This window comes from Vigna umbellata, chromosome 8 (assembly GCF_029865625.1).
Source record: "Vigna umbellata cultivar VRB3 chromosome 8, Vumbellata_1.0, whole genome shotgun sequence".
NCBI classification, from domain to species: domain Eukaryota; kingdom Viridiplantae; phylum Streptophyta; class Magnoliopsida; order Fabales; family Fabaceae; genus Vigna; species Vigna umbellata.
In genome coordinates this window covers 23,533,789-23,677,967 of record NC_142172.1, presented here as the reverse complement: position 1 = coordinate 23,677,967, position 144,179 = coordinate 23,533,789, and the positions used below count along the sequence as shown (strand labels likewise).

The following is a 144,179-nucleotide window of genomic DNA, read 5'->3' as shown; positions in this document are numbered from 1 at the left end:
CTTGCCTTTGTCGGCTAAGTTGGATACGCTATTGATCCTTCAATTAGTCGACGACCTTCGGTGAGGCCGGCCGGGATTTCCTTTGGTGAAGATCCACGGTCGCCGACCTTCGGTGAGGTCGGCCGAGATTTCCTTTAAGGTGTGGCTGAACGGTTGTGTCTGATCATTGGAGGCCAAATTTGGCTAAGTACATGAGGCCGAATGACCGAATAGCTGAGGTCGAAGACTTACCTTGGAGGCCGAATGGCCAAATTGTTGATCCCAAATTTGGCTAGGCTTGAGGCCGACTAGCCGAGAGGTTGAGGCCGAATGGCCGAGAGCTATAGGCCTTTGGAGATCGAGAGCTTGAGGCCTTTGGAGGTCGAGAAGTTGAGGCCGAGAGGTTGTGGCCTTTGGAGGCCGAGAGGTTGTGGCCTTTGGAGGCCGAGAGGTTGAGGCCTTTGGAGGCCGAGACGTTAAGGCCTTTGGAGGCCAACTTGAGGTCGAGGAGGCGGAGAAGATGAGGCCTTTGGAGGCCAAGTTGAGGCCGAGGAGGCCGAACGGTTGATGCCAAGGAGGCCGTTCACTGCCCGGCCAAGTTGACAGGACCTCTTTCCTTTCATCAACTGGGACTTTGAAACGTCGCGGACGGCAGGGTGTCCCATTCACCACCCGGCCAAGTTGACAGGACCTCTTTCCTTTCATCAAACTTGGACTTTGAAACGCCCCGGGCGGCAGGGTTTCTCGTTCACCGCCCGGCCAAGTTGACAGGACCTCTTTCCCTCCATCAACTTGGACTTTGAAACGCCGCGGGCAGTAGGGTGTCCCGTTCACCGCCCGACCAAGTTGACAGGACCTCTTTCCCTTCATCAACTTGAACTTTGAAACGCCGCGGGCGGCAGGGTGTCACGTTCACCGCCCGGCCAAGTTGATAGGAGCTCTTTCCCTTCATCAACTTGGACTTTGAAACGCCGCGGGCGGCAAGTGTCCCGTTCACCGCCCGACCATGTTGAGAGGACATCTTTCCCTTCATCAACTTGGACTTTGAAATTCCTTGTGGGGCAGGGTGTCCCGTTAACCGCTCGGCCTAGTTGACAATACATCTTTCCCTTCATCAACTTGGTTGAGGCCTTGGAGGCCGAGCTAGAGCCAACTGGTTAGCCGAGTACTTGTGAGATCGAACACTTGATGTCAGATCTGGCTAAGTACGTGAGGCTAGGCTCGAGAGATTACGTGAGAAGGTATGGCCAAACGGATGGGTCCGAATGGCCGAATAAACGAGGTCGAGTGGCCGAGTAGTCGAGGCCGAGACGCCAAGTGGTCAAGGTCGAGTGGCCAAGTAGGCGAGGCCGAGCGGACGAGGCTGAACAGTTGAGTTGACGCTCGTTTAAGGCACCACTCACTGGTTCCTTGTGGCTAATATGGGGAATACTAGCTTGGCCCCACGGTGGGCGCCAAAATGTTCCGGTAGGGTTTGGAGGTCCCTTGCTAAAACACTTCCGGTTGTACTTAAGACTGAATGGACGTTGAAGACCGGACGGACGGACGGGTTCCCTTGTTGTCCTCGCACTCAAAGTTGTTCTTTCTCCCTCCTCCTTCTCCAAGCCGAATGAGCGGTACCTGTTAAAAGCACTCTGATACTCAAGTCAGTAAAGTGACCGAACGGCTATCATAGTAAGTAATGCATGTGGTGTGCGTTATGTGCATCCTCCTCAGAAATCATACTTGGGACTCTTATTTATACTAGTTGTAATGGGCTTTTACCTTTCGTCGACCTAATGACGGTCCAATCACGCCTTAATCTTCATTAGGGGCTTTGATGAGCTATTATCGTTTGTAATGGTCGGACCGGTGGTTGGTCGATCCTGGATGGTCGGTCGACCTAGTTAGTCTGATCGACCTGGATAGTCAGTCGAGTAGTAGGTCAGCCTAGGTGGTTGGCCTGAATGGTCGGTCGGCCGGTGATTTATCCTACCGTTACTGTTGCCATAAACAACATTCAGCTACGACTTGCATAATTTCTTTACCATTTTCACTGGAAGCTTCTCGACAACATGCAAAATGAACAACTTTCACTACAAGAATCCGTCCAAATAGCCACCACAAAATTGTGACGGACCAAAATGAAAGATAATTGTGTTGGTCAAGCCACGACCATGGGAAGAAATAAAAATTAAAATCTTAGAGTGGGTTCAACCGTCTCTAAAACATTTATTAAATTTAATAAAATAAAAATAATTACAAAATGCTCAATTGGTGAATAACAAATATCGGAGAATACATTATTAAAAGCACAGGGTTGCTTTAGCCTACGGTGGAATATATAATAAAAAAATTAAAAAATTAAAGAAAGATTGAGCTGGACCGATACTAAAGGGCCTAAAAAGAGAGGACTGGCCGGAGACTATGAAAGGGCCTAACATGTAATAGAATAAAAATTAGAAAAAAAAGTCCTCTCAAAAGAGGACTGGATAAAAAATTACAGAATAAAAAATTAAAAATTTATTTAGAAAGAACCCAAATTACTCTAAGAATTAATAAATTAAAAAATAAAATAAAAATGGATTAGAGAGGGCTCAGCTCACACTTATAATTAATAAATAAAAAAACATACGTGGTCATTGACATACCCTTTAATCATAATCAAGCACATTCAAAAAAGTTGAAGTCATGTGTGAAAGATGGACCTAGACTTTTTTTCTTGGGTCATCTCAAGCCATTGTGATGATTCTAGTAGAGTAAGAATAATTTTGGGCCTTGTATTGTGGGTCAAGTAATCTATGATTTATTTGGACTTTGTATTGTGGACCTAGTAGTGTAGGATTTTCATTTGGACCTTGTATTTTAAACCAAGTAGGGTAGGGTTTTGACCACCTAAGCAACAAAGGGCCAAAAGTCCAATAATGATCAAGGTGGGCATCCAAAGCTAGAGTTGATCAAAGGTCAACATTTTTGGCCAAGCTTGGAGGACAAGGAGTTTATTTTCATCCTATACATGTGTCTCTGAGTTTTTCTGCCTAGTTAATGACAACATGTCACTCTATGAATTGAGAATTTTTTTTAGGTAATGGCCACATATCACCCTCTTATTTGAGAAGATTTTCCACTTGTTTCCTTTCTATTAGAGAGGATTTCTCCTTAAACACTTTACCCTTCACCACACAATCCATCAAAATCATGACATGATCAACCCACTAGTAAAAAAAAGCATTTAAACTCGCACAATAGGCTTCGATTTAGGAGAACTTATATGCCTCGATTAAAGGGGAACCGAAGCATATAACCCATATGACCTCGGTTAAAATGTAAACCGATGCCTAAAACTGTAAAAAATTCCACTTGTCCCTCTGCAAAACTGACTTTTTGCCTGACACTTTTTTGATCCTGACCTACTTCTTCGATTCTGTGGCGAATCGAGGCAGTATGTCCTATCCAGAACTGACAGGTTTGATTATTAAACATTCCAATTCTCTTTGTTCAACCCCTACGGCTTCGGTTCATTTAGAACTAGTGTGAAAAGGGGTTTATGCCTTGGTTGCCAGCGAACCGAAGCGTATAAGTTGAATATAATTTCAAAAATGCCATTTCATAATTTATTTTTGTCTTTTTTAGGCGTATAGGCATCGGTTGTCTTGTTAACCAAGACATATATTGGTCTAGTGCCTCGGTTAATGGTAGAACCAAGGTAGTATCTCTTTCGATAACTTCCCCAGGGTCAAAAATTTTACCCTACTGTTCATTATTCTTCTTCCTCGTGTTGTTGCTTCTTCTTCCTAGCGTAAGCTTCTCTGCAGCCCTCGCACTCGTTGCTCCATTTCTTTCGCTAGTGCCTCTATTTCTCTCGCACTCGTCCAAAGTCTGTCGCGCATTGGTGCCTCTGCCTCCATTGCTCTCGCGTGGGTGCGTTCATTTAACTCATCGACGCCGCTGCACCGCCCCTACTGAACCGCCCCCGTTGCACCGCCCTCGCTACACCGCCTCTGCTGCTTTGCCCCGCTGCTCTGCCCCCGCTGCACCGTGCCTCGTTGAACTGCCCCTGCTGCACCGTTGGCCTTGGCGGCTTCCTCCATGACGTTCATCTTTCTCGTCGTGTCTTCTTCGTGGTAAGTTTTTTGAAAACTCCTCCACTTTTCTCTTTGTATATGGGATATGTATTGATGATAGGATGGTGATGGGAAAATTTATGTATATGTAAATGTGTTTGTATTGATTGTGTTTGTATTATAATTGGTTGAATTAGGTGTTATATAATTTCTGTATGTAAATTTTGAATTAGGTTTTATATAATTTTTGAATAAAATGTGTTTGTATTAATTGGTTTATATAATTTTTGAATTAGGTATTGTATAATTTTGGATTGTATTTATTGAATTTGTTGATAATGTAAATGGTTTGATAATGTAAATTAGTGTATAAATTTGAATTAGGGATATAGAAATTAGGGAAAAATAATTTTGAATTGTTAGGATTGAATTGGTTGATGATGTAAATTGGTGTATAATTTTTTAATTAGAGATATAGAAATTAAGGAATATAATTTTGAATTGTTTGTATTAAATTGGTTGATTTGGTGATGAAATAAACTTGAAGGTTAGAAATCATGAAACCAACTAATGTGTTGTTTGTTTTTGTCTAGATATTGTATTTTTGTGGTGAGGTTTTATACGCAGACGTTCTTGATAGTTGGCCGACTTTCACGTTTCCAAGTTCTTATTCTTAATATTTTCCTTTTAATATGAACATACAATTATTTGTTCACTTCAATATATTGTTTGGTTGAATATATTGTATGTTGCATATGTAATTATTTGTTTGCTTGAATATATTGTTGTTGTGAATTAGCCTTAGTTTCCCGTTTGAGATTCAATACAAAAATTATTTACTATCTCTAGATTTTTTTGAACAAATGTACTTTTTACAAATGAATAAAGAGGATATGGTAATAATAATTTACAAGTATATAATCTTGAATTGTCTGGTTGGACAGTTTAAGAAGAGTAATAACTTTTTCATAGTTTATTAATACATATCAATTTGAATATACATGTCTTAAATTTCATGAAAATTTGTAGTTTTGTTTTGTATTGATCTTCGGGTGCATATTTGATTGTGATTTATAATCACTTTCATTTCGTGTAACATAAAGACCAATGCGAAATGCTGGCAAAATTTCATGAAATTTTAGATATGTTGTTTAAAATTGTTATGTTTAATAAACTAAAAAAAGGTGAATCTTCTTGAATGGGATATGGTCACAACTTGAATACAAAAACAATCAAAGTAATAATTCAAGATTATTGAAATTGTGTAAACAATTTCAGTAAATATGCGTACGGATCAACATTGGATTAATTCACCACGCATCAGTGTGGAGTACGAGAGAGGGGTAGAAGAATTTATACAGTTTGCGCAACGTAATGCGAGTACAAGTGATGATGAAGTCAAGTTTAGATGTCCCTGTGTCAATTGTTTAAATGGGAGGAAGTTGAACGCAACCAATATTAGGGAACATCTTATCTGTGATGGTTTCGTACGAAGTTATACAACATGAATATGGCACGATGAATTAATAGACTTTCCAACTGTCTCTCCAAATAAAAATGTATTTGATTCCACAATGGAAGATCGACCGGAAGAAGACAACTTAGAGGACATGATCCACGATGCTGGCACAAAAGCTTTTTCCCAAGCGCATGTATATGAAACGATGTCCACTGATGCGAAGACTCCTTTGTATGTGGGTTCAACAGAGTTCACACAATTGTCATCGATGTTAAGACTCATGAATTTAAAGGCGACCAATGGATGGATTGATAAGAGTTTTACATAATTGCTGTCGCTATTGAATGAAATGCTGCTAAATGGAAATACATTACCCACTCGTAATTATGATGGAAAAAAAATTCTTTGTCTGATGGGTATGGAGTATAAACGGATACATGCATGTCCGAATGATTGCATATTATAAAGGAATGAGTATGAAGGTTTGACAAAGGGCCCAAAATGTGGGTTATCAGGATACAAGTCAAAAAACAACAGTGAAGATAGTGGTCACACAAAAAATAATGGTTCTACTTTGAAAGTAGTTTGGTACCTTCCACTCGTGGCCAGACTTAAGCGTTTATTCGCGAATCCGAAAGACGCTAAAAACCTAAGATGACATGCAGATGAGAGAACAACTGATGGACTATTTCGTCATCCAGCTGATTCAAAGCAATGAAAAATTATTGATCAAGAATTCCCCCAATTTGGTCAAGAATTTAGAAATCTTACGTTTAGTTTAGCTACTGATAGAATGAACCCATTTGGTAATTTAAGTACCAATCCATTATATTGATATTTTACAACTTATCTCCTGGATTGTGCATGAAAATAAAGTACATGATGTTGTCAATGTTGATATATGGTCTAAAGCAACCTGGAAATGACATAGATGTTTATCTTAGGCCACTAGTTGAAGACTTGAAATTGTTGTGGGTTGATGGGATTGAAATATTAATGCCATATTGTGCCTCCTACAGGTAAACTTAATAATCATTTTTTTTATTAATTTACTTTTTGTATAACCTAACATTCAATTTGAAAGGTAGAAACGGCAAACGAAGTTGCTCAACTGTTGGTGCCCTAGGGGACGACATGGACGACACTCGTCCATGTCAGCTATATGTTCTCTCTTACAGGGACCATGCTAGTGGCTCGTGGAACAGTCTATGAGGCAGCCATTGTAGTGCATGGTATGAAGCTAGGACAAGATGAGGTCAAGGTCACAAACGATGAAGTTGTCGTAGTAGATGCGTTTGTTCCTGTGGCTACAGAGGAGTTTGTCACTATGGCACGGGCATTCAAGTGCTTCACCGTCTGGCCAAGACATTTGGTTGGTGTTGTATCTGACCCACCGGTAAACACTCCTACTATATACTTCTCAATTTTAAACTTTACTTCTTATTGACGTCAGAACATAACTATTTTTTCAAGTAACAACAAACAGGAAAATAGGGAAGTCCTACACCGAAGAAGACTCATTTATTTGAGGACGACCCTCTTGGTGCGTTAGACGAGCTTTGTAACATCATTGCAGATGCACCAATGATTGTACCATGGGATTCTACTACATTTGGAAGACACGTTGAGATCCCATTGTACTTGTATCAACAAGATGTTAAAGAGCTTACGTCGGGGAGAGAAGAGATTAATATTTAACTCGTTTAGTTGTGGATGATGTAAGTTTATGAGAACGTTTTTATATAAAATTTATTTATCAAGTTACTTATATCAGATCATTTCTTAATTTCAGGTATATTTTTGGTGTAACTAACAAGATGGGGTTTAATGATGTATTGTTAAGATGTCGGTAAGTGTACCGAATCGTATCAAGTAATAATAATTGGTAAGACCAAGTATCATTTCCCAAGAGACTCACCACACTAAACAGTCATGTAATTACTTAACTAATTAAGACTTTGAAAAACACTTTTAGGATTTTGAATGCAAAAACAAGAAAGTAAATATGAATGCACTTTTGATCAATTGAAGAAAACACAAAGAGGAATGGATGATATTGAAAATATGAGATGAATATGTTGTTGGGGTTTAGATTTCACCTAGTTTACTCTCATGCATATATGAATTCATCTTCTTCATTATGAATTCATCTTCTTCATTAATGTTAATATCACTTTCTAAATTACTTAAAACTCGATGTCTCGGTGAAGAAAGCCTATTCTTAATTACTAGATCACAATGTCTTGTATCACTAGTAAATAATTATGCATTACGATTAGAAGCTTAAGATAACCAAAACTCATATCTCTATGTCTAGGCAATACTGCTTTTGGGAGCAATTCTCCATATCTAGGTTTTCCCATATGTGTCCATATCACAAAGACCAATTATCATGTCATGAATGAGTTAAACATAACAAGCATAGAGCAAAGAAGAATAACCCTAACAATTAATGAAAGAAGCATAAATAAATTGGAATCGATTCAAATACATGAGAGTTCACAAGGTTACATCATCCCTCAACAACAAATTAAATTTAGTTTCCCCTTGTCATGGGGAAACTAGATGAACAATGGAATGAGAATGAAAGATAAACCCTAAAAACCGAAGAGGAGAGCTTCCGCATCCACTTCTGCCTCCAGAGTGTTGGAAAAATCTGAATTTGTGTCAATTTTGTCAAAAGATACTCCCTCTAGGACGTCCAAGTCCTTATATACAGCTGAATTGGATCATGGGCCAACGTTGACACCACTTAGTGCCCCAACTTAGGGCGCCCAAGAGAGCTTGCGAGAGGAGTGGCGCTCAGCGCCCCATGAAGGGCACCCAGGCGTGAAATGTTACTTGAAGACTGGCGCTCAGCATCCCTGAAAGGGCGCCCAGGTGTGAATGCGAGACTCCTGCGCTGAGGGCCCTAGAGGAGGGCACTCAAGCGTCTTGCAACCTTTAGCAGCCTTCTCTTTTGGTGCTCTTTCTGTCCTTTCTGAGTTCCAACTTCATGACATTTAACTCCTCTTCCAATTCATCCCAGTTTCCTACAAAATCAAGGGAATTTAGTGATCAAATCTTCAAGTATAACCTCAACTCTCTTATTCACCAAAATAAGCTAAAAACAAGAGAACAAGCAAGCTTCTAAGTCAAAAAGGGTTCATTTATTACCCAAATTTAATCCCAAATAACGGTAAAATCAACCGTTATCATGTATATGGGTTCATTGACCCCCAAATGACTCACACAGAAAACAAATTTGATGAAATCCAAGCATACATCACCAGTTGTTTTGCAACGGGGAAAGAGCTATAGTTTTTCCCTTATATACTTGGGTAAGTGAAGTTTGTTAATTTTAAAGTTTCATTTATGATTTTAATATATGACAATTATGTTATTACCAATTTTAGGCTTCATTGGAAGCTACTTGTGATCTCCATACCGGAAAACACTGTTGTATGGTTTTGTTCATTGCACAAGTCTCCTCCCAACCCTCAAGTAGCAGATTGGTAAGAACCTCAATGTTTGAACTTTCTTTTTTATATAAATGTATGCTAAAGCAAATTTTTTTAAATAGTTCCCTTGCAGCACATATGATGTTGTTTGGGAGATCAACTGCTAAAGCTAAAAAGCTTGCATGGTTGGCCCTTAAGGTTTGGTATTTTAGTCCATACTTTGTTACATTTTGTACCATTCCAATGATGTTACTTAACATTTTATAATTATGATGATATATTGTAGGGAAATAGACAAACTGGGTCATATGAGTGTGATAGGTATCCAGAATTCACTAGATAGATGAATAAATAAATTACTCAGAATAACTTAATTAGAACACCGCAACTGTTATGCCCAAGTGATAAAAACAGAAGAACTTCAACATACAATGCTCCAGGTCTTTCGAGAGGACCGGTCTCTCCCTAATTTTCCTTTTACAACCCACTAAAAACTACTTATTATCATCTAACATAAAGAAAATATAAAAGATAATTAAACACACAACTACAGGAGGTTATAACTACCTACTAGGAATTTATAACTACTTGCCTCCTCTATTTCTTCTCACATAAACCTGGCAACTAAACCTATCAATACCCCCTCCATGAAGTTTCACCTTGTCCTCAAGGTGAAAAGCAGGAAACTCTGCAGCCACACCATCCTTGGAAACAATGTGACCCAAATACTCCAATTGTAGTTGGCCAAATATACACTTCTTACGATTAAGTTTTAAATGATGACACTGCAACAACTTTAAAACCTCCTGTAGATGAGTGACATGAGTAGCCATAGTAGGGCTATAAACCAGTATGTCATAAAAAAAACAAGGACAAACTTCCTTAAAAATGGTTTAAGAATCTGATTCATTAAAGCCTGAAAAGTGGCTGGAGCATTAGTCAAGCCAAAAGGCATAACCAAAAACTCATAATGGCCTTCATGGGTGCGAAAAGCAGTTTTTTCAATGTCCTCCTCTTTCATGAGAATTTGATGATAACCAGATTTTAAATCCAATTTTGAAAATGTGGTTGCACTAGCCAACTTATCCAACAATTCCTCTATGACAGGAATAGGAAATTTGTTGGGAATAGTGATCTTATTGAGAGCCCGATAGTCTACACAAAACCGTCACCCTCTATCTTTCTTCTTGACCAATATGATGGGGCTTGAATAAGGACTGATGCTTTGTTTGATGTTTCCCGCCTGAAACATTTCGTTGACTAAGCATTCAATCTCATTCTTTTGTTGATGAGAGTATTTGTAGGGCCTAAGATTAGGAATAGATGCTCCCTCATGAAGATGTATAGCATGATCATAAAGGCGACTGAAAGGAAGGTCAACTGGATCTTGAAAAAGGTCATTATGGGACTCCAAAATGGGAAGAAGTTGTATAGGAACAGTACTACCATTCTCTTCCTTCTCTTGGTCCCATTTAATTACATAACATGAGTCGTTGTTCTTAAAATCACGCACCAACTTTTTCAAAGAAGATTCTGATTTGGAAAGAGTGGGATCACCCACAAGGATGTGCTTGTCGTTCCCCTTACCAATTGTTAATCGTAAATTACCAAAATCAGCCCTTACCTCACCTAGAGAAGCCAACCATTCTAAGCCCAAGATAACATCCGCACCCCCCAATATGAAAACAAAAAATTCTTGTTGAATTTTCAGGCCTTGTACTTCTAGAATAAAACCATGACATTTCCTCTAACAATGCACCTTATGTCCATCACCCACCTCTACCACATATGGAAGAGTGGGTTCTTGATGTAACCCATATCTGGCAATCAGATCTAGTGAAATAAAACTGTGTAAGGCTCCACAATCCAACAAAACCACTTCTTTCTCATGCCCAATCGTCCCCCAAAGTTTCCAAGACTTCCTTGTTGTAAGTCCCGCCATGGTACATTGAGATAATTGTAAAATATGACCTATCTCTTTTGTCCCTTCCTCTTGAATATCAATAGGAGGTTGAAGGGTATCAGTCCAGATAAGTCCTCCTCAAACATAAAAAACATGTGCAATTGTTTATTTCGACAAATATGACTTGGACCAAACTTCTCATCACACTTGAAACATAACCCTTCTTAATCTAATCCTGTATTTCCTCCTAAGACAATTTCCGAAAAGGTGCTCGATTTGACTGATTTACACTACGAAACGTTCCTAAAGAAGCATTGTTGTCCCCCCGACCACTGCTGGAATTATTATAGCCTAGTGACCTGCCCCCGTCCTTTGAATAACTGCGAGTCATTGAAATAGTTTTGGAGACATTGTTATTGCGTTGAACATGGAAAGGGCCACCTTTTGAGATGATTCGAACCTTTGCCTCCACCATTTGAGCCTTCATCATTAACTCTGGAAGAGTGCTAGGTTCATACAACTTAACTTCAGCCTTGATTTCCTCTTTCAACCCATTCAAAAAAATGCCAACCAAATAATCTTGATGAATTCCCTTCAAAAACCCAGCATATTGTTCAAATTGCTCTATATACTCCTCCACCAACCCCGATTGGCGCAAGCCAATCAAAATTTCAAAAGGATTCTGAAGCATCATGGGTTGAAAACGGCGAACAACTGCCACCTTGAATGCTTCCCACGTAGGATTTAGATTGCAAGTTTTCCACCACTGAAACCAATTTAAGGCCCTCCCTTCCAAAGCAACTATGACTGCCTGCATGCGTTCCTCGTCATTGACTTCCTTCAATCAAAAATAACGTTCAAGAATGTCCAGTTTCCTCCATTTTGAGGAAGACAAATGATGACTTGTCTCTTCTTCCCAACGTGACCCTTGACCAACATTCATCACTGAAGCAGTTTCACCCTTTGTAGCACTACAAGACAGCGATTCAACCACGGCTGTTAAGCCTCTAATCAGTCCTCCAAACGTTGGAAGCGCTCATGAGACTGATTTTCCTGTCTGTCCTTATCCTGGATTAATTCCTGCAGCATCTTGTCCACAACATCTAATCTAGATTCCATTCTTGTATTCACCATACTCCCCACACGCCCTCACAGTACCAGGAAAGAGGCTCTTGATACCAATTTGATAGGTATCCAGAATTCACTAGATAGATGAATAAATAAATTAGTCTGAATAACTTAATTAGAACACTGCAACTGTTATGCCCAAGTGATAAAAACAGAAGAACTTCAACATACAATGCTCCAGGTCTTTCGAGAGGACCGGTCTCTCCCTAATTTTCCTTTTACAACCCACTAAAAACTACTTACTATCATCTAACATAAAGAAAGTATAAAAGATAATTACACACACAACTGCAGGAGGTTATAACTACCTATTAGGAAGTTATAACTACCTGCCTCCTCTATTTCTTCTCACATAAACCTGGCCACTAAACCTATCAGAGTGTGGTTACTACATCATGTATTAGATGATGACCATTATTCGTGCACATGTTACTAGTGGATGGGAAATGGTAATATTTTGGTTTAAATTTTATTTTCTCTATAGTTTAGATTTGATATACACTAATTGAAATTATTGTGTTTTATGCAGAGATTCAATTTTACTACTCCAATTCCAGAGAAGTCACTTAAACACATAAGAAAAGCACTTGCTAAATATATAATTCAAATGTATAATAGTATGTAGATATTAGGATATAGTAAGTTCTACCTTAGCATATTTATTATTAGTTTAACTTTGTACATTAGATTGATTTATGCTTCTAAGTTGATTTATGATTACATTGAATTGATTTATGCTTCTAAGAAGTTGATTTACGATTACATTGAATGAATTTATGTTTTAATAACTTTTATTGAAAATATATGCTTCTGAATTGTTCTACACTATTCTGGTTATTAAATATATGTAGGTTTGTTTTTACAGTTGGGAATGTTGTAGAAACAAACATGTTCTTAAAAAAAGGGGGGGAGAGAATACGCCTTGGTTGTGACCATAATCGAGGCAGAAAATCCTCTATGGCATGGGTCCAAGTCACAACCGAGGCAAAAGGCTGGCGAAAAAGTAAAAAAATAAAATAAAAAACACTATATTGTCTCAGTTCATGTCCCAATCGAGCCAGTAAGGCTCACATACGGCCTCGGTTCAGTAGGAAAGAGGAGAAAATCTGTCAAAAAAAAAAAGGAAAAACTCTACTACTTCGGTTACCTGAGGCAAAATCCTATTTCTTTTGCTTCGGTTTTGATCCGAGACAAAAAACGGTAGACTTTTTGCTTTGTCTGTATATGTCTCGGTTCATGAACCACTGTCTATAGACGAAAATAATCGCTATAGTTTCCCTTGACTGCACTAGTCACCATTCCCCACAACCAAAATTCCAGGCTTCAAAACAGTGAACTACATGGCTTGTTTCTATTATATTTGGCTTGAGGGTTGCCATATAGATGCTTACACTTGTAGTGGACAATGGTTGTCAACTAGCAATGTAAAAGTATAGAGAGGGAAAGAGCAAAGTTAAACTTTTTGTTTTTCTCTCAGTCTCAGTCGCGTAGAACATCAGCGCCTCCATCTCTCGTGTTATGCGTTTTTCATATTTGGCAAAATGTGTGTGCGAAGCTTATTTTCCATCTTCTCTAAACTCGTTTCCCTTCTTCTCTGATGCTCTCCACTCTCTTGTGCCAAACTTATTTTTCCCCTTTTCTCCAAGACTCTCCAATGCTTACAATCTCTACTTGTCTCGCATGCTTCCCTAATGGCAGCATTGTCGCCGTTGTAGCTAGCATTGTCGTCGTTTTTGGCAAGATTGAAAACCCTAGCATAGATTATCGGTAATCTTGTAAATTTTCCTTAGCCCACGGAAGCAATAATATTTCTTTTAAAATAAAACTTTAGCGAGGGTCTTAGCCCTCACTACTCGCTAGAATAAATTAGCTGCCCCACTTTTAGGATGGGCTCCTTCTCCACGTTAATATTGTTTTATTTGTTCAGTTGTTGTTTACGTTTTTATTTGGTTAGGGTTTGTGTTGAACCAAATCTCACAATAGGTGAATTGTGATCGGTGGGAATGAAAATTATACAATTATAGCTTCTGTACAAATTGTCTATCACTAAATAAGAATATTTAATATTCACCCAAAATGTAAGTGTTTATTTTTATAAAAAGAAAAATAGTCCACATTTTTTTTAGTCCACATTTTTTATTTATTTTTTTTATATTGTTCTTGGTTGTGTTTTTCAAATAATATTTTAAAATATTTTTAATAATTTTAAAACATTAAAATCAGTGTTCTTTAGTGAATTTTGAAGACACGATAGAAAAACAGTAGAAAATAAGTTAGCAGATAATCTAAATTCGATTTTTTCAACCCACTACAAAAAAGTAGGGCATTACCGAAGGCCAGAAGCCCTCGGAAAATGCCAAAAGCCGTCGATAATGGATGTTTACCGAAGGCCTATCGACGGCCAAAAATCCTTCGGTAAATCCCTTGTCGCTAACCATTACCGAAGGCTTCTACCCTTCGGTAATTACCGAGGGCCAGAAGCCTTCGGTAAATACCGAAGGACGAAAGCCCTCGGTAATTACCGAAGGGCGAAAGCCTTCGGTAATTACCGAAGGGCGAAAGCCCTCGGTAATTTCCGAAGGGCAGAAGCCCTCGGTAATGAGCATTCGAGGGTATTTACCGAAGGGCTGAAGCCTTCGGTAATGGCCAGACGAGGGCATTTACCGAAGGGCAAAAGCCTTCGGTAAAATGCAGAGCAGGTTTCAGAGAAATGGTTTTCCCTCTGCAACCCAGACCTGTATAACAAATTTAATTTACAAACAGACCTGCATAACAATTTTCAAACACATACAAACATGCATAATGTGCATCTCAAAGATCCAATCAATGATCAATATCCAAGGCACATCAAATAATCCACAGGACATCCATTAATGTATAAATAATGTATTTATAGTTTAAACATAAAACAATGTAACACAAGGATGTTGTAACATCCAAAGTCTGTAAGTACATCTAACATTGAAATGATATCAACTCAAAATGTTCTAATATCCAAATGTTTGTCTAACAAGTAATAAGAAAATGAAACCTAATAATGTACATAACTATCATCAGAATGATTTTCATCATCCTGCTCCTCTATTGATGGCTGGACTGGTGTGGGTTGGACTGATGAGGGTTGGACTGATGAGGGTTGGACTGAAGTGGGCTGCTGAGTGGCAGCAGGTGATGAGGACGGTCGTGATTGGGTGGGAGGGATATTTTGTACGTCCTGTGAGGTTTGAGGCAAGACAGTCATGACCAGGGCCTTAAAATTTGTAAACTCTGCTCTGAGATCAATGAGCTCCTGGTCACGTTGATGGAGTTCCTGCCTGAGTTGAAGAACCTCGTCAGGAGTACTGGTGGAAGAAGAAGGCTGGTGCTTCAGAGTACCTCCTCTGGATGCTGTATAGTTTGCAGCAAGCTGTCCCGCACCATACACTCGTCCCTTTTTCTTCCCACCAACGGTGTCGATCCAGCACTGCGTCCTACGGATGTCATCATCTGCATTACTGGCATCATCCGGTGTAGGAGCTGACTCATGTTCAGATCTAACCTGTGAAAGTCTCGTAGAAAAGTCTTCCTGTTGAAACATTAAAAGCAATGTCAGAGAACGACAGTATAACAGAAATAAGAAATTAGTAATAGTGTTATTTGCTTACATGAGTCTTCCGAGATCTTTCATCAACAAATTCATTAGTTCCCTTCCGAACATGAGTCTGTGCAAAGACCTCATCAACATGGACCGCCCGTCCTAGAGCCTGTGCCTGTAACATAATTAAGAATTACAAGCGTACATATGAAATACAATATACATAACTTGTGTATGAAAGAAAAAGTTATGTAATGAGATTATACCATACGAATGGCATGCTCATGAATGGTGATCGACCCACCAGTATGCAGGGTGCCACCCCTTTCAGACGCTCTGTTCCGCTGGGCTTTGGCACACTTATTGCGGAACTCTACTGTATTCCAATGGGCCAGTAAAGAGTTCCAAATGTGCTCACCCAGCCAGTTAGGGCGCTGTGCTGCATTCCGGGCATCCCTAAACATCTCTGACAGCCGATGAGATGCTTTCATGTGGAAATTTCTGTGTATCTGAGTTTCATGTTCAGGTTTCCACTACACCTTCATCTGTAACATTAAAGAGAACAAACATTGATTACAGAACATACTAAAATATTCCCAACATTAGTGTAATAGATTGCTCACCTGAAAGCGCTGCCAGAATGGCTTCCTGTCGTCCTTAGGTATTGCTCCCCAAGTAGGCCATGGAGTTAAAAACTGTTGCTTTATTGAACGTGTGATGGCCTGGGAAGCAACCCTAGATGGAATAAACCTGCATAACAAAACTCATTTCAATTACAATATGGTTTAAACATCAAATGATATCAACAGATTATAAACTTACCCTTTACCATAGGGCTCAATCCATGGTCGATCATGGAGGGGCGGGTCAAGATCTTCAGCATCACCACTTGAATCTGGATCACCAAGTGGTGTGACGGTCTCAGAAGGAGGTACAGAAGATGAGGAAGGTATAGAAGTAGGGTCAGAGAGAGGAGTGGGGGTAATAACAATAGGGGGAGGAGTGGGGGTGGCAATAATAGGAGGAGGAAGAGGGTCTGTGGCAGGGGTTGTAGAAGGGGGTGCTGCAGGAGGAGGAGAAGGGTCTACTGCAGTGGTAGTAGAAGGGTGTACTGCAGGAGGAGGAGGAGTGGGGTCTACTGCTGGTGTAGGAGTCTGTATACTAGGGGTAGGAGGAGGCCCCACAAATGATGAACTACCAGGAGCAGGGGTAGGTAGTCTAGCAGGCACCCTAAGTACATACTTTGGTGTCTGCCGTTGCCTCTTTGTAGGCCTTGCTACCCCTTTTCCTTTATCAGGACGCTCTGAACCTTGTCCTGTCATTACTGCATTGAAATGGTTACAAACAAAGCGAATAAATATAAATAAATAAAGAAGGATGAATTGTTTTCAAAGTTAATGTACAAGTAATTGCATACAACTTAAAGATGGTATTTTAGATAATGGTAATGAAATGATAGTCCAATTTGCTATAATAGATGTTCAACATTCAATCATCGTCATCATGATCATCATCTTCATCTTCATCTTCATCATCGTCTTCTTCTTCTTGTTCTTCTTCTTCATCGTCATCATCATCATCATCTTCTTCTTCTTCTTCTTCTTCATTTTCTTCTTCTTCTTCTTCTTCTTCTTCTTCTTCTTCCTCTTGTTCTTCATCACCTTGTACTGTTGCTTCTAATTCATCTCCATCACCATCAGGGTCGACCAATGCGGTTATACGTTCAACTTCGATAATTTCTTGTGGTTGTGACATTTGGTCAAGTTGGTAGGCTACATCTTCCTCAACTTCATTTGAGTCTATGCGACCTCTAGGCTTCGTTTGTATTGCTACGGCCCAACCACGCTTGTCAATATTGCGAAATGGTGGATATGGCACATAATAAACCTGTCTCACATTAGATGGTAGAATGAAAGGATCAAAAGGCCCATATCTTAATCTCTGGTTCAGTTCGACAATATTAAAGCGTGGATCGACTCTAGTACCAGCTCTAGAAGGATCAAACCATTCACAATAGAAGAGTACCACTCTGTTTGGAGAAGTAGTGCTGTTGTACTCTAACTCATATATTTTATGAATGATGCCGTAGAAATCATCATAAGACCCCTCTGTTAGGCCCTTGACATACACACCACAATTTGATGTTTTCTTTCCTTTAGACCATTCATGTGTATGGAATTTGTAACCATTGATGAAGTAAGTGTGCCATTCTTTGACACATCTCATTGGCCAATTGGAGAGATGTCTTAACTCTTGAACCGTGGGAGTTAATGCCTGATTAAAAACCTACAAAGGTAGTAACAAAATTATAAAAGCAATGGTGAAATTTACCTTGCTCTAAACGTAGGAAAAACTACGGACCTGATTTCTAAACCAATGCGGAAACTCTGAGTGTATTCTAGCAGAAGTATTTCCTTCTGCGACTTGCTCAGCCACAACAAATGAGCTGGTAGAAATGAAATTCATTAGTGTATAACAATTAAACCGTTTGATAGATTAGAGATGGATGATGACATACTCAAGGTACGACTTTACTTCACTACAATTGATCAAGACATGGACATGAGCAGAGTTGAATTCAGCATCAGTTAACCAGTGAGTGAATTCTTTCCCTGCGTGACGGCCTGTTTGTCGAAAAACTGATAATGCACCTTCACGTCGTTCAACTTGCCATTGCATTTCATTTCTGACATGAGTGGGGGACAACATGAAGTTCTTGAAATAATGTGAACAAAAATAAGTTGTCTCTCTGTGCAAGTAAGCTGCACAAATTGAGCCTTCCATGTAACACCCTACTATTTTAAAGGGTATTACTGATAGTAGAGACTAAATTAATTTGATATCTCTTATAAACAATCAAACTTTATTTCATTTAATCCAAAGTACAATACCAAACTTACAAACTTTAAATAATATAGTCTTCACCATTGAAATTTCAACTTATAAGTTTTACACAACATAATCTTCCCAATACAAATTTATTCTTTTTACAAAAACCCCTGAAAGTTTTTCCCCGCATCTCTCTCATCTCTAAGCTTGTTCAACCGCATCTGCAACATTATCTAATCACATATAACATGAGTTATATGATCATAGTACAAACAAATAAGGGTAAGCCAACCTTATCATAAAATCATTAAACTTGTAATAAAAATATTATAATCATGTATTTTTGCAATTGATAAAATATCATTATTCCGATGTCATTAATTCATCATTATCAAAGTCATCTTTCCCATTTCCATAAATCTTACAAGTGTACCATGCTTACTCATGAAGCCTTATGGTCAGACCGCTCTCTGCCTGCTTCCTTAAGCCTCACTTATATACTATGTCTTACTTTCTGAAGCCTTATGGTCAGACCCCTCTCTGCCTGCTTCTATATAACTTACGAATCATATGTTTATGTCAAAGCCTTATGGTCAGACCACTTTCTGCCTGCTTTCATAAACCTCAGGTGTTACTTTGCTCATACCAAACTCTCATGGTATAACTCGAACATACTACTCCCGGTAGTAAACATCATTTCATAAGTAATGATTTCTCATATCCACTCCAACATTTCATAAAACCAACAATTCATACCCTCTTATCCACCTAACTCAATCATGTTCATTCTTTAATCATGAATTCATAATAACCCGTTTTGGTATCAATAAATTAAACATATTGCCATATATCATGCTTCATATTATAAACTCATTTTGCCCATAACGAGTATAACTCAACATATTTTCACCAAACAACGATCATGGATCAACCGAAGTATATCAACATATCGTAGGAACTACATATTAAAGTCTGGGCTTAATGTAATGATAAATAAAATATATATGAAATTTTTACCATGATAATATTATGCATCTACAATCAACTTGTTTTATTTTATTTTCATCCTAGTAGAGATTTTTTCTTTACCCCAATTGGTCACCGGAGAGGACCCAGATGTCTGAACGCATCAAACTCACCTTCGACGCCAGCACATATGACTAGTCACAACTGACTGGACCAGGCCAGGGCTGCTCTATGATCAGGGATGTGCCAACTCAGGTTTTTAAGGTTCCTCTATCCTACCAACAAAGGGAGGCCCTCAATAATTAATCAATTTATTTATTTAATTTATCTAACTTGTTGTCTTATGCTCTAAATCTAAAATGTCTAATTTTAATATTTTTACTTCATCTCACAACAACCTCAAACAGTATCTGTATATCTATTTAATACTCATATATAAGCAATTACAGAACCCTTACTCCAGACCTTCCAACAAGATAAATTCCAGCCAACAAACTCATTCAATAAATTCATCGCATCTCAACATGTACAATTTAACAATTTCAGTTATAACACCCAATATAATAAAAGTCATAAAACAGTTTCGCAAGAGAACACCAGTTCAACATTCGTATATTTATAAATTAATACAAAAATAATTAGTTGCCCTTACCATCAAAATAATATTAATATAAAAATTCAGGGGAAACAAGAAGTTGAATCTGGCAGAGCCGGTTAGACAACTTCTCATCCTTCCACAAAGATGCAATAAAAAGAATAGATAAAACAATAAAATTTATGGGGAAACAAGAAGTTGAATCTGGCAGAGCCGGTTAGACAACTTCACATCCTTCCAAAAATACAATATAAAGATATAAAAAAACAACAACAAAAGCTTTGGGGAAACAAGAAGTTGAATCTGGCAGAGCCGGTTAAACAACTTCTCGTCCTTCCAAAAATACAATATAAAGATATAAGAAACAACCAAAGTTTTGGGGAAACAAGAAGTTGAATCTGGCAGAGCCGGTTAGACAACTTCTCGTCCTTCCAAAAATACCATATAAAGATATAAGAAACCACCAAAGCTTTGGGGAAACAAGAAGTTGAATCTGGCAGAGCCGGTTAGACAACTTCTAATCCTTCCAAAATACAATAAAAATAAATAAGGGAAACAATAGAATGTTTGGGGAAACAAGAAATTGAATCTGGCAGAGCCGGTTAGACAATTTCTAATCCTTCCAAAATACAAAAATAAACAACTAATAACATACAAATGGCATAACATAATCAATATCACGTTTTACAACTATCACACTTGGATATCAACACAAAAGCATACTCTCATTTAAATTCAAAATCATACAGAAACAAAATACCTCATAATCAAGATTTAAGATCAGACAAAAGCAAAATATAGCATATTCAAGGCTCAAGATAATACAAAAGGAGATACTCAAGGTTAGCTTCCCTTACCTCTATTCTAGACTTAGTTTCCTCTTCTCAAACCGTTCTCCGGAAACCTCCAGAATTTCCCCTCTTCAACTAGAATTTACTCCAACTCTCTTCTCTCACAATTTCTCTAGAATTTTGGTGTAAATTTCCAGCCTCCCCCCTTGGCTATTTATAGTAAAAAAATTTACTATTCATTTTTACTATTCATTTTTACTATTCATTTTTTTATTCATTTTACTATTACAAAAATAATTTTTTATTTGCAAATTGGTGAATTCTGATCTCAAAGCTACGTGTAACACTTATCCTTTCCAAAAATAATTTTTTTTTTTTTACTATTCACTTTTTACTATTCACAATTTACTATTCACAATTTACTATTCACAATTTTTTTTTTTTTTTTTTTTTTTTTTTTTTAGTATCTAACAAATATTTTCAAGGATCTTACATTCCACTCTAGCTTTATTTTTAACTGAGCGTTTGGATTCTCCCATAAACCTTTCAAAGGGATACATCCACCTGTACTGCACGGGTCCCCCAAGCCAAGCTTCATATGCAAGATGTATTGGAATGTGCTCCATTGAATCAAAGAATGCAGGAGGGAATATTCTTTCCAATTTGCAGAGAATAATCGGGATATTTTCATCCATCTTTTTAAGGGAATCTTCCTTTAGTGTCGTGCAACACAAATCTTTAAAGAAGTTACTGATTTCTATCAGTGGATGTAACACGTGTGTTGGCAAACAACTGAACGCAAGAGGGATGAAAGTCTCCATGAATACATGACAATCATGACTCTTCAACCCTTGAATAGTACCGTTCTGAACATTGGCACATCTGGACAAGTTAGAAGCATATCCATCTGGCATTCTAAGCTCCTTGATCCATGCACACACTATTCTTGTCTCGTCTTTTGACATGGTGTAATTTGCTTTTGGTTTAAATAATCGGCCGTTACCTTGTGCCTTCAACTCTAAGTCTTTTCGTCCACAATACAAAGGTAAATCTTTTCTTGCTTTCTCATTATCTTTTGTCTTACCTTTAACATCCATGACTGTGTTGAAGACATTGTCAAAGAAATTTTTTTCTGTGTGCATGACATCGATGTTGTGTCTTAGCAAGTTGTCCTTCCAATAGGGAAGTTCCCAGAATATGCTTCTTTTAGTCCAATTATGCCATTCCCCAAACCCTTCTAGCCTATTCTGACCAGATTCAGTCACTTTTGGATAGTCTTTCACTCTTCTCCACACGTGTGATCCAGTCAACTTTGGCGGGGGCATATCCGTTTCAAGTTGTCCTTTTCGAAATGCCTTTTTGTTTCTTCTAAAGGGGTGATCAATGGGCAAGAACCGTTGATGGCAGTCAAACCAACTACTTTTCCGGCCATGACTCAATTGGAATGACTTTGTATGTTCCATGCAATGTGGACAAGCTAATCGACCATGTGTGCTCCAACCAGATAACATGCCGTACGCTGGGAAGTCATTAATAGTCCACATCAAGGCTGCCCTCATAAGGAAATTTTGCCTCCTTGAAACGTCATACGTCCAAACACCATTCCATAACTTCTTCAAATCATCAATCAAAGGCTCCAAGTAAACATCAATCAATGATTTGGGATTAGATGGACCTGGTATTATACACGATAAAAACATGTAAGGCTTTGTCATGCACATCTCAGGTGGTAGATTGTATGGGGTAACTATCACGGGCCAACATGAATACGGTGATGCAGACGCCTGAATGTACGGGGTAAACCCATCAGAGCATAAACCAAGTCTGACGTTACGCGGTTCACTACCAAAGGATGGATGTTTACGATTGAAGTGCTTCCAAGCTTCACCATCAGAAGGATGACGCAAAAGTCCCGGAGTTTTGTTACCATCATGCCATGTCATGTGTTCTGCTGTTTGCATTGAAGTAAACAATCTTTGTAATCTTGGAATTATAGGTAAGTAGAACATGGACTTTAATGGAATTGGTTTTTTTTGCCTCCGTCCAGCATGCATTGTCTGATATCGAGGTGAGCCACAGAACTTGCATTCCACCAACATTGCATCATTTTTGCCACTGTCATTGTCATAGAATAACATACATCCATTAACACAACAATCAATCTTCTTCACATCCAATCCCAACTTTGAAACACATTTTTTGGCTTGGTAATAATTCTTCGGCATCAAATTGTTTGGTGGTGTCAAATCTAACATCAGTTTTGTATAGAAGTCCACTGCTTGAATGGGAACGTTCCAATTAGATTTGCCAGCCATGAGTCTAATGCACACTGACAATTTTGACTCAGATGAACCTTCAAATACAGGTAGATTTGCCTCTGTCAGTAAATTGTAAAACCTCTGCGTCGTTTCATTTGGAGGCTCTTCATCATGACTATCGTCTGCTTCTGCAGCATGGTGACGAAGAGCATGGTCGACCATCTCTTGCATGTAGGCAAATTGATCTATCTCACATGTATGTACAACAGTATTCGAACCTGATGCAAGCCGTTTTTCAGCTGCAGTGGAGGTCGAAGGAATTTCTTCACCATGAAATGTCCAGACCGTATAATTAGGCATGAACCCTTTTTGGTAAAGGTGAACTTTGACGACTTCATCTTTCAGAATGCTTGTACATTCGCACTTCATGCATGGACATCGAATCCCTCCATCAAGGGCATAATATTGATATCGTCGAGCCGTCTCCACGAACTCTTCAACTCCAATGACAAATGATTCCTTCAAACCTCTCCTTCCACTATAACAACGGTCGTACATCCATGCACGATGGTTGGGAAAATGGGCCATGTTCTGTGACAAGCCAAACAAATAAAAACTTAGCCAAAACAGCAACACTCCATGTCACATAAGTAATAAACCTATTGCTACTCAAGTCGAACATGGAAGGCAATTTCAACACTATGGTCATAGGCATTCAATAAGGGCATGCAAAGAGAAGTCCTCGGTATTGAAATGCCTTAGACATACTAAGGGGGGCTCTGTATTAAAGTTGGAGGAGACAACTTATTACACCTGAAGTTCTCTTGTCTAGAGTACTTCCACATATTTTGTACGTTCTAAGTGTTTATAGTATTTTTACCCTTCTCATTTCATTGAGAATGTGTGTAGTACCATAGGATTTTAAATGACTACTTAACTTAATCAAGTTGTAGCCTAATAAATGAAAGACAATATACATGAACATACAATATAAAGATGAACATAATTTAGGCGATCAAATATCTATAGAAGCATGGATATATAATACATATAAACATAATTGAGGCAATGAAATAGCTATAAAAGTATGTACTGACAATCACATTAGTTAAAATACCCAAAGTATTTATGTTCTAAAAACTCAAACTTTGAGTTTAAGGTAATTCTTTGCTTTTGACATGTTTCCTAGCTTCATTCCACTACTACTTTACACATGGTAGGATGTTCACATTACTTCAAATAAGTGTACATTAGGTGTGGTTGCAAATTCTCACCTTTTAAGCACACTTTTATACCTTCCAACTACTCAAAATTTTAGTTGTACCTAATTCTTTGCTTTTAAATAGTTTCCTAGGTTTATTTCACTACTTTAGACATGTTAGGATGTTCACATTACTTAAATTTAGTCTACATTAGTTGTATTTGCAATTGTTCACCCTTTCAACACACTTTTTAGGTGCTAAATACTAAAACTTTTAGTTTTAGGTTATTATTTGTTTTTCAGTACTTTCCTACCTTGATTTCACTAAGTTATACTTGTTAGGATGTTTACATACCTTAGAATGAGTCTACATTAGGTGAAATGACAATTTCTCACCTTATAAGTACACTTTTATAGGTACTAAAAAATGAAACTTCTAGTGCTAATTTTGGTTTAAAAATGCTGCATAATTGGCTATAGCAGCTGTGACTTGAAGCATCTGCTTCTTTGTGTGCATTGTGAATGTTTGAAAAAGTGTATTTGACCATTTTAAACTTGTGTGCACTGTTCATTTGGTCACATTTTAGCTTACATGCAAAATCGCTTCCAAAACCGTTAATTTTGCTTAAATTTGGAAGTGAATTAGTGATTTTCGAGTGTACTATGATTCCTTGTTGTTTCAATGTTTAAACACCTTTAAATTGATGATATAAAGTTGCTTGAATCATCACTTAAGCTTTACAAACACTGCCAATCATTTTTGGGTTTGAAAGCACACTTTTAAAGTCCCATTTTCTGGTGCAGCATACATTCTTAGTGCTGTTTGATTTTGTATACTTTGTATTTTCGAATTGTGCCCTCATATCTATCTTTCTTTTATGTTTTAAAACTTGTGTATATAGTTGTTTTACTGTTTTGGTTAATGCTTTAATATTATGACCACTTTTAGTGTATTCTACTAACTAGTTTTAGGTTCTAGGGTGTCATATTTTGAGTTCTAAGTTGTTTTTGTAGTGTGACTTTCTCATTAGCATTGATTTATCATCCTAAACTTGTTAGGACAGTTTGTTTCAAGTTTCGTAGGCTAGTTTAGTGCAGTCATCAAAATTTGACCATTGTAGTGCATTTCTAGTAGCCTTTTTGAGGTTTTACTGGTGATTTCAAGATACTGTAATAGGAATCAGTTCTTCAGTCCATTCTTAGTCATTTCTAGGAGGTAACAACTTGTGTAGAGACTTTTAGGCCTGTTTAACAGATTGCTCATCATCATTCTTACCAAATTTACCATGGTGTAGTGTAATTTTAGGTCACTAAATAGTCAAATCTTCTATTTCTTTGTGTTTTCGAAATGTCCACTCATTTCTATCTTTCTTTTATGTTTTAAAACTTGTGTACATAGTTCTTTTACTGTTTTGGTTACTACTTTAATACAGTTTGCATTATGACCACTTTTAGTGTATTCTACTAACTAGTTATAGGTTCTAGGGTGTCATATTATGAGTTCTAAGTTATTTTTGTATGTGACTTTGTAATTAGAATTGATTTACCATCTTAAACTTGTTAGGACAGTTTGTGTGAAGTTTCTTAGGCTAGTTTAGTGCAGAATAAACAATTCAAACAAGTTCAGCAAGGTGAAAAGCTACAATGAAATTCTGAAACAGTCAAATGGAAAGGATTTTGAGCAACCAAAGTATGCAGATTGCATTCCATTGCTTATTATGGTTGGCTACACCTTAAGCAACCTTCAACAACACTATAAAATGTTGTACAAAGCTTCAGAATCAGAGGACAATAACTGAAACAAATTTAACAATTTGAAACCAGAATACAATTCAATTGTATTCACTTTCTTTGTCTTTTATATCCTTCACAGATCAAACATGATACAAAAAGGCCTCTATAATGTGCAGTCCAGTTTTATAAACATTTTCCAACTAGGGTGGTGTTAGAATTATTGTTAGAATGATTAGTGTGAGTTGTGTGTGTGCTGTCAGTATGGGCTGTGTGTGTGAGTTGTGTTCCAACCAAACTGAGTTGGAAAGGAAATGGGTAGTTACTTTATTTCCCTTATAAATGTAATGCTAATGTAAGAGGAGAAGCAAGCCTTCTCATTCAATAATATGTCTTTATGATTTCTGTGTTCATTCAATAGGTGGCATCTTAGGAAGTGGAGCAGGAGCACAATTTGTCAATTCATGGTGCAGCTTAATTAGGAACAAAAAACCACTTCAAGATTCCAGGAACAGATTCAAATTGGATGGGCTCTAGTATTCAATTTGTTTCTGTTTAGTTACTCTCATCAATAGGAATACTTTTGTGTACTGTTGTATGTGTCTCTGTTCTTGGGGACTAAAATAATGGCAATTCATGTACTTTTCCATCTTAGATAACATGAATTTGGATAAAATAAATGTATCATCTACTTTCTCCTTTATTGGTATCTCATATCTGATCTAAACAATTTCTCTGTTATCTCTTTTTTATTTTGGTCAATTACCAAGACAAATGAAACAGGCGACATTAGAATGGAAAAGTAGAAACTCTACTCTTCTTTTGTTGATAAAAGTAATTTGTATTACTAAACAAGGCATAATAGGAGGCTTATGTTCCATAATAGAACTCTTTTTTCTTTACTGACTTCTTTAATCTATATATAGTTTATAACTATATCATGATTTTATACATAAATTAGGTATGTCTTATGATTTGGATTATGTAAACGTATATGGTCTTACTCAATTCAAAGGGGCTGTCCAGCAAGCAAAATTGTCAAAATTGACAACTCCTATAGTCAATTTTTGGGTTCTAGGTTCTAAGTCTAAATACTCTTACATATTTGACAATCAAATTCAAACAATACAAAACAAAGTTTCACAAAACTCAATGTATACAACATCGTAACCTCCATTCAACATAACTTAACATATCACATATAATCATGCAATTTCAGTTTAGGTGAGCATACCTTGGCCTTTGTTATCCTTTCCTGATCAAGTCTTCTTTCTAGACTCTCTTCCTCCCCTTCTGCCCACAAATCCTTTAAAAACTGACCTAAGACATCAAATAGAAGTGTACTTAAGGTTATCATACTGCACCAGAATTCAACAAACCAAATTCTTTGAATTTTGACAACTCAATATCCAAAGAAGTTAATCAAACAGTAGCATCAATTAATCTCTGCCAAAGCAATGAAACCAGACAAGTTGTTATCACTTCTCTTCCTCTGGTTGCATAGATTTTTACTTATGAATACATATGTCTAGTTTCACTAAATCCAAATAACAAAACAAAGTCCTGTAGACTAGTTGCCTTTCAGTGTATATATATATAATTCAAGCTTTCAATTCAGAGTATCATATTCAGCCTATAGAGTTATATTTGGTTTTTTTTATTGCCTAATAAAATTTGTCAAGTGATTACAAGTCATTCTTTATATTGTATAAATATAAAGCTAAACCCAAAAGTCATGACATCATTTAGCTGAGCTTTATCTACAAGGCCACTGCACCAACAAAGTCATCCCTCCATAACTTTTCAACCAACCAAAACACCATTCGTTGCTTAACTAATAAAACAAAACCTCTTCCAAAAATGACATACAATTCTTACTATCCTTGTGCATCTTATGTTCTCTACTTGACTGCATAGAATCTGTATAAACATTTTTGTGGACTAATCTTAATTGCTCAACTTCCTGCATTGACATCACCTACCAAACCAGAACACAACTTCCTTATCCCCTAAGAAAATACCTAGTTAATTAACTCAACTTTCTTAAACATTACAAATTTCTTCTGCATCAAAAAATTTGATTGAAATGAATCTTTGTATAAAACTTATTCTTTTAACATAACTAGATTACATGTGTTAAATTCTATCTCATATATATTACAAGAAAATATACTTAGTTTTGAGTCACAGAGAAAATGAAGTTACCCTTTTGTAATTATCAATGAAAACAAAAAATATTAAGGGAAAAGAACACATTTTGTTGAACTAAAACTAAGTTTTAGTTTCCCTGCTTGTGGAAGAAACTGAAACTAAAACTAAGTCACCTAAATGTGGAAGAAAGTGTTTCTGTTTTAGGAAGTTATATCCACCAACAAACTGTTTCTGATAGCTGAAAAGAGAAAACCAACTTTTCTAAATGTTCAAAGGAATTTCCTTTTTATCATGACCCAAGAATGGTGCACCCACCCACCTCAATTTTCCTACCTCCTACATCTCTAATTCCATGTTGTTAGGAACTTGAAATTGAATTACATACCATGTTGGACAACACAAAGCAAGAAATTATAGAATATAACAACTCATAGACTGATTTTGGAACAATACTGTTCCAGATGACTGAATCCTCTTTCAGCAAGGATTGAAGGGCTAAAGCACCAAGAGAGATACAGAAAGAAATTCAAAATCAGTGAATACATGGAGCAGTAGAGTAGTTTATCTTGATCCTATTTGAGTTTTGAACTTGTAATTTGTTTTCTTTTGTTTTCTTGTAAAAGGTCATTAAGAAAATTTGATATAATACATCCTTCTCTTCCTAGAGATACTGAATCCTTTGCTCTTAACATATATCTTTGTAGATTACAAGAACATGCAAGTGAATGGTGGAGTCATAGGCAATATAGTGTCAAGAAAGGTAGAAAATCATCCATTCATGATTGGTATGAGCTAAGAGCTTGCATGAGAAGAAACTTTGTTTCTCCTTCAGCCAAGAGAGACCTAGAATTAATGGGACACCTCATTCAAGAGGGAAAAACATTTATGATAGGCTATAATCCTTCTTAGATTGGATATTTTGGAACAGTAATTATAGTGTTGATTTTGTGATCTGCACTATATGAACCTGAGAAAGAGCCAAATGGCAAGAACTGGAAGACACAGGAGTTGAAACGAAACATAACCTAACTGTTAATGGGGACCAGCTAGCTAGGGAAGCCATGCGAGGTCAATAGTACAGAGAAGAACTTAATTCACATTCTTTCAGGCTTTTAATGTTCTCCATTCCACATTGATCCGTTTCATTGTTCTACCTATTCCATACACAAATTTTTACTCCTTCTAAAAATCTTTCTTTCTGTTTTCTTCATTGTTTTCACCTTTGTATCGGCATGCATTACATCCCTCATCAACCATTATATTCGCATTACAATTCAAGCCATAGATATAATTTTCGATCAAGTTACCCTTTTGTTGGGTAATGATTGGTGCTAATCAAGTGATCCTAAATAGTAGCAATTGCAGCATTTGAAGTAAACTATAGGAACCTACTGTTATCTTAACCTGTTATTATGCATGTATCCTCCTTTTGAAAGTTGTATCTTTTATAATAATAATAACCATCTACATATGGCTTAACAAGGTCTTTTCAATATTCTTTTGAGATAGAAGAATATCGGTACATTGTTGTTAAAAACAAATGCAGTGTGGACAAATAAGCAAAGAGATTAGCCGTAACCCTCACGGGTGTTTACCTTCCAATTCCATGTCTTTTTCCCTACACTGCGCACCACTACAATTGGAATAATTATCCAATGATATTTACTGTTAAACAAAATCTCCAATGCGAATTTCAGGCAATACACACATATTCAGGTTAACTCACACATGCATCACAAACAGGGCAGCCACCAAAAGGTACATAATAATTTCAAGCAATAATTTGAACCAGTAACTCACCTCTACGGTAGCGACAACCCTCCGATACCCTCTGTCGTGCAACCCTTCTCACGCAACGAAAGGTACTTCGTCACACAACCCCTGGATTAGCCTCCCTTGGTACAAGCTCTGCCCACGCCGCGACAACACCTCCTCACGCCGCCAAACCACCGTCGTAAAGAAATAGCAGCTCCACAGGTTGAGAATCAATGCCAATGATGGTTTGGGATGGTGAATGACAGAGGGAGGTAGAGCTTAGGGCACGGTTGAGTGGAAAGCGGGGACGGGAGTGAAAGATTGGGACAAGCTTTTCGGAAAGTATTTGGGAAAATGGAAGAGGGAAATCCCAAATTCAGATTTCATTAAGTGAATGCATATACCGACGGCCAAAAGCCTTCGGTAAATGCTCTGTGTAATACCGAGGGCCAAAAGCCTTCGGTAATGATCAACTTCAATGACCGTCGAAAAATCCTTCGGTATTATCATTTTTACCGAGGGGCAAGCGGCCTTCGGTAATTATCCTTCGGTAATAAATGATTTTCTAGTAGTGACCAAACTAGGTATAATTTTTGGAAGTTTATGTATCGTATGTTTTAGTTTATATGTGATCAAATTAGGTATTAGTTTTTTGTCAATTTTTTGGAGATAAATTCTATTAATATTTATTAATTAGCTCAATCAAATTCTTAGCTTTAATTGTTTTAAATTATGTTAATTTATGAACACTAAAGTGTAAGAACAAAGAAATAATGTGTTCATACACTCGTGATGGTTCATGTTTCCTGGTAATTTTGTCTTAGACATTCATATAGATGAAAATTATATATTAATTTTGGACATTATATGAATGAAAATATGAACTATATCATGAGATAAACTTTCCCATTTGCTGCGACCGTGGTTCTGATAGTGTAATTTTTCAAACTCTGCTTGCAGGATGGAGACAGCCGAAATCGAGGCTGTTTTCAACATTCAAAGTCTGTTTTCAAAGTATGGAGGCAGTCCAAATTGATGGTTTCATTGATATTGTTAACTAATTAATGTTAACTTATATATATAATAATTATAATTAATTAATATAATAATATGTATTTATTGCTTGTTGCACAAGAAAAACAATGTTCGTATTTCTTTTATGTTGTTATAGATATTGTCCTTTTAGAATATATTGAATGAAATATTAACTACAAATTTATCACTTATTTCGCACTTTAAATACAAATTCATTACTTCTATCAATTAATTACAAATTTATAAATTAATTTATAAATATAACAAAAACAATAGATATCTATAAATCTATAAATTTATAATTGTAATGTAAACTTCAAAAAAGGGTGAAGTCTTTCTTATTTAAATTTAATTAAATTCAAGATTAAAAATTACATAACTATGTGACCGTGAAATGATTTAAAATTATATAATTTAATTTAAAACATTAATTTTCATATAATAATATTTTAATGGACAATATATATATATATATATATATATATATATATATATATATAAATTTCAAAAACTTAAAAAAAATTAATATTTCTATGGACAAAATATAGATATCAGTTCGAAAAACTGGAAAAAAAAATCTGAAAAAAAACACAAAAACAAACATACAAAACAAAACATGAATTGATGTTCACAAAATTCAAAAGAGTTTTTAGCTTCTTCACATCATGATTTGTCTTTTTCCCATACAATTATCAACAAACTTAAAAAATCATCAATTCAGATTAACAAAATTCAAAAAGAAAATTACCAGGTTCTTAAGATCAACCTATTTCTTTTTTCAATACAGGTTGTCAATTACTCTTAGGTTCTCACAAAATCACATTAATGTTTGTTATCACTACTACAAAAATTGCGTACAACGTTAAATTTACGTCGAATTTAAAAAATCCAATGTTAACTTAACGTCGAATTTTGTTAATATTCGACGTTAATAATTTTTTTTTGTTTTTTTAATTAATTGTGATCCTTTTTTACAACTTTACGAGACCTGAAAAGCAAAAAAACAACAAATTTTAGTTTTTATTTTTGTTTTTTTGGTATTTTGTAAATAAATGCAATTATTAAACGTCGTTTAAAATTATAATTCGACATAAAAGGATATAAAACGCCGAATGTCCTTTAAATTCGACGTCAAAAGGTTAGTGAATTCAATAAAAGTTTGAGCGGAAGATTGAAAATTCATTCACTTTATCTTAGCATGCGATACCCTCTTCTCTTCTCAAACTTTTCTCGAACAAAATTTGACTAGCATCACATGTAATCTTTCTTTCATTTGATACAAATGCATGTTAATTAACTACTTTGTGTATGACTGTTTTTTTGTTTTAACCGATTATTTTCGTGTTATTGTCCTTCATAGGCGCATTCTGCTTTCTCTCTCACTGGTGACGAAACTTTATTCCGATGAACTCACCTTTTGAAGGTTAGTTTTCGTTTTCGTTTTGAAGAACTTATGTATTGAACTTGTTTGTTGTTGTTGTTGTTTGGTTGAACTTGTTTGTTGTTTGATTGAATTTGTTTGTTCTTGGTTATTATTGTTTGTTGTTGATATTACATTACACGTTCATAGTTCATGCTTTATAAAATACCAAAAACTGAAATTTGTTGTTTTTCTGCTTTTCAAGTTTCGTAGAGTTGTAAAAAAGGATCACAATTAATTAAAAAAAATTGATTAATGTCGTATATTGAGAAAATTTGACGTTAATTTAACGTCAAATTTTTTAAATTCGACATCAATTTAACGTCTCCTGATATGACGTTGTTTGCGATTTCGCCGTTAAAAGCCCAAAATATTCGACGTTGTACGCGATTTTTGTACTAGTGTAAAGTGTAAAAAAAACTAATATTTTAATATTTCTATTAATACATAATTATTTTATCTTATCACAATTATAATACATAATACATAATTAGTTTATATTCTTCAATTAGATAGTATTATTTTGTTAAAAGTGTACTCCATGTTTCATGCTCTTCTTTTTATATTTTGTGCTTTTCTTTTCTTGTACTTAGATACACTTCGGATTGATTTTTTTTATGCTCGAGCATTAAAATGTTGAATTTTTTTGTATTTGATATAGTACTTTTTATTTGTTTATTTTAGCTCGGTATGTCCTTCATTTCGTGGCTAAAAATTGTCAAGTAGTTTGAATGTCACATTTTAGACTTTTATTCATGTTATCATGTAGTAACTCAAGTGTCTTGTTCGAGGACTTAAATATCATGTTCGTAGTCTTATATTATAATTTAATAACTCAGATGCCTTATTCAAGGTCTTGACTATCATGTTTGTGGTCTTATATTACAATCTAGTAATTTGGATGTCTCGTTCGAGGTTTTTAGTAGTACCACGTTCATGGTCTTACGTTTCAATCTAGTAACTCAGATTCCTCGTTCGAGGTCTTGTACCATTGTGGTCTTTTGTCAAGAGATATGAATATGAGTTAAAAAGAAGGATTTCTATTAGAAATTAAAGTTTGTCTCATTAAAACATTGCTCGGAAATACCAAACTTTAGAGAGAAAATCTGGTGAAAAGAAAAAGAGTATGCACATCCTCAAAATATATCTTTAAGTAGAGAAAATATATGGATATGGTATGAGATCAAGCTTGCCTTGGAGGTTATGTGTTGTTGTCTCCAAGAAGATTCGCTAAGTTCTATTGGATGTTCGGTGTCGAGCTAATCGAGGTAACATGCCGAGGTTGAGGCCGAACGAGGTTGGGCTATCGAGACTAAAAGGTCAAATTACTTGAGGCGGAGATGTCGAAGTGATAGGTTGAGAGGTTGAGGATGAATGAGGTTGTGTTGTCAAAACTGAAAAGTTAACAAAATTCAAGGTTAAGATATCTTGGTGACAAGTAGAGAGGTTGAGGTTGAACTGTCAAGACTAGGGATGTCAAAAAATACTCGTACCAACGGGTATCCGTGGATAAAATCCCTAGTGGATATTTGGATCTCGTGTGTATTTTTACTCGCGGGTAGCAGAAATCGAGTATTTTAATATCCGCTTATAAATAGGTTTGGTATAGGTATCATACTATCTGTACACGCGGGTATCCATTACCCGCAAAAAATGAAAATAAAAATTTATATTTTATTAAGTTAATTTTAATTAAAATAAAATGAATATATATTTTATTAGGTTAACTTTAATTAAATATAAATTTTAATTTATATTATATTTTATATTTTGTTTTGTTACTTTATTTAGATTTTATTTAAAAATTTTATAAAATATATGTTTTTTAAATATTCACATGTATCCACGGGTACCCACGAGTATTTTTTAAATGGATATCCAGTGGGTAATTGATAATGCTAAATTTTACCATTATTTAAGCATCATTTTAGTAGCAAAATCAACTCCTTTCTAACTTATAACTTGTTAAATCCTCTTCTTTTGTCTTATTATCTAAATAATTATGTTTTTGGCTACTTTGATGTAATTTCATCAATAATCCCTTATTTTGTAGCTAAAAACGAGCTTGGAAGAGTCTACAACAATGTATAGAGATGAACCAAAGAGAGCATATGCAGAAACGCTCGTCGCCAGCGAACGGACGCTCGTCGCCAGCAAGAGAACGCTCGTTCAGTGAGCAGAAGTGGACGTTCGTCCCGCTATCAGAAGAGGACGCTCGTCCTGGAAGAAAAAGAGGACGCTCGTCCTGGAAGCAGAATAGGATGCTCGTCCAGGACGTTTTGAAGAGGACGCTCGTCCAGAAGACCAGAGAAGAGGACGCTCGTCCAGGACATTTTGAAGAGGACGCTCGCCCAGGAGAAGTGGACGCTCGTCCCGAATAGGACGCACAGTGGACGCTCAGCCAGGCAGAAGTGGACGCTCGTCCAGCCAGGCAGCGCTCGTCCACTTTCAGTTCCAGAGAGTTTCACGCCCGGGCGTGAGAAATGGGGCGCCCGGGCGTGACTTGCCAGAGAGTCTCGCGCTCGGGCGCGAAACAGAGAGGGCGCCGGGCGCGATTTTTACTGATGTGGCAGACAGTCTATTTAACCCTAAAACGCGAAGGGGTTTGGGTCTTTGGTTCTTTGGAGGTGCGATTTCACGGCTGGAGCTCATGGAGGGCGCGAGGAGCTTGTGGGAACATCTCCTCCTCTTCCTTTGGGTCTCCTTCTTCTTCCATCTTCCATGTTTGTAAGCTTTAGGGTTCTCCATGGAAATGGAGAACCTGATTCATCTTGTTTGGGATTAGTTGTAGCCTTTGAATCTTGTGTAATTGTTGAATGATTTGAATATATATATGCCTTTTTCTATCAATTGCTAGTATTCTTGTTTCCGATCTTAAAGCTTGCATGTAATGGGGACGTTTATGACTTGTTTTTGGGGTTTTATGGATTATGGGGACGTAAGATGAAACCCAGAACTGAAATAGGAGTCCTTGTGGTTCATTGATTCTAGGGATGGAAGATGATTCACATGTTGTCTTAGATCCTAGCTCTTTAATGCGGGTTTTGCTTGTTAGATTGTCCAAGGGATTGGAGTTTGATAAGGAAAACCTAGGCTCTTTCACCTAAGGGATTAGGGCTAGAGTGTTTTAGTGGATTTACTTTAGTAAATTGATAGAGAGGAGATGAAATTGGTCATACACAAGAGTGCATTGGTGAAAACTAACCTTAACAATGTCATTTCATACCATTTCCAGTCTTTTCCATTTTCAAGTGCCTTCAATACCAAAGTCCAACCTTGTAATTATGTATGAATTTACATTTCTGCACTTGTTTTGTAAATTGATGTTATGTTCTTGAGTCTGGATGAGTTATTAATCGCACAATTCTCTAGTATTACGAGTCTCTTGGGAAAACGATACCCGGTCTTACCGGTTTATTACTTGAACGATTCGGTACGCTTGCCGAAATCGAGCCCAACAAGTTTTTGGCTAACAGTAATGAGACACATAACGGGTGGATTTTTTGTTGTGGGTAGGTACTATCTGTACCCGACCCGACACGTTGTCATCCCTAGTTATGACTGAAAAGACGATCTAATTCAAGGTCGAGGTGTCTAGTTGAAAAGCTGAGCGGTTGAGGCTGAACTATGAAGACAGTTCAAAGTCGATCCATCAGAGGTGGTAGGAAACAATCTGCAAAACACCCTCTTGTCTTAGGTGTGAATAATGCTTGGATTAGATAAGCCTTTAAATAGGTCATTGATTAAGTTGTTGCACCGTATCTACAAATTTAATTGAGAATCCCCTTTGGGATATTCACTCAGGCTACTTTCAGTCATGAAAGGATGGAAGTTATTTGGTAGGCATGGATAATTGACCCTATCTTGAAAATTCAGATGTTGGGGAGGTGCCCAGGAAGTCTAATGTCCTTCCCAATTTATTGGCTTGCTAGGATGTTTGATATAGTTCTGAGAGTGTCGACTCTTTATCCCAACGGGATTTTTGTTCACTACAATCTTGTCTTGAGGGGCAAGATTGTCCATAAATCTCCCAGTCTTGTATCGAGTTTCTTTTGCTTCAAGCACTTCCAGCTTGGCATCGTAGTGCATGCGCTACTCGTCGTTCTACTAGATTAGCCTTTGTACTTTATAATGAAAGGTCACCACCGGTTTGGATTCCATTTCATGGGAAAGTTGGGCTTGACCTCGGGTGGTGATGTCATTACTGAATTCAACATTGTTGTTATTTTGGAAGTGAACTCAACCTTGAGGAAATCACTCTCCAAGTAGCGATAGTTGCAACGGCATGGGAATGGTTTTCACCAAGACTTTTTTATACTTTTCGCAAATGATAATGACGATTGCTTTCATCACCATCTCAAACCTGGGACTAATGGCATTGACTTCCTGACGACATCGCCATCATTAAGACGAAGGATGTTATTTGGGACCATCAAAACCCTTCTCATGTTGGTGAGTTCCATGTTTGTGAGTCTCGCTTGCTTTTGCGAATCAGCACATAGCATGGTTAGTGGCCAAAGTGAAAAAGGCCACAGATTTCATACGTTGAGAGATGATAAAGTTTTATATGGGCCTCACATGAGCGCCAATGTTTCAATTTCAATTTTATCGAAATATCATTGGGGTCAATTACCGCATTCCTAAGTTATTATCTACTTTGGAGACTAGAGTTCTATCATAGTTTTGTCCTTAAAAGGTGCCTTGTAACATGGAAGGAGGAAGGAGTATTTAAACTTTCTTAAGCCTCGACTCTTAAGCAATGTGGGACTATTGGGCATGGTAAAAACATAAGCCCATAGTCAAGGTCTAAGAGAAATGAGTGGTCAGTCCCTATGGAGGGCTTAACGGATCAATGGTTCGTTATGAAACCTCGTTATCAGTCCCACGGTTGGCGTTAAATGATCTTACCAAGATCTTGAGCGTGGATCTGCAAACAAGTGGCAAGATCCTAGTAGTGATTTAAAGGCTCTTGATGATCAAAATGAAATTCCTTGCTACTTAGAGGGGGAAGATCCACCTACAAAAGATACTAAAGTTAGTAAAAGAGTTTGGGTCTTTTATGAATAATAGTGAGTATGAGTGATTATTAAATGAGTATTCCTTGGAGAATACTAGTTGTATTTATAGGATCAACATAGATCCTAAACCTACGTTATCATTGAAATAATACTTACGTCAAGTATATAATAACCGAGTAAACATAATGATATCTCATCATAAAAAATAACAATAATACCAAACTGTCAAGATTATTTATGATATATGAATATTATTTTAATAAACATAAATTTGGATTATTCAAGAATAAAAAGACTTAATAAGTTTTATTGCATCATATTCTTTAGTATGTTTATTGAACCAGATAGAAACAACTAATAAATTTGAATACTAAATAAATAACATCACTCACTAGTGGAAAAAAGTGATTCTATGACAACTTATTATGACAAATAAAGTCCACCTGTCATAATAAACTGATCAGTGACTTTTTCGTATTAAAAAGAAGGGTTATTATAACGTACTTTGAGACCTGTTATAATAGGTGGACACAATGAAAAAATTGAAATTATGTTCAAAATGTATTATGACAAGTCTAAAAAGACCTGTCATAGTAGGTTTTATTATGACTATTGGTTTACCACCTTTCATAATAGGCTGGCATGGTGACATTTTTGTAATGAAGTTCACAACATATTATGATAGGTAGTAAATCACCTGTAATAGAATGTGAATCCCTAATTCATTCCTTTCTTCACGTTCTATTAATCATTTTCACGCATTCTCTTTTCGTAATCTTCTCTTCTCTTCAGTTCATGTTCTCCCTTTCATGGCCTCCATTTCTTCCTATCTTCATGTTCTCTTCATTTTCATGCATCCTTTATTCGTAATAATATTCTCTTCGCTTCACGTTCTTCCCTTTGTGACCTTCGTTGCATCAGCAAAGAGTGAGTAAGGGAGAGCACGAGCTTTCCAAAGAGAAATAAGGAACCTTAATCCTTTTATTCTCCAATTTTTTTTTTCCGAATTAAACCCTAGAACTGAGAGTGAAGGGAGTTGAGAGGCACACCCAAAGCTTCCTTCGCTAGTGAAAACCACACTCAAACCTTCTTTCGCAAGTAAAAACAGAGTGAGAGTCAAGAGAGAGATCATGTGACGAAAAGAAAAAGAGAGAATGAGCTCAGTAGGAAGCTAGCTTAAGTAGGAAAGGAAGGATCAACCAAGGTATAGGGAGCTAACCCTATTTGTGTGTGTAATTGGATTCTTAATTCATGACTTTCGCGTGTTTCTTTCAATTATGTTTATTGGTATGGAATATCGCCTTGTTGCTAGTATATTGAAAGCATGAAGTTTGTTTCATTGAGTTGATTTTGATATGATATATTGCTTGTGAATTTGGGTCAGAATAGAATTTGGATGTTGTTCTACTCATAGTGTTGTGTTATCATGTTTGTTGTAGTATGATGATGTTAAGTGTAGTTCGTTGTTCATATATGCAATTGGTTTTGATTAAAAGTGGAACTGTCATAGTGGGGAAAAGTAGTATTTTGATGCATATAATTTCAAGTCCTTTTATATGGTTTTAGTAGAAAGGAAATTGAAGTTGGAACCGTTTATCTGCGTATAGAAAATGATTTTTGATGCAAAACTATGTAGATTGGTTAAAGCAAATGTTGCTAGAGGTATATGATTCACTAGAGAGGGGATTTGTGATGGGAGTTTCTATTTAAAGTTTTATTTACTTATGCAAAGAATTTGTATCAAATTATTGTTTTCTTGTTGGATTTGGATAATTTCTATTTCAAGTTGTATTAACTTTATTTCTTTGGGAAAAAAATTTAATTATGTTGGGATTTTAAACGAATTGTTTAGTATTTGGTATACTTAAGTCACTCCCAAATTTGTGACATTATAATAAGCATGTTATAATTATTTGTATTTAATTTGTAGTGTCGATGAAGATGTTACAATAAATATGTTGTAAATATTTGGATTATATATATAGTTTCATGTACAATTAATGATTTTAAAAATATCATTAGAAGATTTAAAATGAAAGGATTTCCAAACGGTTGAATTTGTTTATTTTTAGGTCAATTGAAGGGATAAAATGGTAAAACAGGAAAAACCTTAAAAAAACTTTTCTCTAATGTACATGATATTGTTCGTCCTAATATGTTAATTGTAAACAACAAATATTATAACAAATGTAAAAAAGTACATCATAATAAGTTGCACCTATAAAAGATTTACGTCATAGAAAGCATAGACCTTTTATGACCGCCAAAACTGAGACCAAAACACTTCTTAGGACCATTTTACCTATCATAATATCTTTTTATTCACTAGTAACTACAAAAAAGGTAATTTTTACTAGTCATTATTTTATGAGGATTAAATAAATTAATTTAAAAAAATTTGTGTTAATTTTATATAACCTCACAATTTTTATAACTATTTTATGTTTTATAATTAGGTTTAGTGGATGAAAAAAATTGGATTAACAAAACAATTTTACATAATTGGCTTGACTGGCCATCAGCCCTCGTTACTGCCTGTATAGCCGCATCCCGAATTTGTGGATTCCAGTGTCTCTCGATCATTTGTGCAAATTTTGACTTTGAGCAAATCATTTTCAAGTCAATGAGTGTTATTTCATACTGTATAGCCTTGGTGCACCCTTTCAACGATTTCAAATATTATTTCACTTACACTTTCTTATATTTATTTATTCATAGTGGATAAGAAGAAGGTAATTATCAATATGTCATTTGAGTTGACGTGAAAGTCATAATTATTTTATATTGGGTTTAACGTGATGGTTTCTATCCTACATACAAACATCAAAACAAATCCATTTGCAGCAAAGAATTTGTTGACATATTATGGATTAATGCAGTATTTGTCAAGTCTTTTGCAAATCCATTAAAAAAAGTAACTAGAACTTCTAATCTATTGATTATAATTTTTTCCTTATATACTAGCAAGTCATGTGACCTAACTTTTATTGCTTTTTCAAATACACTTTATGCATGTTTCTAGGTAGTCATCATGTAAAGTTTATGGTCACCAAATACATGTGGTTTATCAGGTAGTTGGAGAAAATGCATTTAACATTTCAAAATAGTAAAATTATAGTATTATTAAGATCTATAAAATAATTTTAAATAAAATAGATAATTAAATTATTGATTATAAAATTAATAAAAAATAATTATAAAATATTGTTTGAATTTTAAAAGTTGTATACATATATTTAGCAATTGATGATTTAAAATCTTTAATAGATGTTAAATGATAATAAAATATATATTTTTGTAACAATTTTTAATTGTCAAAATATAATAAAATATTATATAATAAAATAACTTTTGTATCTGTTTTTAATTATTAGAAAAGCTTTTTTCTAACAAAAAATATCAACATTTAAATTTTTGTTGTCGATTTTTAACGTTTGTATTTTTAACAGTTATTTTAATTGCCAAAACTTTTATTTGTGATAGTTTTTAATTGTTAAAATTTTAACTTTTACAAATATAATATATTTTTATTGCATGTAAAGTATGTATTTATAGCGAGTGTTTTATAAAAGGCTTAATACCTCTTTATAAGGGAAATGTTCAATTTCGTCCTACCTTTTTTCAAAAAGTTCAATGTGGTCCCACGTTGTGAAAAAAGTGTCCAATTTAATGCTTTTTGGTCACGGTGTTAAATATTTAACGATACTGCTGACAGCGTGGACTGATGTGTGCAACTTGGCTTTTTACGTTTGTAACGTGGCAGTGACAGTGTTTTTAACTGAGAACGTGGCAGTGGGCAGTGATTAAAATTGTGAGTGTTAGGGTTTGGTTTGGGTAATTCGAAATCGTGATTTGGGGATTGAGAATGGGTTCCCAAGGGTGTTCTTCGTTTTCGAAAAGCTGGGCCAAATGATCTTCTCGTTCGTCCCATGGTGGTGCTTGTAGGGGAGGTGGGTTAATCCCTACTTGTTACTGTGGTGATATTGCAGTAATGAAAGTGGCCAGAACTACGAAGAATGCTGGGAGAAATTTTTGGGGTTGTCCTCATTACAAGGTTTGAAGTATACCCTTCTTAGTTAATGTTTTGTTTTGTTGATTTGATGCATTTGTTCATACATTCCCTAACATGGTGAATAACAGGGTGGATCTTCAATTGGGAGCTGCTGTAACTTTTTCAAGTGGTGTTGTGAAGACAACGTGGATGAAAAAGATTGCACAATTATGAAGAGAATAAGTGAGCTGGAAAATGCAGTGAAGGATTTGCAGAAAATCCAAAAAATGATGAAGTTTTTAGTTGTAGCTTTGTGTGTGTATTGTGGTTGACCTTGTAATTTTGAAGTTGTGGTTAGGTTGATTTAGTTAGGTTGTGTTTGTTATAAGTTGGCTTAATACCTGTTATGTATTTGGATGCTTGAAAAAAGTACGTTGCAAATGCGAAGGTGTTTTGGTTGATGTAACATCAGTTATGCAATGCAATGTAGAAAATGTTCGAATCAGTCCCCCATTTGGTTTAAAAATGTTGAAACAGGTCAACCCAATAATGCATATGACTGAGGACTAATGGCACATATTACAAATCTAAATACAAGCTTTGACCAAAACATGATGAAAGCACTTTGATTCATTAAATAAAGGCAGTACATGTTTGTCACCAAAGTACATGATATTGAATACATGTAACCTCCAATTCATCTAAAAAGGCAATACATGTCTGTTACCAAAATAAAGACAGTACAGTACATAATAAACCAATTCATCTATCTATCTATTTTTTCTTCTGACTCTGAATTTTGGTGGACGGGATGATTGGGAAGTTGGAGGTGGCTGGGTTGGTTGTGTTGTTTCTGGTGACTAGGTTGTTTGTGTTGGCTGGGTTGGTTGTGGTGGCTGGGTTGCTTCTGGTGGGTGGTTTGCTTCTGCTGGTTGGGGCCGTAAAGGGCAGTTATTCCTGTTGTGCTTTGTCTGACGGCAAATGGTACACTTTTTCCTATGCCCTCCAACACGCATTTGAGTGTCGTCCTTAGTTAACTCCCATGCCTCCAACTTGCGTTTTTTCTTTGGCCTCCCAGGCAACTTCCTTATCAGTGGTGGTAGTACATCATTGAAATTTGTGGTTTGCCATAGTTGGGGACCATTGAGTGGAAAAATTATGGATGCATACACCTCTTCATATGTGGATCTTCTGAAGCAAGTGGGTATAAAATTTTCTGGATTAACATTACAGTAATTCATTGCTGCAATTGCATGACAGCATGGGATGCCACTGATCATTTACTTTCTGCAGCTACACTCTTTAGTGTCCAGATCCACTGTGAACTTGTTCTCAACAGATGAAGTGTGCCTAACCTCAAAAATCTTTCATCCAGCCCAGCTGAAAGAAATAAAGCACATCAATTAACGTAAATAACAAAATGTATATAAATTGTGGTGATAAGATTACCTTGACAGCCAAAATCTAGACAAATTACATTCTTTCTGAAGCCTCTTCTTTATCTTTGGGCATACTGTGAAGTCCATAGATGTCACCTTGCTTCTGTTGGTGGCCCACCTTTTCATGAGATACACTCTGATATCCTCCATCATTGTGATAATTGGTTTTCCTCTTGCATGACTGAGGACACTGTTGAAAGCTTCAGTGATGTTGTTATCAAGGGTATCACACATTGGTTGAGATGTGAAGCGAGACCTTGACCAAAACCTGTTGAAAAAAACAATTCTCAAATGGGTTACAATGCATCTGTGACAGTAATGTGTATATAATGGCTAATGGGTTACCTTGGGGGAATGGCTATGAGGTATTTATATGCTTCAACATTGACTTCTTTAATTTTCAGCATTTCTCTCTCCCGAGCCTGGGGATATGTGGTGGTTGCAGCACTCCACATCAGATTTTTTAATACCTGCCCACCAAACCTTTTCCTAAAGTTTGCATAGAGGTGCCTTAAACAATATCTTTGTTCTGCCCGAGGCAAAAGCTCTTGAATAGCTAAGACTAACCCCTGCACAATTAAATTTAGTAATAAAACCATATCCTATACAAAATCATTAACTAAAAATGAAAATAAGCTGCACATTATACCTTCTGCTGGTCTGACATCCATGTGCACCCTCCACATACTTGACTGCCCCCGAGGTCTTCAATTAACAATTGCAAAAACCATGTCCAAGTGTCTTTGCTCTCCACTTCTACTACTGCATAGGCAAGGGGTAACATTTGGTCGTTTGGGTCCCTACCAACAGCAGTCAGCAGCTCCCCCTTGTAAACACCTTTCAAAAAACATCCGTCTAAACATATAATGGGCCTACAACTTATGAAACTATCTTTACAAGCTTTGAGACAAACATACATTCTTTGAAAGATTGGGTCACCATTATGAGAGTCAACTTTAATTTGCACTGTTGACCCTGGATTACACCTCAACAGCTCATGTCCATAGTCGTACACCCTTTTATATTGTTGGTTTAATACCTCTTTTGGCCCCTCGAAAGGGGGCAAATGTTCAATTGGGTCCTACCTTTTTTTAGAAGTTCAATGTGGTCCCAAATTTTGTAAAAAGTGTGCAATCAAGTCCTTTTTGGAAACGGCGTTGATTTTTTAACAGAGTAGTTGACAGAGTGGACTGAAGTTAGCTACGTGGCTGTGAGAGGGTAATACGTGGTTTTCCTAATTCGAAAAATCCTAAATTTGAAAATTAGGAACCTAATTAAAATTAGAATTAAGAGGGAAAACTCCCAATCTGAAAGGATTATGAACCCTAAATTGGAAATCCCAATTTCTTTCTACCCTCTTCTTCTTATGTCTGCTTCGTCACGCTCATGTGAGGGAAAGATATAGTTTTCCCTTCTCTTCTTCTCCTTCAGCGCTGCTCTGCAACCATATGGCAGCTTCCTTTCTCTCACGTTGGGATAACTCGCGACAGCTTTGGGGTGGTCCGCGGCGGCGGAGCTTGTGAGCGATACAGCGGCAGAGGTGCGACCCTTGGGGTTTCGATGGTGGTTCGCGCGGTGGGTCTCGAGCGACAGGTTTGCGAAGATCAACGAAACTTCGCCGAGGTTGGCCGCTGGATCTCTGGGTTTTGGTTTTTGTTTTTGGTTCTAGTTTTCTGCAGGTGGAGGGCTGGCCTCGCGGTATGGTTCGACTTCTTCGACCTGGTTCGTCGGCGGCGAAGGACGGAGCTTCTGGTTTATTCCTTCAGCGGCGGTCTTTGGTCTTGGAATGAGGGGAACTCAAGCAAAAAAAAAATTCAAGTATACTATGTTCGCTAACAATAGATTCATCTCTGTATGTTTGCGTATGGAATTCGGCTAGCAGATTCTATTCCTTCTAAATAACATGATTCCTGAATGCCGTAATCATTTTGGGTGACAAGAACAAGATGAATGCCACGTATCACCCTCACACAACCACGTATCACCCTCACACAGCCACGTATTACCCTCTCACAGCCACGTAGCTAACTTCAGTCCACCCTGTCAGCTGCTCCGTTAAAAAATCAACGCCGTTTCCAAAAAGGACTTGATTGCACACTTTTTACAAAATTTGGGACCACATTGAACTTCTAAAAAAAGGTAGGACCCAATTGAACATTTGCCCCCTTTCGGGGACCAAAAGAGGTATTAAACCTATATTGTTCTATGAAATCTCCTTCAACCTGTCTTGTGGCAATTAACTTTGCCCTTCTTGCCTTGGATATTGAAACATTTGTATTCCATTTTCTTAATGCTTTAGTACGAATATCATTCACCTTTAAACTAGGATTCTCAACTAAAGATCTATCTATTTCCTGACTTAACCACTTAGCATTCATCAGTTTAATATTAAGTTGTCTACTACAACTATGAGTATCAATTATCTTCCTCAATTGCCAAATTTTTCGTGACGGCAAATAACCACAATAAGCTAGCCATGGGCACTTACCTTGGCCACCCATGCATGTCACCCTCACCCTACGGTTATCATTTTTGATAAATTTTACATCCCTCCCAGCATGAACAACATACCTTCTAATAGCATCCTTAAACTCTTCCCTATTAGTAAAAATAGTGCCCACTTCCCACTTGTAATCTGCCATGGACTTCTGCTTTGCATATTTTGAGAAAGGACCTACATCTATTGTATCATCATTGTCATCCTCCTCACTTGCACTATTTTCAGGAGTTAAAAGCTTACCAGACTCCCAATCATCATCTGACAAACCCCTACATTGTTGGGTTTCTTTTTCACTGTCTTCATCATCCACGTATTCATCACCACTCAGATCATCCATTCCTGCTGCATCATCACTGTTCACTTCCACTTCTTCTTCACTTTCGACCTCAATTTCAGCCTCATTATCCACTTCTAATGCTTCTTCACTTACATCCTCAACTTCATCCTCATTCTCAACCTCCACTGCAACCTCATCATTATACACTGAATCCTCCATCTCAACCTCCAATGCATCGTCATGCTCAACATCCAACCAATCCTCATTGTCAACATCCAGTAAATCCTCATTGTGAACCTCCAATCCTTCACTTACATTCTCAACATCCCGTGCATCCTCATTCTCAACCTCCACTGCACCCTCCACTACGTCTTCCATTCCTTCTTCACCACCCTCAACATGTGCGTCTCCTCCTACACCACTATCCTCACCACTCTCTGCATGACCTTCACATAGCAAAAGAATCTCATTCTCATCATTTTCTAAGATAGTTGCTTCGTTCACCCCATGCACAACATACAGGTTCACTTCCCCCAAATACTTAGCCACATTCATCATGTTCATAGCTCCTTTATCATCATCAACCTTATGTAGAACATGTTGGACACTGTAATATAATTCTTCTACTTCCATGTATCCCATATGGTTAAGTGAACCTAATACTCCAAAATAACACCATTTATCGGGGTCTACGTCCCAATTAACTATCTCTCCGCCTATATAATTAAAGGGGACTTCTTTGATCAAGGTCCCACCATGGTGGACCACTACCCAAAACATGTCATCAGACATCCCTACCCGAACCCTGCAAATGCAAACGGGGGACCACTAATTTCAGTTAAAGTAAGACCTATGGGACCACTATCATGCATCAAAAGAAGACAACTTTTCACAGAAAACAATTTCACCCATAGTTAAACCCCCTCAAACGCGATAACAATGAAAACATTTTTGAAAAACCTATAACCTGATTTGATTTGCCGAATTGGATTTCCTCTGCAGATTTCACCTTCAAGATCACCCAATTTGGATTTGCAGGTCCTCCAAAATGCTTATCCCCAAATCACGATTTCGAATTACCCAAACCAAACCCTAACACTCATAATTTTAATCACTGCCCACTGCCGCGTTCTCAGTTAAAAACATTGTCACTGCCACGTTACAAGCGTAAAAAGCCACGTTGCACACATCAGTCCACGCTGTCAGTAGAATCGTTAAATATTTAACGCCATGACCAAAAAGGATTAAATTGGACACTTTTTTCACAACGTGGGACCACATTGAACTTTTTGAAAAAGGTAGGACGAAATTGAACATTTTCCTTATAAAGAGGGACAAAAAGAGGTATTAAACCTTTATAAAATATAAAGTCTACTTTGGCATCTTAAAACCTTCATATAGGTTTGGAGTTGGAACCAGGATGGGCTACATATACTACCATTGAGGGATGAGCATGTTCAAGGGATCATTAACTCGTGGGACCTAAGCCTACTTTTTTAGAAAATATTTTAATTATTTTTTTATTTACATGTGAATTTTTTCCTGAGTCGTTCACACAAATTATAAAATCATGACAAAGTAAAAAATAAAAAATAAATAACACTATTCCCATGATAAAGTAAGGTAAAAAACAAAATAAATAATATTATATTAATAAATAGAAAATTAATTGTAAAATAAAGTTTTTATTAATTTATATAATGTACAATTTTCCAATAAAATATATATATATAGAACCGCTTAGTAATAAATAGTAGGATAGATTTAAATAAGAATGGACATGGATTGGATTTTTAAAGATCGTATCCAAATCTAATTCAGACTCAATATGTAAATTTAAGGTTTAATCCTTTACTACATCCCTATTTATGTACGAATTTCTCAATTGGGTCCTCGTTTTTTAAAGTGTATCAAAATGGTCCCTAATTTTGAAAATTGATATCAATTGAGTCCTTTCCATTAAGTTGGCTGGACGGCGTTAAAAAAATTGATGAGTGGGATGTTGAGATGACGAACGAGCGCTCGTCCACCAGCGAACGAACGCTCGTCCATCAGCGAACGAACGCTCGTCGACCACCGAACGAACGGTCGTCCAGTGTGGAACGAACGGTTGTCCAGCAGTAAGAGGTCGACGAGCGTTCGTTCTCTGGTGGACGAGCGTTCGTTCGCTGCTGGACGAGCGTTCGTTCGCTGGTGGACGAGCGCTCGTTTGTCATCTCAGCATCCACTCATCAATTTTTTTAACGCCGTCCAGCCAACTTAACGGAAAGGACTCAATTGATATCAATTTTCAAAATTAGGGACCATTTTGATACACTTTAAAAAACGAGGACCCAATTGAGAAATTCGTACATAAATAGGGATGTAGTAAAGGATTAAACCTAAATTTAAATATGTAGATCAGATTTTGGATCTAAATTCACTTCTTGTAAAAAAACTTGTTTGGACTTTTTTTAAAATCTAGATTCAAATATTTAGACCAAGTTGTAAATTTAATTTTTATAAATCCAAACTTAAATTTTTATAAATCTAATTTTTATTTTAAATCTATATTTTAAAAATAAAATAATTATTTCATCTAAGATTGTGAATGATCCATCTCGACCTTCAACTTAGATTGAATCATCTCAACTTTTAGTTTGGACCAAACTATCTTAACCTTTAGCTTAGATCAACTCATCTTAATCTTTGGTCTGGGCTAGTCCGTCTTGATTTTTGGCTTAAGTCAGTTCGTCCCGACCTTCATTCCAAAGTAATCGATCTTGAAATTTGGTTTGTCCCAACCTATCTTCACTGTTGACCATGATCGATCTGTCTTGTTCTTCGGTCTGAGCTCTCCCATTTCAATCTCTGACTTAAGCCAATTCATCTTGACTTTCGTTTCAAATTGGCTCATCTCAATCTTCAATCCGATTCAACCTAAATTAAAGGCTTCAATTTATTCATTCGCTACATTATTTTTACTAAAAAGAAATACAATTTATTTGATGTGTTATTGAACTTTAAATAATACCAAAGTGATTAAATTTTTTAAAAAATTTATATTATTATTTTTAATTATATTTCGGAACTGAGAATGGAGTTTAAATAATAAAAAAATTAACTCAACTATCCGTTTTTAGTTAATTTAATTACAAATTTGATAAGATAGATTGACGAAAATTCATGTTTATGATAATAAAATTAAAATATTTATCTATTTTAATAAACATTAATCACAATTAAAATAAAATTATTAATTTATGTGATTAATTAAATAAATAAATTAAATATGAAAATTGTAATATCCCAAATTTTATAATATTAAAACTATAAAGGAATTATTACATAATTAATAAAATATATCACTTAACAGACAAGAATATAAAGTTAATTTACAGTAATCTAATATAACCATAAAAAAAACAAACTTTATATACAAGATACTAAGGTCAAAACTATAAACAAGAATGGTCATCTAAACCATCAAAATAACATAACCATTATAGGTATAACTACTAAAACCACTAAACATTTGAGTTTTCTCCACTTAACGCTTGCTCCACGGTCACCTCATCACCTTCTGTTCACACCCACCAGATGATCATAGCCAAGATGAAAATGCACAGGAACATACCAACAAGACACAAACAATAGGGTAAGCTAATGATACAAAACAAATCATAATATACCTTAACATTTTATACATGAGTCACGTTTAATATAAAGCAATCCAAACATGTTAAATATGCCAAGACCTAGAGTGGACTATCCAGATTTAGTATGAATGTCGAGTTATGGCGGGTTGTGCACTTGTGGTGGCCTCTACTGTTTTGCAAAGTCATTGCCAATGGGTTTCACCCTACCACACTCACAAAGTTAGTCTCTCTACCGTGTCTTAGTCCATACTGGAAGCGCCTAGAATAAGACATCTTGCTACTTTCACCATATGTATCAAACCTCTCTAGTTGAGAATAAATTATCATTAGAGTTTCAAGATAACCCCCAAAACTGAGCTTCCTACATTCATACCAACAACACTTTGATACAACCATTAAGAATCCTCCTTAGGACTCTTACACACCTCATTTCATTCAAACACATGTTCCAAACATTTACCATAAATCACACAACAAACCATTTTAACTTTTAAAATAATACACATAAAAGAAAGGATTAAAAAACACTTAAGAATGTTAAGACAAAATTTTCCATAGTCTAAACATTCTCATGTTTTGATGTTTAACCAAATAACATTAAACGAAATAACAATCTAGAAATAACATAGGGAGAAACATAAGACTTAGAACCAAAATCTCCAACACATAAAACCTTAGGAAAACACTTAGAATTTTAGGAAACAGAAAAACTACTAAGTCAAAACACCCAGACGCAATGCTAAACGACTGTTAAGTCAAAGCGTCTAAGAGAGTTGAAGTTAAACGCGTAAAGCTTATCATACCCAAAGGGTATTCAATTTAACTCTCGGGAAAATGAAACAATGTCAAGACGATGTCATTGACAAAAACACTCTAAAAGATTGAAACCTAAAACAACAAAGAAAACACAAACAATGATAAACGTTATACAAATAGGGAGGCAAAATCACAAGAAGCGTTTACTTAGTCTAAATGATACCATGACCTAAACTTTTGCTTCGTCCAACGATGAAGTCTTTACTCAACACTTGGTATCTTTAGAAGAAAAGCTTAATTGTTAAACGCTACCTCAACGGTAGGAAATCAAAAAACACTTTGTTGTTTTGAGCAAACATTAAATGACATTAAATGTTCAACATTCAAAAACAACAAAAGTGATAAGAGAAAAGATATACTAGCTGCATACACAATCTACTCTATTCTTTGGAGATGAGCTACTCTACATGCATTCACAAGCTTCAAATTAAAATATCATAAGTGGACGTTAAAGACAAAAAAGATATTCACAAAATGTTCTTCACTTAAAGCGGTGTCTAAAAGAAAGTACAACCTACTTCAAGCAAAGTACTGAAAAGGCATGCCTACTATAATAAGTTAACTTTATCCAACGACTGTTGTACATGAAGAAAAAGAAGACATGAGAATCAAGGCCAAGAGCTTAGTCTAACGGACACTTATCCAAAAAACCTTTAAATAGAAGATCATTCAAATGAAGAATCAAGAAGATAGCATACAATGAAATATTCATACTTTAACAAGCGTTCAAAAGAAAAGCACAAAAAGAGCTTAAGAAAAAGAAAACATCTGAGTAGAAAAAAAGAAGAGAAAAGAAGAAAGGCAATACTCTTAAGCTTCATTGTAATATTGCTTATTGATTATACGAAAGAGAGAAAGAGAAAAGAGAGAAACACCGACAAGTTTTTAGATTGTATTGTATTGTAATCACATCCTCTATACGAGAGTAATATAGTTTGAACGACTTGTAAGTAATCGTTAATTGTAATTCTGAAGAGAATTAAAACACTTGTTAAACTTAGTTGAGTTAAGGAAATCTAGGCAAGGTTGTTTAGTACTAGGAGTGGTGCGAATACTCATCCAGTCTAGGGTAACAAAAGGTTATTCACTAACTGAGGAGACTAGGAGTGGTGAGAATACTCATCCAGTCTAGGATAACAAGAGGTTATTTACTGACTGAGAAGACCAAGAGTGGTGCAAATACTTAGTTGTAATCTTGTTAAAGATTATAGTGAAACTCTCTATGGAGAAGACTGGACGTAGCTCAATTGGAGTAAACCAGTATAAAAATATTAGTGCAATTATCTCATCTCTTGTCTAAACGCTTCTCTTGTAAAACCTACAACAATGCTTTTATTTCTAAATACATTAACCTTTCGCTCTAAACAATTATCCTTCAACAAATGAAGTTCTTACAAACTCTATAGTGTAGTTTTGAATAGCACATCAAAAGCAAGTATCTTTTATAATCATTTATTAGGTCGAGCAACTAAACATTTACCAGAAAAACTCAAGACTCGACAACCGCTATATTAGAAGGGTTGCAAAAGAATTTTTCCATTAACTCTATTCAACCTTCCCTTCTAGTGTTTTTTAATTACTTCAAAGAAAATAAACTAACTCGCCCAACGAACAACCTCTGCTCGCCCTACGAGAGACAAAACAACAAGCCTCCCAAGCTAAGCGAGTTGGCTCGCTTAGCCTCTACAACTCTCTGCCAAACACCCCAAGTACTCGCCTAGCGAGCTCCTTCACTGGCCTAACGAGGTCCAAAATATTAAGCTTCCTAAGCTGAGCGAGCTGGCTCACTCATCCTTTGAAACTCACTACCAAAACTCCCTTAAACTCACTCATAGATCCCATTTTCCTCACCCAGCCTAACTGCATAATTCTACAGCAATAAAACTGCATAATTCTGCAGCACTAAAGTTGCATAATTAGCACTCCTAAACCACTCATTACCTATTCTAATTATTGTTACCAACTTCTAACACTCCTAGATGGGATTATAAACTATTTTAGACTGGTTGTCAAGTATTAAACCCAACTTAAACTAGTTATCAAGTATTTATCATAAGATTTTACTTAAAAACATCTAAAATCTTCCACTTGAGACCAAAATTGAATTCTACAAGTTCTAGCTCAGTTTTAAGTAACTTAAGGACTCTAACAAGTTAGAAATGACTTAGCAACACCCTCTAAAATTACCATTTTGACACAAGACCTATAATTCAAAATCTCACTAGTCCAAATCCTCAAAATGAACTTGAAAACCAACGAAAACATCACCAAAATACTATTACCTCTTTCTATAACAAATGTCAACTAATTAACAAATCTAACAAGTCACAATTCACATCTAAACAAACTCTAAAGCTGAATTTACTCTATTTAACCCTTAGCTCAAAAATTCACACACCAAATCCCCTATATTGACCAAAAGCACCTACTACTCTCCATTCTCCTCCACTTTTAACCACATTCAGCACAACTAAGACATCTCAACAACATCATTCATCATATAATTGGAATTTAACAAAGAATCATTCAACATCAAGAATCATCATGTGATTCAATTCAGTCATTCAACAACATTTCACAGTAACTAACACTTCAAGTATAAAATTCATGATCTACAAACTACACATCCTAAATACTATCAATTTATACTTTGTAAATTAACATAAAATAAGAACTAGCTTTTCTTACCTCAAAAAGAACTCCTACAACTCTAAGAACACCCAATAGTTGCTTAAATCGCAAGGAACTTTAGGAACACCTATAAATCATCAAATTGTGATTGGAATGAGCCCTTGGGACCTCAAATTAACAAAGAACCAGAAATAAAAGACCAATGAAACACGCGAAGGGGTCCTAAGCATGATCATGGACAAAAAACAAAAAGGAAAAATGGATAGAAACTTACTTGTTTTAAATCAGAAATTGATCGGATAAGAATGATGATTAGTTTACTGTGATCTCCTAAGCATTTTCTGACCGTCAAACAGATGATCGAGAAGTTAGATTTTTTAGAGAGAAAGTAAAGAAACTCAAGAAACGAGTTTTAGAAAGATGATTTGTATTTTAAGTTATTAAACGATTTTAAAAATTTATATTTATATTATTAAATTATTTGAAAATTAAAATATGCGATATCATTATTTTAAAACACGTATTAGCTCTAATACTCAAATTTATAGTTTCTTAAAAACCATTCAAATATTATTAATCATTATTCATTATTATTAAAAAAATTAAGTGTCAACTTACAAGTTGTTAATAAAAGTAATAAATAAAATATATTTAGTTTAGGATTTAGAGAGTTGTATTCAATTTGATGAACATTTAAAAATAGTATATAATTTTTTAAACTCAAGTTGAATTGACTTATGAGTTCGAGTCAATTTTACAGTTTTATTTTAATAGTTTTTATAAATGTTAGACAAATTTATGTAATAATATAGAATGTATGGATTAACTAAGGTGAATTTATTATAATTTAAGTCCTACCCTTCCTGCATGCACATTAAATATTTGGAGGGATGGGATTTTTATAAAGGTAACGAAGTGTCAGAAAAGATGATTTACCCTATCAGTTTCAGAGTATTTTGATCTGCATATGTTTTGGATTGAAAATTCAGATTTTCCAATTTTTAAAATCTATATAAGTAAAACAAAAATCTGATCTAAAAAAATTACAAAATACAGATCAGAATTAGAGAACAGATTTAATGAAATGAATTATAAAGAGATTAAAAGAGTGCAAAAGTGGATCAGATTGGGGAAAAAGATTTTGTCCACCCTATACTTATCACATAATAAATTTTAATTTTATCAGGATGACACAATACAAAAATCAAATTTTATTACCGATACATTTAAAACGAAATCGATATATGTATTTAAATAAAATTAATTTATAAAATGACATTTATATTTATTTATATATTATAAATTTATTTTATTTTTGTTTTCAGTAGATACATTATATTATTTTCATTGCAGAAACATCTTTAAATTAATGTGATAATGAAAGTTTATGAATTGTAAAAGCATGAAGGTATCTAAAGGCAGATATAAATAGAGAATTATGACAGTGAAACATAATAGTTGGGAAGTATTGGTGTCAGTGTTTTGATTGAGCCTGATGAAATACGATTTACATGTGTATTATGTTTTGGTGCAGAGAGAGAGAAGATACGAAGAAAATAGGGATCAAACGCGTACTGCTGCATGTGGGAGGACAACCGAAGCACATGGCAATGTGTCATTATTTCAATACCGTGCAATCGCTTTCTGACCAAAGTCTTACCTAATTCATTTCCTCACATCTAGTTTTCTTGCTTTTCCAACTTCATCATGCATCTTTTGTTTTCGTTCTCGGATTTTTAATTTCATCGCCTTACACGAATTGCATTTCCCGTTATATAATAATGATGATATGATGATTTCGATATAGGTGGCTGGATTGAATGTTATGGAAACTTGAGATGTTAGTATTATTAGAGTAAGGGCAGAAATGGAAAAACAGAAATGGTAAGGGTAAAACCGAGAAAAGTAACTGAGCAGATTAGAATTAAGACATCTAATCTGTCGTGGCAAGAGAGAGAAGTCAAGTTTGGAGTGTTACTGAAAGGGAGAGAGATCAGAGAAAGAATGGAGAAGCTCTGCTAGGGCACACTCGCACACCAAACCAAAGATGATCAGAGAGTTGAGAGAAAACAGAAAGCAAGCACACATACAAGGTACTGAGTAACATCTGAAAATTGTATTTCTGTTAAAGTTTGCTTTTATAGCTGTTTTTGGTACACTGAATCTGTTTGTTTTTGTTTATTCTAACACTCCTCCTAAACAAAAACGTTTAATCGAACAAAACCATGATTTTATTGCGAAAAAACACTCGTTTCACCGATTCAATCGGTGAAAATTCTCCTTCTGTGATTCTGAGCACTTTCCACCGATTAAACTCGGAGAAAGCTCTTCCTAGGTTGATCTCCTCCTCTCCGGCAGAAACCCTAGGTTTTCGCCTTTCTCCTGGTGCGATCTTCACTGATCTCAGCTCGCACCATCCCAATCTGCTTTCTAAGTGACTGAAAACGCTCACTTTTGAGTGCTTTGGTGAGTATATCTGCTAGTTGGTCTTCGGATCTGCAGTGTACTACATTCAGTCTACCACTACTAACTTGTTCTCTGATGTAGTGAAATCTGGTCTCGATATGCTTGCTCCTGCCGTGAGATGCAGGGTGCTTAGCAAGATCTATGGCTGACTTGTTGTCAACAAGCAGCTTCACTCTTCCAGTTAGCTCGATCTTCAATCCTTCCAATAGGAATCCTAGCCAAGTTGCTTGGCAAGTAGCTTCACAGGCAGCTATGTACTCTGCCTCACACGATGACAAGGCAACCACTGGTTCCTTTCTTGAACTCCATGAAATTGGTGTTCCTCCCATGAAAAAGATATAACCAGCAGTGCTCTTCCTATCTTCTTTATCACCACACCAGTCTGCATCTGAGTAAGAAGTGATTTGCACTTCTTCCCCAGTCTCTCCTCTTCCCAACAGTACTCCATACGAGTGAGTGCCCTGCAAGTATCTTAGAATGCGTTTGACAGCATTCAAGTGTGACAATCTGGGGCACTCCATATATCTACTCACCACTCCAACACTGTAACTCAAGTCAGGCCTTGTGTTACATAGGTATCTCAAACTCCCAACAATACTCCTGTAAGCTGTTGGATCTACAGCTTCTTCATCTGGTTCCTTCTCTAGCTTCAACCCCACTTCAGCTGGGGTGTTGGCAGCATTGCAGTCAACCATTTCAAACCTTTTTAGTAAGTTTAGAACATATCTGGACTGATGCATCACAATTCCACTTTCAGTCTCAGTAAATTCTATCCCAAGGAAATAGCTGAGCTTTCCCAAGTCACTCATCTCAAACTCACTCAACATTTTAAGTTTGAAATCTGAAATCAACTCCTCACAGCTCCCAGTAACTAATAGGTCATCAACATATAGGCATACAATTAACTTCTCTTGTCTGCCACTGTGTTGGCAGCTCTTCACATACAACCCGTGTTCTGATACACACTTCTCAAAGCCAATATTGTTCATGAACCCATCAATTCTCTGGTTCCAAGCTCTTGGAGCCTGTTTAAGCCCATAGAGAGCCTTTCTCAGCCTGTACACCTTGTCCTGCTGCCCTTTAACCTCAAAGCCCAGTGGCTGTACAACATACACTTCCTCTTCCAACCTTCCATTTAGAAAAGCTGACTTCACATCCAACTGGTGTAGTGACCAGTGAAATTTAGTAGCTAGTGACACCACCAACCTGATTGTCTCTACCCTGGCCACAGGAGCAAAAACTTCACCATAATCAACTCCAGCCTTTTGTAGAAAACCCTTAGCAACCAGCCTTGCCTTGTGCCTTACAACAACACCTTGTGGATTTATTTTTGACTTATAAACCCACTTTAATGCTATGGGCCTCTTATTAGAGGGTAGATCAACCAACTCCCAGGTCTGATTTCTCTCTATAGAGTCAATCTCTTCCTGCATTGCCTTATACCACCTTTCATCCTTCACTGCATCATCAAATTCAACTGGTTCTGCTTCTGCTATTAGAGCAAAGTGAACAAAGTTACCTTCTGATGTGAGTGTGGCCTCATAGGATAAGTCATAGTCTCTTAGATGTGTTGGCAGTTGTGAAACTCTTGATGACCTTCTCCTGCTGTCATCTCTTCTCTCCCCTGTCTCCACTGTTTCCACTGTTTCCTCTCCAGCAGTGACATCTTCCAGATTAATGGTTGATGACTCCTGCTCATTTGTTTCCCACTGCCATACTCCAACTTCATCAACTATAACATCTCTACTGATGCAAACTGCTCCTCCTATAGGATTATACAGTTTGTAACCTCCAGTGGCATTGTACCCAACCAAAATCAGTGGCACTCCCTTGTCATCTAGCTTTTTTCTCAACTGATCAGGTATATGCTTGTAGCATATAGATCCAAAAATTTTCAGATGCTTAACATCTGGTTTCACCCCTGTCCAAGCTTCCTCGGGTGTCAAGCCATTTAGTCTCTTTGTTGGAGACAAATTAAGGACATATGTGGCTGTCAACACAGCCTCTCCCCACAGAAAATTAGGCAACTTTTTACTCTTCAGCATGCACCTAACCATATTTAATATGGTTCTGTTTTTCCTCTCTGCTGCACCATTGTGCTGTGGTGTATAAGGAGGGGTAACTTCATGCACTATCCCTTCCTTTTCACACAGCTCTTTAAATTCAGTGGAGGTATACTCTCCTCCTCCATCTGTCCTCAACACCTTGATCTTCTTCTCACACTGCCTCTCAACAAGAGATTTAAATTTCTCAAATGTCTGCAGCACCTCCCCCTTTCTCCTAATCAAATAGGCCCAACATTTCCTGGTCCAGTCATCAATAAAAAGTAGAAAATACCTGCTGCCTCCAGGTGTTTCTACTTGGATAGGGCCACACACATCTGAGTACACCACTCCCAATTTCTCTGTTGACTTCTGGGGTAAGATTTTCTGAAAACTGCCCCTAGTCTGCTTGCATTGGACACACTCCTTGCACACTGTTTCAGGAATTTCCACTGTAGGCAAGCCATTCACCATATTTTTCTGGCTTAACAGTGATAAATCTCTGAAATTTAGGTGTCCAAATCTGAGATGCCATAGCCATTCTTCTCTGTTTTCTGTTGCAGTAAAACAGTGGTGTTTTACTGCACTCATTACCACCCGAAAAGTCCTGTTTTGTGACAGCTGAGCCTGCACAACCATCTTCTTATGCTGATTGAAAATGCTGAGACAATTATTCTCCATTTTCATCACATATCCCTTCTGTAACAGCTGTCCCAAGCTTAGCAGATTCGTTTTCAGCCCTGGTACATACAGTACCTCTTCAATTATCACTTCTTTCCCCTCTGCATCTCTCAGAACAACTCTCCCAGATCCCTCTGCAGTCAAACTTCTATCATCTGCAAACCGGATCTTCCCTTGTGCAGCTCCTTGCATTTTCACAAACCAGTCCTTCCTCCCTGTCATATGGGTAGAGCAGCCAGAATCCAAGTACCATGTTGTGCTCTCTGGCTGCTCCTCTCCTGTGTTGGCCATCAACATCACAGCCTCTGAATCTGACTCCTCCTCCTGGGCCAGATTAGCCCTCTTCTTGGGCTTGTTTTTAGCACCTTCCCCTTTCCAGCACTCTTTTGCATAATGCCCAAGTTTTTGGCAATTATAGCATTTCACTTTCTTCTTGTCAAACTTCCAATCTCCACCAGATTTCTGGTTTTTCACTGGTGCAGATTCACTGGAATCTTCACCTTGCTGTTCCTGTGAATCTTTACCTTTCTTGCTGCCCTTATTCCACTTCTTGAACCCCTTTTTCCCTTTAAACTGAGATCTGGCCTGTAGGGCCTGTTCTTGGCACTGCTTGCGCTCATTGATGCGATACTCATGAGCTTCTAATGAGTGCAGCAGCTCCTCAATCTCCATAGACTCCAGATTACGTGCTTCTTCAATAGCCACTACCACATGATCAAATCTGGGGTTTAGAGTTCTTAGGATCTTGTCAACAATGTACTCATCCGAAATTGTATCCTTGCATGCTCTCATTTTATTCACCAGTTCTTGGACTTTGTCAAAGTATTCTGCCACAGTTTCACTCTCATCCATGATCAGAATCTCAAACTGCCTCCTTAGGGCCTGTAATTTCACTTTCTTGTTTTTATCTCCATCACCGTACATCTTCACCAGAATGTCCCACACTTCCTTAGCAGTAGAGGCCTTAGAAATCTTGTTAAAGATTTTTGGGCTGACACATTGATACAGCAAAAATCTGGCCTTGCTGTCCAATTTCACCTGCAGTTTGTAACCTCTTTTCTCCTCTTCAGTAGCTCTTTCACTCAACTCCGGTAACCCATCTTCTATAATTTCTGACACATCTTGAAAACCAAAGATGGCTTGCATCTTGATGCGCCAGTCATCAAATAGTTTCCCATCAAATACAGGCAGTTGCCCCTGTATCCCTCCAATACCTGCCATCACTTTCTTGCTAGCTTCTTGATTTACCCACACACAAAGGAACCTCCTTTCTCCACTTCCAGTCACCAATCACACACCCACTGCACACCAGAACCAACAAGCACCTATGCTCTTGATACCATATTAGAGTAACGGCAGAAATGGAAAAACAGAAATGGTAAGGGTAAAACCGAGAAAAGTAACTGAGCAGATTAGAATTAAGACATCTAATCTGTCGTGGCAAGAGAGAGAAGTCAAGTTTGGAGTGTTACTGAAAGGGAGAGAGATCAGAGAAAGAATGGAGAAGCTCTGCTAGGGCACACTCGCACACCAAACCAAAGATGATCAGAGAGTTGAGAGAAAACAGAAAGCAAGCACACATACAAGGTACTGAGTAACATCTGAAAATTGTATTTCTGTTAAAGTTTGCTTTTATAGCTGTTTTTGGTACACTGAATCTGTTTGTTTTTGTTTATTCTAACAAGTATAACTAAGATTTAAAATTTATAGTGATATTTGTATGAGTCTGTTTGAAAAAAGAAATTAAGTTCGAAGTTGATTATACAATTAAATTAAACAGGTACGGGATCCTAATGTTTAATTAAGCAGAGTCTTTTTTGTTTGATTGTGTAAATTGGTGATAATTTAATCTTAAAATTGAACTCTTAATTAGGTAAAGAAATACACATTAGATTATAAATCTTACAATTTAATTAGGGAAAGATGAGGATTTTGTTTGAGTTAACTTTTTGGTATCTGATCTCTAAACTCATGATAGAGTACAGTTCCTAAAAAGCAATAACCATCGGCTATTGTGTTGCTTCTTTGTCTTTCGGTTTATAACTACTGGTTTATCGACTGCTACATGCAGCTTTATCTATTTCTCCTTTATGAAAACCCTGCTGTGTGATAAAGCAGTAATTTAAGGAAAATTTACATTGGTCCAACCAAATAATGCTGTATGGCATATGCGATACACATGCACCACAACTTCAATCATTTTCACAGAATCATACTGCAAACTTATTCTTCTCCACATGCTGCTAATATACCAACTTTATTTCGACCAAAATCTGTATTACTTACACTCTAATTTTTGTTTGTGTGTGTGTGATTAGTTTGGCAAATTGTGACTTAGCAGTATAATAGTTTTGCGCATTGAAAGCAGGACAATTTGATTTTATAGAAAAGGATTGAAAAGAAGGAAAGAACGAGAAGTGCGGTTGAAACGCATAATGTAACTTAATATCCTCCAATTATGTGATATTGAGGCTATCCAAATGGTATGAACATGTAGGGCTATGTTGGTGTGTGAGTGGGAACCCAGCCCAACGCTCTATTCCTTTAGCTTATCCGTTCAAGTTCCTCCCACCTTCAATTTCGGAAAAGTTTATGATGGAATCATCTTTCAAACCTTTGGGATAAAACCTTTGTCTCTCAAATATCCCTTCAACACATGACAACGGTCCGGTTAGATATATTTATCTATTATTCAATTTCTAATAAAAACAATTCGCTTTGTTATTGGTATGAAATATATATATATGCATATATTTTAAAATTTGATGAATATATGTGGATATTACAAATATTTAAAAATATGTGGATATAAATTAATTATTTTTAAAGCGAATATTCGTGGATATAAATAATAATATAATACCCATTGATCATTTATAAACGGGTATTAAAATATCTATTATGCTATGCTATTTGTGAATAAGACATATGTGTCCGTATTAACTATCTCTCGTGTGAATATCTGTCACTATAAGTTTTACTACTTAAATATTACTTTTTAATTGAAATTTATATTTTTTATTTACTAAAAATAGTTTAAGTGAGTCCGAGTCTTTAATTTAATAAAAATAATAAAATTAAAAATAATATATATAAACTCAGTTATAAAATTTTAGATTAAAAATGATATATTATATCATTTAATTTATATAAAATCTCTACAATAAACATTTATCTAATAGAAAGAAGAAAAAAAACATTCATGAGTAACTATCTAACTCAACTTCATCTACTTTAATAAAATGATATATACTTTATTTATATATTATAAAGTAATAATAAATATAAAAAATAGAAAGAAAATGTTTTTATAAATATAATTGAAGTGTAAAAGTTCATATCTGATAATTTTATTTGGATATCATTAAATGTGTCTTTTCTTTCAAAATCCTGATTCACCAATCACATTCCTAACATAACTAATGAGCGAATTTAAAGGTTTGTGTCTTTGGAGCTCTTGGCTTTTCCCTCACTTATCTCCAACTTTCAAGCATGGATGAAGCACATTTATTCTTTTTATCTGCTTTGAGTTATTGGCAACACCTTCTCTCACCAATTATCAACCAACTTGGACTCACTTCAGTTACATAATGCAAACAACACAAACCAAAACAATTAATGTACACTTTGGAATCCAAGCCAAATAATGTCATTTCCTCTTAATTTTAAAATATTTATAGTGTTTGAATATGTCAATATTCATACAATTTTATAGTTTCTTCTTATTGGCCCAACTTAATTGACAACACACGTTAAATTGTGAAGGAATTTGTAAAGTTTGTGTGAGAAAATTTGAATTTTACAATTCATCTTTCGAAAAAGACAGCGATTTTTTTTCTTATTGTACTAATATTATAGTGTCACAATGTCAATACTTGTTAATAGAAAGGAGAGAGAAAATTGCAATACTCAAAAATACAATGTAGAAAATATGTTAATGATTTACTAATTAATCTGAATATATAGTCTATTTAAAATAAGATGATAGAAGGTTGATAAATAAGCTATTCCACTTACTCTTCAAATAACTAGATCCCTACTCTCACAATATATATATATTCTATTAACATTGTTTCAAAATATAATATATTGTTTATGAAAATATAAACCACTTGCGTAATACATGATCATTGTAGTTATTTCGAGTATGAGGTTGAGTCACTCCAAACACTTCTACAACTTCTCTTAGTAAATAGTCCAATCTACATCTTTCGTTTTCGTCTTTATTCCACCGTCCTGAGATATACCTACCAAAGGTTCCCCGATGCTTAAGTCAGTCGACTGTCCGTACGGTATATCAATGTAACAGTAATAAATGCACAGTAAAATGCGAACACCTACCACTTACCTTTGACCTATATTTATAGTTTTCGTCATGGGCTTGAGATTAGTGAGATATTAATCACAGCCCAATCTCAGCTCAATACCCTTAAATAGTAATTACCTTAATCTTTGCATAGGAGGCCGAACGTCCTACCTATACGCACTGCCTCAGTCCAATTGTCTTAGTGTGTTCTTGTTTGCTGAAGGTGTCCGATCTGACTTGACATTGGTGTATTTGTGTGATTGTCCGTCCATGATGTCATGTACATTATTAGCACAAGACGGGCATATTTGATTGTAGGATGATATTGTGGTCGGTCGGTCCTCACAATACAATAGTCATCATACATACATAACACAAAGGTCAACTAATATGATTTAAAATTAAGATAAGAATCCAGGTCATGATATTTTAAGACATTATATTAACTTTGCTATCATATATATTTATAAAATCTAGTACATATAATTAGAAATCAATGTATTCATTATATTCATTCTTAACTTTACCCAAGGTTCTAATTTCATTGATTATTAATGACTTTCAACATATATATATTAAACATAGTCATCAGAGATTTAATGATATGACTTAAGATTTAAACTTACTCACTAATAAGTAGTCAGGGGAATTCTTTACGTCCAAACAATATCTATACAACAATTTTCATTCAATCTTCACAACTAAAATATTCACATAAGTGATTTGAAAATAACGAAACATAAATATATCATATCATTATCGTTAATAACTTAATTGCTTAATACACACTACATCTTACTCATGCCACTCATAAGACATTCCATTTTGTACATACTAAGTCTAATAAATATGTTAAGATATGTAGATCAACAAAGTTTATTCAACTTTACTAATATAAAATGGTCAGAGAATATTGCAAGATATATTTGTTGGTATAATATTTATATATTCATAATTTTTATATAAATGTTAGATTTAGTTTAAAAATAAAAAATATTATAAACTCAATATAAATTTTAATAATATAAAATTTATTTAATTTATATTCTACATTGAATTTTATTTAAAAGGACTGGGTTGGCCGGTTTTGTCACCTCTAATAAATGTTATAATTGTTATAATAATATTTTTATTAAAATTTATATTTTTAATAAGATTAAGTTTATTTAAATTAATATTTTACATAATTTTATTTAAATTTTGTTTTTAAATTTTGAATATATTTTTTCAATTTTTTTTATAAAACTATTTTAAAATTTTATATTTGAATTTATAATATTGTTATTTTTAAGCCAACTCTAACATTTGTATAGAAATTATTAATACATAAATATTTGAAACAAGTGAGACCAAATACAAATAAAAATATTAGGACTTAAGTGAGACAAAATACAAATAAAATGACTAAATTGAGATTTTTCACATGACACTTTTTTTAATAGTGACATGTGACACTGTCATTGTCACGTCACACTATCTTGGCCACATGATAGAATCCTCATTTGACATGTGGCAAAATTTTTTCTTTTGAATAAAAATTAAAAAAAATAAAAAAAATCCCAGACTAACATGTGGCACTAAGTTAATGTCTTTAGTTTTGTACTAACAGAAATGGTCAAATTGCATCACATTTTCAAAATTGATGACTCAATTGAGACAACTTAAAACAAGATGACTAAATTGAGATTCTTGTACAAATATGAGGACCATGTGAGAATTTTAACAAAAAAAAAATCAAATTATTTTACTTGCTTAGCTAATTCATACATGCATGAAGAGGTAATGTTTTAAAAAGTTGGTAACCATTATCGGGAACATGACAGGATTCTTAAATGAGTTATAAACATTGTTTCATATTCGTAATGTCATCAACATATATTATTTAAAAAATTCCTCAAAATGTTCTAAACGTTTTATAGGATTTCACTTATTTGAGCCTGGGGACTAGCATATCTTACCTATTTGATGACATCCATGCAAAAAGAATGAAATTTTCTTTCAAGACTCATCGTATACTAGTGCAACGAAGGAATACGACATTCGTTATTTTTGGGTTATGACAACAATTTCATAATTGAGACATATTAAGGCGAGGTAAATAATGGGGGATTTTTGGCTTCGTTAAAAACGATGCCAAAAGTTGAAGCTTTTGTTTCGGTGTTAAAAAAACCGAGACAGTAAATAGAAAAAAAAAATTGGGTCTATGGCACCGATTCCAAGAGCAACCACTACCATAAACCTTATAAGAACCTAGAAAATAAAGTATTAGAGTTGATAGGTGTTTTAAAATAATGAGACTAAATATCTTATTTTAAAATAATTCAATAATATAAATAGAATTTCTGAAACTCGTCTCATTACTTAAAACACATTCCACCTCTCTAAAACTCTTTCTCCTTGTTTCCTCTCATATCTCTCTAAGTTTTCTTGCTCCTAAGTCATCTATTTGACGATCAGGAGGTGTCTAGATGATCATGACATTAAGGTCTATAATTATAGTCGTACAGTTATCTGCTTAGAGTAAGTAAGTTTCTACTCCTTTTTACCTGTGAGTTTCGGTCCCTGATCATGCACACAAAATTGTTTTGCATGTATCAATTGGTCTTCTTTCCTTATTCTTGGTTGATCTAGAGTTCTAAGGACTTTATCCATTTCTATATTGGTGCTTCCGTAGGTTCGTCTAGAAATTTCTTGTGTTTCAAGCAATCGGTGAGGCGTCGTTAGAGTTGGGTTGTTCGTTGTGAGGTAAGGGAAACTAGACTTTTTCTTTAATTGATGTTTGTGGTGTAAGGTTGGTGTTTGTATGAGTATTAAATTGATTTGGTGTAATGTTTATTTTTGTGCTAATGTTAACTCATTTATATGAGTGTAATTAAGTATTTGATGATGAAATTATGATGTGAGATATCTTGGATGATATCTTGGTTATGAATTGAATGTGAATATGTTGTATTAATGAATGTGTGTGTTGTAAAGTTTATGGAATAAATAGTTGAAAATTTGGGAGTTTTGGTAGTTAAAATGGAGGTTTTGACATGCATTTTGGTTATATAGTGTTTGGATAGAGAAATATGGTATTGTAGGTTTGTTTATATGTCATTTGAGGTTTGTTAGCACCATGAATTGGTATGACTCAATGTGTTGGTTTTAGAAGATTTTAAGTTCAAATAAAGGGGTTTTAACATGTGAATTTTGATACAAGAGTTAAGAAGGAAAATCTAAAGTTTGGGGGTTAGTTATTTGGTCTTTTAGAACTGGTTTTGAGGTTGAATTGGGAGAAATCTTTTGGTGGTTGATAGGTGAAGTTTAGCTTAGTTTGGAACTAGTTTTTAGGGGTTTGGACTAGTGAGAATTTGAATTCTAGGTTATGTGTCTAAATTGTCATTTTGGAGGGTGTTAGTAAGTCATTTATGACTTGTTGGAGTCCCTAAGTTGTCTAAAAAAAATCTATAAGTTGTGGAATTCAATTTGGGTCTCTAAAGTGAGGTTTTGGTTAATTTTGGATTGAAATATTGTGGTCAATTAGTTTAAAACGAGTTTAGGTTGGTTTAAATATATTTGGTTAGGTCAATTTTAGTTTAGAATACAATTTAGGAGTGTTAGAAGTTGGGAAAGATACATAGAATAGGTCCTGAGTGGTTGAGGGGTGCAAATTCTACACTTTTGGTTATGCAAAATTATGTAGTCTAGCTGAGTGAGTGTATTCTAGCTGGGTGAGCTAAACACTTATAGCTGAGAAAGTGTAGTCGCTAAGCAAGCAGAACTTACAATTTATGTTTTCACATAGCGAGCTTGTGCGCTGAGCGACCAGTCCAGAACATGTTTTAATTCTTTCTTTCTTTGTTTTTTGATAACTTTGAGTTACGCCTTGACTTTGTGGGTGGTGTAGAAATATCTATTGTATTATATGATTGTTTATTCTCGAGATTATGTATGTATTTGATGTATGATCAGTGATGTTATATGTTGGGATTCAAAGTGAAAGTATATGGATATATGTATGACTTCAAATGGTTTCACGGTTGGTAAAGTTAGTTCCAAGGAGGGACTCTTCGGTGTGGTTTCAAGTATCTTTAGAATGAATGCAAGGAGCTTAGTCTTGGGGGTTATCCTGACATTGTAATGGTCATACATTCTTATATAAAGAGATTTGACGCATGTGGTGAGAGTAACAAGAGGTCTTAGTCTAGGTGCTTCCAGTATGTCCTATGACGTAGTACAAACTAATCTTGTGATGTGTGGTAGGGTGAAACCCAATTGGCAAGGGCTTTGCAAAGCAGTAGTGGCCACCTCAAGTGTACAACCCGCCATAGCTCGACATTCATTTTAAGTCCGAACAATTTAGTCAAAGTATGGTCATGCATAGAGTGTTTAGTTGGTTGGTGTGATATGTGTATCATGTATAATGTTTAAATGTTTATATATATAATTAATTGTTTGTATTCTAGCTTACCCTTGCTTTTGTGTTGTCTATTGTGTGTTGTTTTCTCTTTTATGATGATCACCTAAATGGTGTGAGCTTAGGGAGACAGTCTTTTCAGTTGTTTCAGCGAGATGAGAGGGTGAAGTAGATGAGTTGGTAGATGAATCTATAAAGGTAGATCTATTGTCTTTTTGTAGGTTTGTTTTCATCTAAGTGATTCTATTATCATATATGTAACGTAATATTTTAGAAGTTTTATACTATAAAAATAGGATGTTACTGACCTTGTCAAATTTTAAATAATTATTTAATTTTCAGGATTTATGATATCGGTTCTTGGAAATGAAAGTGATTAAAAAAGACAATCAAATATGCACCCAAAGATCAATACAAAACACAATTGCAAAATATTCATGAATTTTAAGACATGTATATTAAAATTTATATGCATTAATAAACTATGAAAAAGTTATTACTCTTCTTAAATTGTCCAACCAAACAATTCAAGATTTAATACTATAAATTATAATTATTGTCTCCTCTTATATTCATTTTAAAACATACATTTCTTCAACAAACTTGGAGAACACAAATAATTTTTGTATTGAATCTCAAATGGAAAACTAAGGCTAATTCAATACAACAATATATTTTGCATACAATTAATCACATATCAAATATACAAAATTAAATAACCTATTGCAACATTATATAAAATTAAATGTTCATATCAAAAAATAAATTTAAGACAAATAAAATAAGAACCTAGTAGAAAGAAAGGAAAAAAATATTAGAGATTGGTGCAACTACTCGCTTCGAACGCACCAAAAGCCCACCACAAAAATATAATACCTGGACATAAATACAAAGAAGTATTAGTTTCAAGAACCAAAAGTAACTTAAAAACACCAAAAAGAAAAGGTAAGTAATGAAAAAACAAAGCTCACTGTAGAGAAACTCGAACATATGAACATATGAATGACATAGGAGGCAAATGACTAGACAACATCAATAGAGGCAAATGACTAGACATCGTCAACAGAGGCAAATGACCAGACAACATCAATAGAGGCAATGATGACGGCAAAGGAGGCAATGACCACGACAAGAAGGCAATGAAGCACCATTTGCAAAAAGGAGGGTTCAAGAGTATCAAAGATACACAAAAAGAAACTGTAAAGAATTATGTGAATTTGCACTTTTTTTTATCACTATAAAGACATATTGCCTCAGTTATTTTAATAACCGAAACAATATGTAATTTATGGTCTCGGTTCTATTAATAACCGATGCCAAAATCTCACAGAAATATTTAAAAAATAAAGGTATTGGAGTTAATTCGGACTTTTGACTCACATATTTGGCCTTAGTTCTTTGAAGAATCGAAACAAAGACACTCATTTTCAAAACAACCAAGGCCATAACGTCCTTTCAAAATACGAGCAGTTTGTAAGCTCCTTCCGTTGGGTGTAAAGTCAAAATCCTATAGTAGCGGTTTTACAAACAACCGAGACCATAAATTTATTCAGAACCTGAAAAGTCTAACATAATCTCTCTGCGTGGGAATGTTAGGACCTTATGACATCGGTTCTTCTCAAAATCGAGACCATAGACTTGGTCATGAACTGAAAAATCAGACATAATCTCTCTACATGGATAATGTCAAGATCCTATGACATGAGAGTAATCAAGACCATAGATTATGACTAAGGTGTACTAAAACGAAAAGTTTAAATTTGTGTAGATGTAACCCACATTTTATATTTCGATTGTTTGTTGACCAATGCCAATTGGATCATATGACTTTAGATTTCTTATAACCAATATCTATAAATTTGTGAAAAAAATTGTAAAAATATTATTAGTGTTTGTGTTTCATTCGTCAAAACTGAAACCTATTAATCACGTTAAAAATCTATTTTTGTACTAATGCGTAGTACTAAGTTTGGGGTCTAGTGTAATCACTAGTAAACAAAGGAGATTCAAACTCGCACATTACGCTTCGGTTTTATCAAAACCGAAGCGTATCAAAATGCGGTGGCATTCTTATAATTCTAAACACACTATATGCCTCAGTTCTAAATCACCCGAGGCATATAACCCATACTGCTTCGGTTCGTAGAGGTAACCGAAGCATATAAGTTTTAAAATATTACAAAACTCTGACTCTTCAGCTGACAACTTTTTGGAGACAGAGATACTACCTCGGTTAGCACTCAGAACCGAGGCATATATGCCTGCTCTTCCTGCACTTCCTGCCACGTTGCCCTGATGCCACTGACAACTTTTTCGAGACTGAGATATTGCCTCGGTTAACACTTAGAACCGAGGCATATATGCCTGCTCTTCCTGCACTTGCTGCCACGTTGCCCTGCTACCACTGCCTACTTCAGGGATACTACCTCGGTTAGCGCTCAGAACCGAGGCAGTATAGCCTGCTAAAAACTACTCCCTCTGAACATTCTACGTTCTAGTACAATGGATACTGCCTCGGTTGCTAATAACCGAGGCCATAGAAGCTCTTCCGCTTCGGGTGGGCGGCTAACCAAGGCATATAGCTGAATTTAATTTAAAAAATTGAATTTACTGAAATGTTTATGCCTCGGTCTTGGATATAGCCGAGGTAGTATCCTCTTTCTGACCGGTTATTTGGTTAACCGAGGTATATTGGTAGTTAAATTTTCAGACCCCAGTCTCCTTCACGCGACATTTCTTCTTCTCCTGTTTGATTGCGGTTCCTCCACCATTGCCCACTGCCCTCGCCGCCCCTCGCCCTCCGCGGTCGTCGTGCTTCCATCGGCGCTCTCGTTCCGTTTCTCCTTCTCCGTCACCGTGCCTCAACCGTCCACGACTCTCGTTGTGCGCTGCCTTTAACGACTCACGCTGTTGCCTCCAACGAATGATTTTGATGCGTCCGTTGTAGCCTCCGCCGGTCACACTCCGCCACTGCAGCCGCCACCGGTCACACTCCGTGCCTCAACCGTCCACTTCCATTTCTTTCGCGCATTTCACGGTTGGTTCATTATATTTTATTGTGTTTGATTGATAATAAATTTACTGTGTTTGATTGATAATAATTGGTGAGGGATTTTTGTGTAGAAATGGGATAATTTGAATGGTAGGGAAGACCAATACGCGTAGACTACAACCTCGTTTAATATTCTTCCTGTTACTGCCATTGCCTTATTGTCGTGAATTGGGTTTTCTATGAACATCATCACTAGATAAAACAAAAGTTGTGAATTTGGTTTTGATTAAATTTAAAAGAATAACTGTTTCCCTTATTGTTTTTGAATTATAAAGTAATAAAAGTGCTATATTGTGAAATCATGAGCTAGTGTCACAACCTTAGACAAAAGATGTGATGAAGAGGGTGTTTGAACTGCAAACCAAGAAAAAAAAATGTGTTGGGTTTATAAATTTATTGTGAATTAGCCTTAGTTTCCCGTTTGAGATTCAATACAATAATTATTTGCCATCTCTAGATTTTTTTCAACAAATGTACTTTTTACAAATGAATAGAGAGGAGATGGTAATAATGATTTATAAGTATTGAATCTTGAATTGTCCGGTTGGACAGTTTAAAGTAATAAATTTTTCATAGTTTATTATAACATATCAATTTTAATATACATGTCTTAAATTTCATGAAAATTTGCCGTTGTGTTTTGTATTGATCTTCGGGTGCATATTTGATTGTGATTTATAATCACTTTCATTTCGTGTAACCTGAAGACCAATGCGAAATGCTGGCAAAATTTCGTGAAATTTAAGATATGTTGTTTAAAATTGATATGTTTAATAAACTAAAAAAAGTGAATCTTCTTGAATGGGATAGGGTCACACCTTGAATACAAACACGATCAAAGTGATCATTCAATATTATTGAAATTGTGTAAACAATTTCAGTAAACATGCGTACGGATAGAGGGTGGATTAATTTACCACGCATCAGCACTGAGTACGAGAGAGGGGTAGAAGAATTTATAGAGTTTGCGCAACGTAATGCGAGTACAAGTGGTGATGATGAAGTGAAGTTCAGATGTCCCTATGTGAACTGTTTGAATGGGAGGAAGTTGAACGCAACTGATATTAGGGAACATCTTATCTATGATGGTTTCATACGAAGTTATACAAGATGGATATGGCACGGCGAATTAACAGACTTTCCAACTGTCTCTCTAATTGAAAATGTTTATGATTCCACAATGGATATGGAAGATCGAGCAGAAGAAGACAACTTAGAGGACATGATCCGCGATGTTGGCGCAGAAGCTTTTGCTCAAGCACATGTGTATGAAACGATGTCCACTGATGCGGAGACTCCTTTGTATGCGGGTTCAACTAAGTTCACACGGTTGTCAGTGGTGTTAAGGCTCATGAATTTAAATGCGAGCAATGGATGGAATGATAAGAGTTTTACAGAATTGTTGTAGTGCGTGGTGTACAGCTTGCAGAAGATGAGGTCAAGGTCACGGTGGATGAAGTTGTCATAGCGGATGTCGTTCTTCCTGTGCCTACAGATGAGTTCTTCACTATGAAAGAAGCATTTAAGTCCTTTGTCGCTTGGCCTAGACATTTGGTTGGTGATGTATCTAATCCCCCGGTAAACACTCGTACTATATACTTCTCAATTTTAATATTTACTTCTAATTGACGTTATAACATAACCATTTTTGCATTTAACAGCAGATAGGTCAAGAGGGAAGTCCTACACCGAAGAAGACTCGTTTATCTGAGGATGACCCTCTTGGTGCGTTAGACGAGCTTGCTAAAATCATTTCAGATGTGCCGATGAATGTACACTGGGATTCTACTACATTTGGAAGAGAAGCTCAGATCCCATTGTACTTGCATTATCAAGATGTTAGGGAGCTTGGGTCGGGTAAAGAAGAAATTAACATTACACTCATTCAGCTGTGGATGATGTAAGTTTATGAAAACTTTTTTATATAATTCTATTTTATCAACTTACTTATATCAGATTATTTCTTCATTTTAGGTATATGTTTGATGTTAGTAACAAGAAGGGGTTCAACGATGTATATGGGTTCATTGACCCCTCTATGACTCATGAAAGAAATAAATTTGATGATATCCAGACATACATCACCACCTACTTTGGAATGGGGAAGGAGATATATTTTCTCCCTTATATACATGGGTACACTAGTGCAACGAGGGGCTTTTACCGCGGTTCATTTTCACTATACGTCGCGGTTCTTGAACCGCGGCATATTCAGCCGCGGTAGTAAGTCAGACACTTTAGGCCGCGGTTCTAACCGCGGTATATAGGTTGCGGAATATGCCGCAGTTGTCGAGGGAACCGCGGCCTAAAGCCATTTTTTTTAAAAAAAAAAAAAAAAACACTATATGCCGCGGTTGAACCGCGGCAAAAGAGTGTAGAATATGCCGCGGTTAGTGTCAAAACCGCGGCCATATGCCTCGTTTTTTAAAAAAAACTAAAAAAAACGAATCACTATATGCCGCGGTTGTGGTTAGAACCGCGGCATATTCCCCTGCAGTTTTTTAAAATTGCAGGTCTGTTTTTGTGATATCCACTACCACAAAAACAGACCTGCATATAAAAACATGTACAGAAATTCAATTTCAACATAACAAACACATGTTCAAATGTATTTCAACATCAAATAAAGTACAAAGTCTAAGAAAATTCTATCTAATCAAATGCATTGTTTAAATCTAAATCTAAGAGCTATTGTATAATCTAACTATATACTTCGCAGCAGCGTTCCTAATGAATAATAGTGACTTCTCAGGAACTGGTGTAGTAGTCTTGAATCTCTGCAAAAGACAATTCATTTTAATTAGTGTATATGAATTCAACATTTGTTAAAAAATCAAAATTTGTTAAAGTTAAATATTACCGTTTCCCAGCGACTTGTGATGTGAGAACGAACAATATGGGTCATCCAATACATTACATAGTATCCACACTCATATGACCCATTTTGTCTGTTACACTACAATATATCATCACAGTTGATAATAGTTAGTGAATAACATTTGTTATAAAACAATTATAACAAAGTATGACTTTAGCATATGTCAAACCTTGAGAGAAATCCAAGCAATCTTTCTACTATTAACAATTGATCTCCCGTCCATCATCATACTTGCTGGAATAGAACTGTATATAAAAAAAGGTTTTAGCATTCAGTTATATAACAAAGAAAGTCCAAACATTGAGGTTCTTACCAATCAATTGCTTGTTTGAGTTGTGTGGGAGGAGGCCTGTGCAATGAGCAGAACCACAAAGCATAGTTGTCTTGCATAGACATAACAAGAAGTTGCCAATGGCGCCTGAAATTCATAATAACGTAACTATTAAATATTAAAATCACATATGGAACATTATTATGTTAACAAAGTTGACTTACCCGGATATATAAGGCAAAAAGTATATTTTCTTGCCCCTTCGAAAACTGCTTATCAGACTCATGTTGATATGCTCAAAATCATTTGATTGATGAATTGATTGGGGATCAATGAATCCATAATCATCAGAACGCCCCAACTTATTAGTGACCCCAGACATATACCTGAAATCAAAAATTAACTTTGATATAAGGATACTTGATATATAAATCAATTTTATATATAAATAATTGGTCATAGACTTACATCGTCCATAGTTGAATAATTGAAATATTCAACTCTTGTGTTCCCGACACAAGCTCACGGACATCTTGGCTATTAAGGTATATTGGGACCTCAGAGCCATGCCCAAATACATTAGCATCATACTGAACCTCCAAAGGCTTATCATCAAGGATGTCAGCAAGTAGATGCAATGAAGAAAGAGGGTCATCCTCAGATAGAGGAATCTTCTGTTGTGCCTGCGTCTGTTGTTACATGAAAAGATAAGATAAGTTTTGACATCAAAAACCTTTAAAATTGAGAAGTGTAAAGAAGAATTTCATACCGAGGGGTCAGAAACTGGTTTAACCAAAAATTTAGGCCAAGTGATAAACGACTTATATGCTTGTTCCACAGTGAAAATCTCTTCCGTGGACAGTGGAACCGAGGCATCTGGCATGATCATTTCATCCACTGAGACCTTCACCTCATCCTCTAATAGTTGCATACCATGACATACAGTCGCTGACCTAAACTCTGTTCCACGAGCTACCAGCACCATCTCAGTATCTTCTAAAATGTATAGCAGACATGGACTACCATCGTCCATGTCATCCTCTGGGATGGCTGATGCGGAACAACTTCCTTTGCCGTTTCTCCCTGTCAGAGTAAATGTTAGATTATACAAGAGATAGAAATAATTGCACATTAATGTTTATTAAGTTTACCTGTGGGAGGGGGAGGGATAACATGTTCCTCTATAGGAGACTGCACCGGGCGCATGCTCTGAAACTGCTCCTGGTATAGCATCTGGAATTCAGCCCTCACCTCGGCCCTGATCTTCTGCATAAGGTCTTGTCGGACCTTTTTTGTGATCTCTTCTGTCATCCTTTGTGTATCGCTGTATGAATATGAAGGCTGACGAGAAGAGCTCCCAAAATAATCTGTAATTCCTACTCCAGGACCTGCAGCACGTACACGTCCAGGGTGCTCAGGTCGTCCAATTGCAGCAGCAAGAATATCCTGGCGACCCTCTGGAGTGAATTGGCCTTGGGAGCTCTGCTCAACCAAGGCGTCCTGAAAACACCATTATTCTTTAAATAGTTTAATGTAGTATGTATAATGACAATATTTATTATTTTAGGAACAGTGATAACTTACAATTTTTTCAGAAATCTCTCGTGCAGTGTCGGAAGAGTAGGTGCCCGATGGTCGCATACGGGCCAACTTCCATTTCTCATGTCTAGACGGTGGAGAAGGAGGCTGAGGAGGGCTACCACTCTGAGATGGTGGTATAGCATCTGCCTTTTGCTTGAGGATTTTCTCCTCAAGCTTCCTATACCCACCACGAGATAATAGGTGGGGGTTTTTGTTCTTAGCACTTGTTCCTTGTGCTTTGCTTCTAATTGCCTGTCACATACACATTAATTAATCAGTTCATATGATATATATTTGTTAATGAGGAATTGAATAATATGAACTACACTAACCTGCCATTCCTCTGACATCCGACTCTCTTTAAAAACCCGCCAAGTCTCCTCATCAATGGACTTATATGAACTACATGGACTTTTATGTTTAAGGTGTCCAAAGATGTACCTTGATGTCAACTTGCTTTTAAAGTTTCTGAAATTTTCTGCAACAGTTGACAAACACTTATTTCTAAGTGTTGGGACATTTGGAATGTCAAATGTCATCTGAAAAAAACATAATAAAGTTGTATAAGTACAAAATTATCAATATAAACAAATTTTAATTCAAATGCTATTAACTAACTTACCAATATATCTTGCCAAATAATGTTCCGATCACCCTCGGACACATGATCAAAAGATGGAATGAGAATGCTAATCCTATCACGTGCCACTACTCCAAGGTATGATCGGAAGTCATCTGCATGGGGGCCAGTTGCCACACCCGTGGTGACATTCACATTCACCGGAGTTCTTTCACCACTATTTTTCCTCATTAATAGTTGTTTCATCCTAGTGGGTCCTCTAGTGGATCTGGTTGGGGGAGCCTCATCCCCTGAAGAATGTGGATGATCAGCCATATATCTGTCAAAATAAATAACAACATTAAATTTTCTTTCATGACTTATGTAATATCATATAAATTAACAAAACATGTAATAGTACAGAAATTGAAAATTCATACATAAAGATATGGATTCATCATATGTATATTCCCTCATCATGATCTGACCGAATTGCATGTACATCATCGTCAACTACAGATTGGTCATCCAAATTTGTTGTAGTTTGAAATGAATGGTTGTCAGCAATATCAATATTAATCAGATTGTCTTCGTTAACTTCAATTTGTTTTTTGCCTTGAAGAACAACATACCAATGGTCAGACGCAGGATCTTTGACATAAAAAACTTGAGATGCTTGATGTACCATGATAAATGGTTCGTCTCGATAACCCACCTTGCGAAAATCAACCAGTGTCATACCCGAGTCATCTATTTTCACACCACTCTTATTGTCAAACCACTTACACTTGAACAATGGAACAGAAAACTTGGTGTAATCAACCTCCCATATCTCTTCTATTATACCATAATATCTCATTGATCCAAGTACAGGAGATTGATCTTTTGATGTGGAAAATTGAAGTGACTCAGCTTCTAAACTGACTCCACTATTTTGTACTGTGCTTTTATCATCCAAAGTCTTCGTATAGAATGTGCAATTATTGACTTCATAACCTGTACAACACATGACATCAAACTTCAAACCATTTGCAAGCCACAATAAAGTTTCAGAAGAATGTGGCTCTTTGTCAATTTCAGATTTGAACCAAGACATAAATGTTTTGTTATGCTCCATCAATTGCCATTTCTCTGATTGTCTTGGATTTTTATTCTTAACAATGGCTTTGTGTGCTTCCAAAAAAGGGATCACCTCATCTATGTTGTTCAATATATAAAGATGCGCTTGCAACAATTCTTCGCGATCTTTTGTCACCACATTGACACCTCGGATGCTTTTACTTGTAGAAAATTTATTCAACCATGATGTGCGAGGAACTCCTATTGGATTCGTTGATGTCATGTAATCTGAACAAAACTCGATACTTTCTTCAGCAATATACCTTTCAATCATCGAACCTTCAGGACGATATGGATTTTTAACGTACCCTTTCAAAATCTTCATATAACGCTCAATAGGATACATCCATCTTAAGTATACCGGTCCGCACAACTTGATTTCTCTAACCAAATGAACAAGTAAATGTACCATGATGTCAAAAAAAGATGGAGGGAAAAACATCTCTAGTTGACACAAGATGATAACAATCTCGCCTTGAAGTTCATCTAACTTTGTAGGATCGATGGCTTTACTACATATTGACGAGAAAAATGAACACAACCTGTTTATGGTGTGCCTAACATTTTTGGGCAAAATTCCACGAATAGCCACCGGTAACAATTGTTGCATTAAGACGTGACAATCGTGAGACTTCATGCCAACAAGCTTTAAGTCCTGCATTGACACTAAACTCTTCATATTTGAAGAGTATCCTTGTGGTACTTTGATACTCTTTAAACATACACAAAAACTTATCTTCTCTTGTCTAGACATTGTGTAATATGCAGGGGGCAAATAAGTACGTTTACCAATCTCCTTGGGTGCCAACTCTTCTTGGATATTCATGTCAACCAAATCCAAACGAGCATTCACTCCATCTTTTGTCTTTCCCTGAATGTTGAGTAATGTACCAATCAAGCTATCACACACATTCTTTTCTACATGCATCACATCTATGCAATGTCGAACATCTAACTTTGACCAATATGGAAGATCAAAGAATATTGATTTCTTCTTCCAAGGGGTCGTTACAGATGACTTCTTCGATGTTTTCCCAAATACATGATGTATTTTATTAACTTTTTCAAGAACTTGAAGGCCAGTTCATTCCATCAGTGGCTAAACCAAGCCTAAGATTTCTACACTCTTTACCAAATTCGGGGAATTGTCGATCAATATTTTTCCATTGCTTTGAATCAGCTGGATGACGAAGCAGCCCGTCAATTTTTCTCTCATCTGCATGCCATCTAAGATTTTTAGCATCTTTGGGATTCGCAAACAAACGCTTAAGTCTGGGCACTATTGGAAGGTACCAAACTACTTTCAAAGCAGATCCATTTTTTTCTATCCGACCATTATCTTCACTATTGTTTTTTGACTTGTATCGTGATAAGCCACATTTTGGACACTTTGTCAAAAATTCAAACTCTTTCCTATACAAAATGCAGTCATTGGGACAAGCATGTATCCTTTTATACTCCATACCCATTGGACAAAGAATTTTCTTCGCATCATAATTACGAGTGGGCAGTGTATTTCCATCTGGCAACATTTCATTCAACAACGTCAACAGTTCTGTAAAACTCTTATCAGTCCATCCATTGCTCGCCTTCAAATTCATGAGCCTTAACACCGCTGATAAACGTGTGAACTTAGTTGAACCGACATACAAAGGTGTTTCTGCATTAGTCGACATCGTCTCATACACATGAGCTTTGGCAAAATTTTCTGCTCCAACATCGCGGATCATGTCCTCCAATTTGTCTTCATCCGGTCGATCTTCTTCCATGGTGGAATCAGTAACATTTACACTTTGAGAGTCAGTGGGAAAATCCATTTCTTCGCCGTGCCAGATCCATGTTGTATAGCATCTTAGAAAACCATCACATATAAGATGTTCTCTAATTTGAGTTGCGTTCAACTTTCTCCCATTCAAACAGTTCACACAAGGACATCTAAACTTCACTTCATCATCAGTTCTCCCCTCATTACGTTGCGCAAATTGTATAAATTCCTCTACACCTCTCTCGTACTCAGCACTAATACATGGTAAATTACTCCAATTTCGATCCATATTCCTAAATATTACATAAATAATATTTTAAGGTTTATAAATAATACAAGAACTACAACACACATTACCAAAACTATAGCAAAAACCATTCCATACATTACCAAAACTATAACAATTTCATGCATTATCAAAATTAAAGCAAAAATTATACCATACATTACCAAAACTATAGAAACTTCATACATTATCAAAACTATAGCATTATGCAAAAACTAATGAAGAAATCACGTTAAGAATGCAAAAGGACATAAATACCTGGAAGAGGAACGGCGGCGGAGAGGGTGAAAAACGCAACACAACGGCGGCGGAGAGGGTGAAAAACGCAACGAAATCACGATTTTGATCGGGTAAAACTCGTTTTTATCGTCAAAAATGAATAATGACCGAACAATCTTGAGTTTAAACGGTGAAAAACGCAATATCTGAGATGATTGGTGGTTCGGAGAAGAAGAAAACGCGAAAACAGTGAGGCACGCGAAGAAGACGATCACTTTTCAAAGTTTTAATTTTTAACTCTGAACGGGGGAATCTACCGCGGTTCACTACTTAACCGCGGTATAATATAGGTATATGTCGCGGTTTCACGCCCAACCGCGGCATATACTGATTAAATAAATAATCCTAAATGGCATTTTTGAAATTATATTCAAACTATATGCCGCGGTTCAGCGGGCAACCGCGGTATATACCTCGAAATATTTCAAATACATATTAAATTAATTTCAGATAGGAGAATATGTCGCGGTTGCTCGTAGAACCGCGGCATATACCCCTGTAACGTCCTCAACACAACTGTCTCCCCAACTGCCTTCTAGGGAATTTCAGAAGTTACAGGGGGTATATGTCGTGGTTCTCTGGGCAACCGCGGCATATACCCCCTGTAACTTCTGAAATTCTCTGACTGGCAGAGAAGTTGAGACGTTACAGGGGGTATATGCCGCGGTTGCCCAGAGAACCGCGGCATATACCCCCTGTAACTTTTCAAATTCTCTGACCCAGTCAGCACCTGCAATAAATTGGCAGGGTATATGCCGCGGTTGTGCAGAGAACCGCGGCATATACTCTGTTATTTAATTTTTTATTCATACGTGGCGTCAAAGGCAATGGTTGACTGGAGTATATGTCGCGGTTTGGAGCAGAACCACGGCATATATGTTCGATTTATTTACAAAACTGCCACCGCGCACCATTATGCTGCGGTTTTCGTTGAACCGTGGCATAATGTGCGCTGTAAAAACCCAATTTTTTACTAGTGGTAAGTGAAGTTTGTTAACTTCAACACATTCATTTATTAATTTTGGTATATGATTCATAAGTTATTACCAATTTCAGGTGTCATTGGCAGCTACTTGTGATCTCCATACCGGAGAACAATGCTGTCTGGTTTTGTTCATTGTAGAAGTCTCCTCCCAACCCTCTTAGACATGTAGTAGATTGGTAAGAATCTCAATGTGTGGAATTTTTTGTTATATAAATGTATGCTAAAGGAATTTTTTTTAATAGTTCCCTTGCAACACATATGATGTTATCTGGGAGATCTACTTCTACAGCTAAAAAGCTTGCATGGGTTGCCCTTAAGGTTTGGTATTTTAGTCCATACTTTGTTACATTTGGTTCCATTCAAATGATTTTACTTAACATTTTATAATTATGATGATATATTGTAGTGTAATAGACAAATGGGGTCATATGAATGTGGTTACTACGTTATGTTTTGGATGATGACCATCATTCGTGCACATTACACCAGTGGATGGGAAACGGAAATATTTAGGTTTGAATTTTATTTTCTCTATAGTTTGGATTTCATATACACTAATTGAAATCATTGTGTTTTATGCAGAGATTTAATAGGACTGCTCCAATTCCAGAGAAGTCAATTCAACTTGTGAGGAAAACACTTGCTAAATATGTAATTCATTTATATAATAGTATGTAGTAGATATTAGGATATAGTAAGTTCTAAGTTTTTGATTCTAAGTTTATGTTTCTAAGTTGTTTTATGCTTTTCTACATTATTATAAGTTTAACTTTGTACATTGCATTGATTTATGCTTGAAACTTGATTTATGATTACATTAGATTGATTTATACTTCTAAGACGTTGATTTATGATTCCATTCAATATATTTATGTTTTAATATAATTTTCATTTAAAATATACGTTTTTGCATTATGCTGGACTGTTCTGGGTATAAAAATATATGCAGGCCTGTTTCTGTGGTTGGGAATGTTGCAGAAACAGACCTCATTTTAAAAAAAAAACGTACTTATATGCCTCGGTTCAGGTCATAACCGATGTCGAAAGACCACTTACGGCCTCGGTTATGGTCACACCCGAAGCAGAATGTGTTGCGTATGAGAACAGAAAAAAAAGAGTCTACTACCTCGGTTCAGGCTACAACCGAGGCAGTAGAGTGGGACATACTGCCTCGATTCCACTAAACCGAGGCATAAAGTCCTACGAAAAAAATCAAAAAAACCAAAAACTTTACTGCCTCGGGTAGAGAAAGCCGAGGCAAAATCCTCTCTTTTTATGCCTCGGTTCGCAACCGAGATCAAAAGTATTAGACCTTTTGCCTCGCCTGAATATGCCTCGGTTCGAGAACCGCTGCTAATAAAGAAAAATAACCGCTATTGTTTCCTCTGACTGTACTAGTGAATACATGGTCCATAAACGAAAAAGGTTTAGGACAAAAATAAACCCGAAACATTCTAATCTAATTTGCGTAAATAGATTAGTTTGCATATTTTAATTTGTGTGACGAGAACTGCTTTCTGATTTGTAAACAATGATCACCTGTATTGAAAAATCTAGATTGCCTACTACTATTTATGAAATATTACTATTCACATAATTCAATTTTCTAAAGACTGAATTACCTGAATTCTGATCTCTAGGAAGTAAGTCTATTTATGTAAATAAAATTCGAAAGAGTTTATTTGTATATAATTTAAAAAAAAGTAGATTTATTTTTAAAAAATCTCTACTTAGAAAAATAGTGTTAATTTTTGTTGTGAAATTGCTTTAATAGAAAATAATATTTTCAGAATAAAATTAAAAAGAAAATATAATAGATGAATGGTCAAATGTACAATAAATATATTAAAAAAAATAGCACTTGACCTGTTTTTTAATACAATACGTTGAACAAACTTATGTTCAATTACAATTTTTCTTATATTTTTTTATAATAATAATTTAAAGGGTTAAATATGTTTTTGTCCCTGAACTATCATGTTATTTTGAGTTTCGTCCATCTTCAAAAGGTTTGTTCATTTTGGTTCTCTTAGTTTGGAAACTCGTATTTTTAGTCCTTAAAAAGTAACGATATTAGATTTTCTGTGAGGTGACTATCGGTGAGCATGTGTAATGTCAACTTCCTCTCTGAAAACCCTAATCCCTCTCCCCTCCCTCCGTCGGCCTCATATCCCCTCCCTTGGAACCCCAACTCGGCGTCAAATCCACCAAACGCCCCGCCATCGTTGGCGTTGCCCTCCACTACTTCTCCCAGATCTCCCACATGCCCGCCTAGTCTAAGCTCGACTTTTGCCAATTCGTCACCGCTTGGGCCGACTCCGACCCTTGCCCCTACCGCAATCAATTCGACAACGCCCTGATTCTCGATCATTTCGATATTCGTGTCGCCAAAGGCAAGAGAATCCCTCTCCCCTAGAAGATTCTCCAACCCTCGCCCAGAATCCTCGGACACTGTCTCTTGGGGCCGTTCAACTCTCAGGACGTGAAGGACGCGGCTTCCTTCGCGGTTCACTAATTGTACGCTTGTGCCTCACATGAATTGGTACCGCAGGCCATTCTCGCCACCAGGAGTCTCATTCAGCTCAATGTGAGGACCGTAGAGGCTGCTAAGGCTAATGCTGGTTCCAACTCCAATTCCAACACACCCACCAAGGTCAAGAAGCCTTAGATTCTCTTGGTTTCCAAGTGATGATGAGTAGGAGGAGGAGACGGATAAGCGTTGCTGCTGTGTACTATTACTGTAGGTCTTCTTCGTATTGTAAGCATAATTCATGTTTTTATAATAGAAACTTCATAGCTGCATTGCCGACTCTTTTTATATATATTTTTTATTTTGTTTTCTTTTTGCTTCGTTTAGGTTATACATGTATGTTAATTTATTTTTTTCCTACCGAGTGATTAGGTAGTTGTATTGACATTCTTTCTTGATGGAATTATGTTGTGCTTCGGATGAGTGTGCGTGGTGTGGCATGTCTGATCATAATTGTGAGAGCGGCTGCAGCGGAATAATTAGCATGGAATAACAAACCAAGAACGTTTTTAATACGAACGCGTTCCTTTTAATTTCTACTAATTAAACTTACCAAGCAAATAAAAATAACAAATAGAGAGAGTAAGGTTAAGAGAAATTTGCACAGATGATTTTATCCTGGTTCCGATCTTACCAATCCTACATCCAGTCGCTTATCTCAAATCAAGATAAACAGTTCACTACTCACAAAACAATTACAAACTACAATCACAAAGAAACAATTTGTAAAAGTTTAAAAACCACATCTCTTACCCCAAGAGATGAAAGTCACTTCCCCTATAACCCACAAGCGATGAACACCTCCTTTGAATCTTCACAAAGGATGAACACCTCCTCCGAATGCTTCACGAAGGATGATAGGCTTTTAACTCAACAACAACAACACTCAATAACACTCCCTGTGAAAGTTCTCGCTCTATGCCAACACACCAAGTTCTCAAAGCCACAGCACAAGGGTTCAACAAACCCTACAACACTTATCACCGCACACTACAGATAAGATTTTTCAAAATACACTTATTTCGTATTTTGTATTTTCATATTTTAGAATGAGAGTCCCAATCAATTTATAGAGATCTCACTCAAGGATACCTCCGTTGTCAACTAATTAACATGTGATAATCAATTATCCAATTATGGTAATTAATTATGCATTTAATAAATACACAAGGGTAAAAAAAAACTTGCTTAAAAATTCTCATAATTGCTCATTATAATCAATTATGGTAAGTCATAATTAATTACTAATAATCGATTATTATAAATTGATAATTAATTATGTTGGGTATAAAATGAGGTTTTCTCATTCAAAATAAATTTTAAAGCAACCTAAGGCAAACAATGCATATAATCAAATCAAATATAAAACACATCCTATACATAAATCTACTAAATTATAAAAACTTTAATATAAAAACAAGTCTTCATGAATATCTTCCTGTAATAAGAGCACTTGAGACTTGACTTTGAGACATCATCAAAATTTTTGCTCTTTAGCTTTATGCTAACAATAACCTTGCAATTTCAATGTGGTGTGTGTGGTGCTTCTTGCCTTTAGCTTATTGTTGTACTCTCTGAAGATTAAGGAAATTGAATGTGGTCTTACTAATGAGTTATGTTTTCCTGCGGTTGGTTTTGCTATAGATTTCAGTTTGTACCTTTGATTATTATGGTGGTTTGTGCTCAGAAAATGGAGACTTATGAGAGGGAATAGTGGTGGGTGTGAAAGAGATGAGCGAAAGTTTTGAATGATTGGGAGAGAAGAACGAAGGATTTGGGAAAAACCTCACAAATACTTAATCCGATCAAAGAAGGACTATCTTTTGGATAAACTACTTTCGAAATCAAACTTAGAATGATTTTCAAAAAGTTGACAATGTTAAAAAAAATAGCAATACATTTGGCACTTTATTCTTAAAAAAAATGAATTGTCTAATTTTTCCTCTTCATCATGTTTTTCTACTTCCTTTTGTTTATAGTTCAGAGAAAAGACGGTTAGGAAGAAAAAGAAAAAAAAATAAGAAAAAGAAGAAGAAAAGATAAGAAAGGAGAAAATCATATAAATTAACAAAACTATCTTCAGTATTAAAATGTGTTAAAAAAGGATAATGTATTCTTCAAAGTTAGGAGATTAACTTTGGTTGTATATTTTCAAAGTTAATGTTCCAAAATATGGGAAGAGAAACACTCTTTAAATATAATATAGATCTTCTGCTGCGGCTGTAACATCTTAATCTACATCTAATTCTCTGTCCTTTTCGTTCTTTTCATTTTTTTTTCTTTCTTCTTTCCTTTATTCTTTTTCAACAGTCAGCAGACCGAGAACAGAGGGTCCATTTTCCCTTCCCTCTCCAACCAAATCGTTTTCTCACCATTCCTTTTCATTCTTTCTCTTTTCTGGAGTATCTTTTAAATAAAAAATCGAAAAAGCATAAAATAAAGTTTTATTATGTTTTTAAGGTTTAATTATATATTTGTTCTCTGTTTTGTAAGAAAAGTTCCAAACTAGACTTAATTTTTTTTAATTATGTCCTAATCTTTAAAAAGTTGACTTAATAATTTTGTTTTTTAAATTACTACGTTAATGATACGTTATGTATTAATTCGTATTTTTTGTATTTTAGTTTTAAATTTTTTTATTTTTTTTTCATTTTATTTTTATAAACTTTTTTGTTATTTATATGTTAAGTTTGTGGCATGACACTCTCAATGTCACCTATAAAAGAACGTCTCATAGGACAATGTCTCGTGTTAACATTAGTATTAAGTATTATTGTTTTGTATTCTATTTAATTCATGTATATGTTTTTTTATTCAATAGAGTTATAACATTTTTAAAATAGAGAAATATTATCTCTTTTTAAATTAAAATCAACTTTATTTTTTATATAAATATTACAATGATATTTTTATTAAAAATTATTTTTTAATGTATTACATTATTATATATTATTAATTCATGTATTTTATAAGATTAAAACTAATTAATAATATTTATATAAATAATGAATTGTAAATAAATATGAATATAATATTTATATAAATAATAAATTTGATAACATTATTCTATTAAAAAATAAGATTAAATTAAATAAAAAAACATATAAAAGAACTATATTATTGAAAGGGGAGCTTTGTATCCAAAAGTTGGTACAAGTTTTTGATGATGAATTGAATCATAAGTTCTTTCTTGAATAACATAATTGATGGGTAAATGTTTAAAATCATAAGTGAAGTATGTTATGTGCATATATCATATATTATATATCATATGTAGATGAACAAATTCGCTTAAACAGTTGATATACTTTTAATCGATTACATTAATAATATAATATGTTAAAGCAATTCAAAAGCAAAATAGTACTTAATCGATTACATTGGTGACCTAATCGTTTAAAATAAATAATTTGACCTAATTGATTAAGATTTTAATCTAATGGATTAAATTGCGACATAATGTCATTTTCTATATATATATATTATAAATTACGAAATTCATTTTGCAATATACTATTAAATCTTTGAGTTTGAGTACATGCACACAACAAGAGAGATTTTTTTTCTTATATAACATAGTTTTATTTTTAATTTACGTATATAGCACACTATATATAATATTTACGGGAAGAGCACGTTTTTGTAAAAGTTCAGAATTCGATTTTTGGGAAACCGAATTCTCACTTCTTATTTTGAATTTTTTTACAAAAAAGTAGGTTAGAATTCGGTTTCTCAGAAACCGAATTCTGATTTTGTTCTTTCAAAAATATATACTGAAAATCTTCAACAGTTTGCGAAAACCATCTAAGGCTTTAACAGTTTCCCAGAACCGCTGAAAGCTTAAAACGTTTTCTTTGAAGGCTTAAACGGTTTTCGAAAACCGTTGAATATATTAACTATTAACATATTTTTAAAATTTTGCTTTTAATTTAAAATTAACAAATAATTAATTTATTCTAATATTATTTAAATAATATTAGAATATGTAACATCTCAAAAATACAGTACAAAACCATATACGAGAATAATCACATATTAATAATACTACAGATCAGTTCTACAAATAACGAGATACTATTATAGCCGAACGACCTTACATAACAGTAGGGAATTAAAACCACACACTAGCTACAACTTGACCGAACGGTTTACAAAATGAACTTGTACCGATCGGTCTTACAAAAGGTGAAGCCAACAATTGACCGAACGTTCCTAAGGTTCGGCCTTCACTTCCGCCTCTTCCAATGCTTCTTCCAGCAGTTCTTCTCCTTCTGCTCACATCCACACGGATGATCATTGCAACAGGACAACAACCGAACGCACAACACAGACAAAATGATAAACAGGGTAAGCTTATGTAATTTAATTAATTCAATAACAACATACAACGTTCATAACTAAATCAACCACACTAAATCATAATTCATACGTAAGGGCATATAAAGACCGACCACTTGACTCTGACTGTCCGGACTGTATGAATCCTGTGTAGCTACGACGTTTGTGCACCTGGGTGATGTAATAACTGAGATACCCTCAACAGCTGCCACCCGAGGTTAATTTGTTCCGTCCAAGTTAACCTTATGGACTAGGACCTCCTGCCATTCCCACACCTGACTTACTCCTCTCTACGTGAGAATGAGTAATCATGGAATATCAAGATAAACGCCCGCTAAGCTTTGTCCACATTCATACTTTACCAATCAATAACCACCTTCTGAGATATTCCTCCCTGGAATACTCTTTTATAACCAAACTATTTCATTCACATCACATTTCAAATACTCTTATACTTCATCATCAATATATTCAACTAAAATAAGATCACACTTTCTCATCATAGCACAAGTACGACTAGAATAACACTTCTTAGAAACTAACATGACCGAGCGTTATTTACGAATTTATCCACTTCAATAAACAGACCCCTAAGAGTTCAAACTGGACGCCACGAAGCCTAGGCTGAGTACTAAGACTCTAGGCCGAACACCTTTTAAAGACCAACACTATTTGACACCCAATACTAATACTGATGAGAAACTAAGAAGTAATGAACATTGTCGAGTTTGGCTGAAGACTCTTATTCTAAAAAACGGTAATAATAGATTACTGAAACGAGACCCAGCGCTTGGTTTAAGACCGAGCCCTCTAGAAAATCGTACACTATTAAACAAGCGCTGGTCCAATACCAAGTACTTATCAGGAACAAGCGCTACTGAGATCGAACGCTTGGTCCAAGACCGAGAACTAATAAACTTACATAAAACGAATGAATATATATATATATATATATATATATATATATATATATATATATACACAATTGCGCCACACTTATTTTTAATGAAAAATAACGATAACGCCTACGACTTTAAGTAGTATAGAATACATTAACTAAATTGTTTAGGAAGCCTAAAGGAGAACTACACTTAGGTTGAACGCTCATTTACATATATCTAATATTATAAAACGATCTTCGAACGAAATTCTCTCCAGAAGAAGAATTTAGTATAGACAGACGCTCAAAGGAAAACTGAACAGCTAATATTGTCTCTCGGTCACAGTTTACCTAATTCTACAAAGTATTACAGAATGACTCTTAGACAATATCCCTAAAACATGAGAGATCAGTTAAGACCATGCAGTTCCATGAAAAATCGAACGATCACTAATGACGCTCGACCATACTATAACATTTAATCAAAATACTACAGTTTGAAGATCAAAACCTATCTCAACTCAGTTCACACCATTTATCAATCATCCATCCACACATCCAAACAAGCAGTAACACGCATATTTCATACTCATCAAATAATCAAACAACGTATCATGCAAACATACAAACGTTCAAAACAAGAATCTTAATCAAATTATATAAGCTTCCCTTACCTCTAACCGTAACCGAACGCTCACAGATGCATAATAGAGCTCACCACTACCAAAGACTTTATGTTCGACAGTCACGTTTTAGGAATACTAAACCAAACAGAAAACCAGAAACACTCAGAATAATACGATTCGCTCAGGCGACCAGAAATAGGGGTTTGCATGCAAGAATAAACGATCGTGCTAAAGAGAAAGAAACTCACCGGCTTAGAACCACAAACTGATCGGTTTAAACGAAAGCTCTTGACGTTAGGAGAGTTCAAACGGTGCCTGAGAGGTGATCAGAAGAAGAGAAGATGAGATTTTCTTAGAGAGAAAGTGGAGATGATAGAGAGAAGGAGGAAATTCAGAAGGTTGAAGATGAATGGTGCATGCAGAGAAGTGACACGAAAATTTGAAAGTTTCAGTTTTACTCCTACCGTCAAAATCATTCGTCTAATCTCCATCACACACTTTTCTTCCACTTTTTGAATTTCGGACGCCCCTTTCGCTTACACATGTACTCCACTAAGTTGAGATTTTTATGGTTCTAACAGAATAAATTAATTATTTGTTAATTAAAAATAAAACTATGTTATATAAGAAAAAAAAATCCACAACAAGAAGCACTATTGGAGGATTCAAGCAACATTTGTGAAAGAAATCACCAAGAACTCTCCGAGGTATGAAAAAGGCAATAAGAACGGTGATATATACATAATTGAGTGTGTTTTCAGGTTCCATTGACATTGTTTTTGACTTGTAACCTTAGTTGGGTAGGCAAGGTTGGAGAGAGTGAGTGTAGTCCTCTCTTAGGTCACTTTGTTTTGTGTTTAACTGTTGGTGAGGATACAAATTGAGTGTTATCTTTTGTATTTTAACTCAAATCTTTATTAGTAAATTTTCTTTTAATTAAAGTTGTTGAAAAAGACTGAATATAGGCTCATTCAAATAGCGGTATAAATCTTGGTATCCTTTAATCTTGTTCTTACATTTTGTTTTACTTAATTAAAATACTTTTATTTAGTGATTTCAAGATTCAATGTTTCAAAAATAACTGTGAAACTTATTTTTAAAATCCAATTGACATAGGAACAACATTTCTAACATAAATTAAGTATGATATTTGAGAAAAAACATTGTCCTGTTAGTATTATATGTTACTTACACATAAAAACATATAACTTTTTTTTTTCCAAAATTTTAGTTTAAAATAGTTTGATCAGTTAGAGAGGAGAAAATGGAAATAAAAGAAAAGGCAAAACATAAGAGTGTAGGAGTAGGATGTGGAGCTAATTATTGTTGTATTGTAACGAAGCAGGGCCTTAGAGAGGCCGCAGCAGCTTTTGCTTTATAAAAATCAGAGACTGAACGTCAAAACAGCACACACTCTTGACAGTGTGAATTGCAGGTTAGTGTTTGGTCGTTTCACATTCCCTCTTCAAAATGACTTTCTCCCTTTCCCTCACCATTCTGCTACCCCTTCTCTCTGTTTTTCTGCTACATGCAAATGCCTCACCACTCCATTACAATCACCCCATTCACCATCGCCACCCTCGTTTTGCCACTCATGACTACAGAGATGCTCTCACCAAATCCATTCTCTTCTTTGAAGGCCAGAGGTCAGGGAAGCTCCCTCCTAACCAGAGAATGTCTTGGAGGAGGGACTCTGGTCTTTCTGATGGCGCCGCCCTGCGTGTATGTCTATATCTAACCATCTCACAGTCGTCCCAACTCTCACATTGCCATGCTTTTCTTTTTTGTGTATTTGGTTGCTTATTTTAGTGTTAATATAAATGCAGGTTGATTTGGTCGGCGGGTACTATGATGCTGGGGACAATGTCAAATTTGGCTTCCCCATGGCCTTCACCACCACCATGCTCTCATGGAGCGTTATTGAGTTTGGTGGGCTTATGAAAGGTGAGTTGCAGAATGCCAGAGTGGCCATTCGCTGGGCCACTGATTATCTTCTCAAAGCTACTGCACATCCCAACACCATTTATGTTCAGGTCAGTTACACACTCTTGCGTATTTTACCTTTTTATTTTCTTATAAAAATGGAGTCAGTCTTCTTTAGGGAGAGAATGGGAAACTTAGATTCTGATCTTGGTTTGGATTGGCTTTTGCAGGTGGGGGATGCTAAGAAGGACCATTCTTGTTGGGAGAGACCAGAGGACATGGACACTCCAAGAAGTGTGTTCAAAATAGATGCAAACACACCTGGTTCAGAAGTTGCCGCTGAAACTGCTGCAGCTCTTGCAGCTGCTTCTCTGGTTTTTAGAAGAACTGACCCCACATACTCAAAAGTTTTAGCCAGAAGGGCCATCAGGGTAAGCCTTCGGTTCAGTTTTCAGAAGCAATTTTCGGAAGAGAAAATTGTTCTCCACTAAATCTGAAGACTGTATGTATTTTGTTTGTGGGTTTAGGTATTCCAGTTTGCTGATAAATACAGAGGATCCTACAGCAATGCCTTGAAACCCTTTGTGTGCCCCTTCTATTGCTCTTACTCTGGTTATCAGGTAACCTTTCAACCGTTCCAGATTCTTTAGGGATGTTCAGTTTAGCAAGAGGAGACATACTCATTACTCAAATTCTTTTGGTGAATGATATGGTAGGATGAGCTGTTGTGGGGTGCTGCCTGGCTGCACAAGGCTACCAAGAATCCAATGTACCTAAACTACATTAAAGTTAATGGCCAGATCCTTGGGGCTGCAGAGTTTGACAACACCTTTGGGTGGGATAACAAGCATGCCGGAGCAAGAATACTTCTCTCCAAGGTCCATATCTCATCACATGTATTCTTGACTATGCTGCAAACAAAACTAGAAACGTAATGATTTAAAATTTACAGTTTTTTTTTTCATGGTTTTAGGAATTCCTGGTTCAAAGGGTACAATCCCTCCATGACTACAAGGGGCATGCGGACAATTTCGTTTGTTCTCTAATTCCTGGGACCTCTTTCTCTTCCACCCAGTATACACCAGGTGAAGTTCATTTTTACTCGGTAGCAGTGGAAACTGTGTCTAAGTGGTCCAAATTGTAACGGTTACTTTCTTGTTATACTAGGTGGGCTACTTTTTAAGATGAGTGATAGCAACATGCAGTACGTCACATCCACCTCCTTCCTGCTGTTAACATATGCGAAATACTTGACCTCAGCTCATACGGTTGTTAACTGTGGCGGAATGGCAGTAACACCAAAGAGGCTCCGGTCAATAGCTAAGAAACAGGTTGGGGAAAAAGAAAAAAAAAACGTAACTTGCAGCATCTGTTTATCTGCCATAGTCATTTGGAGTTGATTATTTTAATTATTCTATTTGCAGGTAGATTACTTGCTTGGAGACAACCCCTTAAAGATGTCGTACATGGTGGGGTATGGTGGAAGATACCCAAGAAGGATACACCACAGGGGTTCATCTCTACCGTCCATGGGTGTACACCCTGGAAAGATCCAATGTCGTGCAGGCTTTAGTGTGATGAATTCACAATCCCCGAACCCAAACATTCTAGTGGGGGCTATTGTGGGTGGACCGGACCAACATGATAGGTTCCCAGATGAACGGTCAGATTATGAGCAATCAGAGCCAGCCACATACATAAACTCACCCCTTGTAGGAGCACTGGCGTATCTAGCTCACTCGTTTGGTCAAATCTAGACTCCAACTAATTTGAGACAACCAGTAAGCCTTGTAAACTCGTTCACAATGTAACCATATTGCTGCCACGCTTATGTACGTGTATGTATGTATGTTCTGTCCAGTGATAGTGTGTTCAACTTCTCAAGAAATTGAAACTAAGTTACCAGTGTTTTGTTTTTGCTATTTCAGTTCCTAAACATAAATTTAAAAAAAAAAAAGGAGCATACAGTAAAAGTGTGAAGATGGAAAAGGAGTATTTGACCGTTGAAAATGAGGGTGATTGAAGTTAAGGGTGTATGACAAGTGTCAGCGATGACAGAAGTAGGACTTCAGCTTTTTCTTTAAGGAGGGAACTTCCCCAAAAGTGGAACACAACGCTTGCTTCCAATGACGACGTTTCACCAATTCACGTTTCATATGTGTGTAGATCTAAATTTTTACTACATTTAAACGTGCGTTTCACAAGCGAGTCCGTGGGAAATTTTACGTCCATTTATAAATTTACGCGGAAGCTACAGTTCGTAGTAAGTCCTACCCATAAAAAATTGGAAAATTTAAAACTAACACATTTAAAAATCTGTTAAATTACAAGCTTCAAAAGCTAACTAGTTATTTGTGCTTTCTTTCTCTTAAAAATTTTGCTATTCAAAACTCATTCTCTCTTCAGTTAAAGGAAAGGATATAGGTGTTTTATTATTTAAACATAAAAACCCACAAATGGTACCATATGTAATAATTTTTTAGTTTGACTTCTCTAAAATTGGAAAATGCATTTTTATGAGGTAAAGTTACTTATGGGCATTGTAACATATGAAAAATAAAATAAAATCTTATTATTATTATAATAAATAAAATAAAAGTAAAGCAACTAAAAGAAAGGGGAGGATAAACATCATCCTCGCCAGATTTTTTTCTATCTCGCGAGCACATACAAGCTCTCTTATCTGTTCCTTCTTTTCCATTTTACACCTTCAATCTTCAGTAATTTTTAGAAATTGATCAATAAGCTAAAAAGTATTTTGAATTGATCAAATTTTAAAACGGAATAAGTTTATTCTAATGAAATCATCTTTTTTAGTTTTCATGTTGTTTTTATCATCAACTTTAATTGAAACAATTGAGAGAAATGATTCCCAAAGCCTAATATATCATATACTAAAACTCTGTCCTGTTTGGACACTTTGCACTTTGTCTCTAGTTGGGAGTAACTCAATCGGCTGAGTTGTGGAGTTTTAACTTTGAAAAAAGTTATTTTAAAGTAAGAGAAGTTAGTAAATCTTTAGAAATATTATTTATTAAATTTTGTTAGTAGTAATGTTGTGATATTGAACCCTGTGGTATAATGGGTTAACCCTTATATGGTTATCTCGATCCCTTTAATTGGATTTATATTGTTACATATCTTGTGAGTGATGGTGAAGATAGTGTGAAATTTGTGAGATGACAAATTTATATATGTTATAAAGATTTCAACACTCCTATTTACTCAAACCTATTATTTTTCCTATAACAGAGAAAAGTTTCACAAAAGTTTGAAGATGAGGAAAAGATAAAAAAAAATTTCACACCAAGGCATCTCATAGACTCTTATAGACGTATAAAAAAAAGCTAGAACTCAAGGAAAACAACTTGATTGGATGGGGGACAATGTTTGGAATGGTCTTCTGGAAAAGTGGAACATGCCACTTCATAGACAAACACTACAAAAAAGTAGGGCATTACCGAAGGCCAGAAGCCCTCGGAAAATGCCAAAAGCCGTCGATAATGGGTGTTTACCGAAGGCCTATCGGCGGCCAAAAATCCTTCGGTAAATCCCCTGTCGCTAACCATTACCGAGGGCTTTCGCCCTTCGGTAATTACCGAGGGCCAGAAGCCTTCGGTAATTACCGAAGGGCAAAAGCCCTCGCTAATTACCGAAGGGCAAAAGCCTTCGGTAATTACCGAAGGGCGAAAGCCCTCGGTAAGTTCCGAAGGGCAAGAGCCCTCGGTAATGAGCATACGATGGTATTTACCGAAGGGCGAAAGCCTTCGGTAATGGCCATACGAGGGCATTTACCGAAGGGCAAAAGCCTTCGGTAAAATGCAGGGCAGGTTTCAGCAAAATGGTTTTTCTTGTGCAACCCAGACCTGTATAACAAATTTCAATTACAAACAGACCTGCATAACAGTTTTCAAACACATACAAACATGCATAATGTGCATCTCAAAGAAACAATCAATGATCAATATCCAATGCACATCAAATAATCCACAAGACATCCATTAATGTATAAATAATGTATGGGGTAGTTCAAACATAAAACAATGTAACACAAGGATGTTGTAACATCCAAAGTCTGTAAGTACATCTAACATTGAAATGATATCAACTGAAAATGTTCTAATATCCAAATGTTTGTCTAACAAGTAATAAGAAAATGAAACCTAATAATGTACATAACTATCATCAGAATGATTTTCATCATCCTGCTCCTCTATTGATGGCTGGACTGGTGTGGGTTGGACTGATGAGGGTTGGACTGAAGTGGGCTGCTGAGTGGCAGCAGGTGATGAGGAGGCTCGTGGCTGGGTCAGAGGGATATTTTGTACTTCCTGTGAGGTTTCAGGCAAGACTCTCATGATCAGGGCCTTGAAGTTCGTAAACTCTGTTCTGAGATCAGTGATCTCCTGGTCACGTTGATGGAGTTCCTGCCTCAGGCGAACAACCTCGTCAGGAGTAGTGGTGGAAGAAGAAGGCTGGTGCTTCAGAGTACCTCCTCTGGATGCTGTATAGTTTGCAGCAAGCTGTCCCGCACCATATACTCGTCCCTTTTTCTTCCCACCAACGATGTCGATCCAGCACTGTGTCCTACGGATGTCATCATCTGCATTACTGGCATCATCCGGTGTAGGAGCTGACTCATGTTCAGATCTAACCTGTGAAAGTCTCGTAGAAAAGTCTTCCTGTTGAAACATTAAAAGCAATGTCAGAGAACGATAGTATAACAGAAATAAAAAATTAGTAATAGTGTTATTTGCTTACATGAGTCTTCCGAGATCTTTCATCAACAAATTGATTAGTTCCCTTCCGAACATGAGTCTGTGCAAAGACCTCATCAACATGGACCGCCCGTCCTAGAGCCTGTGCCTGTAACATAATTAAGAATTACAAGCGTACATATGAAATACAATATACATAACTTGTGTATGAAAGAAAAAGTTATGTAATGAGATTATACCATACGAATGACATGCTCATGAATGGTGATCGACCCACCAGTATGCAGGGTGCCACCCCTTTCAGACGCTCTGTTCTGCTGGGCTTTGGCACACTTATTGCGGAACTCTACTATATTCCAATGGGCCAGTAAAGAGTTCCAAATGTGCTCACCCAGCCAGTTAGGGCGCTGTGCTGCATTCCGGGCATCCCTAAACATCTCTGACAGCCGATGAGATGCTTTCATGTGGAAATTTCTGTGTATCTGAGTTTCATGTTCAGGTTTCCACTGCACCTTCATCTGTAACATTAAAGAGAACAAACATTGATTACAGAACATACTAAAATAAGAGGGACAATTAGTTTAGTGGATTGTTCACCTGAAAACGCTCCCAGAATGCCTTTCTGTCGTCGTGAGGTATTGCTCCCCAAGTAGGCCATGGACTTAAAAACTGTTGCTTTATTGAACGTGTGATGGCCTGGGAAGCAACCCTAGATGGAATAAACCTGCATAACAAAACTCATTTCAATTACAATATGGTTTAAACATCAAATGATATCAACAGATTATAAACTTACCCTTTACCATAGGGCTCAATCCATGGTCGATCATGGAGGGGCGGGTCAACATCTTCAGCATCACCACTTGAATCTGGATCACCAAGTGGTGTGACAGTCTTAGAAGGAGGTACAGAAGATGAGGACGGTATAGAAGTAGGGTCAGGGAGAGGAGTGGGGGTAATAACAATAGGGGGAGGAGTGGGGGTGGCAATAATAGGAGGAGGAAGAGGGTCTGCTGTAGGGGTTGTAGAAGGGTGTGCTGCAGGAGGAGGAGAAGGGTCTACTGCAGTGGTAGTAGAAGGGTGTACTGCAGGAGGAGGAGTAGGGTCTACTGCAGGTGTAGGAGTCTGTATACTAGGGGTAGGAGAAGGCCCAACACATGATGTACTACCGGGAGCAGGGGTAGGTAGTCTAGCAGGCACCCTAAGTACATACTTTGGTGCCTGCCGTTGCCTCTTTGTAGGCCTTGCTACCCCTTTTCCTTTATCAGGACGCTCTGAACCTTGTCCTGTCATTACTGCACTCAAATGGTTACAAATAAAGCGAAAAAAATATAAACAAATAAAGAAGGATGAATTGTTTTCAAAGTCAATGTATAAGTAATTGCAAACAACTTAAAGATGGTATTTTAGATAATGGTAATGAAATGATAGTCCAATTTGCTACAATAGATGTTCAACATTCAATCATCGTCATCATCATCATCATCTTCATCTTCATCTTCATCTTCAGCATCGTCTTCTTCTTCTTGTTCTTCTTCTTCATCGTCATCATCACCATCATCTTCTTCTTCTTGTTCTTCTTCATCTTCTTCTTCTTCTTCTTCTTCTTCTTCTTCTTCCTCTTGTTCTTCATGACCTTGTATTGTTGCTTCTAATTCATCTCCATCACCATTAGGGTCGACCAATGCGGTTATACGTTCAACTTCGATAATTTCTTGTGATTGTGACATTTGGTCAAGTTGGTAGGCTACATCTTCCTCAACTTCGTTTGAGTCTATGCGACCTCTAGGCTTCGTTTGTATTGCTACGGCCCAACCACGCTTGTCAATATTGCGAAATGGTGGATATGGCACATAATAAACCTGTCTGACATTAGATGGTAGAATGAAAGGATCAAAAGGCCCATATCTTAATCTCTGGTTCAGTTCGACAATATTAAAGCGTGGATCGACTCTAGTACCAGCTCTAGAAGGATCAAACCATTCACAATAAAACAGTACCACTCTGTTTGGAGAAGTAGTGCTGTTGTACTCTAACTCATATATTTTATGAATGATGCCGTAGAAATCATCATAAGACCCCTCTGTTAGGCCCTTGACATACACACCACAATTTGATGTTTTCTTTCCTTTAGACCATTCATGTGTATGGAATTTGTAACCATTGATGAAGTAAGTGTGCCATTCTTTGACACATCTCATTGGCCAATTGGAGAGATGTCTTAACTCTTGAACCGTGGGAGTTAATGCCTGATTAAAAACCTACAAAGGTACTAACAAAATTATAAAAACAACAGTCAAATTAACCTTGCTCTAAACGAAGGACAAAACTACGGACCTGATTTCTAAACCAATGGGGAAACTCAGAGTGTATTCTAGCAGAAGTATTTCCTTCTGTGACTTGCTCAGCCACAACAAATGAGCTGGTACAAATGAAATTAATTAGTCTATAACAATTAAACCTTTTGATAGATTAGAGATGGATGATGACATACTCAAGGTACGGCTTGACTTCACTGCAATTGATCAAGACATGGACATGAGCGGAGTTGAATTCAGCATCAGTTAACCAATGAGTGAATTCTTTCCCTGCGTGACGGCCTGATTGTCGGAAAACTGATAATGCACCTTCACGTGGTTCAACTTGCCATTGCATTTCATTTCTGACATGAGTGGGAGACAACATGAAGTTCTTGAAATAATGTGAACAAAAATAAGTTGTCTCTCTGTGCAAGTAAGCTGCACAAATTGAGCCTTCCACTCTAGCTTTATTTTTAACTGACCGTTTGGATTCTCCCATAAACCTTTCAAAGGGATACATCCACCTGTACTGCACGGGTCCCCCAAGCCAAGCTTCATATGCAAGATGAATTGGAATGTGCTCCATTGAATCAAAGAATGCAGGAGGGAATATTCTTTCCAATTTGCAGAGAATAATCGGGATATTTTCATCCATCTTTTTAAGGGAATCTTCCTTTAGTGTCGTGCAACACAAATCTTTAAAGAAGTTACTGATTTCTATCAGTGGATGTAACACGTGCATTGGCAAACAACTGAACGCAAGAGGGATGAAAGTCTCCATGAATACATGACAATCATGACTCTTCAACCCTTGAATAGTACCGTTCTGAACATTGGCACATCTGGACAAGTTAGAAGCATATCCATCTGGCATTCTAAGCTCCTTGATCCATCCACACACTATTCTTGTCTCGTCTTTTGACATGGTGTAATTTGCTTTTGGTTTAAATAATCGGCCGTTACCTTGTGCCTTCAACTCTAAGTCTTTTCGTGCACAATACAAAGGTAAATCTTTTCTTGCTTTCTCATTATCTTTTGTCTTACCTTTAACATCCATGACTGTGTTGAAGACATTGTCAAAGAAATTTTTTTCTGTGTGCATCACATCGATGTTGTGTCTTAGCAAGTTGTCCTTCCAATACGGAAGTTCCCAGAATATGCTTCTTTTAGTCCAATTATGCCATTCCCCAAACCCTTCTAGCCTATTCTGACCATATTCAGTGACTTTTGGATAGTCTTTCACTCTTCTCCACACGTGTGATCCAGTCAACTTTGGCGGGGGCATATCCGTTTCAACTTGTCCTTTTCGAAATGCCTTTTTGTTTCTTCTAAAGGGGTGGTCAATGGGCAAGAACCGTCGATGGCAGTCAAACCAACTACTTTTCCGACCATGACTCAATTGGAATGACTTTGTATGTTCCATGCAATGTGGACAAGCTAATCGACCATGTGTGCTCCAACCAGATAACATGCCGTACGCTGGGAAGTCATTAATAGTCCACATCAAGGCTGCCCTCATAAGGAAATTTTGCCTCCTTGAAACGTCATACGTCCAAACACCATTCCATAACTTCTTCAAATCATCAATCAAAGGCTCCAAGTAAACATCAATCAATGATTTGGGATTAGATGGACCTGGTATTATACACGATAAAAACATGTAAGGCTTTGTCATGCACATCTCAGGTGGTAGATTGTATGGTGTAACTATCACGGGCCAACATGAATACGATGATGCAGACGCCTGAATGTACGGGGTAAACCCATCAGAGCATAGACCAAGTCTGACGTTACGCGGTTCACTAGCAAAGGATGGATGTTTACGATTGAAGTGCTTCCAAGCTTCACCATCAGAAGGATGACGCAAAAGTCCCGGAGTTTTGATACCATCATGCCATGTCATGTGTTCTGCTGTTTGCATTGAAGTAAACAATCTTTGTAATCTTGGAATTATAGGTAAGTAGAACATGGACTTTAATGGAATTGGTTTTTTTTGCCTCCGTCCAGCATGCATTGTCTGATATCGAGGTGCGCCACAAAACTTGCATTCCACCAACAATGCATCATTTTTGCCACTGTCATTGTCATAGAATAACATACATCCATTAACACAACAATCAATCTTCTTCACATCCAATCCCAACTTTGAAACACATTTTTTGGCTTGGTAATAATTCTTCGGCATCAAATTGTTTGGTGGTGTCAAATCTAACATCAGTTTTGTATAGAAGTCCACTGCTTGAATGGGAACGTTCCAATTAGATTTGCCAGCCATGAGTCTAATGCACACTGACAATTTTGACTCAGATGAACCTTCAAATACAGGTAGATTTGCCTCTGTCAGTAAATTGTAAAACCTCTGCGTCGTTTCATTTGGAGGCTCTTCATCATGACTATCGTTTGCTTCTGCAGCATGGTGACGAAGAGCATGGTCGACCATCTCTTGCATGTAGGCAAATTGATCTATCTCACATGTATGTACAACAGTATTCGAACCTGAAGCAAGCCGTTTTTCAGCTGCAGTGGAGGTCGAAGGAATTTCTTCACCATGAAATGTCCAGACCGTGTAATTAAGCATGAACCCTTTTTGGTAAAGGTGAACTTTGACGACTTCATCTTTCAGAATGCTTGTACATTCGCACTTGATGCATGGACATCGAATCCCTCCATCAAGGGCATAATATTGATATCGTCGTGCCGTCTCCACGAACTCTTCAACTCCCATGACAAAAGATTCTTTCAAACCTCTCCTTCCACTATAACAACGGTCGTACATCCATCCATGATGGTTGGGAAAATGGGCCATGTTCTGTGACAAGCCAAACAAATACAAACTTAGCCAAAACAGCAACACTCCATGTGACATAAGTAATAAACCTATTACTACTGAAGTCGAACATGGAAGGCAATTTCAACACTATGGTCATAGGCATTCAATAAGGGCATGCAAAGACAAGTCCTCAGTATTGAAATGCATTAAACATCCTAAGGGGTTGTGTATTAAAGTTGGACGAGACAACTTATTACACCTGAAGTTCTCTTGTCTAGAGTACTTCCACATATTTTGTACGTTCTAAGTGTTTATAGTATTTTTACCCTTCTCATTTCATTGAGAATGTGTGTAGTACCATAGGATTTTAAATGACTACTTAACTTAATCAAGTTGTAGCCTAATAAATGAAAGACAATATACATGAACATACAATATAAAGATGAACATAATTTAGGCGATCAAATATCTATAGAAGCATGGATATATAATACATATAAACATAATTGAGGCAATGAAATAGCTATAAAAGTATGTACTGACAATCACATTAGTTAAAATACCCAAAGTATTTATGTTCTAAAAACTCAAACTTTGAGTTTAAGGTAATTCTTTGCTTTTGACATGTTTCCTAGCTTCATTCCACTACTACTTTACACATGGTAGGATGTTCACATTACTTCAAATAAGTGTACATTAGGTGTGGTTGCAAATTCTCACCTTTTAAGCACACTTTTATACCTTCCAACTACTCAAAATTTTAGTTGTACCTAATTCTTTGCTTTTAAATAGTTTCCTAGGTTTATTTCACTACTTTAGACATGTTAGGATGTTCACATTACTTAAATTTAGTCTACATTAGTTGTATTTGCAATTGTTCACCCTTTCAACACACTTTTTAGGTGCTAAATACTAAAACTTTTAGTTTTAGGTTATTATTTGTTTTTCAGTACTTTCCTACCTAGATTTCACTAAGTTATACTTGTTAGGATGTTTACATACCTTAGAATGAGTCTACATTAGGTGAAATGACAATTTCTCACCTTATAAGTACACTTTTATAGGTACTAAAAAATGAAACTTCTAGTGTTAATTTTGGTTTAAAAATGCTGCATAATTGGCTGTAGCAGCTGTGACTTGAAGCATCTGCTTCTTTGTGTGCATTGTGAATGTTTGAAAAAGTGTATTTGACCATTTTAAACTTGTGTGCACTGTTCATTTGGTCACATTTTAGCCTACATGCAAAATCACTTCCAAAACCGTTAATTTTGCTTAAATTTGGAAGTGAATTAGTGATTTTCGAGTGTACTATGATTCCTTGTTGTTTCAATGTTTAAACACCTTTAAATTGATGATATAAAGTTGCTTGAATCATCACTTAAGCTTTACAAACACTGCCAATCATTTTTGGGTTTGAAAGCACACTTTTAAAGTCCATTTTCTGGTGCAGCATACATTCTTAGTGCTGTTTGATTTTGTATACTTTGTATTTTCGAATTGTGCCCTCATATCTATCTTTCTTTTATGTTTTAAAACTTGTGTATATAGTTGTTTTACTGTTTTGGTTAATGCTTTAATATTATGACAACTTTTAGTGTATTCTACTAACTAGTTTTAGGTTCTAGGGTGTCATATTTTGAGTTCTAAGTTGTTTTTGTAGTGTGACTTTCTCATTAGCATTGATTTACCATCCTAAACTTGTTAGGACAGTTTGTTTCAAGTTTCGTAGGCTAGTTTAGTGCAGTCATCAAAATTTGACCATTGTAGTGCATTTCTAGTAGCCTTTTTGAGGTTTTACTGGTGATTTCAAGATACTGTAATAGGAATCAGTTCTTCAGTCCATTCTTAGTCATTTCTAGGAGGTAACAACTTGTGTAGAGACTTTTAGGCCTGTTTAACAGATTGCTCATCATCATTCTTACCAAATTTACCATGGTGTAGTGTAATTTTAGGTCACTAAATAGTCAAATCTTCTATTTCTTTGTGTTTTCGAAATGTCCACTCATTTCTATCTTTCTTTTATGTTTTAAAACTTGTGTACATAGTTCTTTTACTGTTTTGGTTACTACTTTAATACAGTTTGCATTATGACCACTTTTAGTGTATTCTACTAACTAGTTACAGGTTCTAGGGTGTCATATTATGAGTTCTAAGTTATTTTTGTATGTGACTTTGTAATTAGCATTGATTTACCATCTTAAACTTGTTAGGACAGTTTGTGTGAAGTTTCTTAGGCTAGTTTAGTGCAGAATAAACAATTCAAACAAGTTCAGCAAGGTGAAAAGCTACAATGAAATTCTGAAACAGTCAAATGGAAAGGATTTTGAGCAACCAAAGTATGCAGATTGCATTCCATTGCTTATTATGGTTGGCTACACCTTAAGCAACCTTCAACAACACTATAAAATGTTGTACAAAGCTTCAGAATCAGAGGACAATAACTGAAACAAATTTAACAATTTGAAACCAGAATACAATTCAATTGTATTCACTTTCTTTGTCTTTTATATCCTTCACAGATCAAACATGATACAAAAAGGCCTCTATAATGTGCAGTCCAGTTTTATAAACATTTTCCAACTAGGGTGGTGTTAGAATTATTGTTAGAATGATTAGTGTGAGTTGTGTGTGTGCTGTCAGTATGGGCTGTGTGTGTGAGTTGTGTTCCAACCAAACTGAGTTGGAAAGGAAATGGGTAGTTACTTTATTTCCCTTATAAATGTAATGCTAATGTAAGAGGAGAAGCAAGCCTTCTCATTCAATAATATGTCTTTATGATTTCTGTGTTCATTCAATAGGTGGCATCTTAGGAAGTGGAGCAGGAGCACAATTTGTCAATTCATGGTGCAGCTTAATTAGGAACAAAAAACCACTTCAAGATTCCAGGAACAGATTCAAATTGGATGGGCTCTAGTATTCAATTTGTTTCTGTTTAGTTACTCTCATCAATAGGAATACTTTTGTGTACTGTTGTATGTGTCTCTGTTCTTGGGGACTAAAATAATGGCAATTCATGTACTTTTCCATCTTAGATAACATGAATTTGGATAAAATAAATGTATCATCTACTTTCTCCTTTATTGGTATCTCATATCTGATCTAAACAATTTCTCTGTTATCTCTTTTTTATTTTGGTCAATTACCAAGACAAATGAAACAGGCGACATTAGAATGGAAAAGTAGAAACTCTACTCTTCTTTTGTTGATAAAAGTAATTTGTATTACTAAACAAGGCATAATAGGAGGCTTATGTTCCATAATAGAACTCTTTTTTCTTTACTGACTTCTTTAATCTATATATAGTTTATAACTATATCATGATTTTATACATAAATTAGGTATGTCTTATGATTTGGATTATGTAAACGTATATGGTCTTACTCAATTCAAAGGGGCTGTCCAGCAAGCAAAATTGTCAAAATTGACAACTCCTATAGTCAATTTTTGGGTTCTAGGTTCTAAGTCTAAATACTCTTACATATTTGACAATCAAATTCAAACAATACAAAACAAAGTTTCACAAAACTCAATGTATACAACATCGTAACCTCCATTCAACATAACTTAACATATCACATATAATCATGCAATTTCAGTTTAGGTGAGCATACCTTGGCCTTTGTTATCCTTTCCTGATCAAGTCTTCTTTCTAGACTCTCTTCCTCCCCTTCTGCCCACAAATCCTTTAAAAACTGACCTAAGACATCAAATAGAAGTGTACTTAAGGTTATCATACTGCACCAGAATTCAACAAACCAAATTCTTTGAATTTTGACAACTCAATATCCAAAGAAGTTAATCAAACAGTAGCATCAATTAATCTCTGCCAAAGCAATGAAACCAGACAAGTTGTTATCACTTCTCTTCCTCTGGTTGCATAGATTTTTACTTATGAATACATATGTCTAGTTTCACTAAATCCAAATAACAAAACAAAGTCCTGTAGACTAGTTGCCTTTCAGTGTATATATATATAATTCAAGCTTTCAATTCAGAGTATCATATTCAGCCTATAGAGTTATATTTGGTTTTTTTTATTGCCTAATAAAATTTGTCAAGTGATTACAAGTCATTCTTTATATTGTATAAATATAAAGCTAAACCCAAAAGTCATGACATCATTTAGCTGAGCTTTATCTACAAGGCCACTGCACCAACAAAGTCATCCCTCCATAACTTTTCAACCAACCAAAACACCATTCGTTGCTTAACTAATAAAACAAAACCTCTTCCAAAAATGACATACAATTCTTACTATCCTTGTGCATGTTATGTTCTCTACTTGACTGCATAGAATCTGTATAAACATTTTTGTGGACTAACCTTAATTGCTCAACTTCCTGCATTGACATCACCTACCAAACCAGAACACAACTTCCTTATCCCCTAAGAAAATACCTAGTTAATTAACTCAACTTTCTTAAACATTACAAATTTCTTCTGCATCAAAAAATTTGATTGAAATGAATCTTTGTATAAAACTTATTCTTTTAACATAACTAGATTACATGTGTTAAATTCTATCTCATATATATTACAAGAAAATATACTTAGTTTTGAGTCACAGAGAAAATGAAGTTACCCTTTTGTAATTATCAATGAAAACAAAAAATATTAAGGGAAAAGAACACATTTTGTTGAACTAAAACTAAGTTTTAGTTTCCCTGCTTGTGGAAGAAACTGAAACTAAAACTAAGTCACCTAAATGTGGAAGAAAGTGTTTCTGTTTTAGGAAGTTATATCCACCAACAAACTGTTTCTGATAGCTGAAAAGAGAAAACCAACTTTTCTAAATGTTCAAAGGAATTTCCTTTTTATCATGACCCAAGAATGGTGCACCCACCCACCTCAATTTTCCTACCTCCTACATCTCTAATTCCATGTTGTTAGGAACTTGAAATTGAATTACATACCATGTTGGACAACACAAAGCAAGAAATTATAGAATATAACAACTCATAGACTGATTTTGGAACAATACTGTTCCAGATGACTGAATCCTCTTTCAGCAAGGATTGAAGGGCTAAAGCACCAAGAGAGATACAGAAAGAAATTCAAAATCAGTGAATACATGGAGCAGTAGAGTAGTTTATCTTGATCCTATTTGAGTTTTGAACTTGTAATCTGTTTTCTTTTGTTTTCTTGTAAAAGGTCATTAAGAAAATTTGATATAATACATCCTTCTCTTCCTAGAGATACTGAATCCTTTGCTCTTAACATATATCTTTGTAGATTACAAGAACATGCAAGTGAGTGGTGGAGTCATAGGCAATATAGTGTCAAGAAAGGTAGAAAATCATCCATTCATGATTGGTATGAGCTAAGAGCTTGCATGAGAAGAAACTTTGTTTCTCCTTCAGCCAAGAGAGACCTAGAATTAATGGGACACCTCATTCAAGAGGGAAAAACATTTATGATAGGCTATAATCCTTCTTAGATTGGATATTTTGGAACAGTAATTATAGTGTTGATTTTGTGATCTGCACTATATGAACCTGAGAAAGAGCCAAATGGCAAGAACTGGAAGACACAGGAGTTGAAACGAAACATAACCTAACTGTTAATGGGGACCAGCTAGCTAGGGAAGCCATGCGAGGTCAATATTACAGAGAAGAACTTAATTCACATTCTTTCAGGCTTTTAATGTTCTCCATTCCACATTGATCCGTTTCATTGTTCTACCTATTCCATACACAAATTTTCACTCCTTCTAAAAATCTTTCTTTCTGTTTTCTTCACTGTTTTCACCTTTGTATCGGCATGCATTACATCCCTCATCAACCATTATATTCGCATTACAATTCAAGCCACAGATATAATTTTAGATCAAGTTACCCTTTTGTTGGGTAATGATTGGTGCTAATCAAGTGATCCTAAATAGTAGCAATTGCAGCATTTGAAGTAAACTATAGGAACCTACTGTTATCTTAACCTGTTATTATGCATGTATCCTCCTTTTGAAAGTTGTATCTTTTATAATAATAATAACCATCTACATATGGCTTAACAAGGTCTTTTCAATATTCTTTTGAGATAGAAGAATATCGGTACATTGTTGTTAAAAACAAATGCAGTGTGGACAAATAAGCAAAGAGATTAGCCGTAACCCTCACGGGTGTTTACCTTCCAATTCCATGTCTTTTTCCCTACACTGCGCACCACTACAATTGGAATAATTATCCAATGATATTTACTGTTAAACAAAATCTCCAATGCGAATTTCAGGCAATACACACATATTCAGGTTAACTCACACATGCATCACAAACAGGGCAGCCACCAAAAGGTACATAATAATTTCAAGCAATAATTTGAACCAGTAACTCACCTCTACGGTAGCGACAACCCTCCGATACCCTCTGTCGTGCAACCCTTCTCACGCAACGAAAGGTACTTCGTCACACAACCCCTGGATTAGCCTCCCTTGGTACAAGCTCTGCCCACGCCGCGACAACACCTCCTCACGCCGCCAAACCACCGTCATAAAGAAATAGCAGCTCCACAGGTTGAGAATCAATGCCAATGATGGTTTGGGATGGTGAATGACAGAGGGAGGTAGAGCTTAGGGCACGGTTGAGTGGAAAGCGGGGACGGGAGTGAAAGATTGGGACAAGCTTTTCGGAAAGTATTTGGGAAAATGGAAGAGGGAAATCCCAAATTCAGATTTCATTAAGTGAATGCATATACCGACGGCCAAAAGCCTTCGGTAAATGCTCTGTGTAATACCGAGGGCCAAAAGCCTTCGGTAATGATCAACTTCAATGACCGTCGAAAAATCCTTCGGTATTATCATTTTTACCGAGGGGCAAGCGGCCTTCGGTAATTATCCTTCGGTAATAAATGATTTTCTAGTAGTGAAAAGTGTAAAACGACAAAGAAGAATCAGACATCTGAAAAGGATGGCTGTTTGCATACTGAAGGATCTATTAGCGTGTACGACTATGTTATTCGTTTGGTATGTAACTTGTATATTTCATTTCTTAATTTTGTAATCATAAACATTACAAATATTTATTAACAACTCTTCTTGTTTGCAATCACATGAGCTTGGTCGGTCAGTGAATGTTGACGAAATCTTTTAGCAGACACATATTCGTTAATCAACAGAGGAATTTGTGGACGAAAGGTCTAGACGGACACATGCTAGTTTCTACTAACTATATCACATTTTGTATTATATATTCCGTATGAGGTTTTTAAACTTTACGTTTAATGATAATCATTTATTCATTTAACAGGAACAATTTCTTGCAAAATTTTCTCAAATAAAATCTGAGACTGCATTTGTTGGTGCCTCAGCATGTAGTCCCCTAGACCTTGCGGAGGAGGAAAGATTGAGAAACCGATGTTGGTTAGAGGCTGCTAGTGGAAAATACAAGGGACATGTATACGACATTGGAAATGTCGGTTCCCAAGATGACTGTATCAATAGTTACATCCAACAGACACAAACATCTTCTTCTACTCAGCAGCAAAATTCAAAAGAAATTTTTAACCTCCGATCACAATTACAACACCATAATCAGGCACCCAATGATGTCCAACCAGAACAACAACCTCCAGATCAACAACCACCAGATCAATAACCACAATACGAAAATGATTATTATAGGGATTATTAGGCATTTTATAGAACTTATATCCATTGCTCTTGAACTTATTTAGAACCAGAACCAGTTTATGAACTTACCTAATGTTTACAACTTATTTATTATGTTCCACTTATATTGATGTAAACAATATTTATGTATTCATGTACAATGCTTCTTTGTGGATTAAGTGTATGTGAAATGTTTGTTGGTTGATTCTATATGTCAATGAACAATGTATAATGTCCAAGTCTGGTTGTGTGAATTGTGCATGTTCATGGGTACTGCTACATGCAGGACACTTATTTACATCCTCTGATATCATTATATATAGATATATCTGTATCTAAGTATATGGATAAACATATATAAGTTATATATGGATTTGTCCGTATATAACTTATATACAGATATTTCTGTATATAAATTATATACGGATATATCCGTATATAAGTTATATATGGATTTAGCCATATATAACTTAGCAACGACAATTTTATATACGGATTTTTGCTTGTATGTAAGTCGTATGTAACTAGGTATTATATACGAATTTTGGGCCTTATATACGGATTTTGACTATATGTAGTTCAATTTTTTCTTGTAATGTACCCGTTGGATACTTGCAGATATTTTAAAAAAATTATTTTATAAAACTTAGAGTTGTTAACAAGTCAAGTCCCATTCCAACAAACTGCATTCCTTTAAATAAAAGAAGTGCAGTAACTAGTTCATCATTATGCTCATATGCCACTATTATAGAATTCCAAGACACCACATCTCTCACCTTCATGCCATTAGAAACTGTCAGATGATCCTGCAGCCTACCAAATTGTGAATACATATTAATTAAAGCATTGCAAACAAAAACATCACTTTCCAACACATGCTTTATCACGTACAAAATGAACCAACATCCCACAAATAACATCATTCACGTCTGCACAAACAGGAAGCACACTTGCCATCATAACTGTATCCATCTTCGCCCCTTCAAGATTTATCTTAACTAAAACACCCAATGTCCTAATTGCTTTCCCATTCTAAAGAAACCCCAAAATCACCACGTTCCAAGACCCTACATCTTGGACGAGCATATCATCAAACACCTAGTGGGCAACATCCACAACATTAAACCTTGAATATAGATGCATCAAGGAAGCAACCATATACATATCATGCTCAATCAAACACCCACCCACTCAAACACGATTCAATCACTAGGATACACATTATGTTATTGGTATTAGGGTTCAATCACTACTCATGGAAAACTCTCACCCACCCACCACTCAAATATGATACGGGAAAAATAAAAAATAAGAAGAAAACTTAATAGGAGTAAATCTCTAGCACTTGGGCGAAAAAATGCTTACTTATTTTTAAATCCCTAATATAGAGTGAAAAATGCTTTTCAAAATCACTAATACAAAGAGGGCATTGAGGTCTCGCTTTCAACGTCATAATACAAAAAAACCAACATAAAAAATAATTCGTGGCATTTTAATAAATAAATATTGAATTTTGATGTCAAAATTTATACTTTTCCGACATCATATGGTCATTAGATGTCAGGATTCTCAATTTCCAACGTCATATTAGGGAAATTTAATGTAAATGTTTGCGCAAAGGTGAAAATGTACCCTGTATAATGTCGAATGCCCTAGTTTCAAATGTCAAAGAGCTATAAGACATCGAAATATCACTTTGTAGACATTATATGTTATTGAATTCATTAAAAAATTGGGCTGGAGGATGAAAATTTATTCACTTTATCTTTACATGAAACCTTCTTCTCTACTCAAACCATTCTCGGACGAAGCTTTCATCAATCAGCACATGTAATATTTCTTTCATTTTACACAAATACACATTGATTAACTACTTTAGGTTTGATTTTCTTTCATTTTAACCAATTGATATCATGCGCAAGTACTTTTTAGAGCAAAGACGTGTTCTCCTTTCTCTTTCACTAGAGGCAACACCTTATTATGGCGGCGAACCCCCTTCAAGAAGGTTAGTTTTGTTTTGGGTTTTTGATGAACTTTAGTTTTCATTTTCGTTTTTTATGGGCTATAAATTGGTTGACCTTGTTGATATTGTTAAACTTGTTTGTTGTTAATACATCGTATAGATATAAACTTAGGGTAAAACTGAGAGTATATTCAAAAAAACTTCAAATGACCTAAAAATTTGTTCAAAGCACCAAAAAATCATGATGCCTTCACAAAAATTTTGAAATCAAAATTTATGGTCTAAGTATGTGAAATAATTTTGCAAAGTTTGAAAATAACAAAATAAATTGACAAAAAATAAAAAACGATCTTCTTTTAAAAAGCTAGAAAGAACAGCCGACTATGCAAGCTGCCGTGGTATTGAATTTTTTTCTACCCTAAATCGATATATAATAATGCTAAATTTGTCAACAAAAGCAAAAGTTATGGTTGTGTAAAGATTAGCAACAACTAACTTTTCAAATAACTTTTAAACTTCAGACGAACCTAAAATAAAGTGGGCTTTCCCTACAATAGGGGTTCCAAGGAGTGGTAAAAAAATTCCAACTAAATAATAACTCTAGCTATTAAAACCAAGAATCACAAGTAAATAGTCAGTATAACACCATTCACTACTACTACACCACTACTAACATACATAGTAAGGATTGAAAAAATAACAATTCTTTCTTCATTCTATGGGTGATGGTGAAAGTGCATACAAATATGTGCTAGCCACATTTCCATGCACTAGTAAATAAATCGGTTTTAAATCGGCCCTTATGCTTCTATTTCTCGAAAATCGAAGCGTATAAAAACGTAGTGGGAATTCTTAATCTTTGCTACACTATATGTCTCGGTTCCAAAGCAACCGATGCCTAAGAGGGTATACTGCCTCGGTTCCCTGAATAAGCGAGGCAAAAAACCCTGCTGACCTCACTATAAATTTGACTTTTCAACTGACAGCTTCTTCGAAGAAGTATATTGCCTCGGTTCCCTGACCAACCGAGGCAAAAAAAACCCTGTTGAACCCACTACAAATCTGACTTTTCAACTGATAACTTTTTCGAAGGGGTATACTACCTCAGTTCCTTGACCAACCAAGGTAGAAAACCTTGCCAAATCCCTCTACAAGCTTTGATTTTAACTAACAAACCTATAAGAAATACATACTGCCTCAGTTGGGAGTAGAACCGAGGCAGTATGTCCTGCTAGAAGCTGACAACCTCTGATTCAGGATGTTATAAATCCATTTTCTCACAAGCTCTACTGCTTCAGTTGCCTTTTAACCGAGACCATGGGTGGTTTATGCCTCAATTTAGCCGAGAACCAATGCCAATAGGTATTAGAATTTTATTTTCAATATTTTCTCAACGGTTTATGCCTCGGTTGTATTTATAATCGAGGCAGTAAGTGTGTTACTGCCTTGGTTTTCGATTGAGGCAAAAAGCCTATGACTTTTTGCCTTGCTTGTATATGCCTTGGTTCAAAAATTGAAGCGTATTGTCAAAAACAACAGCTGTCATTTCTCTTCGCTGCAATAGGGATGGTTTTTCAGGTTTTTAATTGTGATAGCTTTAGTTTATATTAGTTTATACAAATTTGAAAATGAGTTATGAATATATGAAATGTCAAAACTGGGTTACAATTGTTGGTTTTCTGCTTTTCAGGTTCGGTAAAACTCTAAAACGGATTCATTTATTAAAAAAAAAACAAAGCAAGAACGTTTGGAAATGCATTTTTAGATCATTTGACTCATTTGATGTCAATTAATTAACGTGAAAAATGGTCATTTCCAACGTTAATTAACCACTGTAAATGGTCATTTCTGGCGTTAATCAACATCTTCCACTATGACGTCAATGTTTTACAAACGTTAAATATTGAAATTAACATACGTCAAAACCATTTTCGCACTAGTGAATACTTCTCTGGCATTCGGACGGTGGCATAAAACAAAAATAAAAAGAACCTCACTAGCAACTTAGTATAAGCTAATAAAGATAAAAATATAATTTCATTTTTTTAACCGTCACCAATATCTACAGGTACGAATAGTATGATACCCGATCCTAACCTGTTAGTGAACGAGTATAAATTGCCCGTTATCTACATATACCTATTATCCGTGAATATCAATTATCCACAACAAATTTTATTGGTAAACACCCACAAGTGCATATATTTTTGTCATCCTTACTTTTAATCCAAAATCTTTAAATTATTGATATCTTATTCCTTATGTTCAACTTTTTTTTACTTTTATCCAATATGAAATTTTAACTAAGTTGTAACACTAAAATTTTGTTGTTATTAAGGTTTCAGATAAGCGTGATATTTTGGTTAATTCTGTGTACGTCTCCTTACAATTTCACTTATTATATATATATATATATATATATATATATATATATATATATATATATATATATATATATATATATATATATATATATATATATATATATATATATATATATATCAGAGATCTCGTTGCAAAAAGAGATTCAAAAGAAGAGGCCAAGCCAGGTATATATCAATGCTAATTGTTTAATAGTCAAAGTGATAACTGTAGCAAAATGCGGAGAAAGAAAATACTAATTTAAAGAAAAGCTAAATAAAATTAATTAAAAACTTGCACATGCCGATTAACAAGGGATGGTCCCAAAGATAGATTTGATATTGGCAGAGGAGAGGAGGTAAATTGTGTTGGATATAAATATTTAAAGTCACCTCTTAGCAATCTCTTCCAAAAACGTAGAATACAGGTTCTAAATTGCAGTAGCATCCTTAACATAATATCAAAAACCACAAAAGCTGCATTTAAAACCTTAACATTCTGTGTTTTTGAGGTTAGAGCTGGTGATCAATCACCATGGCTACGGCGAAAGCCATTTTTTTCTTAGGCATTGCTTTGCTATCTTGCAGTTTGATAGGTGCATCGCGTGGCCTTGAGAATCGCCGTAGTCTCTTGCTTCCAATTCTAAATAATGATACAAAAGTTTTTGACGTCACAAAATTCGGTGCTGTGGCAGATGGCAAGACAGACAATGTTGATGTGAGTTTAATCTATTTCATTTACCTTTCTAGATTCAACCAATTCTTTACGAACTCTGTCAATAACTACATGCATATATGCTCAAATATAATAAACGATTGATTGAAATAATGGAACAGATTATATTTCTTAAAGCAGAATCTGTTGCTGTAGCGAGAATATATATAACTTCTCTTATTGTCTGAAACCTCTCCTTAGGCAAAGTTTTTTTTATCAAGAGGTTTATCATTACATAGGCAAAACTAATTTCACCTCTTCTCTAATTTCTTCTTGAATAAAATTATGTATGATGGTTATGTGCTTTTTCTTCCGAGTGAAATTTAGTTCATAGCAATGACTGATTTATTATCACAATAAATAATTAAAGTATTTTGTTTTTTTCTCTAAAATATTCAAAATACTCTCTTCAATCCAATTGCTTGTTGGGTTACTGAGCCAATCGAAATATATTCCACCTCTACAAAAGACTGAGACACATTGTATCTTTTTTGCTAACCATGAAAAATACTATAAGAAGTGCTTCCATGCATCTTGTCCAATCACTATCACAAAAACCAACTAACATTGCTCTGGTTTTTTGTCACTTTCTATCCCATAGCTCAGGGTGCCTTGAATGTATCTTAGCACCCTTTTTCTTGCACCTAAACAAATATGGCTTGGATAATTCATGAACCAAGAACAAAACCTATTGCAAACACGAAATCTTTAATTAGTAAGATAAAATAAATTACCAAGCAGACCTATAGTTGTTAGGATTAACTTTTCTTCTTCCATCTTCTTTTCAACCTTTCATTCACTACCAATGCTGTATCAATTGGATTACACTCAAACTTTTCAAACTTTTTCAATATTTTCTCAGCATATTTCTTTTTTTTTTTCTTACAAAGTCTCCATCATTATCTTGATGAATTTTTAATCCATGATGCAACAAGCCTAGATTGTCCATCTCTAATCTCTCCAACATTTCAATTCTAAAATCTTCAATCGTCTTTAAGTAAAGACTAAGTCATCCACATACAGCATAACAACTATAAGATGTCATTCCTACCTTGTTGTTTGACATATAAGATATGCTTATTCTTGCTTTTCTTAAAATCATTATCAATGAAATAGTTCTCAGTCATGTTATATCATACTCTTGAAGATTATTTCAACCTAAAAAGGACTTTCTACACCCTATAAACCTTCTCTTCTTAGCCTTCAGTGAAATAGCTCTCGATGTGTTGTTATATCATGATCCTGAAGCTTGTTTCAACTCATAAAGAACTTTCTTCACTTTGTAAATTATCGGTAATATATTTGACAATATATTTTATTTGTAAATTTTGTTGATAAATTTAGTCGAAAATTTATAATTTCTATTATTAACACATTTTTCTGTTGATAAATTTGTTAGTAAAGTAAACAACAATTTTTTTGTCAAGTTTGATGATAATTTTTTTGTATATTAATGAGAAATAAGTGAGAAGAAGAAGAGAAAGAGGAGAAGCTATGACAATGGCAATGATGTGACAAATATGTGGTGATGGGAGTTGGAGGAAGAGAAAGAGAAAGGGGAAAAAAAAGGAGAAGAAGGATGGGAGAAGAAGGAGGATTCGTTGGCGCAAATGCGACATTGGATGCGATAATGACAATGACAATGATGATTGAAGGGGAGGAAGGTAATGAGGAGAGAAAGAGGAAGTAGAAGAAATAAAGGAAAAAAGAAATGGATAGATTAGGAGAAAAAAGATTAAATCATGATATTTACCTGTAGTTAGAATCGGTTTATAATTATCGATAAATATTTATCAAAAAATATTTATTAACATATTTTTTATATTACCAACAAGGTGTGCTCATCGATAATTAATAATTTTCTTGTAGTGAATGACATTTATCCATGCCAATATGCAAAAGTCTATTCAAAATCAACATTAGGTTGTTGTGAATAACACTTTGCAACAAACCTTACTTAATTCTTTTGGATTGAGTCATCCGGGTTATGCTTCACTTCGTATACCCATTTCACACTAATAGTTACTTTGTATTTGGTTTCTTAATCAACTTCCATATTTTATTATTTTTAAAATGAATTCATTTGCATAACCTTCTTCCAAACTTCTTCTTTAGTTATCTCTTCAAATTTTTCTAGTTCTACAATATAATAATTGTACCTTGTATAAATATCACTCAATCCTCATTTCATTTAGAGTTGATGTTGGAGATGAGGAATTTTTTTTTAAACAAAGTATATACATCTATATATATTGGACCACTTAGGATGCTCCAATCCATATACAAAAGATACTTACATTGGTCCTTGCTTATGTCTCCATAAACATGATTAAAACCTTTACATTTGAGATCAAAATATCCCTATCCTATACTCATTTAGTATAGTCTTGATATATACATGAAAACAAATGATGAGAATACAAAATATTAAATTAACTCATTGATGTGCAACATCAACCTTTAAGGTGTTGCTACTAGCATTGGCGATGCTTTCAAATTGTGCATATTAACATATTAAAAACTGACCAAACTTAAAAAATAAGTGTGACAGGTTTAGACAATGTGAATCACATTAAAAGTCATCTGGTTGTATACTTCACCAACCTGTTGTTAGTTGTAGCATTAGGAGTTGAAGATATTTCCTTTGGTTCTGTTTTATGTCAGTAGCTAGCAGCTTTGCTTTCCCAGGATCCTCTCCTCAACCCTTTTTTTCTCATATTCAATTTTCATCTATAGAAAAAAAAAAACCTTTAGGCTCAATAGCTTGAGTCAAGGGTTAATTTTTTATCACCATGTCTTATATTTAATTGCTTTGTCTTACATGTGATGTTCATGTTATTGCAACTAAGACGAGGAAAAAAATACCTACCTAAAAACTATATACAATTGTCCCTATTTATGTATATGTGTAATGTTTTTCCTTTTTGTGACCACTATAATCTTACGCTTCACACTAGTGTTTTAATGTATTGTACATGGTTACCAATTGGAGTATCAGAATATAACTCATAAATATACACATCTCACATTATTCTTCAACCATCATTCTCTTTAGTTTTAAAACTTGAGCATATGAAACATATAAAACAAATTTAAGATGGTTCACCGTAGGTTTTTTTCACTCCATGCTTCAAATGGTGTCATGTTCTAACCAACCTCTGGTCTCCTTTCTCAAAACATGGACTTTGCAATGTCCATCATGGTTTACTTCTTTCTTTCATATACTCCATCACTTCTCAAGAATTTTATATATCTACCACTTTTTTTTTTTTGTTCAGTAGTGCTAAATGCATAAAATATTTAGATCTTTTCCTCATAAAATAAATCCTTGTCATGCGAGTAAATCAATAAATAAAATAAAGTATCCTTTTTCTTACCACGGGAAAGGGTATTCATTAGACCAATATATGTGTGCATTAATTTTAATACTTCTTTGACTCTTGCTTGTCAAGCATGTATCTTTATACACTTTATTTTGATTCACAATCTTTAACAAACCCAAGCACCATGTCTTTTGAGAAAGCAAGATAAGACCATTGTAATGTAATTTAAGTGTCCTAGCCTCCTGTGCCATGAACAAGAGTCATTTACTTTTGAATCAATAATTTTGCATTCCTAATTCCCTAATTGAAGAGAATAATTATATATGGTTCAAAAATTGTCCAATATTTAATAAAGTTTCATCAATATAACAAATCACTTTGACTCCTTGCTTTGTGTGACTCCAATGTTACCTCTGCCTTCTACTTCAACACGTTCTCCATTTCATAATTTAACTTTTGAGGCAAATGAAGAATCCATATTACCAAAAGCTTCATTAATTATATCTGGTTATGTAATTGTTGTAACCATTCTCTAAATCTCATATTTTTATCTTCTTGAGTTTTTGCCTTCACCATAATATGCATCATTGAATCTCTTTCAAACTCATGTTCAAAAGTATTTTATATTTCCTTAGACTCTCATGATATTTGAAAATATGGCTAGAGACACTCCTTTTCTAATCATTCCAAAAACTCTAGCATCTACGATTTTCTTTCTTTTCATTGTTGCGTGTTGTTCATATTTAACGCCTTTAGTAGGTTATTGTCATATCATGAACTATGAGACATCCAAATATGTAAACAAAGCTTTCATTTTAATATTTAAAAATCATAACTTTCTCGTTAAAATAAATGAATTTACACATTCTTATAAACTGTGGTGCTCGAGATTGATGTGTAGCCATAGTACTTCACTCTGATTTTTACTTTTTTTGTTGTCATGCCACTTTATTGGGAGGTACAATATATTTTGTAGTGTTCAGAAAAATCTTTCTTTGTTTTAGAATTCTGTAAGACTACTCCTACGAAGTCACGTCAATACCATTGAATGATTTTATAGGGCATTGCTAGGTGCCCTTTTTAAAGGAGCTGTAAAACCCTTCTCAAGTGTTTCATTGAGTCTCTAAAATTATTTTACACATTATTTTGTTAATTTATTTATTTTTATTATGGATATAGATGTAAATTTCTATTCAATAATTTTAAAGTTCATAACTATATATGTCATGGAAATTTTACTTCTGTATCTTCCATTCTCAGTTGCAGTGGGATTGGATTGTTCCCTTTCCCTTCACAGGTCTCACCATCTATCTCAGGGGAGACTAGAGACAGATCTTCGAGACACCAAGCCCAAAAAGTACTTCTTGTGTACTCACTTTAGCTACAGAAGTTTTCTCCCTTCCATTGATCGTGGAAATTGTAGCTGTGGTCAAGTTTTCATGAAGCATTTCCTAGAGGGATTTGTCAAAGATGGGATTTTTATCATCATGATTGTCTGATTGTCATACACAACTCCGTGGACTATGCAACCTTTTCCTTGCTCAAGAATTTGGGAATAAAAAAATCCAAATTCAGTAAATGGTGGGACCGAGGAAGGGGCAGGGGACAGTCCAACCCCACTGCAACTAAGAATGGAAGATGCAGAAACAAAATTTCAAAGATATGCAATATTTTCCAGAACTTTGGGGTTATTAAGTAAAAAATTACATTAATATCCACAATAAAGATAAATAAATATATAAACGATGTGTACAGTGATTTCAGATGTCATGCATTCCATGACTGAAGACTCACATTGTAACAATGGCAATTTTTTAATAGTCCTGTGTAAAAATACGTTATTAATAAGCTCTTGCTTTAGAAAGAAGTAAAATACATGGTAAATGAACGAAAGTGTCGTACGTTAAGGAAGATATGTTTAAGGAATGATATTGTGTGGTTATATGCAGGCATTTAGGGCTGCATGGGGAGCAGCATGCAAGAACAGCAGTAGTCGAGCAAAGGTTTTGATCCCAGAGGGAACTTATCGTACTGCTCAAACTATGTTCGCGGGACCATGTAGTAGCCCAAAGCCTATAACCGTTGAAGTTATAGGAACTGTTAAAGCCAACACAGATCCATCTGAGTATGTGAGTCCAGAATGGTTCACGTTTCAAGACATTGATGGCCTTGTGTTGACTGGGAGAGGAGTTTTTGATGGTGAAGGCCCTGCTATGTGGCCACTCAACGATTGCAGGCAGATCAAAACCGATTGTGCTCCCCTCCCCTCTGTAAGCATCTTCTTAATGATAGTTTTCAATATACTTTCTTTCTTTTTCACTGTCAAGGATTAGTTACCACCACTCTGTAAAAAGACAGTGACCTCTCTGGTACAGACATGCTTCTGATATGGCTTGAATGACAAGTTTATGAATGCATGCAATGCAGTCTCTGAAATTCTACAAGGTGAACAACTCTGTGGTGACAGGCATCACTTCGTTGAACAGCATGCAGTTCCACTTTCACGTTCATGGCTGTAGCAACGTTTCACTGTCTAAACTCAACATAACAGCACCGGGAAACAGTCCCAACACAGACGGCATTCACATAAGTTCCAGCGACATGATCAAGGTCTTCGGCAGCGTCATCGGAACCGGTGATGACTGTATTTCCATTGGGCACAGCACCACTAACCTTACTGTCTATAACATCACCTGCGGCCCCGGTCACGGCATCAGTATCGGAAGCCTTGGCAAGAGGCCGGAGGAGCGAACTGTCAACGGCGTAACCGTTACCAATTGCACGTTCGTGAACACCACCAATGGTGCCAGAATCAAAACCTGGATCGGGACAGTGGCAGCGGAAGTTAAGAACGTTACCTATGAAGACATCATCATGAAGAATGTTCAGAATCCCGTTGTCATCGATCAGAGCTATGGCTCCAGATTGTCCAGAGCGGTAAGTAACTTAACCGTGAAATCGTGAAATTTATGAATAATTTCAAACACTGAAAGCTAAAGATAGATAATTTATGAATAATTTCAAAGTTGTTTAAGACTTGCTGAGAATATTTTTGCAATACAAGTTTCCTTCTTTACTTGTTTGTAAATGTTCAGCCATCAACTTCGGTATGGAAGATCAGCGATATTCATTTCCGGAAGATAAAAGGAACTACAGTGTCAAACATAGCAGTGTCTCTCCAATGCAGCACTCTGAACCCGTGCGAGGGTGTGGAGGTTGCCGATATAGATTTGGGTTATGCTGGTCGATTGAATACAACTTTCATATCCTCTTGTTCAAATGCAAAACCTATTTTTGGAGGGATATTGAATCCACCACCATGTTAGATTTTCCACTTTGTTTATACTTTAAGTAAACGAGTGAGACAATTTGTCACCGTTACACCATCAGTATTTATTTTTGGAAAATTTTACACGTACCTCTTAATTTTTTTTTACAGCCTTCCAACACCAATTAAAAATTAATATTTTTTATGGTTTTAGATCATTTTAGATTTTAATGTAAAAATATTATTTATTGGTGTTGGATGCGTGTGAAGGAAAAGATAAGGTGTTTGTTTATCACCACCCTATTTGTTTTTACCTGTAGTTTACATTTGCCAGCATGGAATGGAATTTCATCTTAAATGTGTACGGTAGATGCTACCCTTAATTTTTGCAACAATTTATAGTGAAAATAGAAATAGAATGATAATTAAGAATGAAACACCTTGTCTTCATTAGCCACAATTTAGGAAGTTAATATGAAACTTTTTTTCCTTTTTAATCTGATTTATCATTCCAATTTACGATAAGTCCAACCTATATTGTTTGTTATACTTACTTTGTAAACAACTAGAAGTGTAACGCGTGAGATTTTAGAAACTATATCTATTATATTAATTTTAATTTAAGTTTATAAAAATATAATTATAAATAAATATAAATATTTTATTTTATAAAGTTAAATAATAATATTTGGTTGTTTTTATGATGAAAATGTGTACAATGTTTATATTTGTTTTTAATAAATCATATTGTATATAATAATTTTAAATGATATATTAAAATCGAGTTAATCTAAGAATTTAAATTTAAATTTAAACGAAATATTAATTAGACAAGATAGAAAAATGTAAGCAGTAGACTTTTTAATGAAACAAAATTATTATTGGATAGGCTTTATAAAAATACAAATGTTACATTATATACAATAAAATTTAAATGCAAACAATATAAAACTAAAAAAAGATAAACATTGATATTCATGAGTATTTATATCAACTTTTAAACCGATGTAGATGTCACTAATACAATAAGTTTGATAGTATTTACATAAGTTATTAAACCAATTTAAAATCAAGAAATATTACATCTATCGTAATCAAAATTAATGTAATGTGTGTCTCTAAAAATCAACCAAATGTTTGTTGAAGGACATATTATGTCATTTCTTAGGAAAAATTGATCTATATTACCTAAAAATCGATGTAATATGTTACTTTTTAGAGAGAATCACTACAAAAATATCATATTTTACTATAGGTTTATTTTCGGCGGTTTTGAAAACCTCATAATTTTTTACGATTTTCTTAAAATTGTAATTAAATTATAAATATTTTCTTTTAAAAAAATCATTTTTAGAAAAAACGTCATGTACGAATAAAATATTTCCTTCGCCGTTTTGAGTTTATTTCTTCTTCTCCACTTCAGAAAGGGAAAAACCTAAATCCACTGCTCGCGCCTTCGTTCCTGTGTTCTCTTCCGAAATCAAGAAAAGCGATGGAGTCAGAAAATGAAGGTCGAGGGGACCAATGTCAACCACTTGCAGCATTGGAGCGTCTCAAGGTCCGCCTCTGCGGAGGACGTCGATTCGATGGCACTGGGCACTCGTCAACAAGCGCCACAAACAGGCGCGCTCCTTCATAGTCGACGATGGAGGAATCGAATACGACCATGAGTAAAATATTATTAGGTTACTTAGCGAGTTTTTTATTTTCCTTTGCCGTCGTTTTGAGTTCATTTCTTCTTCTCCACTTCAGAAAGGGAAAAACCTAAGTCCACTACTCACGCCTCCATTCTCGTATTCTCTTCAAAACCCTAGGAGCTTTATTACACAATTACTTCACACCAGTCCGAAATCAAGAAAAGCGTTAGAGCCGAAAGACAAAGGCACTAGTGCAGAATTGGGATACCAATGCGGCTAATACGCCTCAGTTTGTAGAAAATTGAAGCATATGAAAATGCGGTGACATTTTTGCAATTTTAGCGAACTTATAGACATCGGTTCAAGGAGAACCGATGCATAATAGCTCTATTACCTCAGTTAAATAACCACTCGAGGCGTATAACCCTTCAGATCTGACTTAATTATGACCTTTCATATCACAACTTTTTGGAAACAGAGCTACTAACTCAGTTATCAGAAAAAACCGAAACACATAACGCTACAAAAAAGCATAAAGTAAAACGTAGCCTCTGACACCTTTTTGGTCAGGGTGCTACTGCCTCGGTGGCCTGGGGAACCGAGGCATATAATCTTAAATATTTTGAATGTTGAAACCTTTAGGCATCGCGTGAACACTTTCTTCGCGAAGAGTTTTCTTCTTTCTCTGCACTTTGCTCTCCACCACCACTACTCAGTCTCCACCACCGCTCGCGCCTCCCTCGTAGCGTCTCCACCACCACGTTCGTCACGCCTCCGTCGCCGTGGTCGCCCCTCCTTCGTTGCGCCTCGTCACCACTGCTCGTGTTCTCCACCACTGCTCGCCTCCCTTGTTGCTCGTGTTCCCTCTCTTCACTGCAGATTGGTTTATTTAAATAAAAGTTTATGACTTTAGTAGTTGCGTGGTGGTGAGGCGCTGCTTGACGACATTTGGCGTGGTGAAGGTAGTGCCTTTGGGTTTCGGTGTTTTTGATGATGGCGCTCCTACTGACCCTGGCGGTTGCCATGGAGATCTCGCCCACCCACCAACCGTCGTTGTCAAAGACGTCGACTTACTGGCTGGGAGTGAAGGAGGAAGCGGCGATGAAACGCGGCGCGGCGACTCTGAGTAGAGGAGATCGAGGAGCTGTGATTCTCTTCGGCGAGATTGGGCGGCGAGTTTCCTACTACAGCAGCACCATCTCTGAGGTCGCCAGCGAGGGACTCCGGCGTTATCAGCACTCGCACAGGTGAGATGCTTCATTGATGCAGCCACCTTTAGCAACATCCTTAACGGCGGTTTCAGTCAGGAGTTGTGACGCTGATGGCAATACTCGCCGGCAACGTAGGTAAGGTAATAGGTTTGGGGGGTTTTTGGGTTTCTCTGTTTTATAGGTTTCGATTCACGCGCAATCCTCCTCTTCTTCTGGAATATCAATTTAGGCTTGCAATTTGTAAAAGGTAGGGGGAAACATCGAATAGTATTTTGAATTTGCTGCAGTCTCTCAATTCTCAATATGCTAAATGGATTTTATTATAGTAAGCGTAAATAATGATTGTCTTTCGTCTATTAAGTCTGACTCCTCCGCAAAATTGATTCAAATTTGTAAACCTCATGGGAGGTCACATATGGATTAAGAGTGAGGGCCCTAGAAAAGGAAGCATAGCTACATTTATGGTCAAAGTTGGGATTTGTCGCAATCCAGATCCGTCGGATCATCAAGCTACAAACAGAAGCCAAGCATATAGTGGAAGTGGTGGCCTCGCCAGATTTAAACTCTTCATCAAAGATGAAGATGACAGTGGTTTTTCTACTCGGCGCAATCAAAGAAGTTTCTAACATCCAAGACAGCAAAATTGCATACCTTCCATTTGCGATCTGGAAAAATGGATGTACCATTTGGAACTAAAAAATAAAAAAAAAAATAAAAACACTCTACTACCTCGGTTGTCTGTGAACCAAGGCAGAATCTGAACCCTTAACCGAAGCAAAAAGCCTACTCTTTTTACCTTGCCTGTATATGCCTCGGTTGCGGAACCGGTGCCTATAAGCAAAAATAATTGATGTTGTTTCCCTTGACTGCACTAGTGAGGCCGAGGGGACCGGTGTTCACTGCTCACAGCAAAGCATTGGAGCGTCTCAAGGTCTGCCTCTATAGAGGTCGACGATTCGATGGCACTGGGCACTTGTCAGCAAGCGCCACGAACAGGCGCGTTCCTTCATAGTCGACAATGGAGGAATCGAATACGGCCATGAGGGTGAGGAAGAAGACTGGTCTCAAGCCGAATTCACTCTCTTCTCCGATGAATCCGAAGGCGAATCGGAAAGGTTTCTTAGTAAAACATGATTACTATTATGTCATTTCACTTATTCTTTATTGTCCATGTGTCGTTATTTTCTTAGTAAAACTCTATGTGTTGTTATTTTTTAGGTTACATACCTAATGGTTTTCCTATTCGTTGTAAACTGAAACATATCCAAAGCCCCTCTATTCTATTCTACTTTGAAACAAATCCATAGTAGGATGTTTTGTTTATTTGCAAATGAAAAGAGAAGTATTACTTTCTTGGTTGTTGGCAAGTTTACTCAGCGGAATATACCGAGAGTGTATCCAAAAGGCACTCGTATTGCCACTAGTACAAAAACAGTGTATATTATCATGCGTCCAACGTCCAACCACTGAATAGCCAACGTTAAAAATGAGCGGTGACATTTTTGTAAATAAATGTAATTATTAAACGTCGTTTAGAATTGTAATTCGACGTAAAAAGGATATAAAACGCCGAATGCCCTTTAAATTCGACGTCAAAAGGTTAGTGAATTCAATAAAAATTTGAGCGGGAGATTGAAAATTCATTCACTTTATCTTAGCGCGCGATACCCTTCTCTTCTCAAACTTTTCTCGAATGAAGTTTGACGAGCATTACATGTAATCTTTTTTCCATTTGATAAATGCATGTTAATTAACTATTTTATGTATGATTTTTGTTTGTTTTAACCGATTATTTTCGTGTTCTTGTCCTTCATAAGCGCATTTTGTTTTCTCTCTCACTGGTGACGAAACTTTATTCCGAGGAACTCACCTTTAGAAGGTTAGTTTTCGTTTTGAAGAACTTATGTGTTGAACTTGTTTGTTACTTTTTTTTTGTTGAACTTGTTTGTTGTTGTTTCATTGAACTTGTTTGTTGTGGTTTGATTGAACTTGTTTGTTGTTGGTTATTATTGTTTGTTGTTGATACTACACTACACGTTCATAGTTCATGCTTTATAAAATACCAAAAACTGAAATTTGTTGTTTTTCTACTTTTTAGGTTTTGTAGAGTTAAATTTCAAGTTTTCTACTGAAATTTAACTGACTTATAATTCTCTACATTTTAGGGATATCTCTTTTAAAAAACAGTGATAATCTTCTAGTTTTTTGTTTATAAAAAGGAAAACTGAAGTAACTCACCTCTTATTTTAGACTCTTATTTGAAATGTGAGTTGTTTGATTAATGTTCCCAGGTGTGAACCTTTCTCAACATATCCTCGCACCTATGATCTGATCCATGCAACAAACATCGAATCACTTATAAAGGATCCTGCCTCGGCAAAAAACAAGTATTTCATTCTAAAGTGTTAATTTGAATTCACAGACCTGGCTTTCTTCTCACTAGTGCAATAAAGGGAAATGGCACCGGTTAATTTCCCTTATAGGCACCGGTTCTGCAACCGAGGCATATAGAGGCGAGGTAAAAAGGATAAGTTTAATGCCTCGGTTGTGAACTGAGTCAAAAAGAGATCGGTTTTTGCCTCGGTCCTCTTTTGAACCGAGACCGTATCTTAGAAAATTTTAATAAAAAAAAATCAAAAAACTGCTGAACCTGCTGGGTCCTTTTCCTCAAACCTGTTCAGAAAATCACTCCAGGATTCATTACAGAGCATCAAAGTTCAGATACATACATTACAAAGCATATAACAAAAGCCAGTGGGATGAAATAATCAATGTTCTTCATTACAGAGCATATAACAAATGGAAAAAAAAAATCAGAAAATAGAATCCGAAAATCATTACAGAGTATCAAAGTTCAGATACATCAGAACATCAGAAAATCATACTTCAAATACATTACAGAGTTGGAAAAAAAATCAAAGAAACCACTAGCACCCGACGGCAAGCGGCAAGCGCGTGCTAGGCCAGCGACTCCACCACTGGCACGGGCCGCACACGAACAACACCATCTGAGAAACAAAAAGAAAAGGGAGAGAAAGGGGATCGCGATTTGGATCTGGATCTGGAAGCCGCACTCGAAGCCGTCGCACACGACGAGGTGGTGGTGGCTCCCGATGGCGGCGAGGCAAAAGGTGGCGTGGAGAAGGAAGAAGAAAGCTATCGATGCGTGGTCGCGGCCTCCATGGAGTTTGGACGAGAACGAAGGCGTTGTGGTGGCGGCTTGCGGGTTTGCGCGTGGTGGCCGGCGGTGTGGTTGAACGACAGTGGTTGCGGCGACCGTAATGGCTGGTGATGGTGGCGGTCTGATGATGGGGTTTGGTGGAGAGAAGAAATCGTGACGGAGGGAGGGAGGCAAAGATGAGAGCGAGAGATGAGAGCGCGAGAGATGAGAGCGAGAGTGCGAGAGTCTGCGAGAGTCTGCGAGAGAGGGTTTTGGTTTTAACCTAAGGGTATATGCCTCAGTTATATTTAAAACTGGTGCCTAAACCCTTTAAGTGCATCAGTTACACAGCGAACCGGTGTCTAAACCATTTAAAATTTATATTATATGCCTCGGTTGGCCTTCTACTCGAGATAGTAACATCTATAGACATCGGTTCAAATATAACCGAGGCATATAACTGCTTAATATGTACCGAAATGCCACCGCACTTTTATACACCTCGGTTTCAGTAGAACCGAGGCATATATAGCGCGTTAAAAGAGCCTTTTTTTACTAGTGTCTACATTTTTTGGGGTCATGATGATGAATTTTCGTTTATGAATTTTAAATTTCAATTGATGCTTTCAAATATCTATTATCTAAGTGAGCCTTTTCTAATTTTTCCACTTTCACATCAGTGGATTTCTCTTCTTTCAATTTTTCCAGATGTTGTGAAATCTCCTCTACTTCAGATTCTTCTTCTAAAGTAAGTTCCTCACATGAATTTATCAAGACACGCTCTAAGGGAGATTTCACAAACATCTGACTTCTCACTTTTTCAACAACATCATCCAAAACTTCAACTCTGAAACAGTTTCCTCTATCTTTAGAGTGTTGCATAGCTTCTACTACATTAAAGGTAACTGTTTCATCATGTAACCTCACCTTCAGATGACCATCATCAACATCAATTATCACCCTAGCAGTCTTCATAAAAGGTCTTCCAAGTATAAGGGGGACTTCAGTATCCTCCTCCATGTCAAGAATAACAAAATCCACTAGAAAAGTGAATTTGTCAACTTTCACTAAAACATCTTCAATGACTCCATATGGGTACTTGACAGACCTATCTGCTAGTTGAAGGGTCATCCTTGTTGGTTTTACTTCCATGTCCCCTATTTTCTTCAACATAGACAAAGGCATTAAATTGATGCTTGCACCTAAGTCTATCAATGCTTTTCCAATGGGGAGTTTTCCAATTGTGCATGGAATCGTAAAACTTCCAGGATCTTTAAATTTTGGTGGTAGAAGTTTTTGGATGATTGCACTACAATTCCCTTGCACCTCAATTGTTTCTTCCTCAATATACTTTCTCTTCTTTGTCAACAAATCTTTCATAAATCTAGCATAAGAGGGCATTTGTTGAAGTGCTTCTGAAAAGGGAATTGTAATTTCCAGCTTTTTGAAGAGAGCCATGAATCTAGAAAATTGACTTTCCTTTTCTTTTCTAGAATAAGTCTTTGGATACGGTAAATGATTCAAAACTTGTTTTCCTTTATGACTCTCTTCCACTGCCTTCTTTTTATCTTCTTCTTCATTAACTTTCTCTTCTTTCTCTTCCTGCTCTTCACTGAATTTTTCTTTTTCATCCTCTTTTCTCACAACTACACTTTCTAACACTTTACCGCTCCTTGTAGTAATAGCTTTACAATGCTCTTTTGGATTTGTTTCAGTGTTAGCTCCAAATGTATTTGCAGGCTTGTCTTCTAATTTCTTGGCCAACTAACCAATTTGAACTTCTAAATTCCTTATAGAAGATTTTGTGCTCTTTTGATTTGATATGGACATTTGCATGAATTGTTGCAAAGTTTCTTCAAGTTTGGATGTCCTATCAGAAAGAGTAGGTTGTTGTTGAAACTGTTGTTGTGGTGGTCTACTAGAACTAGCCTGACCCATGCTAGGATGAGGTCTCCATCCTTGATTATAATTTCCATAATTTCCTGAACGACCTTGATTTCCCATATAATTAACCTCTTCCTTCGCATTGGATTGAATAACACACTGTCCATTTTGGTGCTCTCCACCACAAAGTTCACAACCTTGCACAGTTTGATTATGTTGTGCCTGTGATACAATTTGGAGTTCCTTTGGTAGTTGTGACAACTTTTTCATTACTGATTCAAGTTGTTGAGTCATGATTTTATTTTGGGCTAATAAGGCATCTTGGGATTGCAATTCAAACATGCCTTTCTTTTGCGTTTGCACTCTCTCACTCTGAACATCATTATCACTCGATGCCATATTTTCAATTATTTCCTGTGCCTCATCAGGTGTCTTCCACCTAATGTTACCTCCAGCAGAGGCATCTAGCATAAGCTTTGTGTGAGATTTTAAACCTCCTAAGAAAAGGTTTAATTGAGTGGGAATGTCAAATCCATGAATTGGAGTTTTTCTAAGCAACCCCTTGAACCTCTCCCATGTTTGACTCAACGACTCTTCATGCTCTTGTTGAAAAGAGGATATTTCTTGTTTGCCTTTATTGATCTTGGATTGGGGGAAATATTTAGTCAAAAATTTTGCCACTACGTCATCCCAAGCAGTCAGACTCCCTTCAGGAAAAGAATAAAGCCAAAGCTTTGCATTTCCAGCCAAAGAAAAGGGAAATAGACTCAATCTAATTGCTTCATCTAGCACATGTAAAATTTTTACAGTGTTACAAATCTCATTAAAAGTTGTCAGATGATCATAGGGATTTTCGTGTGACATTCCTGTAAACTGATTACTTTGAACAAGGTGAATCAGTGCAGGTTTCATTTCCATATGAGCAGCATTTACCACAGGGCGGGCTATACTGTTGAAAGATGAAGGTATAGACACAGAAGCATAATCTTCCAACGTACGCCTACCTTGTTCCTCCCCATTATTTCCCTCCATATCCTTATCCTTTTGATCAAATGAAGAAAAAGTATTGAAGATATCAGATAAGCTAGCTTCTCTAGCTTCTTTTTTTCTATTTTCTCTCCTACGTCTACTGTTATTCCTACGGGCTGTTCTCTCAATCTCAGAATCAAACAATAAATTTTCAGATTTTGTTCTCCTACTCATTCAGAGAACGAAAATCTTAAGATCTCAACCCAAAGAAATAACAACAGAAACACAACACAAGTATATATACAGAGACAAAAATTAAAATAATGGATTTACAGATAATGGAACAGAATTGAAATTGATAAACAATAAATGACTGAGTTAACAATAACAATCAAATTCCCCGGCAACGGCGCCAAAAACTTGTTAACTTTTTGGCAAGTATATCAAATCGTTCCAAGTAATACAGTGATAAGTAAAAATGTATCGTTCTCCCAAGGGAATTTGAGTTACATTAATCAATTAAAATTATTTATCAAGATCAATTACTGATGAAAATATTTATGATTTTGGACTTAAACATGAAATTAATCAAGTAGACGAAAATTAAGATTGAACAATGCGACAAACGATCACTGGAATTGGTCTTTGACTAATATTAGAGTAAAATCCTGGACAACATATATTCTCTGTTCAAGCATTCACATGAAAGTATCTTGGTTTAATTCCTTAAAACAAGTTCTAAAATTATCTGTTGAATTATTAATTCCTTAATTAATTCATCAAATAACTTTGCATTAACATCAGATGTTGAGAATGACTAAAAGCACAGAAGCCATTCCTAGCGTAGTTACTTTTAGTTTCTTTTCTTACGTTTCTGGTTCTAAAAATACTTCCCCAGTACAAAAGAACCTTTAAGAAGATTAATACTTCCGTATAATCAAGAGTAAGTCAAGAAAAGAACAAGAACAGAAACATATATTGCATAGGAAATTTACATTAATAATTCGTCATACAACCAATTCCAATGAACAGAAAATTTAGCCTATCCTAGACATCTCAAACGTACTCTTTACAGCAATTCCTTGCAGAAAGTTCAATCTTGATGTCTTGATAAGTCTCCTCTTGTCTCCTGTATTCTCCAGTATTTTTCTGGCTATGTTCGTGTGTCAGAAGATGGTTTTTGCCTTTCTGTCACGTCTTTTAAAACCAATAACTTCCTTAATTCGCACAGCGCACAGGTGTGTGTGCGCTATGCGAATTTCATGTAACTGCTGCCTCTCAACTGATGTTATTCGCACAGCGCACAAGTAATGATGCGCTATGCGAATTTATGTTTCCTGGCAGTGCGAGTTTTTGGCTTGCGCTATGCGAGAATTGGCTGACAGACTCCCAACTATACATCCTTTCCTGTACAATAATTTATAAAAACATTCTACTACCTATTACAACATTTCACTGAGTAATAACATGAATAATTAGAAGATTGAGATCATTTATAAGTGTAAAAACAATTCTTTTTTCACACTTATCAGAAAATCACGACGGTTTTCAAAAAATCGCAGGTAATTGTGACGCTGTTTTTCTGAGTAATTTTTGGAACCACAAGAAACATATTTAGGAGAGGTTAAAACCCCTGTTAACGTTAAAAAAAACCTGGTGAAATTGGACATTTTTGTAGTGAGCACAATTTATGTGTAGACTGACATGCAATTGCAAATAAATAACAACTAGATTTAATGGTTTGCAAAAAATTAAAATTCAATATAGATTTAGCTTAATTAATTCTTAAATTAATTTTAAACATCAGCAAAATAGTCATAGACCAAATTATATGTAAATTAATTGTAACTATTAACGAAAAGAAAAATATTTACATAAAAATAAGCTGTCTAAATAAAACAACATTTCAAACATAACTAATACTAATATATAATACATAATAATATATAAATATTAAAATATAACTTGTTGCAATGATGATTTTACGACGGAGTCACGATGGACTACAACGATGGCAAAGATAGTTGGCCTAACAAGAAATGGTATATGTGAGTGTGGTGGTGCTGCTGCAATGATCCTGTGGCATGGAGTGTGATGGCGCTAGTGCAAGTACACAACACAATGGAAGAGTAGCAAACTCACAATTATCCACTCCGTTCTTGTGGTATAGTGCTACATCTGCAATATAGTGACTTGTTGAAAGAGAGAAATTTTGGATTGTATGAAAATGAAGGTGCCCGCGGAGTGCAAACACAAAAGTTATAGGTTTTCAAAAATGGTGAAAAGAAAGGCATAGACGTTATCAGTTTTGTCTCACCCTTTAGAGTATTAGCACAACCTTATTATATCATATCACTTTCATCTCGATCCTCCACAATCTAAATTCATTATCTTTAAAAAATTCTTCATGTCAACCTTTAGCCATGTCTTTAACTACTTCACTTTCTTTTTCTTGTTCCCATAAACGACGTCAATCGTTAGTTTCTTTACATGTACAATTCAAGAAAACACATAAAAGAAGATTGAAAGGAAGTTCTTTTATTGTTCTTGAAAGGTTTCATACATAGAGAGTACTAATTCAATGTCTCATTTAAATCCACCACAATCTCCATATATAAAACCTAGGTTAAGAAAATAACACAAAATCATTAAGACAGTTACATCTAATAAATGATTAGATTGTTTATGTCGCAACCGGAATCGCGACGGGACGACGATCCAAAAAAAGGAATGGGTTTTAGAAAAGAGATTTGGAGTCGCCACCATAGTTTATTTTGGAAAACTACGGAAAAACCATAAAAAGGATAAGGCATGGTCTACAAGAACCAGATTCTGGTTTCGGGAGTCGGTTACGTGTAGGGAAGGTATTAGCACCCTACAACGCCTGCCCTAAGGCAGTACCTTTAACTAAATATGCGAATATGATGTGGTTTTCAAAATGTTTAACTATCCCCTAAAATAAAACTCTAAAGAAACAAAATATATTTTTTAGTTTTTTGGGTCCGACAAGGATTGACCTTGCTCCTACGTATTCTCATTCAGAATGAGAAATCAGGGTTACGTAGTTCTTTTGAATCTGTTTGAGAAATTTGTTTGGAAATTGTTTGAAAATTTGTTTTGAAAATGATTTTGGATTTTTGGGAAGTGAACCTGACAAGGACTAGCCTTGCTCCTACGTATCTCCACTTTTGATGGAGAATCAAGGATAACGTAGTTCTGGCTGAGAGATATTGTTTGTTTGCTTGAAAGTGATGTTTTTAGTTTTTGAAGATTTTATATTTTTTGATATATTTTTATAAAATAAACGGAAAAGGTATTTAGCACAAGGACGATGCGTGCGATCACACGTGTGCTCAACCTTTAAAATATTTTTTGTAATTTTATTTAAGAAAGAAGAAAAGGTTTTAGCACAAGGACGACGCGAGCGGTCACACGTGTGCTTAACCTTTAAAACGTATTTTTTTGTAATTTTATAAGGAAGAAGAAAAGGTTTTTAGCACAAGGACGACGCGAGCGGTCACACGTGTGCTTAAACCTTGAAACGTATTTTTTGTAATTTTTATAAGAAAGAAGAAAAGGTTTTTAGCACAAGGACGACGCGAGCGGTCACACGTGTGCTTAAACCTTTAAACGTATTTTTTTGTAATTTTTATAAGAAAGAAGAAAAGGTTTTTTAGCACGAGGACGATGCGAGCGATCACACACGTGCATAACCTTTAAAAATATATTTTTGTATTTTTTATAAAAGAAAGAGAAAAGAAGAAGAAAAGGTTTTAGCACAAGGACGATGCGTGCGATCACACGTGTGCCTAAACCTTTTAAAATATTTTGTATTTGTATTTTTTTTAGAAAAGAAGAAGAAAAGGTTTTAGCACAAGGACGATGCGTGCGATCACACATGTGCCTAAACCTTTTAAAATATGTTTGTAAATTTTGTATATATATATATAAATATTTTATTTTTTATGTATTATTAAATATGCATTTTAAAATAAATAGATATTTAGAATAAATAAATAAAATAAAATAAAAAAACAAAAAAAAACAATAACAACAATAAAAATAATAAAATAAAAAAACAAATAGAATAAGATAAATAAGGGAAAAAAAATAAATAAATAAAGAAAAGCAAATAAATAAATAAGTAATAAAAATAAAACAAATAGTAGGGGGTGCCTAAATAAGAAACTGGGGTGTCTAAACTATTTTTTCCATGTAGATGGACTGGGCCAAAACCCAAGCTGACAGGAGGTGTGGAAGTGAGAAACAGAGACTGCAGGAGAAAATTATTCTCGGGCTTGGCCCAGCACTGGCCCGGGGTGTATGGGGGTGCGCGGGTGAAAAGCGGGAGGTGCATGAGTATTCGCTGGTCAGGCCCAGTTCTCTCTTTTTTTTATTTTATTTTGTTTGCAGAGTGGGCTTAAGCCCGAACGAAAATGGGGTGTGAATGGGGTTGCAAGTGGTGTCTAAACCATTTTTCTTTCCAATACCGGACTGGGCTTAAACCCAAGCAGAGAGGAGTGTGAAAAGGAAAGCAGGGGGTGCAAGGAAAAACATTTATTTTTTGTTTTAGGGTTTGGCCCAATTATTTTGTTCAGAAATCCTAGGGGTTTCAGCATTTCCCCTTTCATCCCTAACACTATACTCGTTCTCCTCTCCATACCCAAGGTCTCTTCCCCTCCCGGAGGTTCGCCGCCACTCCCAGCCAGAAACGGCCTCCACGCCACCGCCTTCCACCAGCTCTGAAAACGCCGGCGACAACAGGTACACCCGAAACCACCGGCGGCCCCGGCGTGACTGCCTTCTCCTCTCCGCGCGCGAGGCTGACGCTGCTTCTCCGATCCAAGCACCGCGCCGATGCTTCTCCGACCAGCCGCACCGCTCACCACCGAGATCGTCGCCAGCCACCAGATCCAGGCCTTTTCGAATTTTTTTTTTTATGCCAAAACTTCCCCAGCAACACCACTTTTCCTTCTTTTCCTCCCCTCATTTTCATCGTTTATTGATTGGTTTGATGTTGATTGATTCTTCCATTGGTGTTTTGCCTACTGGGATTAGGAATGATGGGTATGTGTTATGTGCATCTGAGTGTGAGGAGTGAATAGTCATGGTTGCAGTATAACAGTATTGAGAGAGGGGCTGACCGGGTGCGTGTTTGGTGGAGGAAATTGGTTTCTCCAGAGGTCTCTGTTTAATGAGTATATGGCTATTTTTTCTGACTTTCAGTTCACACATGTTTCAACTATTGTTAATTACGCTTGGTGAATGTTGTGGACATTGAAATGACATTTTGAATGAAGTTTGATTAAGAGATAGTGTCGTGAATGAAACTCACATAATTATGTACGTAGCTGAAACATCACTCGTTCATCTCCCAGTATGCATAAGGAAAACATATATAGAACATATAGACGTGCATGACTAAAGCGTTTGGGTATAAGAAAACTTACCTTCCCAGCTTCAAGAGGCTTCTCCCTTTGGGTTCTTCTTTCTCTTATTCTCTTGGATCCTAAAATGATCTTGCAGCGCCGAAAGGTTAAGTTGACTGGGCACCAAAGTTCACGATGAAAAATGAAGGCAGTCGTTTCTCCCTTTTTTTCCCCATGACCCTCCAAGCTGGATCCTAATGAAGCCAGTTCCCCCTCCCAAAACTACTTCCATCTCTGCTTTCTCTCTGATCAGAGGCGTATCTTTTTTTTTATTTTCTGTTTGTCTTTTTTCTATTTTTATGTTTTAATTGGATCAATCGGTCAAAGCAAATCAGAGATCCTTTTCCCTTATGTATGATTGTAACTCTGCGTAGTAGGGACATTTGGGTTACTGTGAGCATCATATTGTGATAGGTTGCAGGTGAAAAGCTCGCAGGAAGGACGAGGCCCTATGTTAAGCCTGTTGTGATAGCTTGCAGGTGAAAAGCTCAATTCGTGCTTGTGACTGAGAATGGGAAGAAAGCAAAACACCAGTCTCCCAGACTACTACCTTTTTCTTCTTATTTTTTTCTTTTTTTTATTTTTTTTCTAAAAAAGACTAAATCAAATAAAGTGAAATAACTAATATATAAAAAAAGTAAAATTAAAACATAACTTAAAAATAAAAATGAAAGAAAATAGCATAAAATAAAATAAGAAAAAATAAAATAAGATAAACCTATTACAGTCAATCCGGACGAAATTGGGTGTTGACAGCTGCCCCTCTTTGCTTAGATATTACCGGATAATATGAAAATTTTATATTTTCGTATTATCTGAGTAAAAGCTAAGTAAAGATTGAAACACTAATTTCGTCCGGGTTTCAAAAGAAAAAAAAAAAAGAGCAAGAGTTCGACCATTGCCTTGCAGAAGGCCAGAATACGAAAGAAACACTTGAACTTAGGGTGCCAAAGAAAAACTGGGCTTAGGGGGCCAGGCGAGCTGGGCTTTGTGGGCCAGTGTGGAAACTGGGCTTTGGGGCCAGTGTAGAAACTGGGCTTTGGGGGCCAGTGTGGACTGGGCTTTGTGAGGCCAGTGTTGAAACTGGGCTTTGGGGCCAGTGTTGAAACTGGGCTTTGGGGGCCAGGCGAGCTGGGCTTGGTGGGCCAGTATGGAAACTGGGCTTTGGGGGCCAGTGTTGAAACTGGGCTTGGGGGCCAGTGTGAAAACTGGGCTTTGGGCCAATGTGAAAATTGGGCTTTGTGGGCCAGTATGGAAACTGGGCTTTGGGGGCCAGTGTTGAAACTGGGCTTGGGGGCCAGTGTGGAAACTGGGCTTTGGGGGCCAGTGTAGAAAACTGGGCTTTGGGCCAATGTGAAAGTTGGGCTTTGTGGGCCAGTGTGGGAACTGGGCTTTGGGGGGCCAGTGTGAAAACTGGGCTTTGGGGGCCAGTGTAGAAACTGGGCTTGGGGGCCAGCGTAGAAACTGGGCTTTGTGAGCCAGTGTGGAAACTGGGCTTGGGGGCCAGGCGAGTTGGGCTTTTGGGGGGGCCAGTGTAGAAACTGGGCTTTGTGGGCCAGTGTGGAAACTGGGCTTTGGGGCCAGTGTAGAAAACTGGGCTTGGGGGCCAGGCGAGCTGGGCTTTTGGGGGCCAGTGTAGAAACTGGGCTTTGTGGGCCAGTGGAAACTGGGCTTTGGGGCCAGTGTAGAAACTGGGCTTTGGGGGGCCAGTGTAGAAACTGGGCTTTGTGGGCTAGTGTAGAAACTGGGCTTTGTGGGCCAGGCGAGCTGGGCTTTGTGGGCCAGTGTAGAAACTGGGCTTTGGGGGCCAGTGTAGAAACTGGGCTTTGGGGGCCAATGTGAGAATTGGGCTTTGATATTTTCGGAATTCTTGAAAGCTGTAATTTTGTGAAATGTTTTGTAATTTTGATAGAAATTTGATTTTTGAAAAGACATCAAGGTCTTGAAACCCTTCATTACAAAGTGTTAAAATCTTGACGCGGAATCAGGATGTCAAGACTCTAATATGAGAGAAAAAGCTTGATCGACATGCAACAATATGGCTTGAAAGAGAAAATCTGAATGTTATTCTTTTTGTGTTTTTGAAGAAGGATTCGATAACCATTCATACGAATGAAGATGGCTTCGATCAGAAAGACTTTCTTTTTGAGTGGATTGATGGCAACTTATGTTATGCACATATGAAAACATTTGTTTTGTTTTGTGTTTCTTTTTTCTGTTTTTCTTTTTTTTTCGCTTGAGTCAAACGTCTTACTTGCAATCATCAAACTGGTCATTATTTTCAATGCTTTGTAAAAGTGAGGAATGTCATACATTTGAGGTCTAATGTTTGATATGATTACATTTTGACTTTTTCTTTCGTGACATCAATGCATGCATGCTTGAATTTACTGGTAAGTGAAGAATAATGACAGATGTTTAGGATGGTTTGGAGAAGACTAGGACAACCATGTGGGCACATCATTCCCCATATACTCCTCGCTGGAGATGTCAAAGTGAAACGGGATATCCCGAAAGTTGCCCTAGTTTGGTGCTTGGGAAAATGAGCATCGGGTATGGATCTTTGAAAATTCGGGTGGAAAATTCAAGTAAGATCCGCGAAGCTGCCCCAGTCTTGATATTATGGGCTGATGAATTTCAAGATGTGTGGTGAGATCCACCAAGCCGCCCCAGTTTTGTTTTTTTTTTTGGCATGGGGGTTCTGTTTGGAAGAGGTAGTGGGCATGAAAGGATCGGCTAAAAGGATGGCACAAATTGGTTGGATTTTCTTTTGCATGCTTCTGACCAGTTGGTAGGGAGATCCCCCCTTCTTGAGACATTAGTTTTTTTCCGTTTGTTTTCTTTTTCGTTTCCATTCATTTTTTCAACCCCTTTTTTTTTAACACATCGTAAGTCCTTTCGCCTTATCGCAAAATTAAGTTTTATGAAAATTTGAGCAAACATTATTCAATCTGTGTGGACTTTATTAGGCTTGTAATGTGGCTAGGGCTAGAAGGCATCGAAAGAAAGGGTTAAAGGCACAAATGAATGCTTGTCGGTTATTTTTTTTGAAACAAGGGTTATCATCTGGCATTGTGTCAACTATTTGACCTTTTGAGCACTTTGTTTTTCTTGAATCTCCATTTTTCATTTTTTTTCATCATCACTTTGTGATTTTTTTTTGTTTTTTTTTTCTTTGTTCACTCTTCTTGATGAAATTTCTTCGCTTAATCATCGAGTGTTCTTCGTTTGCATCATGAGTTGACTCCTACCTGATGACAACCCTTGCTTGGGGATAATTTTGAAAAAGAGTTTATTTTTGGCTCAAATGGGGTGACAATGGATATATATTTTTTGCTTTTTAGATAAAGAAAAGATGGCCACACATCATTTCAAATTCTGATTGCTTTATTTTCAAAAGATTAATTCTACGACTAGATGACCTCAACATGAGTTCTTTTTCCCTTTCTTTTCCTTTCTAGACTTCCCTTTCGGGTTTTCAATCTAGTGGGCTCATTCTCTTTTTGAAATTTCTTTTGTTTGTCTCAATGGATTCAGGGATCACCCAACTAGCATAAGCGAGAGTAATTTTGGTCAAGCCAATCTGCCCCAGTGTAAAGGTTTACTTTGTTACTGAGAGCAGTGACAGTGTTTGTTGGGAAAAATCCTTTATTTTGGAAAAGGTAAATGGTGAGAGTTTTCAAGCGAGATGCGCACAAACATCTCGAGAAAAAACGTCAAATTGTTATTTTTGATTCAACATCTGACCTTGGAATAATCTGACACTGCAACTTTTGTTTTCGATTATCATTTTTTATTCCTTTTTTGCTATTTTTTGAAAAAACAAGAGTTTGATGATTTACAAGAAAGACGAGTGACTCAAGATTGCCTTCATCATTTTTGTTTTTTCAATTTGTTCTTTGCGGCTTTCGTTCTCCACGACACCCTATTAGGACATGATTTCCAGTAAACCTTGGAGATACCTCGTAATGAAAGTTCACATTAAAAGTCATGGATGGAAACATGATATCAATGGGCATTGCCCTCATAGCAAGACAATTCAAAACACGAGCAAAACAACATCAATTTCGCCTTTTACAATAACCTATGCTTTCCCACATAGTCCTAGAGTCCTCTTCATTTGTTCATGGCATTTGTAGAGGCGAACTCGCGCCTTGTCAGAGCGCTGGATTGACTTTCTTCAAACTTTAAGCATCCTGAATCGATTAAAGATTGCACTTTATGCTTTAGAGCCTTGCATGCCTCTGTTGAATGTCCACGCGCTCCTTCATGATAATCACACCTGGCATTTATGTCATAGTTCTTTGGGTAAGGAGGTCGTACAGGCCTGGTGGGACAAACCTCTATGAGGTTGTTGCGGAGAAGATCTGGTAGTAGCTCTGTATACGTCATGGGGATAGGAGTAAAGTTGGCGACCTTTTCATCACGATTGTAATTTCTTCGCTGAATAGCTTGATTGGACCCATAGGAATGTGACACTTGAGGATAGGCAGTAAAATGTGAATTAGCTCTTCGTTCTTCATGTCTAGGACCATACTCATTTAAACTTGCTACTAGCTCTGGGCCTAGTGCAATTTTTCCATTTCTTATGCCACCCTCAACCCTCTCTCCAATTACTAATATGTCAGCAAAACTTGAGGAGACACTGCTTATCATGTGTTCATAAAATGGTGGTTGTAGAGTATTCAGAAATATGGTAGTCATCTCCTTGTCACTCAGAGGCGGTTCTACTTGAGCAGCAATTTCTCTCCACCTTTGGCCATATTCTCTGAATGATTCAGACTCTTTCTTCAACATGTTCTGCAATTGTACTCTATCAGGTGTTAGATCTTTATTATATTCATACTGCCTTAGGAATGCATCAACCAGATCTTTCCATGAGTAGATATGAGTCGTTTCTAAGCGCATGTACCAAGTTAAAGCCACGCCAGTTAAACTTTCTTGGAAGAAGTGAATCAAAAGTTTTTCATCGTTGGCATAAGCTGCCATTTTTCTGCAGTACATGGTTACATGGCTCCTTGGGCAAGTATTTCCCCGATATTTCTCAAACTCTGGCAACCTAAACTTTAGAGGTATCACCACATCAAGAACTAAACATAGTTTTCTAGCATCTCCAAATTCAAAACTTCCTTCGCCTTCTATGGCTCTCAACCTCTTCTCAAAGACTTCTAATTTACTCTTGTCGTCCTTAAAATCTGCTGGTGTAACGACATAAGATGAAGACTTCGTCTCGGGTTGTTTTTTCATTATCATGCTCTCAATACCTGGTTGGATCGTCTTCCCCGGAATTGTGAAAGTGGTTGCCCCAGGCTCGTCTTCTACTTCAACTGCATTATCTTCGGCCTTTTGAGCGTTAAGATGTTCCAAGTTCACTCCTGAGGGTGGAGTGTAATTCGGGGGAAGACCATAGGAAGGGAAAGTTTGTGCCTCTGGAACTCTTTGTGGTGGTCGTTGTGCGCACGAATCTCCAGGGCTTTGTAAGGCATTCAGGGCCTCTAAGATTTGACTCATTTGTCCCTTCAGCTCTTGGATATCGGCTTTCATCCCCTCTTGAACTTCTCCTTGGTTCTCCATGATTTTTCCACTGGTTCGTGTCCCTTAGGGTGTTTTGGAGATTTAGCCGTATTATTATTTTTAAATCTGAATTTCATTAGATGAAATAAATTAAGAAAACGAAAATAAAAACGAGAAGAAAAAGAGAAAAGACAAAGTAACGCAATTACTATAGTAAGAAATTATAAAGATGTGAAACCATTGCTAAATGTATAATCTGGAAATTAACATGAAACAAAGCCAATAGGATAGCTCATCATTCAGAAGTTCCAAAAAAGTGAGTCATAGGAAGTCTTGGTCAACTGACTCGGGCCTCATCCATCCGATTCTTGCAACAACTAAGGAAATTTTCAATCCCCTTGGGCGGGTTAGAGATCGGTATTGCAGACTCAGCATCAGCTAATAACTTTAGAAGACCTTCAATGGCTTCATTGGCGAGGGAAGCTAGTTATGAGAGACTTCTCTTTCAATTCCCCCTTGCTCAACAATATGCTTCTTCATCTGAATTATCAATTCTTTATGTTTCTTCTCTGATCCAGCCCGATGCCAACGTTCCTTCTTCAGTTTTGTCCCTACTGCTTTTATCCACTGCTCGTCATTTTGAAATTGTTTTTCACAATTTGGGTAGGTGAAATTAACGTGAATTACAACTTGATTGTCTTAACCCTTTCTACGTTCCCTTTCCTAAGGAAAACTTTCATTAATAATCCATAATCTTGAGCCTCCCTCCGACCATTGCCCCAAGTGTCTCTAACCTGATGAAGCAATTCAGCAAAGGTTCCTTCCTCTTAAGATCTGCGATATGGCCAGAGATGCAGGCGTGGGCGCTACCCAGATTGCTTTTGTGCTAACACAACATTGTGATTAGTACAACATCGAATACCCATGAGGGGTACATTAGGGTACTTCCCGCAATGATATATGATGTGTGGTCCTTGCTGCCCAGAAAACACGTCATTTAAACCTTTCCTCCTCTAAGTCCGCACAGAGTTGCGCTCATTCATTTGCCTCTTTCATCTTTGGTTTACACCGCAACAACTCCTCCACGTGACATGTGGCATTCAAAATGGCCTTACTCATGCGAGAGATCTTCTTTCTACATGGATCATAACCTTGGCTAAGGGTCTTGGAAACTTCAGTTAAGACAATAGTGAGTGGATTCTCTAGAGAAAACTTTGTATCCCACAAAATGCGTTCATGGTGACATAGCCGATAAAATCCGAGATATTAGCAAAGAGCGTGACACCATAGAGGACAAGAGCTAGCACATTCGTAATTGTTTCCCACTCTTCCCCCTTATCCGAACGATACAGGTACCACTCTAGGTAACCCTGAGGAAGGTTCCTCGCTTTACCCTTAAGCATGAATCCTCTTTCCAACTTCATTGGATGCACTCTTATGATTCTCACTTGCTGCAAGATAGGGGTATACTGCCCCAGGTAGTTGTAGGGAATTTTTCCCTTGAGAGGTATATCTAAAATTTGCTCGAATTCTTCTACCATAGGCACCAATTGGAAATCCCAGAAAGTGAAACATCTCAGTGGTGATTCATAGTACTGGGTTAAAACAGTAATGGCCGTGTTTGAACTTTCACCTTTAACAGGCTCAACAGATTCCCATACTCCTTCCTGAATGCATCCTTTTGGGGTTGTCTTCATTTTCTTCAGCAGTTCTCTCAGGCCATCCATATTACCCTCCTTTACTTCAATGGCTAACATTTCCTTTAAAATGTCTGAACTTGAACCCCCCTTGACTTCAGATCTCATGTTAATTTCCATTTTATCTTAAAGGCTTAATCACAAATTTATAATTTCTCGACTATAATCCACAAAGTGTGACAAGACCATAAAAAGCACGAGCTAAAAAGAAAGAAGGCAAAAAGAAGAAAGAAGAAAGAAAAAAAAGAAAAAAAATGTATAAAGAGATATGATGATATATTCAAGGTGCGTGATTTTTTTAAGCAAACATGAGGGTTATAAAAATTGCACACATCTCCCTTTGTGACCTAGAGAAGGTCCGACACTTAAGATTCAAGGTTAAGTATATGCAATCTCACAAGGATGGTTCCCTGAGCCTAAAGGTCAATGGTCACTAGAGCTATGGCCCCCTTCACAGCATCTCCACAACAGTCGAGTAATCAACTAGATGTGAAAACACAAATGAAGGGAACAGACTCTAGCTGGGGTTCTCACGATAGCCAAACTGGAAGTATGTCCCAAATGGCACCGCTACACAACCTCTCTATTTCTAAGTTACACTCAGACCCGGGTATAGGGCCTCACTCATGATATGCATAATGTGCGTGTGTGTGTGTGGGGAGAATGCAATGCATACCCCAACCCTCACCTGCAAAACAACCAGAAAATTCTCCCAGGCAGATATAAGCATGTCATCTATTCTAGAATTCAATATCCAACAATTATTTCAAACATAAAGAAACAAGCAGAAGAACTCACATGCAATTATTCCAAATATCAAACATAGATAAAGAAAAAGGGAAGAAAAACACAAAGAAAAACCACATCGAATTCGCACATCTAATTAAATGGCCTGACTCTCTTCACTTCCCCAGTGGAGTCGCCATCTGTCGCAACCGGAATCGCGACGGGACGACGATCCAAAAAAAGGAATGGGTTTTAGAAAAGAGATTTGGAGTCGCCACCATAGTTTATTTTGGAAAACTACGGAAAAACCATAAAAAGGATAAGGCATGGTCTACAAGAACCAGATTCTGGTTTCGGGAGTCGGTTACGTGTAGGGAAGGTATTAGCACCCTACAACGCCTGCCCTAAGGCAGTACCTTTAACTAAATATGCGAATATGATGTGGTTTTCAAAATGTTTAACTATCCCCTAAAATAAAACTCTAAAGAAACAAAATATATTCTTTAGTTTTTTGGGCCCGACAAGGATTGACCTTGCTCCTACGTATTCTCATTCAGAATGAGAAATCAGGGTTACGTAGTTCTTTTGAATCTGTTTGAGAAATTTGTTTGGAAATTGTTTGAAAATTTGTTTTGAAAATGATTTTGGATTTTTGGGAAGTGAACCTGACAAGGACTAGCCTTGCTCCTACGTATCTCCACTTTTGATGGAGAATCAAGGATAACGTAGTTCTGGCTGAGAGATATTGTTTGTTTGCTTGAAAGTGATGTTTTTAGTTTTTGAAGATTTTATATTTTTTGATATATTTTTATAAAATAAACGGAAAAGGTATTTAGCACAAGGACGATGCGTGCGATCACACGTGTGCTCAACCTTTAAAATATTTTTTGTAATTTTATTTAAGAAAGAAGAAAAGGTTTTAGCACAAGGACGACGCGAGCGGTCACACGTGTGCTTAACCTTTAAAACGTATTTTTTTGTAATTTTATAAGGAAGAAGAAAAGGTTTTTAGCACAAGGACGACGCGAGCGGTCACACGTGTGCTTAAACCTTGAAACGTATTTTTTGTAATTTTTATAAGAAAGAAGAAAAGGTTTTTAGCACAAGGACGACGCGAGCGGTCACACGTGTGCTTAAACCTTTAAACGTATTTTTTTGTAATTTTTATAAGAAAGAAGAAAAGGTTTTTTAGCACGAGGACGATGCGAGCGATCACACACGTGCATAACCTTTAAAAATATATTTTTGTATTTTTTATAAAAGAAAGAGAAAAGAAGAAGAAAAGGTTTTAGCACAAGGACGATGCGTGCGATCACACGTGTGCCTAAACCTTTTAAAATATTTTGTATTTGTATTTTTTTTAGAAAAGAAGAAGAAAAGGTTTTAGCACAAGGACGATGCGTGCGATCACACATGTGCCTAAACCTTTTAAAATATGTTTGTAAATTTTGTATATATATATATAAATATTTTATTTTTTATGTATTATTAAATATGCATTTTAAAATAAATAGATATTTAGAATAAATAAATAAAATAAAATAAAAAAACAAAAAAAAACAATAACAACAATAAAAATAATAAAATAAAAAAACAAATAGAATAAGATAAATAAGGGAAAAAAAATAAATAAATAAAGAAAAGCAAATAAATAAATAAGTAATAAAAATAAAACAAATAGTAGGGGGTGCCTAAATAAGAAACTGGGGTGTCTAAACTATTTTTTCCATGTAGATGGACTGGGCCAAAACCCAAGCTGACAGGAGGTGTGGAAGTGAGAAACAGAGACTGCAGGAGAAAATTATTCTCGGGCTTGGCCCAGCACTGGCCCGGGGTGTATGGGGGTGCGCGGGTGAAAAGCGGGAGGTGCATGAGTATTCGCTGGTCAGGCCCAGTTCTCTCTTTTTTTTATTTTATTTTGTTTGCAGAGTGGGCTTAAGCCCGAACGAAAATGGGGTGTGAATGGGGTTGCAAGTGGTGTCTAAACCATTTTTCTTTCCAATACCGGACTGGGCTTAAACCCAAGCAGAGAGGAGTGTGAAAAGGAAAGCAGGGGGTGCAAGGAAAAACATTTATTTTTTGTTTTAGGGTTTGGCCCAATTATTTTGTTCAGAAATCCTAGGGGTTTCAGCATTTCCCCTTTCATCCCTAACACTATACTCGTTCTCCTCTCCATACCCAAGGTCTCTTCCCCTCCCGGAGGTTCGCCGCCACTCCCAGCCAGAAACGGCCTCCACGCCACCGCCTTCCACCAGCTCTGAAAACGCCGGCGACAACAGGTACACCCGAAACCACCGGCGGCCCCGGCGTGACTGCCTTCTCCTCTCCGCGCGCGAGGCTGACGCTGCTTCTCCGATCCAAGCACCGCGCCGATGCTTCTCCGACCAGCCGCACCGCTCACCACCGAGATCGTCGCCAGCCACCAGATCCAGGCCTTTTCGAATTTTTTTTTTTATGCCAAAACTTCCCCAGCAACACCACTTTTCCTTCTTTTCCTCCCCTCATTTTCATCGTTTATTGATTGGTTTGATGTTGATTGATTCTTCCATTGGTGTTTTGCCTACTGGGATTAGGAATGATGGGTATGTGTTATGTGCATCTGAGTGTGAGGAGTGAATAGTCATGGTTGCAGTATAACAGTATTGAGAGAGGGGCTGACCGGGTGCGTGTTTGGTGGAGGAAATTGGTTTCTCCAGAGGTCTCTGTTTAATGAGTATATGGCTATTTTTTCTGACTTTCAGTTCACACATGTTTCAACTATTGTTAATTACGCTTGGTGAATGTTGTGGACATTGAAATGACATTTTGAATGAAGTTTGATTAAGAGATAGTGTCGTGAATGAAACTCACATAATTATGTACGTAGCTGAAACATCACTCGTTCATCTCCCAGTATGCATAAGGAAAACATATATAGAACATATAGACGTGCATGACTAAAGCGTTTGGGTATAAGAAAACTTACCTTCCCAGCTTCAAGAGGCTTCTCCCTTTGGGTTCTTCTTTCTCTTATTCTCTTGGATCCTAAAATGATCTTGCAGCGCCGAAAGGTTAAGTTGACTGGGCACCAAAGTTCACGATGAAAAATGAAGGCAGTCGTTTCTCCCTTTTTTTCCCCATGACCCTCCAAGCTGGATCCTAATGAAGCCAGTTCCCCCTCCCAAAACTACTTCCATCTCTGCTTTCTCTCTGATCAGAGGCGTATCTTTTTTTTTATTTTCTGTTTGTCTTTTTTCTATTTTTATGTTTTAATTGGATCAATCGGTCAAAGCAAATCAGAGATCCTTTTCCCTTATGTATGATTGTAACTCTGCGTAGTAGGGACATTTGGGTTACTGTGAGCATCATATTATGATAGGTTGCAGGTGAAAAGCTCAATTCGTGCTTGTGACTGATAACAG

The 144,179-nt window shown here is 36.2% G+C and overlaps 6 protein-coding genes, 1 non-coding gene and 1 pseudogene across 7 annotated transcripts; 4 read left to right on the top strand and 4 right to left on the bottom strand.

The window, feature by feature from the left end:
• Positions 1–10,892: 10,892 nt before the first annotated feature.
• Positions 10,893–11,653, bottom strand: LOC124841941 (uncharacterized). The gene is made up of 2 exons (XM_047318322.2): positions 11,155–11,653; positions 10,893–11,044 (listed from the first exon to the last, which is right to left on the bottom strand). The coding sequence occupies exons 1-2, from the start codon at positions 11,639–11,641 to the stop codon at positions 10,893–10,895; spliced, it is 639 nt and encodes a 212-aa protein (XP_047174278.2). The 5' UTR covers positions 11,642–11,653.
• Positions 11,654–14,884: 3,231 nt separating this feature from the next.
• On the bottom strand, positions 14,885–16,054 carry LOC148194306 (uncharacterized). The gene is made up of 3 exons (XM_088097898.1): positions 15,793–16,054; positions 15,597–15,701; positions 14,885–15,517 (listed from the first exon to the last, which is right to left on the bottom strand). Exons 1-3 carry the CDS (start codon positions 16,015–16,017, stop codon positions 14,984–14,986), a joined length of 864 nt encoding a protein of 287 aa, XP_087954024.1. The 5' UTR covers positions 16,018–16,054; the 3' UTR covers positions 14,885–14,983.
• A 26,580-nt stretch (positions 16,055–42,634) lies between these two features.
• LOC148194305 (uncharacterized) lies at positions 42,635–46,275 on the bottom strand. The gene is made up of 5 exons (XM_088097180.1): positions 44,900–46,275; positions 43,356–43,722; positions 43,052–43,275; positions 42,717–42,974; positions 42,635–42,647 (listed from the first exon to the last, which is right to left on the bottom strand). The coding sequence occupies exons 1-5, from the start codon at positions 46,273–46,275 to the stop codon at positions 42,635–42,637; spliced, it is 2,238 nt and encodes a 745-aa protein (XP_087953306.1).
• A 35,090-nt stretch (positions 46,276–81,365) lies between these two features.
• On the top strand, positions 81,366–81,926 carry LOC148194304 (uncharacterized; annotated as a pseudogene).
• Positions 81,927–88,965: 7,039 nt separating this feature from the next.
• On the top strand, positions 88,966–91,456 carry LOC124843711 (endoglucanase 17-like). Its single transcript, XM_047320515.2, has 8 exons — positions 88,966–89,333; positions 89,438–89,644; positions 89,765–89,965; positions 90,062–90,154; positions 90,251–90,412; positions 90,508–90,619; positions 90,702–90,865; positions 90,959–91,456. Exons 1-8 carry the CDS (start codon positions 89,082–89,084, stop codon positions 91,289–91,291), a joined length of 1,524 nt encoding a protein of 507 aa, XP_047176471.1. The 5' UTR covers positions 88,966–89,081; the 3' UTR covers positions 91,292–91,456.
• Positions 91,457–93,672: 2,216 nt separating this feature from the next.
• On the bottom strand, positions 93,673–94,809 carry LOC148194303 (uncharacterized). Its single transcript, XM_088096199.1, has 3 exons — positions 94,492–94,809; positions 94,296–94,400; positions 93,673–94,216 (listed from the first exon to the last, which is right to left on the bottom strand). Exons 1-3 carry the CDS (start codon positions 94,807–94,809, stop codon positions 93,698–93,700), a joined length of 942 nt encoding a protein of 313 aa, XP_087952325.1. The 3' UTR covers positions 93,673–93,697.
• Positions 94,810–111,668: 16,859 nt separating this feature from the next.
• PGA4 (polygalacturonase 4) lies at positions 111,669–118,877 on the top strand. The gene is made up of 4 exons (XM_047294766.2): positions 111,669–111,963; positions 117,233–117,553; positions 117,711–118,220; positions 118,379–118,877. Exons 1-4 carry the CDS (start codon positions 111,781–111,783, stop codon positions 118,607–118,609), a joined length of 1,245 nt encoding a protein of 414 aa, XP_047150722.1. The 5' UTR covers positions 111,669–111,780; the 3' UTR covers positions 118,610–118,877.
• An 8,095-nt stretch (positions 118,878–126,972) lies between these two features.
• Positions 126,973–127,079, top strand: LOC148194302 (small nucleolar RNA R71). The gene has a single exon (XR_015781814.1). It is a non-coding gene; the product is annotated as a small nucleolar RNA R71 (small nucleolar RNA).
• The last annotated feature ends 17,100 nt before the right edge of the window (positions 127,080–144,179 follow it).

What these genes read in the sequence shown, in the direction of transcription:
- LOC124841941 (XM_047318322.2), bottom strand. Translation starts at nt 11,641, where the DNA reads ATGCAGGCAGTCATAGTTGCTTTGGAAGGGAGGGCCTTAAATTGGTTT. An exon ending in CTATAATAATTCCAGCAGTG is followed by an intron (nt 11,045 to 11,154) that starts GTCGGGGGGACA and finishes TAGATTAAGAAG; the next exon opens with GGTTATGTTTCAAGTGTGAT.
- LOC148194306 (XM_088097898.1), bottom strand. Translation starts at nt 16,017, where the DNA reads ATGAAAGCATCTCATCGGCTGTCAGAGATGTTTAGGGATGCCCGGAAT. An exon ending in ATGAGCATGCCATTCGTATG is followed by an intron (nt 15,702 to 15,792) that starts GTATAATCTCAT and finishes ATTATGTTACAG; the next exon opens with GCACAGGCTCTAGGACGGGC. An exon ending in AAAGATCTCGGAAGACTCAT is followed by an intron (nt 15,518 to 15,596) that starts GTAAGCAAATAA and finishes ATGTTTCAACAG; the next exon opens with GAAGACTTTTCTACGAGACT.
- LOC148194305 (XM_088097180.1), bottom strand. Translation starts at nt 46,275, where the DNA reads ATGTCTGATGACATGTTTTGGGTAGTGGTCCACCATGGTGGGACCTTG. An exon ending in GGATGTCAGACCAGCAGAAG is followed by an intron (nt 43,276 to 43,355) that starts GTATAATGTGCA and finishes TTAATTGTGCAG; the next exon opens with GGGTTAGTCTTAGCTATTCA. An exon ending in CTCATAGCCATTCCCCCAAG is followed by an intron (nt 42,975 to 43,051) that starts GTAACCCATTAG and finishes TTTTTTCAACAG; the next exon opens with GTTTTGGTCAAGGTCTCGCT.
- LOC124843711 (XM_047320515.2), top strand. Translation starts at nt 89,082, where the DNA reads ATGACTTTCTCCCTTTCCCTCACCATTCTGCTACCCCTTCTCTCTGTT. An exon ending in GCTCTTACTCTGGTTATCAG is followed by an intron (nt 90,155 to 90,250) that starts GTAACCTTTCAA and finishes ATGATATGGTAG; the next exon opens with GATGAGCTGTTGTGGGGTGC. An exon ending in CAAGAATACTTCTCTCCAAG is followed by an intron (nt 90,413 to 90,507) that starts GTCCATATCTCA and finishes TCATGGTTTTAG; the next exon opens with GAATTCCTGGTTCAAAGGGT.
- LOC148194303 (XM_088096199.1), bottom strand. Translation starts at nt 94,809, where the DNA reads ATGTTCTGTAATCAATGTTTGTTCTCTTTAATGTTACAGATGAAGGTG. An exon ending in ATGAGCATGTCATTCGTATG is followed by an intron (nt 94,401 to 94,491) that starts GTATAATCTCAT and finishes ATTATGTTACAG; the next exon opens with GCACAGGCTCTAGGACGGGC. An exon ending in AAAGATCTCGGAAGACTCAT is followed by an intron (nt 94,217 to 94,295) that starts GTAAGCAAATAA and finishes ATGTTTCAACAG; the next exon opens with GAAGACTTTTCTACGAGACT.
- PGA4 (XM_047294766.2), top strand. Translation starts at nt 111,781, where the DNA reads ATGGCTACGGCGAAAGCCATTTTTTTCTTAGGCATTGCTTTGCTATCT. An exon ending in ATTGTGCTCCCCTCCCCTCT is followed by an intron (nt 117,554 to 117,710) that starts GTAAGCATCTTC and finishes CATGCAATGCAG; the next exon opens with TCTCTGAAATTCTACAAGGT. An exon ending in GCTCCAGATTGTCCAGAGCG is followed by an intron (nt 118,221 to 118,378) that starts GTAAGTAACTTA and finishes GTAAATGTTCAG; the next exon opens with CCATCAACTTCGGTATGGAA.